Source organism: Nomascus leucogenys, chromosome X (genome assembly GCF_006542625.1).
Source record: "Nomascus leucogenys isolate Asia chromosome X, Asia_NLE_v1, whole genome shotgun sequence".
Lineage (NCBI taxonomy): Eukaryota > Metazoa > Chordata > Mammalia > Primates > Hylobatidae > Nomascus > Nomascus leucogenys.
Genome location: NC_044406.1, coordinates 126,527,184 through 126,671,362, shown reverse-complemented (window position 1 = coordinate 126,671,362; position 144,179 = coordinate 126,527,184). Strand labels below are relative to the sequence as shown.

Here is a 144,179-nt window from a genome sequence, read left to right as displayed (position 1 = left end):
TTAGGAATTTCACATGGATATCTTTAGGAGGGTCTTTTTTTGGCCCACCACAAAAGGGAAAAATTAGGCTGGGCACGGTGGCTCAAGCCTGTAATCCCAGCACTTTGGGAGGCCAAGGTGGGCTGATCATGAGGTCAGGAGATCGAGACCATCCTGGCTAATACGGTGAAACCCCGTCTCTACTAAAAATACAAAAAAAGCCGGGCATGGTGGCGGGCGCCTCTAGTCATAGCTACTCAGGAGGCCGAGGCAGGAGAATGGCGTGAACCTGGGAGGCGGAGCTTGCAGTGAGCCGAGATCGCGCCTCTGCACTCCAGCCTGGGCGACAGAGCAAGATTCCATCTCAAAACAAAAAACAAAGGGGGGGTGGGGAAGTAAAAGAGGAGAGGTCAGAGATTCAGTCAGCTGGCAGTTCATGTATGGACCATAGGCTACCACATGGCCCTAGGTTATTTTTCTGAATAAAATGGGAAGTTTGGTGACACTCTCTAACTTACTCTACATTTCATACTGTTTAAATAAACCCATTCAATGGAATATCTGTAGAGTTGTGATAAAGGAAATTTTGATTCTTTCTTGGTTTTTTAAAGGTTCTCACTGATGCATTTTTTTCTATTTTATTTTATTTTATTTTAAGTTTTGGAATACATGTGCTGAACGTGCAGGTTTGTTACATATGTATATATGTGCCATGGTGATTTGCTGCACCTATCAACCCATCATCTAGGTTTTAAGCCCTGCATGCATTAGGTATTTGTCCTAATGCTCTCCCTCCCCTTGCCCCCCACCCCCCAACAGGCCCCAAAGTGTGTCCATCCTTCACACTGCAGCCTTAGTGATGTTTTAAAAATGAGAGACAACCCTGGCTATGGCTACTGAGCATGCCCAGCTCTTAGAAGTTTCTAAGGAAAACTCAGGGGCACAGCAATTGTTATTAGGAAGGATAAGAGAGCCTAAAAAGAGCCCAAAAATAAAATGAAAATGAGGAAAAATTGTCACTGTGGAGAGTGCCCATAATGTAGATAAAATGTGTTATGTCCATTTCGCCCCCACTCTACCGCCACACCTCTGCCCACATTATTGTATCCTGAGCTAGGATTTATGCCTGATCAAAAAAATTCTTGTCAGCCAGGTCAAGAAGCTTAGGTTTTGCCCTAAGGACAATGGGAAACCATGGAAGGATTTATAAATAATAGTTAACGTGGCCTTGTTTTTGTTTTCGAAACATCATAAAGGCTGTAGTGTAGGGGTGCGTTGGTGAGAAGAGAGAATGAAAAGAAGGGTAAACAGTTTTGCAGTATTCCAAACAAGGGATCGGGAGAGCCTGCACTACGCAGTGGCAGGTACTGCTGTGGGTCAGGGTGCAGAGGATGAAAGAAATCTTAATACTTATGACTGTCATAGCCAACAGCGTTGTAGGAAACAATACATAATAAAATACTGTTGTATTACTTCATATATATTAAAGAAAATGGGTCATGTGGGTCAATCCATGTTTTTACATGTAAAATAATTGTTCCTGACAAATAAGAACATTGATACATAGGGGATCCCATATGTATGTCTCTAGGAAGATAATAAGTCTCTAGGAAGAAAATTGTGCCATATGTACCAGCATGGACTAAGGCAGAAAAAGCTGTGTATCAGTAGGTAGATACATTTCAGGCTATGCTCACAATCTATCTCTCCTTAAGCGACTGCTGCTGTTTTTGCTCTGACGATCAAGTCCAGATTCAAGGAAACATTTTTAATTGACTATAGTACATCATTGTTATCTCTGAATGTGCCTAGAGGGGAAAAATGACCATTGAAGTGAATAATAGGCTTTAGATAAGCAGGAAAAATAGTATTCTTCCTAATTCATGGGTGAGAAGACTACATTAACATGTATTAAGGGCCTATTATGTTCCGGGTACTATGTCAGGTGCTTTCACACATTATAGCGTTTAATTCTTACAATAACTCCAAAAGATATGTTTAATCATTCTCATTTCATAAACAAGGACACTGAGGGGCAGATAAGTTAGGAGACAAATGCATTCAATAAGTGGCGGAGCTGAGACTTGAACCCTGGCTGACATGTTGTCTTCATAACACCACTGGGATCTCCATTCAGGTAAAACAATACATCTGCTTCCCCAGGAGACATTTGGCTGCATAATTCACTAGGTGGTTTTTGGTCAGACTCTTGGCTACTATTTCATCTCTGGACCTCGGGGAGTCAATATAAAAAGCTATGGAGGCTGCTGAGTAGAAGAGACAAGAAGCCAAGCTTCCTATCTCTCAGGCCAGAATTAAACCTTGGGCAGGGAGGCCTCAGTAATCACCCTGAAGGAATTTCGCTTTTCTTCCTTTGAGACCTGGACACTGCATTGTCTCAGAGCCTTGCAGTAACTTCAAATAATCACTTCTGCAAATGCAATTTTCAGCATCAAAGAGTCTTAACACGCTTTAGAGACAAAGTGTCAAATTAGTTCTATGTAATGTCTCTAACGTTTATCAGATGATTGAATCCTGAGGAGTCTGTCATAATGAATACTATTTATTCCATGTTGTAATGTTGCCAAGCACTTCCATACTAAATGCAGTTTGGAATATAAGTATAAAGCTCTGTAGTGGCTTCAAGAAAAGTATTATATAAACAGTGGGGAACATAGACAAGATACAGACCTTGTAATAAACAGAAGTGATTTTGCAAGATCAGAAGGAATATTCTGTGTGTCAACAAGAATGAAGAAATTGATTCCACTGACAGCAGAGACTGTGCTAAGGCTGGTGGCTTTCAAATATATAGTACACATTAGACCTCCCACTGTTATATACACATTTTTCTCACGCATAATAGAGACACATTGTTTTTCTGAGAGTTCCTGAGATTAAATAGGATTAAATTGAAAGTTATGTGGCCTTATCTCAAGAGTGAAGGCATCAGTATTTTTGTTGCGTTCACACATATCTGAGACAGGATGCAACTGCAAACCAGTTCAGGGAACCCAGTCATTACTTTTCTCATGTCTTCTAATGTCACCAAAATAAAAAAAGAGTTGTACACTTCCATTGTCTCTGTTCCCTTCTCAAGTGAAAAGAAGGTAGAGATAAAAGCACAGCTTCCTTTCCATTAGTACCAACAACTGCACTTCTCTCTTTACAAATTTCCTTCTTAGAAATTCTCGTTATAAGTCCTTGAGCACCGAGTATTCTCACTGAAGGAAGAGCTATAATTTTTACCAGAAGTGCAACCTTCCAGCTGAGTTTAGTACAGTTGAGAGACAACAGAAAAAACTTAATATACAAGATTACTCTATGCAAATCATCGCTGTTGGGAAATGTGATATGTCTTCTGTTTATGGGGAAGCTTTTTATATATGAACAATTTGAAAATTGCGAGAATCTACTTCTTGCCAGATAGGGAATATGAATATGGCAAACTGAATAGGACCAGAGGTTTTAAAGGTTCCTACTTAGGGTTGCATTCCTAGTTCCTGAAAAACAGACTTTAAACCAATAAATATCAAAAAAGATAAAGAAGAACATTACATAATGGTAAAGGGTTCAATTCAACAAAAAGATTTATCCATTTTAAATGTCTGTGCACCCAATACAGAAGCACACAGATTCATAAAGCAAATTCTTAGAGACCTTCAAAGAGACTTAGACTCACACACAATAATAGTGGGAGACTTTAACACCACACTGTCAATATTAGACAGACCATTGAGACAGAAACTAACAAAGATATTCAGGACCTGAACTCAGCGCTGGATCAAGTGGACCTGGTAGATATCTACAGGACTCTCCACCCAAACACACCAGAATATATATTTTTCTCATCACCACATGGCACTTTTTCTAAAACTGATGACATTATTGAAAGTTAAACGCTCCTCAGCAAATGCAAATGAATTGAAATCATAACAGTCTCTCGGATCACAGTGCAATCAAATTAGAACACAAGGTTAAGAAATTCATTCAAATCCACACAACTACATGGAATTTGAACAACCTGCTCCTGAATGACGTCTGGGTAAATAATAAAATTAAGGCAGAAATCAAGAAGTTCTTTGGAATTAATGAGAACAAAGATACAATGTACCACAATCTTTGGGACACATAGCTGAAACAGTGTGAAAGAGGGAAATTTATATCGTTCAATGCCCTCATCAAAAAGCTAGAAAGATCTTAAGTTAAAAATTGAATGTCACAACTGAAAGAACTAGAGAACCAAGAGTGAACAAACCCAAGGCTAGCAGAATAAAAGAAATAACCAAGATCAGAGCTGAACTGAAGAAGATAGAGACACAAAAAGACACTTCAAAAAAATCATCAAATCCAAGAGCTGTTTTTTTGGAAAAAAAAATTAAAAAGATTTAATAAAATATATAGACCACTAACTAGGCTAATAAGGAAGAAAAGAGAAGATTCAAATAAACACAATCAGAAATGTTAAGGGAAATATCGCCACTGACCCCAAAGAAATACAAACAACCATCAGAGAATACTATAAACACTTCTATGTGCATAAACTGGAAAATCTAGAAAAAATGAATAAATTCCTAGACACATACACCCACCCAAGACTGAACCAGAAAGAAATTGAATCTCTGAATAGACCAATAATTTGTTATAAAATTGCGACATTAATAAATAGCCTACCAAATGAAAAAAAATCCCAGGACCAGACAGGTTCACAGCTGAATTCTACCAGAGGTACAAAAAAGAGCTGGCACCATTCCTACTGAAACTATTCCAAAAAATTGAAGAGGAGGAACTCCTCTCTAACTCATTTTATGTGGCCAGCAGAATCCTGATACCAAAACCTGGCAAAGATACAGCAAAAAAAAAAAAAAAAGAGAAAACTTCAGGCCAAGGCCAATATCCTTAATGAACATTGAAGCAAAACAAATCCAACAGAATATCAAAAGACCTATCCACCACAATCAAATAGGCTTCATCCCAGGGATGGAAATCTGGTTCAACATATACAAATTAATAAATGTGATTCATCACATAAAAAGAACTAAAGACAAAAACCACATGGTTATCTCAATAGATGCAGAAGAGGCCTACGATAAAATTCAACACCCCTCCATGTTAAAAACTCTCAATAAATTAGGTATTGAAGGAACATACCTCAAATTAGTAAGCCATATATGACAAATCCACAGCCAATGTCATACTGAATGGGCAAAACCTGGAAGCATTCCCTTTGAAAACCAGTACAAGACAAGTTTGTCCTCTCTCACCACTCCTATTCAACATAGTGTTGTAAGTTCTGGCCAGGGAAATCAGGAAAGAGAAAGAGATAAAGGATATTCAAATAGGAAGAAAGGAAGTGAAACTATCTTTGTTTGCAGATGACATGATCCTATGTCTAGATAACCCCATTGTCTCAGCCCAAAAGCTTCTTAAGCTGATAGGCAATTTCAGGAAAGTCTCAGGATATAAAATCAATGTGCAAAAATTGCTAGCATTCCTATACACCAACAACAGGTAAGCCAAGAGCCAAATCACGAATGAACTCCTATTCACAATTGGCACAAATGAATAAAATAGCTAGAAATACAGCTAACAAGGGAAGTGAAGGACCTCTTCTAGGAGAGCTGCAAGCCACTGCTCAAAAAAATCAGAGATGACACAAATGGAAAAACAGTCCTTGTTCATGAATAGGAAGAATCAATATAATAAAAATGGCCATACTGCCCAAAGCAATTTATATATTCAATGCTATTCCCATTAAAGTACCATTGACATTCTTCACAGAATTAGAAAAAAAAACTATTTAAACATTTTTATGAAACCAAAAAAAAGCCTGAATAGACAAGGTGATCCTAAGCAAAAACAACACAGCTGGAGGCATCAGGCTACCCAACTTCAAACTGTATTACAACGTTACAGTAACCAAAACAGCATGGTATTGGTATAAGAACAGACATAGACCAATGGAACAGAATAGAGAACCCAGAAATAAGACTGCACACGTACAACCATCTGATCTTTGACAAACCTGACAAAAACAAGGAATGGGGAAAAGACTCATTATTCAATAAATGGTGCTGGGAGAACTGGCTGGCCATATGCAAAAAATTGAAGCCAGACCCCTTCCTTACACCATGTACAAAAATTACTCAAGATGGATTAAAGACTTAAATGTAAAACCCAAAAGTATAAAAACACTAGAAGAAAACCTAGGCAATACCATTCAGGATATAGGCACAGGTAAAGATTTCATGATGAAGATACCAAAAACAATTTTGACAAAAGCAAAAATTGACAAATGGGATCTAATTAAATTGATGTGCTTTGGCACAGCAAAAGAAACTACCAACAGCATAAATAGACAGCCTACAGAATGGGAGAAAATGCTTGCAATCTATCTGACAAAGGTCTAATATCCGTCATCTATAAGGAACTTAAATTTATAAGAAAAAAATGAACAGCCCCATCAAAGAGTGGTCCAAGGACATGAACAAACACTTCTCAATAGAAGACATGCATATGGCCGACAGACATATGAAAAAAAGCTCAACATCACTGATCAGTAGAGAAACGCAAGTGAAAACCACAGTGAGATACCATCTCACACCAGTCAGAATGGCTACTATTAAAAGTCAAAAAACAACAGATGCTGGTGAGGTTGTGGATAAAACAGGAACACTTTTACACTGTTGGTGGGAGTGTAAATTAGTTCAACCATTGTGGAAGACAGTGTGTTGATTCCTCAAAGACCTAGAGGCAGAAAGACCATTTAACTCAGTAATCTCATTACTGGATATATACCCAAAGGAATATAAACTGTTCTACTCTAAAGATACATGCACGTGTATGTTCATTGCAGCACTATTCACAATAGCAAAGACATGGAATCAACCTAGGTGCCTATCAACAGTGGATTGGATAAAAAAAATAAATGTGGTACTTATACATGATGAAATACTATGCAGCCATAAAAAGGAATGAGATCATGTCTTTTGCAGGGACATGAATAGAGCTGGAGGCCATTATCTTTAGCAAACTAACCCAGGAACAGAGAATCCAATACCATGTGTTCTCACTTATAAGTGGGAGCTGAATGATGAGAACACATGTACACATGAAGTGGAACAACACACACTGATGCCTGTCAGAGGGTGGGGGTTGCGAATAGGGAGTCCATCAAGAAGAATGGCTAGTGGATGCTGGGCTTAATACCTAGGTGATAGGATGATCGGTGCAGTAAACCACCACGGCACACATTTGTCTATATAACAAAACATTCACATATTGCACATATAACCCTGAACTTAAAATAAAATTTGGAAATAATAAATAAATAAATATAAATAAATAAATAAATAAAGGTCCCTACTTTGAATGACAGTGAGAATTGAATTTTCTTTTTAATACCAATAAAGCTCTTGTAGAGGGTACCAAGCTGGACACACTTGGTCAGCTCTATGGTGCTGAAAAGGAGGGAAAATTACTAGAGGCTCCCATTTTCTAACCTCTTCTTGAATATGGCCTTACTGTCATAGCATTAAAGTAGCCTTATTTTCTTCCTCTGGAAACTGAGCCCAACTCCTGACTTGCAGGACTCTTGAAGATTAGGTAAAATCATGATGCAACATGCCTAGTGCTCTATAAATAGTAGCTGCTGTTATTATTATTATTATTGTGATTATTATTAAGAGAAGAGGGTAAATGTCACAGTACAACCAGAAACACTATTTGCCTCAGGGATGTTTCCATCATAGCAAAACAGAAATGATACGATGTCAGAACTAGTAAAAGAAGCCGGAAGATTAAAGACCAATTCTCAACATATTGATTGAGCAGCTGTGGGACTCTGACCTGCTGAAAACAGCATCCTCTGGCACTGTTGCACTGTGACAACACAGGCTCACAAATGTTCCTCTATCATTTGAAAATCATCATATTATAAATATAAGTTGATGGGCATGTTCATAATCAGCATTTCTTTTATTTTCTGCATTACACATTAGCAGGTTTCTACCCAATTTTTCTTTCTGTAATGGGGAACTTCACCTTCTTTCATGACACTTTTGTTTTGCTACTTGACACATAAAGGCTTTTACCGAAAGCAAAGTACAATTTACAACATAGAACATTTCTTAATTACAGATTGTGTGCAACTCAGGTCACTGTTTCAGAAAGACAAATTTCAGAACCAAAGAGAAAGAACAGAAAATAATAGCAGTTGGTGACACAGATGCCAAACAAACTGGAGGTGACATTTGGATCTCCATTTTAATTCTGTATTCCTGAATAAATGATCTTTCTCACTAAATCTTTGTAACTTGGTACTCGGATTTTATGCTGTGAGCTGTCTAGCATTCCTCAGATCACACCTCTATAGATTAGAACCTTGACAGACCTGCCTCCTTGCAGGAAAATGTGTCATCATCCCAGGGCATATATCAAAGATGGAGGGCACAGAATATTTTACCAAACACCCTGTCCAATATTCTCTTCTGCTTATTTGCATGGCATCCTATGATTATCAGGAAAGACCAAGGATACATCAGGCTTAGATAAGAAACTAAAAGTCTTGGTGTATTAGTTCGTTCTCACTCTGCTATGAAGAAATACTCAAGACTGGGTAATTTATAAAGGAAAGAGGTTTAATTGACTCACATTTCTGCAGGGCTGGGGAGGCCTCAAGAAACTTGCAATCATTGTGGAAGGGGAAGCAAACACATCCTTCTTCACTTGGTGGCAGCAAGGAGAAGTGTAGAGTGAACCAGGGGCAAAGCCCCTTATAAAACCATCAGATCTCATGAGAACTCGGTCACTATCACAAGAACAGCATGGAGGTAACCACCCCCATGATTCAATTATCTCCCACTGAGTCTCTCCTACCACATGTGGGGATTATCGGAACTACAATTCAAGATGAGATTTCAGTGGGGACACAGCCAAACCATATTACTTGGTAACACAAGTTGTGTTTTTTTCTCCCTTTTCTATTGCCCCTTGAGACCTGAAAAGAGAGGTGGCTTTGATTGGTGAAAGGCTTCCAGGAAAGTCAAACTTCCTAAAACCTAAGTCAGATTACATCAATGTCCCCCCATTTCCTGTCTACAGCTATCCATTGGCTTCTTACGGACCTAGAATAAAATCCACAGTCCTTGCAATGACTGTCACAGCCCCATTATAATCTGGCTGCTATTGACCTCTTAAAACTTATCTTTCTTCCTCCTGTTTCCCACTTTGGTCTTGCTCTACTGTCCTTTTTTATATTTATTAAATAAGTTCAATTTCATTCCCACATTAAGACATTTGCAGTAGCTGAGCACTCTCTCTAGAAGGCTCTTCTCCGAGGTCTTCACGTGGCTGGCTCCTTGCCTTCAGATCCAGCTCCATCACCACTTTATCCGAGATTCCTTTCCTGACAAGAAATAAGATGCCCCTGTCAGGTAAAACATTATCCCCTTCCCTTATTTTACTATCTGCCCAACATTAATTACTCTGTGATATTTATTTGTTTGTATGTTGGTCTCCTGCTTTCAGAATGTAAGCTTTGTGAGATCAACGGCTTCACCTGCCCTTTTTAGCACTGTATCTCTAGGACCCAGAAGAGTGCCTGGCAAGCCCAGTGGATACTCAATAATGCTTGTCAGTTGGGAAAAGAGGTATGAGTTTTGGAACTGTAACTTTAGATACCAGACAAGTGCGTTCTTTGTTAGAGCTAGAATACATCACAAAGCTATCAGAATAAATATAGTTGTGTGGATTGAATGTGAGAAAAGAGGAAAAAAATATGACCTGATAAACACATGACACCAGTTACTAAAGGGATAAAAGAACATTTCCAAGACATAAATAAATAAATAAGTAAAATAAAATTTAAAAAACTCATGTGAGAGGTACTAGGGGTTAACATGAAAAAAATCTGAGTGAATATATAGGGCTTCAAATATGTAGATGCCAACATATCACACAAAGATAATAAACAGGATGAACCTGAGTTTATACAAATAATGTGATGAAAATGGTCTCAGATGTAACATTAACTTCTAGTAGAATGAGAATGTATAGTAGAATTCATGATAAAATGTATTCTTTATACACTTGATATTTTTGTGGCACTCACCAGGAGAGCATTCATGAAATGGTGAAATGAGAGAAGTGGTATTAATATGTACAGTTTCCAAGGGTGTGGAAAAATTCATAATAATCAAATGCAAAAAAAATTTTAATAATGTGTAGATAATTCTTCACTCCCCAAACAAATCCAGCAGCACAATCCAGGAGTAATTGGTCCTTGATCAGGGCCAGGAAGCTGGTTGTGTTTACCACTTGGGGCAGGGGCATTCATAGCCCTTGGTTTTGGAGCAGGAAAGGAGAAAGGAATGAAGAAACAGTTGAGCAGAGAGAGCTAGAAGTTCAGATGAATAAGTTCTTCTGTGTGCTTCTTGGAAGCACACAGTTCTTCCAAGATGGAAAAAATTGTTTCTATTGCCTGTTCCTGGGATCAGAGGAGCCTCAGCTTTCAGTTCACTTAAATGCAGTTAAGGAGAAAGTTGGCTTGAGGAACAATTAGGGAAAGCTCTTTACCTATGCTTGATATGTTTTCTTTTAAAATAAGCTTAAAAAGGGGGAGAGAATAAAGAAAATTACTGAATAACTATAATTTGTATGAATAATAGATAATGGGAAGACAATTAAGTATAATTGAGGTGATTTTTTTAAAATATGGTAGATTTTTCTTCTACTTGCCTTTCTAAGTATAAGGCTTTTTTCTTAAGTGGCGTGAAGCATCCATTTTCCTGGAAGGAGGTAAAGATTTGTTGTAGAAGGAATGAACCAAGAATATATCACATGGCTTTTGGCGCAGTGAGCCAGTATCTTTATAAACCAAACTGATAGTTTAAAATGGGAACTTTTAAGTTCCTTACTCTCCTTTTTCAACCTTTAAGACTCAGTTAACATTTTGGCAGTGTAGAAAATATTTCCTGGATTAGCTGGAGTCTGGAAAATGTATATGACATAGGGGAAATAAGAGATAAAGAAGAGATATAAAGGACAAGGGCACAGCAGTCAGACTTGTGTCCCAACTAGGAAGAGGAACACTGAGCATAAAGAGGGTCTTTTGTCCTCACTTCCAATGTGACACTCTAGTATGCATTCAATTAGGGGCTACCTGCATCAAAACACACTTGGCCATGCAGTGTGGTCAGGCAAATGGAGGCTCTGAGGGGTCCCCAAGCTTTCCTTGATTTGTATGTGGCATACACACTGCACGGCCTGTCCTGGGAACCATTATGGTACAACAAGTTAACCCCACACCACGGAGGTGGGAGCAAACTACACTAGGCAATAGAGGCACAAAGAGAACATGACCAAGACCTCAAGACTATGCACGCAGAGAAAGCTGAGTAATATTTAGCCAACTGAACATGCCAGGGAGGATTCTCAGGCTTTGAACAAGCCAAGAGAGTGCAAGGTGTAGGCTATAGGTAGCCTTCAACATAAATGCCAGCAGAGCAAGCAGCTGCCAGAGTTATCACCAAGATGGACCAGAGATATCACCATGTGACAAGAGCAGAGGATTCTAATATTCTGCTCCTTGTATTAGGCACATGAATTCATAGTGCGTGCACACACACACACACGCCATCTTACCCAGATATCATTTTTAAAATAAGCTGAAGTGGAGATGTGAAAGAATGAGAAATCTGAGATGATGAGATTTTTTTTTCTTAAAGGGAGTGGGCATTAGTTGAAAATAACTCTTTAAATTACTATATTTCAATGAGGTTAAAGCAGAGAAGACTAAAACTTATTTTCCCCACCAGAAAGTGGGGAGAGGGCTGTAGAGAAAGGCCAAGCTAGAGAGAGAGAAAATAAAAGAGTTGCATTTTCTCTGCACATGATTTGTTCTGTGAAATATTTTTGTGATTCTGCTACATGAATTGATAGCTGGAGTTTAGGAAACACTGCAATAAGGTTTAGCACAGACCAGCTGGCAGATGCAGATGATGCCTTCCTGGCCCAGATTCCAAAGCTTATCCAGAAATTAAATATATTTCAGATATAACCTTTAACTTTTATGGAAAACAATTGGAAGTACAATTCAGCAAAGATCAGAATATCTGACAAGGTTTTGACTCGCTGTGCTAAGAAATTCACCTCCAAAACAGATCTAGGTGCAGCTAGGGGACTTGCTACTATTCTGGACCTAATTCTAAACAAAATAGAGGGCTTGGGGAAATCCAGAAACCATCAGAGAAAAACTCCATGTTCTCTCTGGCTCATTCAAGTCAAGAATAGAACAGTAATACTAATAATTAATACATCCATGACCAGCGTTTCTCAAAGACAGTTTTATGAAATATAAGCCCTAAGAGATGCTCCTTGCAAAAAGGGTTCTGCAATCAAATATGAAAGTGAGGCTGGGCGCAGTGGCTCACACCTGTAATCCCAGCACTTTGGGAGGCCTAAGTGGGTGGATCACCTGAGGTCAGGTGTTTGAGACCAATGTAACCAACATGGTGAAACCCTATCTCTACTAAAAATACAAAATTAGCCAGGCGTGGTGACACACACCTGTAATCCCAGCTACTTGGGAGGCTGAGGGAGGAGAATTGCTTGAACTTGGGAGGTGGAGGTTGTGGTGAGCTGAGATCACACCACTGCACTCCAGCCTGGGCAAAAGAGTAAGACTCTGTCTCAACAACAACAACAGCAACAACAACAGCAACAACAACAAACCACACACACACACACACACACACACACACACACACACACACACAAAATATGAGAGTGAGACTCCTCATACTGTTTTCTCCTCTTGAAGATTCAAAATACACATGATGTACTATGTGTACTAAAGGCTCCACGAACCTTACCTTCGTTTTTTTTTTTTTCTTACCTTCGTTTAACCTGATGTTTCCTAACTTATTTAGCTTCAGAATATTTTTAAAGTATATAAACAGCCATTGACATACAATGGAATGAAGTGTATTAATGATACACTTTGGGAAGTGCTGTATTGTTTTGATTCATTTTATTTCTGACAGAAAAAAAGACATGAGTATAATTTCAAGGTTTTAGAATCAGGAAAAAAGTGACTCAAGAAGTTTGATAAAGCAGTGGCATCACTAAGCGATGAATGATAAATAGGTTTTACCTCTGCCCTTCTCTGTCAGCCACTTCCCAAACCACCCTAAACACATCTGCAGTCTTGGTAAAAGCACTGAGATTGAAAATGCCCTAGCAGTCCTCAACTTCAGCCCATGTTATAGCAATTCTGAAGCTAGTATTGAACAGGCCAATACTGTAATTATAAATAATCATAATAGCAGGGGTAAAGCAGAGGTATTAAAGAAAGCTGGTGTAGTTACAAAATTATCTCTCTAATGTTCTAAAATTAGAAGAGAGTATATTGAGCAAATGGCAGCCCTTATAAACATCAGGGCAGGCATTTTGTAACACAGTGCCTAGCATAAAGGACATCTTTAGTAAATATGAGATAAATGAATGACAGTGTAACAGCAAATACATTTATTGTGGTATTTGCATAATCATGACACATATTAATGACACATAAGCATAATGACACGTACTTTCAAAGGTCTAGGTCCTAATGAGAGCAAATAATCTGAATCATCCCGGATGGAAACTGGGTAAGTCTTTCTTTTTCTTTCTTTAGAGGTGGCAGAGAGACATGGCTTAACAGGAGACTGAGAGGGAAAGGTGAATCTTTGTTTTGTTTTGTTTTTGAGACAGAATTTTACTCTTGTTGCTCAGGCTGGAGTACAATGTCACCATCTGGGCTCACCACAACCTCCGCCTCCCGGGTTCAAGCGATTCTCCTGCCTCAGCCTCCCAAATAGCTGGGATTACAGGCATCCGCCACCACGCCCAGCTAATTTTGTATTTTTAGTAGAGACAGGGTTTCTCCATGTTGGTCAGGCTGGTCTTGAACTCCCAATCTCTGGTGATCTGCCCATCTTGGCCTCCCAAAGTTCTGGGATTACAGGCATGAGCCACTGCACCCAGCCTGAAAGGTGAATCTTTTAGGAGTGGAAAGGAGAAAGGTGAGTTGGCAAAGTGGTTGAGACTTGTGCCCAAATCCCGTGAAGCATCCTAGAGGTATTGGTGTATTGAAATGAGTATACCTGCCTGGATCACACCAAAGACCATGTTAAATGCTAAGGGTCCTTCAGATCATTCTGAGTTAGAGGAACTATAGCACCAGTAGCACCACATACCTTTAAGAGCATTTAAGTTTAGGCATTTAAGTTTAGGCAACATCCTCAGCAGTGACTATGGAATGATGACCAGAAAGGCCTCTAATGTGCTATTCAATCCTGGTACAACCAAGTGAGGAGAAAGACATTAATAAAAATAGAGATTCAATAAACTATTCACCATATTTGACAAGTGGAGGTCTGGGAGCCACATTTGATTTGATTTCAAAAGACAAACACAACAATTGCCGTACATCAGGTATTGTGGGAAAAATTTACATTTGATCCTGAGCATTTATTCATAATTAATTTTAGATAAAGTGTATTATTTGCTGTCTGGTATATATACTTTAAGACCTCACATTGTATACTGGCAGCTTCATAATCTTCACCAAATTTATATAAAACCCTGCTGTTAAACTTGCCTCTTGAAGTGTTGATCTGGTTTACGTAGTCACCTACAACAGTATAAACATTGCCATTGTCATCCCATTCGGTGTGATAACTTTCGTTGAAAATTACACTAAATGTGACCTTGATCTTCAAGTCTTAAAATTAATTTCAATTGAATGTAATCTGACTTGAAAATTTGAGAGATGTTTGTATCTTGCTCAGAATCTTTCAGGCAAGGGATGAGGGTAGGGAGCAGAAATTTTCTTCTTTAGTGGATAGTATCTGTACCCATGTTTAAGAACCACTGATACAAGTTATCTGAAGAAACAACAGTTTTCTCTTTTAAGGGAACATATTGCCTTCATGCAATTTGATATATATTATTGAATAATTCTATTCTATTTCTTAATTGTGCAGAAATACAGAGGTGACAGAGGATATACTTCTTTTACAATCTATTATTGAATATACTACATCCCCAGATTCTGAGATAAAATCAGTGAGCAATTCCATATAAGAAATGACAGGGAATAGAAGAGCTTTCAAAAAACACAGAAACAGTAGGATAGGTTGCCTCTGACAACAGTTCTCTCCCACAATCCCTCCCTCATTTGTCATGGCAATAGTGACCACAAGGAGACACTTCCTTCAGAAAAATTCCTTCATTGTTGTAAAAACATGTGTCTCTGGTAGGCAGCTGGGTAGCTGATTGCAGGCTTACCAGTGAATAAAATAGCTCTGCATATAATCTAACTACCCTAGTTTCGGATATAGAAATAAATTAGACAAGGATTAAAATTATATTTTAGTTATCTTTGGGTGATTTAAATTTCTTTTATTTATTCATCTGTACTTTTCCTATGTGAGCATATTTATTTTTATAATCAGAAAAAATAAGAATAAAAGAAATATAAAAATTGTTCAAAATGTCAGTATTAGACTTCATCTTCCAGCCCTGGTGAAATGACTGATTTCAGATTTGCCACTCAGCCATAAACAACTAGAAAACTGAAAAAAAAAAAAAAAAAAAAAAAAAAAAAAAGATGAAATATCAAACAACTGTTTCAGATATTAGATAATAGACAGTAGAGGACTTTGACCCAGGGCATAAGAGAAATAAATGTGGTGAGGTATACAATTGCCTCAACATTCTCTTTGGAGGTTGTATTAGTCCATTTTCATGCTGCTGATAAAGACATACTGGAGACTGGGCAATTTACAAAAGAAAGAGATTTAATGGACTTACAGTTCCACATGGTTGGGAGGCCTCACAATCATGGCAGAAGGCAAGGAGGAGCAAGTCACATGTGGATGGCGGCAGGCAAAAAGAGAGCTTGTGCAGGGAAACTCCTGTTTTTAAGACCATCGGATCTTGTGAGACTCATTCACTATCACAAGAACAGCAGAGGAAAGACCTGGCCCCATAATTTAATCATCTCTCACTTGGTTCCTCCCATGATAGATGGGAATTCTGGGAGTTACAATTCAAGATGAGATTTGGGTGGGGACACAGCCAAACCATATCATTCTGCCCCTGGCCGCTCCCAAATCTCATGTCCTAACATTTCAAAACCAATCATGCCTTCCCAACAGTCCCCCAAAGTCTTAACTCATTTCAGCATTAACTCAAAAGTCCACAGTCCAAAGTCTCATCTGAGACAAGGCAAGTTATTTCTGCCTATGAGCCTGTAAAATCAAAAGCAAGTTAGTTACTTCCTACATACAATGGGGGTACAGGCATTGGGTAAATACAGCCATTCCAAATGGGAGAAATTGGCCAAAACAAAGGGGCTAGAGGCCACATGCAAGTCTGAAATCCAGGAGGGCAGTCAAATCTTAAAGCTTCAAAATGATTTCCTTTGACTCCATATCTCATGTTCAGGATGCACTGATGCAAAAGGTGGACTTCCACAGCCTTTGGCAGATCTGCCCCTGTGGCTTTGCAGGGTATATCCCCACTCCTGGCTTCTTTCATGGGCTGGTGCTGAGTCTTTGTGGCTTTTACAGGCACATGGTGCAAGCTGTCAGTGGACCTACCATTCTGGGGTCTGGAGGATGGTGACCCTCTTCTCACAGCTCCACTAGGCAGTGCCTGAGTAGGGATTCTTTGTGAGGGCTCCAACTCTACATTTGTCTTCTGCACTACCCTAGCAGAGGTTCTCTATGAGGACCCCGCCCCTGCAGCAAACTTCTCCCTTGGCATCCAGATGTTTCCATATATCCTCTGAAATCTTGGCGGAAGTTTCCAAACCTCAATTCTTGACTTCTGTGCACCTGCAGGCTCAACACCACATGGAAGCTGTCAAGGTTTGGGACTTCCACTCTCTGAAAAAACAGCCTGAGCTGTACCTTGGCCCCTTTTAGTCACGGCTGGAGCAGGTGGGACACAGGCCACCAAATCCCTAGACTGCACAAGGGAGAGAGACCCTGGGCCAGGCCCACAAAATGACTTCTTCCTCCTATACCTCTGGGCCTGTGTGGCAAAGGTCCTGACATGCCTTGGAGACATTTTCCCCATTCTGTTGGGGATTACCATTTGCCTCCTTGTTACCTATGCAAATTTATGTAGCCTGCTTGAATTTCTCCTTAGGAAATGGGATTTTCTTTTCTATTATATTGTCAGGCTGCAAATTTTCCAAAGTTTTATGCTCTGTTTCCCTTTTAAAACTGAATGCCTGTAACAGCACCAAAGTCACCTCTTGAATACTTTGCTGCTTAGGAATTTCATCTGCCAGATACCCTGAGTTGTCTCTCTCAAGTTTAAAGTTCCACAAATCACTGGGGCAGGGGCAAAATGCCACCAGTCTTTTTGCTAAAACATAACAAGAGTCACCTTTGCTCCAGTTCCCAACAAGTTCCTCATCTCCATCTGAGACCACCTCAGCCTGGAGTTCATTGTCTATATCATTATCAGCATTTTGGTTGAAGCCATTCAACAAGTCTCCAGGGAGTTGCAAACTTTGCCACATTTTCCTGTGTTCTGAGCCCTACAAACTGTTCCAGCCTCTGCCTGTTACCTGGCTCCAAAGTCACTTCCATGTTTTCAGGTATCTTTTCCGCAATGTCCCACTCTTTTGGTACCAATTTACTGTATTCGTCCATTTTCATACTGCTGATAAATACATACCTGAGACTGGGCAATTTACAAGAGATTTAATGGACACACAGTTCCACATGGCTGGGGAGGCCTGACAATCATGGTGGAAGACAAGGAGGAGCAACTGACATCTTATGTTGATGGTGGCAGGCAAAAAGAGAGCTTGTGCAGGGAAACTCCTGTTTTTAAAACATCAGATTTTGTGAGACTCATTCACTATCATGAGAACAGCACAGGAAAGACCCATCCCCATAATTTAATCATCTCCCACCAAGTTCCTCCCATGACGTATGGGAATTCTGGGAGTTACAATTCAAGATGAGAATTGGGTGGGGACACAGCCAAATCATATCACAGGTACTTTCAGACTGTGGCACAGAATGGAAGAACAAGAAGCAAAACATAACAATCTTTATCAGTTGGAAATACAGAGGTTAAAGTTTGAAGAAGCAGATGCATATGGAATTTATGGGAAATGGTTCAGGAGACAAGATTGTTGAGCTACAGAGAGAATGAATTTGAGAAATCTTCACAGAAGTTTTGCTGAGAATGTTGCTAAATACTAAAATGTGCATGTGTAAGCTGAAACGTCATGATGCTGGGTAAAGCACTTATGGAGAGCTGTAAACGGAACTATTCCTACAGCATACAACAGGGCTGGAAGTCCTTCAAATTCTAACCAGTCAAAGTGGAGATACTTTGTTGAAAAACTGGAGCATTCAGGCAACTTCTGGAAAATCACATTTTAGTAGAGGTGAAACTAGACTTAAAGTAAAGGATACTTTAGATCCACCCTAACAAAATTGATGTGAAAGTTATTTAACTGTCTGACAAAACTAAGTTCAACATTTCTTAAAGATACACAGTGGGATTCTGATATTTAACAATATAAGATGTTCAGTATTCAATCAAATATTCTTAGCCATGCAAAGCAGTAAAAGAAGAAATACCTAACCAGGAGAGAAATCAGCTAATGGAAATGTTTAGAAATGACAAAAATTACTGTATTAAAAAACAATGAATTTTGAATAATTATTATATATATGTTCAAATATTTGAAGAAACTCATGCACACCATGAAGAGAGAAATGAGAGGTTTAAATTGGAAACAAAAAGAAGTTTTAGAGATGAAGCATGCAGTATCTGAAACAAAATATTTACAAGATGGGCTTAAAAGCAGTTTAGTTACTGCAGAATAAAAGACGAAGATGTAACAATAGATGACTCTCCAAACTCTGCTTGAGACAGAAAAGGACTTAAAAAATCAGAATCTTAGAAACCTGCAGGAAAATATAAAGCAGGTTTAACATAAGTGTAATCATATTAAATGCACTTAGAGAAGACAGAAAATATATTTGAAGTTGATTTATTTTTCTTAATTTCATGAAAACTATAAAACTGTAGACCCACAAAGTTTAACAAACATAAAAGACTATAAACAATAACAGCAACAACAAAACACATCAAGATACATTGTAACAAAATAGTTGAAGACCAATGATAGAGAAAAATTATAAAGCAGCCAAAGGGGGGAAAATAATAGCTTTTATACAAAGGAAGGAAGGTAAAAATAAACATTCAATTCTCATCAGAAACTATGCAAGCTGGTAGATGATATGACATCTATAAATTACTGATAGAAAAGTGCAACCTAGAATTCAATATACAGAAGGAAAATCCTTTTAACATCAAGACAAATAAGATTTCTCAGACAGACAAAACTGAATTTATCCAGCAAACATGTAATTCTAAATATGTGAAAGAAAGTTCTTCAAGTGAGAACACAAGGATACCACAGAAAACCCTGGATCGACATAAAAAGATTAGAGCAACAGAAATAATAAATATGTGCAAAGATATTCAGAATTCTTTCCTCATTGAAAAAAGTTAAATTTATTTTAAAAATAATTTACTGTAGCAAGTAAAAATAATAATGTATCTTGGGATTTAACATATGTAGATTTAAAATGCATGACAAAGTCAAGGGATTTGAGGAGATAACTGGAAGTATGCCATTGTAAGGATCTTACATAACACTATATCTATATTTGGCATACATATATATGTGCTATAGTGCTATATGACTTTAAGATAGATGAGCATAAGTTAAATGGGGTATGTTTTAAACTCTACAGCAACCAATAAAAACGCTGAACAAAAAGTAACCTAAAAAGTTAATATTGGACATAAAATACAAGAAAAAGGCAAGAATAAAGGAATGGATGAACAAAGAATAGTTGAAACAAGTAGAAAACAGATACTAAGATGGTAGAATTAAACTTAGCTCTATTAAAAATTACACTGAAAGTGAATTGTCTAAACACAAGTAAAAGGAAAACACTATTAGACTGCATATAAAAGCAAGACCCTACTACGAGCTATCTACAAAAATCCTACTGTGATGTCCTTAAAAACCTGCCTCTTAAATCTCTGAGTGCAGTAAACATAATTGAACAAAGTCCCCAGCTGCCATGCTGTAAAATTCATCATATTCATGCCACACTTTCCATGTGCTGCTCACAGCCTATGACTGAATGCAGCAAAAATACTAAGTTAGGCCCAGTATTGTTAGACACGTAAATCCTCTGATAGGCAATGTTGACTCAAGAACTGTCCACTGGCTTTGCAGAAATGGCCAATATCTGAATAAATATAAAGAAATTGCTAATATGTGGAAAAATAAAATATTTTTCTCCTCTTAAATTTAAAAAAAATTTTTATCACTGTTGAAAGCAAAAAATATTATGTAGTGGAGTTTTCAATGTATGTAGATGCAGTAAATATGATGACTATAACTTCAAGGGGGTAGGTAAATAAAAATATGTGGTTGAAAGGCCTATTTTCACTGGAGGTTGGTAAATGTTAAGTTGACTGTGAATGGTTACGTATGTATATTCTAATCCCTTGAGCAAATACTAAAAATTAACAATAATATGAAGAGATATAGCCAAGAAGTCAATAGATACATTAAAATAGATATATATATATACATATACAAAAGGCCAGAGTGCCTCTTCTCCTGCAAATTATCACAACATCTCTACAGCAAGGGTACAGAACTGGATGTAGGATGAGATAAACCAATTTACAGGAGTAGCCTTCAAAAGATGGGTAATAAAAAACTATGCTGAGTTAAAGGAGTATGTTCTAACCTAATGCAAAGAATATAAGAACCTTTATAAAAGGTTAGAGGAGCTGGGTGCAGTGGCTCAAGCCTGTAATCCCAGCACTTTGGGAGGCCGAGGGGGGCGGATCACGAGGTCAGGAGTTCGAGACCAGCCTGACCAACATGACAAAACCCTTTCTCTACTGAAAATGCAAAAGTTAGCCAGGCATGGTGGTGCGCACCTGTAATCCCAGCTACTCAGGAGGCTGAGACAGGAGAATCACTTGAACCTGGGAGGCGGAGGTTGTAGGGAGCTGAGATCGTACCACTGCACTCCAGCCTGGGTGACACAGCGAGACTCTGTCTCAAAAAAAAAAAAAAAAAAAAAAAAAAAAAAGTTTAGAGGATACCCTAACTAGAATAACCAGTTTAGAGAGGAACATAAATGACCTCATAGAGCTGAAAAACACAGCACAACAACTTCATGAACCATACACAAGTATGGATAGCCAAATAGACTAAGCAGAAGAACGGGTATCAGAGGTTGAAGACCACTTTGCTGAAATAAGACATACAGACAAGACTAGAGAAAAAGGAATGACAAGGGATGAACAAAGACTCCAGGAAATATGGGACTTTGTAAAAAGACTGAACCTGCAATTGATTGGAGTACCTGTAGGAGATGGGGAGAAGAGAAACAAGCTAGAAAATACACTTCAGTATATTATCCAGGAGTACTTCCCCAATCTAGCAAGACAGGCCGACATGCAAATTCAGGAAATACAGAGAACACCACTAAGGTACTCCATGAGAAGATCAACCCCAAGATATATAATCATCAGATTTTCCAAGGTTCAAATGAAGGAAAAAATGTTAAGGGCAGCTAGAGAGAAAGGCCAGGTCACCTACAAAGGGAAGCACATCAGACTAACAGCAGACCTCTCAGAAGAAACTCTACAAGCCAGAAGAGATCAGGGGCCAATATTCAACATTCTTAAAGGAAAAAAAACTTCAACCCAGAATTTCATATCCAGCCAAACTAAGCTTCATAAGCAGGAGGGAAATAAAATCCTTTCCAGACAAACAAATGCTGAGGGATTTCATTACCAGCTGGACTGCCTTGCAAGAGCTCCTGAAAGAAGCACTAAATATGGAAAGAAAAAACCGGTACCAGTTACTGCAAAAACACACCAAAATATAAAGACCAATGACACTATGAAGAAACTGCATCAACTAGTGTGCAAAATATCCAGATAGCATCATGATGACAGGATCAAATTCATACATAATAATAGTAACCTTAAATGTAAATGGGCTAAATGCCCTAATTAAAAGATGTAGAATGGCAAGCTGGATAAAGAGTCAAGACCCATCTGTGTGCTGTATTCAGAAGACCCATCTCATGTGCAAAGACACACATAATCTCAAAGTAAAGGGATGGAGGAAAATTTACAAAGCAAATGGAAAGCAAAAAAAAAAAAAAAAAAAAAAACAGGATTTGCAATCCTAGTCTCTGTCAAAACAGACTTTAAACCAACAAAGATCAAAAAAGACAAAGAAGAGCATTATATAATGGTAAGGGGAACAATTCAACAAGAAGAACTAACTATTCTAAGTATATATGCACCCAATACAGGAACACCCAGATTCATTAAAAAAAGTTCTTAAAGACCTACAAAGAGGTTTTGACTCCCACACAATAATAGTGGGATACTTCAACACCCCATTGTAAATATTAAATCAATGAGACATAAAATTAACAAGAATATTCAGGACTTGAACTCAGCTCCGGATCAAGTGGACCTAATAGAAATCCTTAGAACTCTCTACCCCAAATCAACAGAATATACATGCTTCTCAGTGCCACATGACACTTATTCTAAAATCAACCATATAATTGGAAGCCAAACATTCCTCAGCAAATGCAATAGAACTGAAATCATAGCAAACATTCTCTCAGACCACAGTGCAATCAAATTAGAACTCAGGATTAGGAAACTCATTCAAAAGCACAAAATTACGTGGAAATTGAACAACCTGCTCCTGAATGACTACTGGATAAACAATTAAATTAAGGCAGAAATCAAGAAGTTCTTTGAAACCAAGGAGAACAAGGAGACAATGTACCAGAATCTCTGGGACACAGCTAAAGCAGTATTGAGAGGGAAATTTATAGCACTAAATGCCCTCATCAGAAATCTAGAGAGACCTCAAATTGACACCCTAACATCACAATTAAAAGAGCTGGATAGGCAAGAGCAAACTAATCCAAATGTTAGCGTAAGACAAGAAATTACTAAGATCACAGCAGAATTGAAGGAGATAGAGATACAAAAAACCCTTCAAAAAAATCAATCCAGGAGCTGTTTTTTTTTTTTTGAAAAAATGAATAAAATTGACAGCTAGTTAGATTAATAAAGAAGAAAAGAGATAAGAATCAAATAGACACAATAAGAGATGATAAAGGGGATATCACCGCTGACCCCACAGAAATAGAAACTACCATCAGGGAATACTATAAACACCTCTACGCCAACAAACTTGAAAATCTAGAAAAAATGGATCAATTACTGGACAAATACACCCTCCCAAGAGTAAACCAGGAAGAAGTTGAATTCCTGAATAGACAAGTAACAAGTGCTGAAATTGAGGCATTAATTTATAGCCTTCCAACCAAAAAAAGCCCAGGACCAGATGGATTCACAACCAAATTCTATGAGAAATACAAAGAGGAGCTGGTACTATTCCTTCTGAAACTATTCCAAACAGTTGAAAAAGAGGGACTCCTCCCTAACTCATTTTATAAAGCCAGCATCATCCTGATACCGAAACCTGTCAGAGACACACAATAAAAGTAAACTTCAGGCCAATATCCTTGGTGAGCACTGATGCAAAAATCCTTACTAACATACTGGCAAACCGAATCCAGCTGCACATCAAAAAACTTATCTACCATGATCAAGTCAGCATGATCCCTGGGATGCAAGGCTGGTGCAACATGTACAAGTCAATAAACATAATCCATCACATAAACAGAAACAAAGACAGAAACCACAGTATTATCTTCATAGATACAGAAAAGGCATTTGTTGAAATTCAACATCCCTTCACATTAAAAACTCTCAATAAACTAGGCATTGATGGAACATATCTCAAAATAAGAAGAGTTATTTATGACAAACCCACAGCCAATATCATATTGAATGGGCAAAAGCTGGAAGGATTCCCTTTGAAAACCTGTGCAAGACAAGGATGCCCCCTCTCACCACTCCTATTCAACATAGTATTGGACATTCTGGCCAGGGCAAACAGGCAGGAGAAAGAAAGAAAGGGTATTCAAATAGGAAGAGAGGAAGTCAAATTGTCTCTGTTTAGAAAACCCCATCATCTCAGCCCCAAAACTCCTTAAGCTGATAGGTAACTTTAGCAAAGTCTCAGGATACAAAATCAATGTTCAAAAATCATTCCTTTACACCAACAATAGACAAGCTGAGAGCCAAATCATGAATGATCTCCCATTCACAACTCATACAAAGACAATAAAATACCTAGGAATACAGCTAACGAGGAATGTAAAGGACCTTTTCAAGAAGCACTACAAACCACTGCTCAAGGAATTAAGAGAGGATTCAAACAAATGGAAAAACATTCCATCCTCATGGATAGGAAGAGTCAATATTGTGAAAATGGCCATACTGCCCAAAGTAATTTATAGATTCAATACTGTTCCCATCAAACTACCATTGACATTCTTTACAGAATTATAAAAAGCTACTTTACATTTCATCTGGAATCAAAGAAGACCGTATATAGCCAAGACAATCCTAAGCAAAAAGAACAAAGCTGGAGGCATCATGCTACCTGACTTCAAACTGTACTACTAGGCTACAGTCACCAAAACAGCATGGTACTGGTAACAAAACAGACATATAGACCAATGGAACTGAACAGAGCCCTCAGAAATAACGCCACACATCTACAACCATCTGATCTTCGACAAACCTGACAAAAACAAGCAATGGGGAAAGGATATCCTATTCAATAAGTGGTGCTAGGAAAACTGGTTAGCCATATGCAGAAAACCGAAACTGGGCCCTCTTTTTTCACCTCATACAAAAATTAACTCGAGATGGATTAAAGGCTTAAATGTAAAACCCAAAACCATAAAAACCCTAGAAGAAAACCTAGGCAATAGACATTCAGGACATAGGCATGGGCAATGACTTCATGACGAAAATGCCAAAAGCAATTGCAACAAAATCCCAAACTGATGAGTGGTATCTATTTAAATGAAAAAGATTCTGCACAACATAAGGAACTATCATCAGAGTTAACAGGCAACCTACAGAATGGGAGAAAATTTTTGCAATCTACCCATCTGACAAAGACCTAATATTCAGGATTTACGAGGAACTTAGACATATTTACAAGAATAAAACAACCCCATCAAAAAGTGGGCAAAGGATGTGTACAGACACTTCTCAAAAGAACGCATTTACTCAGCCTACAAACATATGAAAAACAGCTCAACATCACTGATCATTAGAAAAATGCAAATCAAAACCACAATGAGATAACATCTCACACCAGTCAAAATGGTGATTATTAAAAAGCCAAGAAACAATAGATGCCGGCAAGGCTGTGGAGAAATAGGAACACTTTTACACTGTTGGTGGAAATGTCATATTAGTTCAACCTTTGTGGAAGATAGTATGGTGATTCCTCAAGGATCTGGAACCAGAAATACCATTTGACCCAGCAATCCCATTTCTGAGTATATACCCAAAGGAATATAAATCATCCTACTATAAAGACACATGCACACACTTTTGTTTATTGCAGCACTACTTACAATAACAAAGTCATAGAGCCAACCCAAATGCCCGTCAATGATAGACTGGATAAAGAAAATGTGGTACATATACATAATGGAATACTATGCAACCAGAAAAAGGAATGAGATAATGTCCTTTTCAGGAACATGGATGAAGCTGGAAGCCATCATTCTCAGCAAACTAACACGGGAACAGAAAACCAAACGTCGCATGTTCTCACTTATCTGTGGGAGTTGAGCAAGAAGAAGAAATGGACACGGAGGGGGACCAACAAACACCAGGGTCTGTTAGGGGGTATGCGGTGAGGGGAGGGAACTTACAGGATGAGTCAATAGGTGCAGCAAACCACAATGGCATATATATACGTATCTAACAAACCTACACGTTCTGCACATGTATCCTGGAACTTAAAGTAAAATTTTAAAAAGCCATTTTAATAAGTGTGTAGCAGTATCTTATTATAAGAGAACTAAACATTGCAACAAAGTATATTTTAAGTAACTGAAATTCTGTTGTTTTCAAAATATGGTTAAAAGACATCTGTATTGACAAGAATATGTTCCTTATTCCCATAACACTTTTTGAGTTGGATACCCCATGATATGCTTTCAGCTTTTCTTTAAGTTCACACTCGATTTGACTTATTTTCATTGCTTTCTTACTCTCTCAAGACCAGCATCACTTCATAAATTCTTGTTGCAAGAGTTGCTTGCAGAAAAAATGTATGTAACTTCTTCAGAGTTTGTGTTCCTTTTACTCCAATGACAACTTCCCAGTATTGGAACACACTGTTAGCAGGATCTAAACCTACCAAGCCTACACCTTGACGATAATCAGTAGAAAAGGCCTGTTTTTCTTAATACCCATGCCAATTCCAAAAGCCAGAAACACATTTCAAAAAATATGTCTGAGGGTGCACATTTGCCTTCATCCACATATAAATATATGTTTTAAAAAAGTTTCTTTGTAATAACAGTTTTCACTATGACAAAATTAGGTGGGTAACAGATAATATGTCTTAGTAGGTGAAGAACATTTAAAAGGACAGGAGATGTATAAATACTCTTGGAAATGTTCCTTCATTCAGAAAAGAAAATTATATTTAGACTACTCAAGTAAACTGATTTTAAAACTGATGATTTTTTCCTAAGCAAAAATCAATAAGGTATGGCTCATATGTTAATGAATCAATTTTCATTGCAGATCCTAAGTATACTCCTGCAAATTCTCCTGCCTAAATCTCATCACAAGATAGTTGACTGATTGCATATTGCAGCAGCATAGTGCTAGAGGAACTAATCTTGACTGATACTGTAGCTTTCTTAAAGGACACTTTAAAAACAACTGGTCTCGAGATTATAAGTTTTTTCTAAAATTCAATTCAGATTATTGTTCAGGGTAAAAGAATTAAGAAAGGTCACTGGATGCATTGATTGTGGTGTTCCCAATTTAGTCACATAGACAGGCTCATTCTTTGCCTAATTGTGTCATCCCGAATGAATAGCTAGATTTAATCCATTCTGATAATGAAAAAAGTTATTCTTGGTAAATGGATTTTGCAAAGCAATCAAATCAGGTTTTATGTCTATCAATCCTAACCCAGAAATATTCAACCAAAAGCTTTATAAAATGAAAATTTCTAAAAATTATAGGAATATTCTACTTCCTTATAATATTACTTTTTTCATCATATATTCTCTTTTTAAATTAAGGAAATCAAGGATTGCACAAAAGGTCCATTATATTACAGTATTTCTACTGAAGAAAAACCAATCTAAGTGTCATAGTGGCAGGAAAATTATTTTTTTAAATACTAGGATTTTATCATATTTTTAATTACAGTACAAAATTCTAAAGTAATTATATGAGAGAGAACTAAGAGTAACATATAATTCAACAAGCTTCCCTTCATAAAAGAATATTAGGGGATTATTTTTGAGTGAATTGGCAGTTTAATATATTTGATTTTCTTTCCAAGTCTCACTGTGTGCATCCTTTGTACTGCAGCTGCAAAGTCTGTAGATTGATCTCATCAAATCTCACATGCAAATTACAGTTCTACCTCCACACACATTGGGTTTAATAATGATAAAAATAGATGACAAATATGAAAGGGAACTAGTGCAAAAGTCTTAGTATAGCAACAAGTTTAGCATGTTTCAGGAAAAATAATATGATGTCGTCCAAGGACAGTAGACAAGGAGTGGAAGATGAGATAAAAGTGGTGGCCAGAGGTCCAGATCCTACAGCGTATTGAAGGACATGGTTTGGAGTCTAGATTTTATTCTAAGGGTAATTAAAACATAAAGGAGTGTTTTGTGCAGGAGAATTACATGATCTGACTAACTTCTGAAAGGATCATCCTGTCTGCTTTGTGGCAAATTCGCCAAAAAAGGGCAAGGGAAGAAGCAGGTAGATCAATTCAGAAGCTATTGCAAGGGTTCAGGAGAGAGATGATTGTGAATGAAACTAGGTTTGTAGTATAGAACACAGTAAGAGGTTGAATTCAGGAAATATTTTTGAGGTAGATCCTCCTGGATTTACTGATAGATTGGATGTGGGGATTGGGGGAGTTAGAAGAGATGAGGATACAACTAGGTATTTGAACTGAGAAGATGGGTGGATGATACTGTAAAGAAAAAGTCTGTGGAGGACCAGGTTGCCTATGGGTAGGCATGGATTAAGAGTCCTGTTTACAAATTTTAGGATCGAGATGCTGATAGGTTTGGCTCTGTGTCCCCACCCAAATCTCATTTTGAATTGTACTCCCATAATTCCCACATGTTGTGGGAGGGACCCAGTGGGAGCTAATAGGAATTATGGGAGCAGGTTCTCCCATACTGTTCTCGTGTTAGTGAATAAGTCTCATGAGATCTGATAATTTTATCAGGGGTTTCTGCTTTTGCATCCCCCTCATTTTCCCTTGCCGCTGCCATGTAAGAAGTGCCTTTCACCTCCTGCAATCATTCTGAGACCTCCTAGCCATGTGGAACTGTAAGTCTAATTGAACTTCTTTTTCTTCCCAGTTTCTGGTAAGTCTTTATCAGCAGCATGAGAACGGACTAATACAGATGCCTACTGAACATTCAGGTAGAGATATTGATTAGGCAGTTTCGTATATGACTAAAACTGAAGAGAGAGATCTGCACTTGGGGCATGTGTAGAGCTATGGAATAGATTGAGATTGGTTAGGTAAGAAGGTAGGTTGGTAGAGGGCCAGGGCAGATTGCAGGTACTCTAGTATTTAGAGATCATGCAGAGAAGAAGCAAGTAGACAATGAAAGAAGCCTGAAACAATGCGCCCAGTAATGTAAGAAATAAACAGATGAAATTGGCATCTTGGAAGCCAAAATAATAATGTTTGATTAAGAATGGAGTGGGCCTTCGGGAGTTGAAAGATTTTAGATAAAAAGGCATCTTTGAAAAGTATTGCTTTTTTGTAAAAGGCAACTGTGAAATTCGGCTGTAGCTGGAGGGTGATATAGAGTAAAATACATTTTTTATTTTTGCTTCTAATAATAGAAAAGATACTTAGTTTTTTTTAAAATTGTCCTTTTTCTATTTTTATTTCTGATGGAAATGACATAGTAGAAAGGGAGGAATGTTTGATATACAAGAGAGAAGGAAACATTTGTTGCAGAAGTGATTTCTTCAACAGGGTGAGAGGATATGAAATCCAAAACGCATTTGAGGGGTTGGTCTTAGATAGTTATAAAGTGCTACTTTCACAGTAGCATGAAGAATTTAAAGGAGTTTTAATACAGATGCAGGGAGCTTGAGAGTTAATTTAAAGGAGTTTTGATACAGATGCAGGGAGGTTGAGAGTTTGGGGTTTGGAAAGATGTCAAAATTTCTGATTTAGCTATGCAAGGGAAAAGAATTCAGGGGCATAAAATATTATCGTAATCAGTTCTACAAATTCAAACATCCAGCTTAGACCTTGACTCAGGCTCCCTAGTTATAAGTCATTGCTGCATATACCCTTGCACAAGTTATTATAACATTCAAAATACGTGTTCATGAAGCATGTGTTAGAGAAATTAAGTCAGTAAGTACTTGTTTTCATTTCACAATCTAATTTGCTGAAAGCAATTCCAAATTCTCTGGAAATTATTTTTTATTGCAGTGGCTACAGAATGGTTTGCTTTAGAGAAAAAGGTCCCATAATCTTTGATAAAATTGAAGGTAGAATCAATGATATTTGATTCTGATTAATCTGGAGCTTAGTGGACTGTAAAACTCCCGGGCCATTTTCCTAAGCAACCTGGAAGCTCTGTATCCCCTTTCATCACATCCTAGGAAACCTGCCAACTGCATGTTTTGGAAATAAAAAGTTTATTCAGAGTTTTGCAGATCATAATACAGTCAATTATTTTCAGTGTGCAGACACTATATGCTGACATAGTAGAAAGTTATTTTGGGAAGCAGGGTCTCAAGTCTGTATTTTCAGGCATTGATTAGAGACTCTAAGAATAGAAACATGATGCAATGTGCTAGGAAACAAGAGAGCCAATTTATTCCGATTGGTCAATCACTAGCTCAAGTCCTACTAGCCTCTATCCCCACACACAAAAAATAATTCTCTGTTTTGCAAGTTAAGATGACATTTTCAGAATCCAGCACATCAGACCTCTTAGACATTATCTAGTTTAGCACCTTCTATGTATAAATAGGTAAACCTGAGACCTCCATGAGGCTAGTGACTTACCGAAGTTTACCCAGCATATGCACAGTATAATCCAGACTTCCTGACTCCTTATGCATCACTCTCTTCACCATGCTTTTCAGCTTCTCTTTCTTATCTCTTTACTATAGCAAAAGAATATTCTCCGAGCAGGCAAAGTGGTCAGGTTGACTCCTAGTATGACATGTACTACAAGCTTCTAGAGCAGCTGCTCCAGAAACCATAACAAAACCCACTTTAAGGACAAAGGGCAATCACCAGAAAACCATAAGGCAGAAGAAGCAGGAAAGTAATATAAGGAGAGAAATAATGGGATAAAACGTCCTAAACTAAGGGTAGGAAAAAATCTAGCATGGGGAAAAATTAAGAAGAAAAAATCTGGCATGAGAAAAATGGAAGAGGGATCTACAAATTGTTTGAGATAGAGGGGTAGAGAGGAAGATGAATTGTGCAGTGCTCTCTATCAGATTGATGAGGACAACCCAACCTAGCTGCCCTGACTCTTCCAAAGGCCACTATATTTCATGCTTTTGATTTATCTTACCACTGACAGAGATAAACTTTCTACCTACCTACTCTTTTTCCTGTTCCCTGCTTTTGCTGTAATCTTTTTGTTTGGGAACTCATGACCTTAAAACTAAAGATTTCATTACAAGTATAAAGAAATCAGAGTTTTTTAAAGCACTTACACATATATTATTACCTTTGGATCTCACAATACATTTATGAGGTAGATACTATCTATGACTCTCCAGAAAGTTATGTGGGTAGACAGAGAGAAGCTAGAGATTAGGAAGGTTCATTAATCTAAGTATTCTATGGAAACACACCAAATCAAGGAGGACTTTCCAAATGGTAGGAGAAACTCAAGGCCACAAGCAAGAACAAACTAAATTATATATCCAAGTGCCATGAAGACAGTAGGAAGATAGGGAAGTGTAGACCAAGGAAATTGAGGTCCTGGGTCAAAGAATAAGGGTGAGAAGTGGATGAATCTGATTGATTCAGAAATGTTGCTATCTGCAAACCTTAACAATGCTATATAATGCCCCTTTAATGTAAACTCAGACTGCCAGAATGTGGGGTGACATTTCAAGAGAGCCATGCTAGGGGATGACATCAGCAAGATGGCAGAATAGAAAAATCTTTGTCTCCATTGCTGCCACAGAAAGTTCAACTAGCAACTACCCACAGGCCAGAACATCTTTTGAAAACTCCTCTACATGAAAACAATCCTAAGACATAGGTGTGGTTGAAAAACTGAATGAAATCTAAATTGGAGGGTAAAAAGGATGCTCTTATTCCAACCATGTCACCCCTCCCACTCCCTCAAGTTGACACACCACAAAGAGGATTTCCCTGGTCCCAAGGTTTCTACAGAAGGGAAAGAGAACAAGAGACACTTCCAAGGATCACTCTGTTCTTACTGGATAGGGAATACTAGGGGAAACATTATGGCTAGACCACTGCATGTTAGATAGAAACAAAGAAAGGAGGCAGAGGTCATAGTGAACAGCATGCAGTTATTGGTGGTACCTCTGTGCTTCTGTCAGCTGTGGTGCCAGATCAGAGATACTAGCCAACCTCATAGCACATATTTAAAGATGAGCTGGTTGCATCAAAAACATGGTGGAAAGTTCAATCCAGCTTGAATTTCTAGATAGCTAGTCTCCATGCCCAGCCTCAGATCCCACCTCAATGACCCTGCCCAAGTGAGGAGAATCCCATCTTCACAGATTTCAGAGAAGCAAAGTGATTAGACGGCTTGACCCAGGAAGTCAGGCAGTGGCTTCACTTAGCCAAAAGCTCATTCAGTGTCCCTGCCCAGGCAGGGGGACTCTCACTTCTGTGCATTTCATAGAAGTATAGAGAATATAACTGCTTGACCAGGAACGTCTAACAACTGTTTAACTCAACCAAAAGCCCACCCCACTGCTCCACCCTGATGGGAGGCAATCTGAAACTGTGCATTTCTAAGGAGTATGGCTTCCCATGCTGCCTCTCCTGAGCAGCAACTCTACCTAACCTCAAAGTCTAGCCAGAATTCCTGCCCAACTGCAGAGCCCAAGTAGTTAAATTACCCAGCCAAAGTATTCGTGTTGTGACCAGCCTCAACAGAAGTCATCACTATACCCAGCCAGCAGCTCTGTCTGATAGTAGAGCCCAGCCAGTGTTCTCACCAATAGCACAGCGCAACAAGCAGCCCCACTCAAAATCAGAACAGCGGCAGCAGCTTAGCGAACTATAGAACTTACAAGAAACTCTACCTGTCCAAGGTTGTCACCATCTGGTCATAACAGAAGCACAGGCTAGACTAAATAATGAAGGACTGTCCCTTCAAAGAACACCTATAAAGTCCAGAAAAGGTGTTGTCCCCTCAGATGTGCAGAGAACGATGTAAGGACACAAAGATTACTAAAAAAAAATAGAGTAACATGACTCCTCCAAAAGAAAATTATAAAGTTTCAATAGAAAGCTTCAACAGCAGTGTCTCTCAAGCAGTAGAAAGGACCACTGAACTAGAAGAGAGAACATTTGAAAGTATCCAGTCAAAGGAACAAAAAGACAAAAGAATAAAATCTAATAAGGAAAACCTACAGGAATTATGGAATATCATCAAGAGACCAAACATCACATAAGAGGAGCTACAGAAGGAGAAGAAACACAAAAAACAAAAGGAAGGAAATAAAGATCAAAGCAGAATTAAATGAAAGAAAGTCTGGAAAAACAATATGAAAGATCAACAAAAGAAAAAAGTTATTTTTTGAAAAGATAAACAAAAATGATAAACTTTTATCTTGATTACCTAAGAAAAAAAGAGATGTCTCAAATAAAATCAGAAATGAAAGAGATGTTACAACTGATACCACAGAAATACAAAGATTGTAACAGATTACTGTGAACAGTTTTATGCCAACAAATTTGAGAACCTAGAAGAAATAGATAAATTTTAGACATATACAACCTACCAAAACTGAATTATAAAAAAGTAGAAAATTTGAATAGGCCAATAACCAGTAAAGATATTAAATCAGTAATAAAAGGTTTTCCATCAAAGTAAAGCTCAAGACCTGATGGCTTCACTGCTGAGTTATATCGAACATCTAAAAAAGAAATAATACCAATCCTTCTCGAACCTCTTCTAAAAATTTAAAGAGGAGGAAATATTTACAAACTCTTTTTGTCAAGGTCAGCATTACCCTGATACCAAAGCCAAACAAGGACAGTATAAGAAAAAAAATTACAGGTCAATAACCTTGATGAATATAAATGCAAAAATTCTCAACAAAATACTATTATAGCAAACCAAATTCAACAACACACTAAAAGGGTCATCCACCATTATCAAGTGGGATTTAACCCTGGCATGCAAAGTTGGTTCAACATTTGCAGATCAGTACATGTGATCCATCACATTAACAGAATGAAGGACAAATTCATATGATCATCTCATTTGATGCAGAAAGAGCATTTGACTAAACTCAACATATTTTCGTTATTACAAATGCTCACCAAATTAGGTGTAGAAGAAATGTACCTAAACACAGAAAGACCACATAGAAGCCCACAGGTAATATTATGCTCAATAGTGAAATTTGAAAGCCTTTCTTTTAAGATTTGAAACAAGACAAGAATGCTCACTCTGGTCACTTCATTCATCATAGTATTGGACGTCCTTTCCAGGGCAATTTGGCAAAAGAAAGAAACAAAAGGCATTTAAAAAAGAAAGAAAGAAGTGAAATTGTCACTGCTTGCTGATGATATAATTATATATATAGAAAACTTTACAGACTCCACCAAAAAAACTGTTAGAACTAATAAACAAATACAATAATCCTGCAGAATACAAAATGAATACATAGAAATGAGTGGCATTTCTGTATGCTTAACAATAAACTATCCAAAAAAGATCAAGAGAACAATTTCATATTCACACACTACAAAAAAAAAAAAAAAACCATAGCAATGAATTGAACCCAGGTGGTGAAAGGGTTGTACACTGAAAACTACAACACACTGATGGAAGAAATTGAGTAAGATATGAATAAATGGAAAGATATCCCATGTTGATTGAGTGGAAGAAGAAATATTGTTAAAATGTTTATACTACCCCATCTACAGATGCAGTACAATCTGTATGAAAATTGCAATGTGACAAACAGAATTTAAAATATTATGTGATCTTCTAAATAGATGCAGAGAAAGTATTTGATAGAATCCAGCATCCCTCATGTTAAAAACCCTCAAGAAAATTGGCATAGAAGAGACATACTTTGCCGGGCGTGGCGGCTCACGCCTGTAATCCCAGCACTTTGGGAGGCCGAGGTGAGTGGATCAGCTGAGGTTAGGAGTTCGAGAATAGCGTGGCTAACATGGTGAAACCCTATCTCTACTAAAAATCCAAGAAAACTTAGCCGGGCACGGTGGCGCGCACCTGTAGTCCAGCTACTCGGGAGGCTGAGGCACCAGAATCACTTGAACCTGGGAGGCAGAGGTTGCAGTAAGCTGAGATCGCACCACTGCACTCCAGCCTGCACCGACAGAGTGAGACTCCATCTCAAAAAAAAAAAAAAAAAAAAAAAAACTTCAAAGTAATAAAAGCCATGTATGATAAACTCACAGCCAACATCACTCTGAATGGGGAAACGTTAAAAGGATTCCCCCTGAGAACTGGAGCAACATAAGAATGCCCATGCTCATCACTTCTATTCAACATAGTACTAGAAGTCTTAGCCAGAGCAATCAGAAAAGAGATAAAAATAAAGGAAATCTAAATTGGAAAAGCGGAAGTCAAACTGTCACTGTTTGCCAATGATATGAATGTATATCTGAAAAATCCTGAGTTGAGTGTCCTGAGAGGTCAGATTGTTGTCAGACATGGACCGTGGACATGGACATGAACATGAAGAAAGTAAAATGGAACTTTCAGATTATAAACAATGGAAAATAGAAGGGACACCATTAGAAACTGTCCAGATGCTGGCTGCATAAGGGCTTAGGTATCCATGGGGCTGCAATGAAGCTTGGAGATACATGGGTGGCTTTGCAAACAATGTTTCCTTTGTTGGTGTCTTATTAAAAGCATTCAAATGAGGATTTGCTGCATTTGTGGTAGTTGTAGGGGCTGAATATTACCTGGAGTCCCAGAATAAAAATAAGAAGCATCACTGAAGATAATATATGGAAGTAGGTTAGTTGGTTTTTAACTCTCCAAAATAAGAGTTTTTTACTGTAGCCTACTCATTTGAGTTTGTCCCTTAAAACATGTTAGTAAGATTTCATAAAGTAAAAAAAAGCAAATCCCAAAGATTTATCCAAAAAGCTCCTATATCTGATAAACAAATACAGTAAAGTCTCAGGATACAAAATCAATGTACACAGATTAGTAGCACTGTTATACACCAACAACCAAGTTGATAATCAAATCAAGAACTCAATCCCTTTTACAACAGCTGCAAAAAAATAATAAAATACTTAGAAATATACTTAACTAAGGAAGTGAAATATCTTACAAGGAAAACTAAAAAAACACTCCTGAAAGAAATCATAGATGACACAAAATGGAAACACATCCCACTTTCGTGGATGGTTAGAATCAGTATTGCAAAAATGACCATACTGCCCAAAACAATCTACAGTTTCAATGTAATGCCCATCAAAATACCATCAACATTCTTTACAGAACTAGAAAAAAATTCTAAAATTCATAGGGAATCAATAAAGAGCCTGCATAGCCAAAGCAAGACTAAACAAAAAGAACAAATCTGGAGGCATCACATTACCTGACTTCAAACTATGCTACAAATCTATAGTTACCAAAGCAGCATGGTCCTGGTATAAAAACAGGCACATAGACCAGTGAAATAGAATAGGGAACCCAGAAATAAAGCAAAATCTAATACTTACAGCCAACTGATCTTCAACAACGCAAACAAAAACATAAAGTGGGGAAAGGACAGTGTATTCAATAAATGATGCTGGGAAAACTGGCAAGCCACATGTAGAAGACTGAAGCTGGATCATCATTTCTCACCTTATACAAAATTAACTCAAGATGGATTAAAGATTTAAATGTAAGACCTGAATCCATAAAAATGCGAGAAGATAACATCAGAAAAACCCTTGTAGGCATTAGCTTAGGCAAAGATTTCATGACCAAGAATCCAAAAGCAAATACAACAAAAATAAAAATAAATAAATGGGACCTAATTAAACTAAAAAGCCTTTGAACAGCAAAATAATAATAATAATAATAATAATAATAAATTAACAGAGTACAACAGACAACCCTCAGAGTGGGAGAAAATCTTCACAATCTTTACATTTGACAAAGGACCAATATTCAGAATATACAAGGAACTCAAACAAATTAGCTAGAAATGAACCAATAATCCCATCAAAAATTGGGCAAAAGATATGAATAGAACATTCTCAATAGAAGATACACAAACATATGAAAACAAACATAAGAAAAAATGCTCAACAACACTAATTATCAGGGAAATGCAAATTAAAACCACAATTAGATACTACCTTACTCCTGCAAGAATGGCCATAATTAAAAAGTCAAAAAATAATAGACATTGTAATGGATGTAGTGAAAAGGGAATACTTTTACACTGCTGGTGAGAATGTAAACTAATGCAACCACTATGGAAAGTAGTATGGACGTTTCTTAAAGAACCGAAAGTGGAACTACCATTTGATCCAGCAATCCCACCACTTGGTATCTACCCAAAGGTAAAGAAGTCATCACATGAAAAAGACACATGCACATTCATGTTTACGGCAGCCCAATTCCCAAATGCAAAAATATGGAGCCAACCTAAATGACCATCAACCAATGAGTGGATAAAGAAAATGTGGTACATATACACAATGAAATACTACTCAGCCATAAAAGGAATGAAATTATGGCCTTTGCACCAACTTGGATGGAGCTGGAGGCCATTATTCTGAGTGAAATAACTCAGGAATGGACAACCAAATATCATATGTTCTCACTCATAAGTGAGAGCTAAGCTAAGAGAATGCAAAGACATAAGAACAATAAATATAATGGAATTTGGGGACTTGTGGGGAAGGGTGGGAGGGGGTAAGGGATAAAAGACTACATATTGGATATAGTGTACACTGCTCGGGTGATGAGTGCACTGAAATGTGAGAAACCACCACTAAAGAACTTATCCATGTAACCAAAATCCACTTGTACTGCTAAAACTTGAAATAAAGACAAAAATACAATGTGATTTTTCATAGAAAAACAATCCTAAAATTTATATGGAACACAAAAATCAAATATCTAAAGCATCTATAAGCAAAAGCAAAAAGCTGAAGGTATCACATTACCTGATTTCAAACTACACTAAAAAGCTATAGTAATAAAAACAACATGGTACTGGCAAAAGAAAAAAAAATAGGCACGTCAACCAATGTAACAGAAGTGAACCCATGCGTGTACATTCAACTGATTTTCAGTAAAGGTGCCAAGAATACGCAATGCAAAAAGAACAGTCTGTTCCATAAGTGGCACTGGGAAAATGAGATATTCATATGCAGAAGAATGAAATTAGGTTTGTATTCAACACCATATACAAAAATCAACTCAAAATGGATTTAGGACTTAAACATAACACCAGAAACTATAAAACTACTTGAAAAATGTATAGGGGGAATAATACATATTTGTCTAGGCAAAGGTCTTTTTGATTTGACCCCAAAAGTAAAGGCAAGAAAAGCAAAAATAGGCAATTGGGATTACATCAAACCTAAATGAAGCAAATAACAGTGTGCAGAGACAACATACTTACAGGTAGGGAGGAAATACATGGAAGCTATATACCTGATAAAGGGTTAATATTCAAAATATACAGGGAATTCAAACAGCTCAATAGCAAGTAAACAAAATACCCAATTTAAAAATGAGCAAGGGACCTGAATAGACATTTCTCTAAAGGGGACATACAAATGGCCAACAGATATAAGCAAAATGCTCAATATTGCTAATCATTTAAAAATCACATTAAAACCACAATGAGCCTTCACCTCATGTCTACCAGAATGGATATTATCAAAAAGTTGAAAGATAAAAAGTGTTGGCCAGAATGTGGAGAAAAGAAACCCTTGTACACTTTTAATGGGGGATATAAATTTGGACAGCTTTTCTGGAAAAATTCATGGAGATTCCTCAAAAAAGTAAAAATAGGAGTACCATATAATCCAGCAATCTCACTTTTGAGTATTGAATATGTGCCCAAAAGGTTTGAAAACATTTTCTTGAGGTGATATCTACACAACCATGTTCATTTCAGCACTATTCACAGTAGTCAAATTATGGAATCAACCTAAGTGTCCATCTACAGGCTAATGGATAAAGATTATGTGGAATATATAGACATTTGAATATTATTTAGCCTTTAAAATAAGAAAAATCTGTCATTTGTGACAACATGAATAAACCTGGAGAACATTATGCTAAGTGAAATAAGCCAGGCACAAAAAGACAAATACTACCTGTTCTCACTTAATTGTAAAATCTAAAATAATTGAACTTACAGAAGTAGAGAGTAGAATGGTTGTTATAGAGGCTGGAGCATGAGGGGAAAGGGAAGACAATGGCCAAAGAGTACAAAATCTCACGCTGGAGAAATATGTTTTTGAGATCTATTGCACAGGATGGTAAATATAGTTAATAATAGAGGATTGTACATTTTTAAATTGATAAAATAGTAAATTTCAAATGTTCCCACTACATAAATATGTTAACTATTTCAGATGATGGATATGTTAACTAGTTAATTTAATTATTTCACATTCTATTCATAAAGCAAAACATCACTTTGTACCCCATAAATAGATGCAATTATAAATTGTCATTTACAGTAAGAAATTTAAAAGAAGACCATGCTAGACAAGATTTTTAATGTTAGTCCCATTTTAGACATGACAAAATGAGGTAACACACAGTAGCTAGATGGCAGATAAGAAGCCTAAAGCACATCTACATGTTTTCAGGGTTTTCAAAGGTTTTCTCCTCTAAGAAGCAGTTCCCAATCCCCATAGCCTCTCAATATAATACCAAACAGAGCACATTTGTGCACAACTCTCTTAGCTTACTTTTGGTTTATTCTTAGGGTTTCTATTTAAATTCAGAGTATATACGTGCAGGTTTCTTTCCTGGGCATATTAGGTGATGGTGAGGTTTGGGATGCAGATTTTTCTGTCACCCAAGTACTGAGCATAGTAACTAACAGTTGGTTTTTCAACCCTTGTCCCCATCCTCCCTCCTACCTCTAGTAGTCCCCAGTGTCTATTGTTCCCATCTTTATGTCCATGAGTACCCAATGTTTAGCTCCCACTTATAAGTGAGAGCATGAAGTATTCGGTTTTCTGTTTTTGTGTTAATTCACTTGTGATAATGGCCTCCAGCTGCATCATTGTTGCTGCAAAGGACATGATTTTATTATTTTTTATGGCTGCGTAGTAATCCATGGTGTATTTGTGCCACATTTTCTTTATGCAATCCACCATTTTTCGGCACCTAAGTTGATTCCATGTCTTTGTAATGGTGAATAGTGCTACAATGAACATGTGAGTGCATGTGTCTTTTTGGTAGAATGATGTATTTTCTTTTGGATATATACCCAGTAGTAAGATTCCTGGGTCAAGTGATAGTTCCATGTTCTTTGAGAAATCTCTAAATTATTTTCTATCGTGGCTGAATTCATTTACGTTCCCACAAATGTTGTATAAGCATTCCCTTTCTCCACAGCCTCCACAGCATCTATGATTGTTTGACTTTTAAATAATAGCCATTCTGACTAGTGTAAGGTGATATCTTATTGACATTTTGATTTGCATTTCTCTGGTGATTGGTGGTGTGGAACATTTTTTCATATGTTTATTGGGTGTTTGTATGTCTTTTTCGAGGAGTGTCTGTCATGTCCTTTGCTCGTTTTTTAATGGGGCTCTTTGTTTCTTGTTTGTTGAGTTGTTCCTCATAGATTCTGGGTATTAGGCCTTTGTTAGATGCATAGTTTGTGAATATTTTCTCCCATTCTGTAGGATGTCAGCTTACTCTGTTGCTAGCTTCTTTTGCTGTACAGAAGCCCTTTACTTTAATTAATTTCCACTTGTCAGTTTATTATTTTGTTGCAATTGCCTTTGAGGACTTAGTCATAAATTCTTTCCCAAAGCCAATGTCCAGAATGGTGTTTCCTACGTTTTCTTCTGGGGTTCTTATAGTTTGAGGTCGTACATTTAAATCTTTAATCCACCTTGAGTTAATTTTTTTATATGGTGATTGGTAGGGGTTCAGTTTTATTCTTCCGAATATGGCTAGCCAACTATCCCAGCAACGTTTATTAAAAAAAACTGTCCTTTCCCTATCCTTATTTTTGTTGACTTTGTTGAAGATAAAATGTCTAATGGCAGCTTGATTTCTGGGTTCTCTATTCTGTTCCATTGGTCTATTTTTGTCTGTTCTTCTCTGTTTTTATACCAGTAGTATGATGTTTTGGTTATAGTAGTCTTATAGTATAGTTTGAAGTCGGGTAATGAATTGCCTCAGGCTTTGTCCTATTTGCTTAGGATTGCTTTAGCTATTCAGGCTGTTTTTCTGTCCTATATGAATTTTCAAGCAGTTTTTCTAGTTCTGCAAATAATGACGTTGGTAGTTTGATAGGAATAGTATTGAATTGGTAGCTTTCTTTGGGCAGCATGGCCATTTTAACTATATTGATTCTTCCAATCTATGAGCATGGAATTTTTTTTATTTGTTTGTGTAATCTGTGATTTCTTTGAGCAGTGTTTGTAGTTCTTGTGGAGATCATTCTCCCCCTTGGTTAGATGTATTCATATGCAATTTTTATGGCTATTGTAAATGGGATTGCATTTTTGATGTGGCCCTTAGCTTAAACATTATAGATGTATAGAAATGCTACTGATTTTTATACATTGATTTCGTATCCTGAAACTTTACTGAAGTGGTTTATCAGTTCCAGGAGCCTTTTGCTGGTGTATTTATGGTTTCCTAGGTATAGAATCTATATATTTCTATAGTATTTATTCACTCTCCATTGCCCCAAACTTCAGAATCAATTTCTCTTTTGTCCACTTCTTACTTTGTCAATCCTTCCATGGAATCATTCATTAGTGGTAGGCATTGAGAATGCAAAAATAAATAAGATATGGGACATGCCGTATGTTATCTTCCTATCAGCTCCCTCCAGCCCTACTGACATTTTGCTATATCTGCAACAGACAAAATGCCTATGTTCTTTAAAGTAGTTAAATTTTCTAATCCATCTGTTTTGAATGCTGTTTCACCTCACACCCATATCTACATTGCTTACTTTTTCATGTTTGCATAGAGTAAGTATGTCTGCAGATGAAATGCTGCACTGTCACCTTACTACTGAGGCCTTCCTCTACCTTCCTATAGAAGCAGCACACACCCTTCCTCTTCTTTATATTACATATAAAATTATATCTACTTAGATATAGACACAAATATAGATGATATATCTACACACACATACTCCTTTGTATTAGTCTGTCTAATTTATAATGTGGTCATGAGGGCAGAAATTTTTGTATCTTTTATTCACTGTCTTTCCATCCCCAGGAACAGTGTCTGAAAAGAGAACTCAATAAATATTTGTTGAACAAAGGAATAATTACATTTCCCTGTCTATCTGTGCAGCTAGACTGTGAATTTCTCAAAACAGAAAGAGCACATCTGTCTTCACTGTTATATCTACAGTGCTTTGGAGGGGACCTAAGACATTCTTGGTGCTCAGTTGAGATTGGTAGAGCAGAACTGGGCAATCTTTCATATTCCTCTATATCAAGCTGCAGTATAACCCTGAATTGTTTCTTCTGACAACCTCAAATTTACCCCTCCTCCTTCAACTCCCCACTGAGCCTCATTATTCTTATGGTGTTCATTATCCTTACCTAATAACTTTTCCAACACTAATCCAGAATGAATATAGCTTTATTCTCTGAGGACTTAGTTTACTGAGGGTCTTTTGTATCTGCCAAGTATTCTGCACTTCATGAGATATTTGTTGATTAAGTTATAAGAGAGGAGCAATAACTTCATATATGTGAACATCAGCACACTACAGTGTTTTGAAATGCTATTTGGAGCAATACAATTTTAAGCTAGAAAGACATAAAAAATACCTTCTAAATATAAAGCTAGCTAAATGAATTCCCCAATCAAGATTTTGCAAGTAATTACAGAATTGGATACATTCTGTGAGTTAATAGACTTCCTTTTTTAGGGCATAACATCCTTAATATCCACATAATGCTTTCTATGTGTTCTTTATGCTGCCTAACACAGTTTGAATGCTCAATAGATAACAATCAAATTAAAGCCATGGCAACCCTAAAATTAGTAAGTCCAATAAAGTGGTGCTTGGCTCTTTCTCTTTCACAGGCAGGTGCCTGCCAAAAAGCTTGCATAACAAATGCAGTATAACCCGAGTCATTGGTATTTGGTCCGTTTTCTTACAAGAAAAACATTTATAATCTCCAAATAGTGGAAGGAAGGATACACAGAAAAACAATGACAAAATTATTGGAGTTTTGCTCAAAATGACAAAATAATAAATCAGAATTACAACAGGCCACTGACCTTCAAATATTCTCGAAAACAGATTGCAGGAAACACCCTGACTTAGGAGAGGACAAGAAGGACCATCAAATGGCTCCTTTTCACTGGTGACTTTCTCTTTCCTCATCGGCCTGTCTGCCACAGTAGCTGCCAGTATAATGGAACAATAAGATTTGGATAAGGACAAGCACCACTCTACCCATACCCTCTCTTTGCTAATGAGTAGGTATTGTTGGCTGACAACAAAAGGGCATCTTAGTTATGCCTTTGTGTTCTTGTGGTTTGCTATAAAACAATTTATAATTGCACACACACTCTAACATACACAGATAAACTTATTAATGTTTCGTAATCTATTTCAAAGGTTGGATTTCACACTTCTCAACTGAGACTTCTGTGGTCCTTGTGAAGTCCTGAGAAGAGAGTGCACTTTAATAAAAATATGTTCCACATCACATGTTTTAAATAATATTTTAATCCTCACAATGCCTCTCTGAGGTAAATGTATAATGATATCCTCATTGAAAATGATAAAATTAAGAATCAGATTGTCACGTACACTGTGTTATACAATCATCCATTATTCAAGTAATGATTCAAAATCCAATAGATCTGACATCAACACCTATAATCTTTCCAGAATAGCATGGTAACTTCAAGTACTATAAAACAATATCTGAACTGAAGGTCCATTAAATGGTTGCAGTCATTGTCCTGATGTTCTATTTGAATAGAATAAAAGGACTACATCTGTTTGGGTATGAGACCCTTTATGTTTTCATACACATTATTCCATATAATTTCTCTGTCTGCTTTGTCACAAATGATGGGCCTAAGCAAATAAATGTGTTTACTGCCACTATCATCTCAGAATCAAGAGAATCACTTTATGAGAATGGAGTGGAAAGTCCTGTTCATGGACCTATATTTCCTCAATATTTTCCCACTCAGCCAGCTTCCCCAAACATCTGTTGCCTATTCTTTGAACAATTCACTAAATATCAATAATAACAATATCACTGTGCATTATTACTGCTATATTAAGGATAAAACAACCAGACACTTGATAGAGTTAAGTAACTTATTCATAGTTACACAAGAGGCAGAGCCAAATATTAAATTTTAGTCTTCGAACTGTGAGATCTGTGCTTTGCCACGATATATCTTTGTTTTGCTATTGATCTTCATGTAGGTTTATACATGTGCACACAGACATGCCTGCCTTGTCTCCTTAATTAGACTGTAAGCTATTAAAATGTAGGGATTGTTTTTTGTATTTATTTATATGTCATATTATACCTTGTTAAATTGTACGTTATACACGATAATCAAGAAATGGGAATATGTATTTACTGGTAGTACAGAAATGATTTAATAGAAATGTCAAATAAAAACTGATTTCTATTAATATATGGAAAAATGACAGAAGGTACTCCAAATAATACAAATATTTTCAACATACTCTGGTATTTAACATAGAAATCAATACAAAACACCACCAAAAATATTTATTTTTGAGAAATTGGTATGATAACATCAAAAATAAACTTATATAGAACTCTAACCATTTAATCTTAAGCTATAGCTCAATATAACTAAAGCATGTTATATGTGAAAGAAGTATGTAGCCAAATAAACTGATGGTAAGGCCTTGGTTTGTGCAATACCTACCTAAAATATCAAAAGAATATGTGCAAAATGACCTATTTTATTTTTCTATCCTATGCAATTGTTCCTTATTACTACAAGGCAGAAGAAGTTTTCATGATCTAACAATAATTCATTCTAATACATTTATATCATCATTTATTTTTTGAAATTTTATGCAAATCTATGTGTAATACCATAAAATTAATCCTAAGTAGGAAATAAGGAAATTGTTTAAGTAGATGCCTGGGGAGGCAGGCTGAATGAGAAAATATTGAGATAATATAAGTCCATGAAGAGGACACATTGAGTGATTCTCTATATTCTGTGATGATAGAGGCAGAAAACACATTTCCTTAGGTAAATCATTCATCAATGAACAGAATGAAATAAAATACTAGTAATTTAATTCTATCAGAAAATTTTTGCTCTTTAGGCAGGCTCAACATTACCATTTTTTTCTTAATCCTAACTAAAATATAAACCCAACTTTCATTGAGTAGGGAGCACAATACCAATTGCAATTCCTATGACAGCTGCCATCATATGTTAATTTTCACTTTCACTTTAGGTTCAGGGATATATGTGCAGGGGTGTTATACAGGTAAATGGCATGTTTCAGGGGTTTGGTGTGTAGATTATTTCATCATCCAGGTAATCAGCATAGTACCCCATAGGTAGTTTTCTACCTTACCCTCTTCCCACCTTCCACTCTAAATTAGGTCTCAGTATCTGTTGTTGCCTTCTTTGTGTCCATATGTACTCAATGTTTAGCTCCCACTTTTTAGTGAAAACATGCAGTATTTGGTCTTCTTCTCCTGTGTTTATTTGCTTAAGATAAGGCCTCCAGCTCCATCCACGTTGCTGCAAAGGACATAATCTCATTATTTTCTTTTGCTACATAGTATTCCATAGTGTATATGTACCACATTTTTTTTTATGCAATCCACTGTTGATGGGCACCTAGGTTGATTCCATGTGCTTGCTGTTGTGAATTGTGCTGCAAAGAACATTTATATGCATGTGCCTTTATAATAAAATGATTTATATTCCTTTGGGTATATACTCAGTAATGAGATTGCTGGGTCGAATGGTATTTCTGTCTTGAGGTCTTTGAGGAATAACCACACTGCTTTCCACAATGGGTGGACTAATTTACATTTCCACTAACGGTGTATAAGTGTTACCTTTTCTCCTGAACCTCACCAGCACCTGTTATTTATTGGCTTTTTAATAATACCCATTATGGCTGGCGTGAGATGATATCTCATTGTCGTTTTGATTTGTATTTCTGTAATGATCACTGATGTTGAGCTTTATTTTATATGCTTGTTGGATGCATGACTGTCTTCTTTTGGAAAGTATCTGTTCATGTCCTTTGCCCACTTTTTAATGGGGTTGCTTGTTTTTTGCTTGTAAATTGACTTAACATTCTGGATATTAGACTTTTGTCAGAGACATAGTTTGCAAATGTTTTTCTCATACTGTAGTTGTCTGTTTACTCTGCTGATAGGTTTTTATTCTGTGCAGAAGGTCTTTAGTTTAATTAGGTTCCAGTTGTCAATTTTTGTTTTTGTTTCAATTGTCTTTGGCATCTTCATTGTGAAATATTTGCCATGTCCAGAATGTTATTTCCAGGGTATTTTAGTTTTAGGTTTTGCATATAAGGCTTTAATCCATCTTGAGTTGATTTTTATATATAGCGTAAGGAATAGGTTTAGTTTCAATCTTCTGCATATGGCTAGCCAGTTATCCCCGCATCATTTATTGAATGGGGTGTCCTTTCCACACTGCTTGTTTTGGGTGACTTTATGGAAGATTAGCTGTGTCTAGGTTAGGTGTGCAGAATTATTTCTGGGTTCTCTATTCTCTATTCTTGAGCACCTGGCTTTGTTATTTGACCTCTCAAGGTTATGAACCTTCTGCATCAAAGGGACCAAAGTGTTTTCGGACTACTGGTCACAACACTCTGATGGGTGGCACCTGCTAAAGCACTTTTTCAGGCTGTGGTGGTGGTATCCATGCTCATTCACATGTGCCAGCAGCAGTGGCAGCACAGTGAGGTGCACATTTATTGAATCAGTTGGGATGCTGGTGGGCGCAGGGGTACCAGTCTCTTTGTAGATGTTTGCAGTGGTAGTGGTGGTGGCGGCGTAGTACAGGTTGTCCTATTACAGACACCAGCTTTCAGTTATTGAAGGAAATCAGCATGGGAGATGAGAATATTAATTTATTATTGTCAGTCATTAGATTTGTCAGACACAATTTTAGTATCAATTTTCTGCACTCTTGATCCCATGATTATTAAAAAGCCACTGAAATCCCAGCATTTTCCCTCTCTTTGCATCCACATCCCTGTGCTCTATGCCTCTGTCAGTCAAAATTAAGCATTACTAAGTCACATAAATGTGACAGTCCCTTTAACTTCTAGTTCTTTGTACACACTGTTTCTGTGAAGAAATTCTTTCTGCCCAAATTTGTTCAAATCAACAAATTGACTTATTTTTGATACTTAGTTCTATGAATTTTAACACATGTATAGATACATGTAAAGATGACCACAATCAGGATAGAAAACAGTTCCATCACTCCCAGTGCTTCTTAGCACCATCACTTTAGAGTCACACCTTCCCCACCCCTCTAACACCTAGAAAAACCACTGATGTAGTCTCTGTCACGTAGTCTTGCCTTTCCAAGAACGTTACAGAAATGGAATCAGACAATATCGTATATTTTGAGACTGGCTTCTTCCACTTGGCATAATGGTTTGATATTAATGCCAACGAGCCAACTATTGTGGAATCGGTAGTTTAATTTCTTTTATTACTGAGTAGTATTTAATTGTATGAATATACCACAGTTTATTTATTGTTATCCATTGAAGGGCATTTGGATTGTTTCCACTTTGGTATATTGTGAATAAAACTGCTATGAACTTTCATATTCAAGAGTTTGTGTGAATATAAATGTGGCAGGCTGGATAACAGTCCCCAAAGGTATCTATGTTTTAATCCCCAGAACCACTAAATATGTTACCTTATATGGCAAAACATACTTTGCAGATGTGATTAAGTTCAAGACCTCGAGACGGGAAGATTATCCTGAATTATCCTGGTAGGCCCTAAGTCTAATCACAAGCATCCTTATAAGAGGAAAGCAGAGTAAAAATTGCCCCAGAAAGAAGAGGAGTAGGTAGTATGACCATGGAGGCGGATAGTGGAGTGATGTTGCTAAAAACCAAGTAATGCCAGTAACCACCAAAAGCTGGAAGAATCGAAGAACAGATTTCCAGTGGAGCTTCTGCTGAAAGTAAAGCTCTACCAACACTTTGATTTCCACCCAGTGAAATTGATTTTATATTCCTATTATCCTCTGCAGAACTGAGAGAATATATTTCTGTTGTTTTAAGCCACTGAGTTTGTGATAATTTGTTATAGCAGCCAAAAGAAACTAATTTAATAGGACTTCATTATTTCAGGTTAAATTGCACTCCTGGGAGTACAATTGCCAGGATGTACAGTAAGTAGTGTTCAACCTGAAACTGCAAAACTCTTCCAAATAACTGTAAAATTTTGCATTTCCATCAACAATGTATGAGAGATGAAGTTCCTCAGCTTACTTTTAAGCACTTGATGTTATAGGTATTTTTTTATTTTATCCATTTTAATTAGCATGTAATGCTATTTAATTGTGGCTTTAATTTGCATTTCACTAATGGCAAACAATTTTAAACGTTTTTTCATGTGTCTATTTGCCATTCACATATCCTCTTTGGTGAAGTATAAATTCTACTCTTTTGCCCATTTTCTAATTAGATTGCCTATTTTTTAACCACTGAGTTTTGAGAGTTCTTTATGTACTCTAGATACCAGTGCTTTTTTGGGTATACGGTATGCTGTCTTTACATTCTCTTAACAGGCTTTTTCATAGATTTAAGCTTTTTTAATTTTGATGAGGGACATATTAGCACTTTTCTTTTATGGGTCTTGTTTTCAATGTCATTTCTAAACTTTTCATAAAACCCTCAGAAACTAACAAAAATCTTACATTTTTCTTTTAAAGATTTTATCATTTGTCATTTACATTTAGAGCCATGATTCATCTATTTTAGGTTCATTTTTGAGTAAGATGTGAGATTTAAGTCAACATTCATTGTATGTCTATGATTGTCCAATTGTTGCAATATATTTGTTGAAAAGAGTATCCTACCTCCTTCAAATTGCCTTTGCAAGTTTGTCAGCTCTCAGTCAGTAGTACTTTGTAGGTGTTTTGATGAACTCTGTCTTGTATTCCATTGACCTACATGCCTATCCCTCCACCAGTTCCTCAGTCTTAATACTGATAACTGTAGCTATATAGAAAGTTTTAAAATTAGGTAGTGTGGTTCCTCCAACATTATTTTCCATATTTGAAATTGTTTTAGTTAAGCTAGTTTATCTGCCTTTTCTTATACATTTTAAAATATGCTTGTATTATATATATATATAAACAATCCTGTTGTGTTTTTGTAGAATTTGCATTAATCATACAGATAAAGTTTGAAAAAGATTGACTGTTTTTATTATGTTGAATCTTCCAATCCAAAGCCACATGATTTATTTAAATTTTCCTCCATATGTCCCAGCCGCATTTGGTGGTTTTCAGCATAAAGATCCTGTTTATGCCTTAGTAACAAAACCAGACAAAGATATTACAAGAAAGGTCAACTACAACATCTCCCATAAACATAGTTGCAGAAATCTTCAACAAAATACTACCAAATAAAACTCAACAATGTATAAAAACAATTATATTACAACTGAGATTTATTTCAGCTATGCAAGGCTGGTTTAAGACTCAAAAGTCAATTAATGCAATCTATCACATCAACAGGCTGAACAAGAATATCATATGATCATACAAATGCAGAAAATGTACTTGCCAAAATCCAAAAAATATCCATGATAAAAAAAATCTCCCAGCAAACTAGGAATAGAGGGAATCTTCCTCAAACTTGATAAACAATATTTATAAACAACCTAGAACTAACACCTTACTTCATAGTGAGAAACTGGATGTTTTCCTCATATAACCAGGGTCAAGGCAAGATCACTAACATGGATGTTTCATCTCATGCCTTCTATTCAACATCATACTGGAAGCCCTAGCTAATGCAAAAAGACAATAGAAAGAAATAAAAGATGTACAGTTTGGGAAGAAAAAAATAAAGCTGCTTTTATTCTCAGATGACATGAGTGTTTAAGAATAAAATCCAAAAGAATCAATAACAACAACAACAACAACAACAAAAACTCCTGGAACTAATAACTGGCTATGAGAAGGTTGCAGAATACAAAGTTACTATTCAAAAGTCAATTACTATCTTAATACTATCAATGAACATTGGGAATTTGAAATTAAATCATGATGGTCTTTACATTAGCACAAAAAAAATTTTAACAAATATATGTACAAAATTCTAACAAATATATAAATCTAACAAAATATGTGTAAGATCTATACATAAGAAAAACAAAAGTTCTTCCAACTGTTGAAGAAAAACATCAAAGAAGTTCTAAATAAATGGAAAAATAGTCCACGTTGGCAGATAAAAAGACTCAATATCATTAAGACGTCAGATATACCAAACATGATGTACAGATTCAATGCAATCCTAGTCAAAATCCCAGCAAGTTATTTTGTATGTCAACATACAAATTTTAAAGTTTATGTAGAATTCAAAAGACCTAGAATAGCCAACAAGATATTAAAAGAGAATAACAAACTGGGAGAACTGAATTACCAGACTCTAATACATTATGAAGCTACAGAAATTATGACACTGTGGTACTGGCAAACAAATAGACAAATCAATGGAACAGAGAGTCAAGAAATGAACCCTCACATAAATAATCAACTGATCTTTGACAAAAAAGCAAACATGATTCAATGGAAAAAGGATAGTATTTTCAAGAAATGGTACAGGAAGCAGTAGAAATTCACATTCAAAAGGAAAATGAATGTTGACATAGACATCATACCTCTCACAAAAATTAACTCAAAATAAATCACACCCAAATGTAGAACGCAAAATATAAAACTGCTGGAAAATTACATAGGAGGAAGTCTAGATGACTTTGGGTTCAGATATGACTTTTTAGATACAACTCCAAAAGCGCAGAAAAAATTGATAAACTAACTTTATGAAAATAAAAAAATTGCTGTTCTGCAAGACATTTAAAAAGAAGGAAAGGGTGGGTGCGGTGGCTTATGCTTAATCCCAGCACTTTGGGAGGCCGAGGCGGGTGGATCACGAGGTCAGGAGATCGAGACCATGGTGAAACCCCGTCTCTACTAAAAATATAAAAAATTAGCCAGGCATGGTGGCGGGCGCCTGTAGTCCCAGCTACTCGCAGAGGCTGAGGCAGGAGAATGGCGTGAACCTGGGAGGCGGAGCTTGCAGTGAGCCGAGATTGCGCCACTGCACTCCAGCCTGGGCGACAGAGTGAGACTCCATCTCAAAAAAAAAAAAAAAAAAAAAAAAAAAAAAAAAAAAAGAAGGAAAATACAAACCAAACACTGGAAGAAAATCTTTGCAAAAGCACATAGCTGATAAAGAACTGGTATTCAAAACACACAAAAAACTCTTAAAGTTCAACAGTAAGAAAACAAACCAACCTCCTTAAGAAATTGGCAAAAGACCTGAACAGAAACCTTACCAAAGAAGATATATAAATAGAAAATAAGCACATGGAAAGACGTTCCACATCATATATTATTAAGGAATTAAAAATTAAAACAGCAGTGCATATTACAGTATACCTAATAGAATGGCCAAAATCCAAAACATGGGTAGCACCAAATTCTGCTGAAGGTGCACGGCAATGTGAATTTTCATTCTTTTCTGGTAGGAAGGCAAAATGGTACAGCCAATTTGAAAGGCAATCTGGCAATTTCTTACAGAGCTAAATATAGTCTTACCATATATTCCAGCAATTTTTCTTCTAGGTTTTTACCTAAATTAGTTGAAAACAAATTATGTTCACACAAACCCTTGCACACAGAGGTTTTTAACAGCTTTATTCATATTGCCAAACATGGAAGCAGCCAAGTATACATATATTTATCTGTATATGATAAATATTATATAGATAAACTGTGGTACATGTACACAATGAAAAATTATTCAGCAATAAAAAATTTCATGTACCCCATAAATATATAAACCTACTGTGTACTCATAAAAATTAAATATAAAAAATAAAGATAAATTTAGGGCAAAGTAAAAAATAAATATGCATGTATCAAAACATCACACTTTACCATTAATATGTGCAAATATTATGTGTCAGTTAAAAGCAAAAAAAGTTATAAAAAAGAAATTAGCTATGTAGCTACAAAAAAAATGTAAGAATCTTACATTCATAATACTAAATGAAAGAAGCCAATCCGTTAAGCGTACATATTATGTAATTCCAACTCTATGACATTCTGGAAAAAATGTATAACTATAGAGATTTTGTTCTATAGAACTACAAATAAGAACTATAATTCTTATAGAACTATAACATTAGTAGTTTCCAGAGGTTTATACTTGAGGGAGGAAAGAATGAATATATGGGGCACAGGGGATTTTTAGGACAGGAAAATTATTTGGCATGATGCTATAATGGTGGATATGTAATATTATGTATTTGTCAAACCCCATAGAATGGGCAACACCAAGAATGAACTGTAATGTTAACTGTGAATGTTAATTAATAATCTTTTTGTATTCTTTCATCAATTGAAACAAATGTACAATGGTAATGAAAGAGGAAAATGGGGGCATAAGGGGGAAATGTGTCAATTGCTATACATTTTGCTTACTCATTTTTCTGTAAACCTAAAACTTCACTAAAAATGTCAATAACATTTTTAAAATATCTTATTTATATATTATTAGATTTATCAATAAATATGTAATGTTGTGGCTGAGTGATTATAAGTTGAATTTTGTTTTAAATTTCAGTTTCCAATTATTTATTACCAGTATATAGAATTATGATTGACTTTGCGTGTTGATCTTATACTGCAAAACCTTAATTCATTTACTTTCCCTGCAAGGTTTTATATATACATATTTCTTGGGATTTTTCTATATAGACAGTTTGTGAGTAGAGACATTTGTTTGTTCCTTTCCAATCCATGTGCACATGCACACAGATACACTCTCACATGCACATACACAATCAGTTCCAGCAGACCTTGAAGGAATGTTTCTGTTTCATTAGGTAACAAAGATGAGAATGTTTGAAAGTTATCTGCATAATGAATTTTTGTTACTGTGAATTCCTTTCATAGAGTATATTTTAAATGACAATTATTGGCTACATGTAGAAAACAAAGTAATCTTTGGTGTATGCCTGCAATAAACCAAATACTTAAAACACATCCATAAAAGCACTTTGGAACTATAAGATAAAAATAATTACTTTTTCACATATTCTGTAGATTTTCAGTAGAGACTATCGAAACAATGAAAGCATAGCACTTGGTTAATGCATCTGAGGAAGAATTTTACTCAATAATTTTGAAATGCAATTAAAACATCATAATTGAGATTTTTTTCTTTTAATTGACAAGTAAAAGTTAAATAAGTGTATGTTAGCCATGATGCTTTTGATGTATGTATACATTGTGGAATGGCAAAATCAATCTGTTTAGCATATGTAGCTGATTTATTTGTTAAAAATCTTATTCGTACCTGTTTCCATCATTTACACCATGGGAAGATTCAATAACTCATCACCTAACAATTCTCAAGATACTAACTGCACTACAAATTCTGCATCTGATTAGAGTTCCTGATAGACTTCATCTGAGAGAACGATCATGAGGAAAAAGAACCAAATAATCAGTATTTTTATGAGTAAACCTACACTACCCAGTAAGCTCTGATAGATCATTGATACGGTTTGGCTGTGTTCCCACCCAAATATCATCTTGAATTGTAGCTCCCATAATCCCCATATGTCATGGGAGGGACCTGGTGGGAGGTAATTGAATCATGGGGCAGTTGTTCCATGCTGTTTTTGTGATAGTGAATAAGCCTCATGAGAGTTGATGGTTTTATGAAAGTCAGTTCTCCGCATATACACTCTTGCTTGCCACCATGTAAGACATGCCTTTGCTCTTCCTTTGCCTTCTGCCATGATTGTCAGGCCTCCCAGCCATGTGGAACTGTGAGTCTACTAAACCTCTTCTTCTTTACAAATTACCCAGTCTCAGGTATGTCTTTATTAGCAGTGTGAGAATGGAGTAATATAGTAAATTGGTACCAAGAGTGGGGTGCTGCTAAAAGAGTATCGGAAAATGTGGAAGCGACTTTGGAACTGGCCAACAGGCAGAGGTTGGAACAGGCTGGTGTGCTCAGAAGAAGATATGAAAATGTGGGAAAGTTTGAAACTTCCTAAAGACTTGTCAAATTGCTTTGACCAAAATGCTGATAGTGATATAGATAATAAAGTCCAGGCTGAGGTGGTCTCAGATGGAGGTGAGGAACTTGTTGGGAACTGGACCAAAGGTGACTCTTGTTATGCTTTAGCAAAGAAACTGGCAGCATTTTGCCCCTCCCCTAGAGATCTGTGGAACTTTGAACTTGAGAGAGATTATTTAAGGTATCTGGTAGAAGAAATTTCTAAGCAGCAAAGCTTTCAAGAGGAAGCAGAGCATAAAAGTTTGGAAAATTTGCAGCCTAATGATGCAATAGAAAAGAAAAACCTATTTTCTGGGCAGAAATTCAAGTCTGCTGTAGAAATTTGCATAAGTAACAAGGAGCCAAATGTTAATCCCCAAGACAATGGGGAAAATATCTCCAGGGCATATCAGAGACCTTCATGTCAGCCCCTCCCATCATTGGCCTGGGGGCCTAGGAGGGAAAAATGGTTTTGTATGCTGGGCATAGGGCCCTCCTGCTCCATGCAGCCTCAGGATATGGTGCCCTGCATCCCAGCTGCTTCAGCTCCTGCAGTGGCTAAAAGGGGCCAAGGTACAGCTCAAGCTGTTGCTTCAGAGGGTGCAAGACCCAAGCCTTGGCAGCTTACACATGGTGTTGGGTCTGTGGGTGCAAATAAGTCAAGAATTGAGGTTTGGGGACCTCCACCTAGATTTCAGAGGATGAATGGAAATGCCTGGATGTTCAGGCAGAAGTTTACTGCAGGAGTGGAGCCCTCATGGACAACCTCTGCTAGGGCAGTGCAGAAGGGAAATGTGGGATTAAAGCCCCCCACACAGAGTCCCCACTGGGGCACTGCCTAGTGAACCTGTGAGAAGAGGAACACCATCCTCCAGACTCCAGAATGGTAGATCCACTGACAGCTTGCACTGCGTGCCTGGAAAAGCCACAGACACTCAACGTCAGCCATGAAAGCCACTGGGAGGGGGACTGTACCCTGCAAAACCACAGGGGCAGAGTTACCCAAGGCTGTGTGAGCTCACTTCTTGTATCAATGTGACCTGGATGTGAGACATGGAGTCAATGGATATCATTTTGGAACTTTAAGGTTCAATGACTGCTGTATTGGACTTCAGACTTCCATAGGGCCTGTAATTTCTCCCATTTGGAATGGGAGCATTTATCCAATGCCTATACCCCCATTGTATCTAGAAAGTAACTCACTTGCTTTTGATTTTACAGGTTCATAGGTGGAAGAGACTTGCCTTGTCTCAGATGTCACTTTGGACTTGGACTTCTGGGTTAATGCTGGAATGAATTAAGACTTTGGGGGACTGTTGGGAAGATATGATTGTGTTTGAAATGTGAGGATATGATATTTGGGAGGGGCCACGGCTGGAATGATATGGTTTGGTTGTGTTCCCACCCAAATCTCACCTTGAATTGTAGCTCCCATAATCCCCACGTGTTATGGGAGGGACCTTGTGGGAGATAATTTAATCATGGGAGCAAGTTTTCCCATGCTGTTCTTGTGGTAGTGAATAAGCCTCATGAGATGTGATGATTTTATAAAGGGCAGTTCCCCTGCTCGCTTGCCTGCTACCATGTAAGACGTGTGCTTGCTCCTCCTTGCTTTCTGCCATGATTGTGAGGCCTCTACAGCCATGTGGAACTGTGAGTCCATTAAACCTTTTTTTTTTCATAAATTACCCAGTCTTGAGTATGTCTTTATTACCAACATGAGAACAGACTAATACAGTTGTCAATATGTAAAATTTTATCATTGTTTTGAAATAATTTTATGGAGGTATATTAGCATATTATATATTTCTCTTTTTTCAAGTTTACAATATTTTTTTTTTTTGGTAAATTTACCAAGTTTGGTAAAATTATCAAAGCCATCTCCATGAATCAGTATTAGAACATTTTAATCATTCAATGTAAACCCTCATGCACATTTACTACTAATCCCTATTACCCACCACCATCACAGCAGATGTATTAGTCCATTTTCATGCTGCCAATAAAGACATACTGGAGACTGGGCAATTTCCAAAAGAAAGAGGTTTAATGGATTTACAGTTCCAAGTGGCTGGAGAAGTCTCACAATCATGGCAGAAGACAAGGAGGAGCAAGTCACATCTTATATGGAGGGCAGCAGGCAAAGAGAGCTTGTGCAAGGAAACTCCCATTTTAAAAACCATCAGATCTCATGAGACTTATTCCCTGTCACAAGAACCACACAGAAAAGACCCAACCCCATGATTCAGTTATCTCTGATGGGGTCCTTCCCATAACACATTGGAATTATGGGAGTTATGAGATGAAACTTGGGTGGGGACACAGCCAAACCATATCACCAGGCAACCCTTTACCTACTTTCTATCTTTAAAGTTTTAGTTTGTTGGATATTTTATATAAATGGAATAATAAAACATGTGGTCTCCAGTTTGGCTTCTTTCACTAAGCATAATGTTTGTATTTTATTTATTTATTTTTGACAAAGAATCTTGTTCTGCCACCTAGGCTTGAGTGCATTGACGAGATCTTGGCTCACTGTAACCTCCACTTCCCAGGATCAAGCAATCCTCCTGCCTCAGCCTCCCAAGTATCTGTGACTACAGACATGGTCCATGATACCCAGCTAATTTTTTTGGTGTTTTGGTAGAGATGGGGTTTTGCCATTTTGTTCAGGCTGGTCTAAAACTCGTGAACTCAAGGGATCCTTATGCCTTAGCTTCTTAAAGTGCTGGGATTATATATGTGAGCCACTGTACCCCACCACCATAATGTTTTTGAGATGTGATAGCATGTCTTTCTTTTTATGGGTGAACATTCCATCGTAAATATGAACCATATTTTGTTTATTCATTCACAAATTGATGGGCTTTTGGATGGTTTCCATCTTTTGGTTATTATGAGTAATGCTACTTTGAACATTTATGTATAAGTTTTTCTGTGGACATATATTTTCAATTTTCTTGGGTATATACTTAGGAGTGAAATTGCTGGATCATATGGCAATTCTGTGTTTAACTTTTGAGAAACTAACAATCTGTATTCCAAAGCAACTGTACCATTTTACATTTCAACCAGGATTATATTTAGGTTCCAATTTCTCAACACACATTATTGTCTGTCATTTGATTAAAGCATTGTAATGGATGTGAAGGAGTATCTTATTGTGGTTTATTTTTGCATTCTGCTAATGACTAGTGATGTTGAGGATCCTTTTGTGTGCTTAGTAGTTATTTGAATATTTTCTTCGGTGAAGCTTTTTTTTTTTTTTTTTTTTTTGTGAGCAACATGGCTGTTTATTTCACCTGGGTGCAGGCGGGTTGAGTCCGAAAAAGGAGTCAGCAAAGGGTGGTGGGATTATCATTGGTTCTTATAGGTTTTAGGATAGGCAGTGGAGTTAAGAGCAATGTTTTGGGGGCAGGGGGTGGATCTCACAAAGTACATTCTCAAGGGTGGGGAGAAGTACAAAGAAACTTCTTAAGGGTGGGGGAGATTATAAAGAACCTTCTTAAGGGTGGGGGAGATTATAAAGTACGTCGATCGGTTAGGGTGGGGCAGAAACAAATCAGAATGGTGGAATGTCATCAGTTAAGGCTATTTTCACTTCTGTGGATCTTCAGTTTCTGCAGGCCATCTGGATGTATATGTGCAGATCACGGGGGATATGATGGCTTAGCTTGGGCTCAGAGGCATGACATACCTGTCTTCTTACACTAATAAGAAAAATAAAACAAAATAGTGGTGAAGTGTTGGGGTGGTGAAAATTTTGGGGGGTGGTATGGAGAGATAATGGGCGATGTTTCTTAGGGCTGCTTTGAGTGGGATTAGGGGCAGCGTGGGAACCTACAGTGGAAGAAATTCAACTGAAGAAAGATTTTGGGGTAAGGGGTGATATTGCGGGGTTGTTAGAAGAAGCATTTGTCATATAGAATTATTGGTGATGGCCTGGATGTGGTTTTGTGTGAATTGAGAAACTAAACAAAAGACACAAGGTCTGAATAAAAAAAGGAGAAAAATAGGTATTAAAGGACTAAGAATTGGGAGTACCCGGGACATCCAATTACAGAGTGTCCAAGGGGGTTCAGCATAATTATTTGCTTGGTTGGCGAGTTTTGGGGCTGTATCCTTGAGTTTTTTTATGTTGTCATATACCAGGCCAGATTGATTTAAGTAAAAACAGCACTCTTCATTTAAAAATATACAGAGTCCCCCCCCTCCCTTTTTTTTTTAGCAGTGAGTAAGTCAGGGCCTCTGCGATTTTGGAGGAAGGAGAAATGCAAAGCCAGCAACTGCTTGTTAAAGAAGGATTAGAAACGGCTAGGAGAGAGTGAGATTGATAGTGTGGTGGAGATAGTTGGGGAGAGGTAGAGGGTGGCATAAGGTGGTGAAGCATTTTAAAACCTCTTTTGCCTATGTTTTGATTGGATTGTTTATTTGCATTTGAGGTGTAAGAGGTTTTTGTACATTCTAGATACAAATACCTTATCAGATACATGTTTATACATATTTTCCTTTCTTTCTGTTTCTTGTCTTTTTTAATGAAATTTTTTATTTTGTGATAATTGTGGATTTACATGCAATTGTAAGAAATAATGCAGAGAGGTCCCATATACTCCAGTTTTCAAAATGGTAATATCTTGCAGAATCGTAATACAATATCACAACCTGGATATTGACATTTATATAGTCATAGAAGAAAACACTTTCATCCCCACAAAAATCCTTCATATAGTCCTTTTATAGCCACACCCATTTTTGTCCTGCCCCATCCCTCCTTAAGCCTTGGCAAACAGTAACTTGTTAAGCTGTTGAATATTCCATATTTTCTTTCTCTAGTGACACGTCCTAGTATTAAAAACAAAAAGCAAACAAAAAAATTTTTGAATTAAAATTATTTCCAAGAAATCTGGAGCAAGAGAGTTCCCCTTTCAATATTACGATTGTGGCAAAAGTTTCTGAAACCCCCATCCAAATTTATTTTAAAATATGTTTATGAACTTAGGGTTTTTTTGTTTTGATTTTTTGTTGTTTTTCACAAACCAGATGCCACCATATGGCTTCAATGTGTTCTACGTCAGTATTAGAGACAAAGTGAAATGGCTGCCCGATTTCCCTAGAGTCCTCATATTATAAAGGAAATGACTTGTGAAGCCAGGAGACTCAGTATTATGATAAGCCGTCCAAAATGGTTTAGATCTGAAATTGAGCATACCCAGCAAAAACAAAAAAGAACATCAGATGGTGCCTGCACAACAAGGTAGCCATCCCACCCAAATGCCTCAAAGGGATGCAAGCTGATGGTGTTAAAAGCTATTTTTCTTCAGTGGTTTGATTCAGTCTGAGTTCAATTTTAGAATCTCTTTTTCATGAGTTGCTACAGGTATACCCTTCCATTAGTCAAAGAAGTTTCATTTGTAAATCTGACACCATGTATTTATATGAGACTGAATGCTAAACTTGGTTGAATTACATCACTATAATTATCAAGTATAAAGATTCAGGCAATTGCAGCCTTAAATTCATTTACCTTGGCCTATTACCTATGCTCTTTTTCTTATATGCTCTTAACATCATCTTTTAAGAAAAGGAAAGTGGCTATATTTATCACTCAGGATATGCTAGGTTATGCTGTAGGAATAGACAATCTTAAAATCTCAGTGGCTTAATAAAGCAAAAGTTCATATCTCATTCATGGAATGTCTGCTGCTAAATATGATATTGAAAAAAAAGGTAAGCAAGCATATACCAGATTTCAAGATAATGCAAAATTTGATGGTGTAATATTGCACAAGTCATATACATAGGGTAAAATGTTTGAACATATAATTTAGGATAACGGCTCCGTTTAAGATGGATAGTGAGTACCTAGGGATTTACTACCTTTTATTCTTTATATGTTACATATACTTTTGTGCATATATGAACTATTTCATAAAAACTGTTGTTCAAAATGGCACATTTTCAGTGATAAATTTGAATTTTTAAAACATTGTAGAAGTCCTATTTGAGAGTATTAAGTAATGACAGCTACAGCTGGTTTATAGGGCTTAATCAAAATAATAGTCTAACCCTGTCTATCCTGATTATATTTATTTTCATAAATTCTATAGACAAAATTTACACTTTTGAATGACACAGAACAGGAAATATATTACTGTAATCAACAGCATGGACTGGAGGCAAAATGTCCTGGATTTGATTCAGGTTACATCAACTATAGATACCAGTAATATAAATAAAACTGTAAAGATGCTTTAAGACTGAGAGCTGTGAGTTCTTGGTCCATTCTAAATTTGAACTGAAATATTATTCTATGATCATCGTTGGAAGAAATAATATAGTTCCTTTGAGATGTGGTTCTATGTGGAACTGTTTGACCAATGCTAATCACATAGGATTCCAGAGTCTGGAATCAACTCTGGCTTTTGTTTTTAATTCCCATGATAGTCTAGAATAGATGCTAAGTCATTATATGCATCCAAGGAGATTTAGTTTTATATAGAAAGTTTAAGCTCTCAGCTTAACGGTTGTTTGTCTATAGGAATGGTAGTGACTTTTGTACATTGATTTTATATTCTAAGTCATCACTGAGGTTGTTTATTAGATCAAGGAGCTTTTGGACCAAGACCATGGGGTTTACTAGACACAGAATCATGTCGTCTGCAAACAGATAGTTTGACTTTCTCTCTTCCTGTTTGGATGCCCTTTATTTCTTTTTCTTGACTGATTGTTCTGGCAAGGACTTCCAATATTATATTGAATAGGAGTGGTAAGAGAGGGCATCCTTGTTTGTCTTGTTCTGGTTCTCAAGGGGAACGCTTCCAGCTTTTGCTATTCAGTATGATGTTGGCTGTGGATTTGCCATAGATGGCTCTTACTACTTTTGGGTATGTTCCTTCAACATTTCCTTTATTGAGAGTTTTTAACGTGAAGGGGTGTTGAATTTTATTAAAAGCCTTTACTGCATCTATTGAGATGATTATTTGGTTTTTGCTTTTAGTTCTGTTTATGTGAGGAATCACGTCTATTGATTTGCATATGTTGAACTTACCTTGTATCCTAGATATAAAGCTGGTTTGATTGTGATGGGTTAGCTTTTTGATGTGCTGCTGGATATGGTTTGCCAGTATTTTGCTGAGGATTTGTGCATTTATATCCATCAAGGATATGGCCTGAATTTTACTTTTTTTATTGTGTCTCTGCCAGGTTTTCGTATCAGAATGATGCTGACCTCACAGAATGAGTTAGGGAGGAGTCTCTCCTCCATTTTTTTTTTTTTGGAATAGTTTCAGTAGAAATGACACCAGGTCTTCTTTGTATATCTGGTAGAATCTGGCTGTGTATCTCTTGTCCTGGGCTGTTTTTCACTTGGTAGGCTGTTTATTACTGACTGAATTTTCAAGCTTGTTTTTGGTCAGTTCAGGGATTCAATTTCTTCCTGGCTCAGTCTTTGGAGGGTGTATTTGTCCAGGAATTTATCTAGTTCTTTTAGATTTTTTAGTTCCTGTGCATGGAGGTTTTCATAATATTCTATAGTGGTTATTTGTATTTTTATGGGGTCAGTGTTAGTATTCCCTTTGTTATTTGTAATTTTATTTATTCAGATCTTCTCTGTTTTCTTCTTTATTATTCTAACTAGCAGTCTATTTTATTAATTTTTTCAGAAAACCAACTGCTAAATTTGTTGATCTTTTGAATGCTTCTTCACGTCTCAGGCTCCTTCAGTTCAGCTCTGATTTTGGTTATTTCTTGTCTTCTGCTAGGTTTGGGATTGGTTTTCTATTGCTTCTCTTTTCCCTCTAGTTGTGATGTTAGGTTTTTAATTTGAGGTATTTTTAACTTTTTGATTTTGGCAAATAGTTCTATAATTTTTCTTCAACACTGTATTAGCTGTGTCCTAGGGATCCTGAAATATTGTATCTTTGTCCTCTTTAGCTTCAAAGAACTTTTTGATTTCTCCCTTAATTTCATTATTTATCCAGAAGTGATTCAGGAGCAGGTTATTCAATTTCCAGGGAATTGTATAATTTTGAGTGAATTTCTTAGTATTGATTTCTTATTTGATTGCAGTGTGGTCTGAGAGAGTGGTTGTTATGTTTTCAGTTCTTTTGCATTTGCTGAGGACTGTTTTATATCTGAATATGTGGTCAATTTTAGAGTATGTGCCCTGTGCAGATGAGAAGAATGTATATTCTGTTCTTTTGGGGTGGAGAGTTCTGTAGATGTCTGTCAACTCCATTTGAGCCCGTGTTGAGTTCAGGTCCTGAATGTCTTTGTTAATTTTTTGCCTTGATGATGTGTCTAATATTGTCAGTAGAGTGTTTAAGTCTCCACTGTTTTTTTGGGTGGGAGTCTAAGTCTCTTTGAAGGTCTCTAAGAGCTTGTTTTATGAATCTGTGTGCTCCTCTTTTGGGTGCCTATATATTTAGGATAGTTAGGTCTTCTTGAATTGAAGCCTTTATTATTATGTAATGCCTTTTTTTCTTTTTTTGATCTTTGATGGTTAAATGTCTATTTTGTCTGAAATTAGGTTTCCAACTCTGCTTTTTTTTTTTCCATTTGCTTGGCATATTTTTGTCCATCCCTTTATTTTGAGCATATGGGTGTCATTGCATGTGAGATGGGTCTCTTGAAGACAGCATACCAATGGGGTTTTTTTTGTTTTGTTTTGTTTTGTTTTGTTTCTGTTTGTTTGTTTGATTTTTTTTAACCTATATTGCCACTCTGTGCCTTTTACTTGGAACATTTAGCTTGTTTACATTCAAGGTTAGTATTGATATGTGTGGATTTGATCCTGTCAGCATGATGTTAGCTGATTATTTTGCAGACTTGTTTGTGTGGTTGCTTTACGGTGTCACTCTGTGTACTTAAGTGTGTTTTTGGAATGGCTGGTAACAGTTCTTCCTTTCCATATTTAGTGCTCCCTTCAGGAGCTCCAGTGACAGATCTAGTGGGAACAAATTCACTCAGCATTTGCTGGTCCAAAAAAGATCTTATTTCTTCTTTGCTTATGAAGCCTAGTTTCGCCAGATACAAAATTCTGAATTGGAGTTTCTTTTCTTTTAGAATGTTGAATATTGGCCCCAACCTTTTCTGATTTGTAGGCTTTCTGCTGTGAGGTCCACTGTTAGGTAAATGGGTTCCCTTTGCTGGTAACCTAGCCTTTCTCTCTAGCTGCCTTTAACGTGTTTTGTTTCATTGTGACCTTGGAGAATCTGCGGAAGAACTTTGACAGTCTTCCTGGTCCCTGAGTGGCAGCTGTACCACTTGGCTGTGTCCAGGCAGCTACCTTTGAATCCTCAACTGAGTGTTCTTATTTTGTCGACAAAACTTGTATAGGTCTCAGGCCTATAGACTAATGAAGAGATTCTTTACTCCTTTATGGTAATTGTTGAAAAAATAGACAATGATTATGTGCCTCGGGATAGTATTCTTGTGAATATTTTTGTGGGGCTTCTCTGCATTTCCTAAATTTGAATGTTAACTCCTCTAGCTAGAATGGGAAAATTATCCTGGATGATATCCCAAAATATGTTTTCTAAATTGCTTTTATTCTCCCCATCTCTTTCAGGGACAGTAATGAGTCATAGATTTTGACTCTTTAAATAATTCCATATTACTCAGAGGTTTCATTCTTTCCTTCTCATTCTTTTTCCCTATTCTTCTTTCACAGTCTTTTTTCAGAAATCCAGTATTTGAGCTCTGGGATTCTTTTTTCACTTGGTCTATTCTGCTATTAATACTTGCAGTTGCATTATAAAATTCTTGTAGTCTGTTTTTCAGCTCTATCAGGTCAGTTACATTCTTTTCTATACTGGTTATTTTGTCTGTCAGTTCCTATATCATTTGTTGTGATTCGTGGCATCCTTGGATTTGGTTTCAATGTACTCCTGCATCTCAGCGATCTTTGTTCCTATCCATATTCTTAATTCTATTTCTGTCATTTCAACCATCTCAGTCTATCTCAGTCCATCTTTGTCCATCTCAGTCCAGTTCAGAATACTTGCTGAAAAGGTAGCACAATCGTTTGGAGGAAAGAAGGCACTCTGGGTTTTTGAGTTGTCAGAAGTCTGGCACTGGTTGTTTCTCATCTTTGTGGGCTTGTGTTCCTTCAGTCTTTGAAGTTACTGTCCTTTGGGAGGGCTTTTTTTTTTCTTTTATCTTATTTGATGACCTTGAGGGTTTGATGGTGGTATAAGGTGGTTTATTAGTCAGGGTTCTCTAGAGGGACAGAACTAATGGTATATATATATATATATATATATATATATATATATATATATATATAAAGGGGAGTTTATTAAATATTAATTCACACAATCAAGGTCCCATAATAGGCCATTTGCAGGCTGAGGAGCAAGGAGAGCCAGTCTGAGTTCCAAAACTGAAGAACTTGGAGTCTGATGTTCGAGGGCAAGAAGCATCCACACCAGAGAAAGATGTAGGCTGGGAAGCTAAGCCAATCTCTCTTTTCACATTTTTCTGCCTGCTTATATTCTAGCCACACTGACAGCTGATTAGATTGTGCCCTCCCGGATTAAGGGTGGATCTACCTTTCCCAGCCCATTAATTCAAATGTTAATCTCCTTTGTCAACACCCTCACAGACACACCCAGGATCAATATTTTGTATCCTTCAATCCAATCAAGTTGACACTCAGTTTTAACTATCACAGGTGGGTTCAGTTAATTATCTTCATTTTTGGAAAATTTTAGGGGCCAAGGCTCAGTTCTCAACTTTTGTACTGTGTGCTCCAACTCTGAGGGACTTGTATCAGACCCCAGTGTTATTCTCTGGCTCCTTGAGGTTATCAACCCACTGCACTAGGGGACCAAAATGCTTTTGGACCAGTGGTCACTACACTCTGATGGTTGGTGCCAGCCAAAGTGTTTCTTAGGGCAATGGTAGCGGGATCTTTTCTCATTTGCACATCCCAGCAGCAGTGGCAGTGACAGTATGAAGGGGTGCACGCAAGCAACAATGTGGACGGGTGCATGCTAGCTGGCTGCAGTAGGGTGTTAGTGGGTGCCAGGGTGCCTGTCTTCTTCTGAGCATTCACAGCAGTGGCAGAGGCAGCACAGCTGATATAGGGGGAGTAGGAGGGGGGCCTGTTGGTGGTTGTGCATGCTGTCACACTTGTGGTGTTAGCACAGGGGCGGAGCATTGTTGGGAACAGGTCTGTGTGCACCCTCTGACTGCTCAGGGTTGTGGAGGGCTTGCTGTTCTGCATGCCCTGTTTCACTCCAGCAGCAGTGCTGGCACAGGGGCAGGGTGCTGATGGGGGCAGGGCTAGCAGAATCTGTGCCTGCCAAAACTCTGAATGAAATGGTGATAAGGCAAGGGAGTGGAGGCAGAGTACACTCCCACCAGCAACAGAAGCAGGGCAGTGTGTGCATACAAACATTCACTGGCAGGGCAGGTAAGGCAAAATCCACTCACGGACACACATGCTGACAGATGTGAAGGGCAGCCATAGGCCTGGGGGAAGCTACAGTGGTGGGAGGGAGTAGGCAGGATGTTGCATGGCCATGGGGGCTGCCCCACTGAATCTCTCATCCATCAGACACAGTCCACTAGTGCAGGAGCTATGACGCGGTGCCTTGGGACACCCCACGCTGCCTTGCAAGCAAGTACAACCAGGATGGGGTCCTGAGAGAGGCCAGCAGACCAAGGAGTGCTCAGGTCAGACCAGCCCTATTTGATGGGCAAGATTGCCCTGCAGAGTTCAGGTCCGACAGCTCCCCTAAGGCTAAAGTCTCCTATGGGAGCAAGTCGAGGCTGAAAGGATGGGCATCCCTGGCTGTGCTCCACTACAGACACTCCCAAACCAAACCCTCTGGGCTCCGCATAGGCTGGTGTGCTCATCTTAGCACTTCTGTAAGAAGCTCTCCCTGCCAACTCAAGTGTCCATGGTGGTCTAGCAATTTCCTCCTGCCAGGATTCCAGAGGCCTAGGTTGCTCCTTGCCAGTTCAACTCACTCATTTGTGCCATTCGGGACCAGGAATGAGTCCCAGGGTACAGTAGCCCCGTGCAGGGTTCCCAGCTTCCTCTCTCTTCAGCCCATCTTCTGTGCCTTCCCTGCATCCACCTCAGTGCCTTCCTTCTGAAGATCTGTTAGGAGTGCACCAGTCATCTTAGTCCCTCAGTGGCAGCTATACCGTCTGGCTGCATGTGGTCAACTATCTTCGAATCTTCAACTGAGTCTCCTTATTTTGTTGATAAAACTTGTGTAGGTCTCAGGCCTATGAATTGATGCAGATTTTCTTGACTCCTATGTAATAATGGTAAAAAATTAGACAATTGAAATTTTTTCCTCCATCTTTTAATTATAGTGTTCTATTCAGTTATCACTGTGTTTTCTAACACTGTAATCCGATAGTATGCTTAAACTAAAATTCTTAGTTATGTGTATATGTCCATTCAAAAATACTTTATGATCACCTGTTGGGTGGCTGGCACAAATACTTATAGGATATATGAGTAAACAAAACAGATAAAATTCCTGCTTTCATAAGGTTCAATTTTGTTAGATCCCTACGTGCTAACCATCCTGAACAATATAAGTAGGACATAATTATAAAGCCCTTTTCTATGATTTGAATGTATGTGTCTATCTAAATAACTTATGTGGCTGTAACAGAATACCTGATACTGAGTAGTTTATAAAGAACATAAATGCATTTCTTACAGTTCTGGAGGCTGGTAAGTCCAAGATCAAGGCACAATTATCTAGTGTCCGGTAAGTGTTCAGTCCCTGATTCCAAGACGACACCTTGATAGTGTGTCCTCAGGAGGGGAAAAACAGTGTGTCCTCACATGGCAGAAGGCAGAAAGGCAAAAAAAGACAAACTCCCCTTGATCAAGCCCTTTTGTAACAGTATTAATGCATTCATCGAAGCAGAGTTATCAAGACCTAAATACGTCCCAAAAGGCCCCACCTACCAAAACTGTTGCACTGGGGATTTAATTTCCAACGTATAAATTTGGATGGATACATTTAGAGCATAGCAGTGTCCTTCCAAAATTTATGTGTTGGAACTTTATACCCACTGTGATAATATTAAGAGGTGGAGCCATTGGGAAAGTGATTAAGTCATGAGTGTTCATGAATAGGATAAGTGATCTTATAAAATATGTTGAAAGGGGCATCATAGTCCTTTTTTTCCCTTTTGTCCCTTCCACCATGTGAGGACACAGTGTTTATTCCCTCCAGAGGATTCAGCAACAAAGCACCATTCTGGAAACAGAGAGTGAGCCCTTACCAGACAAGGAATATGCTAGTGCTTTGCTCTTGGATTTCTCAATCTCTATAACTGTGAGATATAAGTTTCTATTATTTATAAATTGCTTGAACTAAGGTATTTTGTTATAGCAGCAGGAATGGACTGAGACATTTTTCAATAAAATTATTACAGTGAGAAAAAACATGGAAACTATTTATGACAAATTAACCTAAAGAAGCAGAATGGAAAATAACTTATGTACTTAATAATGTAATGCATATAATAAGCAGATCTACCATTAGTGGAGCACACATAAATAATAGCTATAATTTATTGAGGTCTCTAATAGCACCATGTACTTTATCTGATTGAATTCCTCTATCAAACATGTAATGTAATTACAATTATTACTGAAGCTCACTGGTTAAGGCAAGGATGGGAAGAGAAGAAGATGGGAACTCTCTCAAAGGCACAGAGATAGTAAATGGCAAAGCCAGGACTCCAAACCTATTGCTTATCTTACCTCACTAAAACAATGTCAATCAAATACAAGGATGAATAATACATCAAAAACATTTTCCACTCTCCAGGAGCTCATGAGTCACCCAAAGTTGTAGACAACTAAAAACAATAACATTTACTATGCATTTACTATCACCTCAATGCTGTGCTAAACCATTTAAAAATACTTTATTTCACTTAATCTTTACAGTGAGACTATAAAATAAGTACTGTTAGTATGTCTGTTTTAAAGATGAAGAAACCAAGGGAAACTTGCCTAAGGTCAGACAGCTAATAAGGAAGCTGGAACAAGGATTGAGACATACAAAAAACAACATTTTTTTGTACATTAAGGTAAACGGATTATTGATGAGATTCCTTTGGAAAACTGTCTTTAATAACTTGCTTTCATCCTTTTTCCAGTGATGAAAACACAGCCCTGAAGCAGATTATATTTTCATGAGTCATTTTCTGCTTATGCTACTGAGAGATTTATTTGTTCCATAAACATTAGCTACGAGCCTCAATCCAGTGTTATGCAATATTGTGTAAATGCAGCTCTCCCACACCTGCAGAGGAGTGACCTCAGGGAGCAGAGGTTGCCTCAGCAGTCTCTCTCCCTCTGTTTCTCTTTCTCTCCCTCTGTTTCATAGACCTATGATCCTGTTCTCAGCAACACTTAAAGTAGCTCTTCTCCTGTGCTTTAATGAAAGCTTGCTCTGACACTGCTATTGATAAGGGGTATTTGATGTCACTTTGGAACAAGTGGACATGTGTATAATTATATATTTACCGGAAATTAATCCATCCTCTGGTCATGGAAGTTGGAAGAACATAAAAGCATGTAAGCAGCCTGAGATGGTTGACTCACAAGGAAATGACTAAGAGTCACCAAAATGCTATGACTTGGACACTTAAACTATCTAGCATGAGGATATACGCTCTTAGAGACTATAAAACTCCACTATGTATTTTATGAGCAGGATTGTGGAAGCTTCTAAATATGCCTACATTAGAAATATTTTAGGGAAAGTAAAAAGTTGTCCTTTTAAATCATGATTATATAACAATTATTTAGAATGATTAAATTCTGGTTTTCCTTGAAAAAATATAAAAGATAAAATGTATACATCTATGATGAGCTGTTATGTGGAGCAAATAGAAAAGGATAAAATAGAGTAGTTCAAAAGGACTTAGAAATAAAGAAACTAAACTAGAAATAGTAAAATGGAATTTACTGAAACAGTGGCACAGTTAAAACTGGATGCCCTTTTTACTATAATGTATGTAGAAATACATTCTACAATACCCCTCCCCAAATTCCAAACCAGAATCATAACTTGAAAGTCACTCTCAACAATAATTAAGACTCTATGGTTTAAACAATTAATTTGGGCAATGGTAGTTGAAATGGAAACATAATTCATCTGTTTGCTAAGTGTTATGCGTTTCCCTGAAAACTGAACCAAATTCTAGCTATCTACATTATAAAATGTAGAATGTTAGAGCTTAGAGAGCGTCATCTGAAATTTTCAGGCTTTACATGAGGAAGCAGAGTTTCCACATAGGGGTTCACTTATTAGTCCTAGGGCACACAATAAGAAAGCACAACTGGAGCTAGGACCCAGAACTCCAAGTCCAGCACTCTTCTTTTTATTATCTATAATTTAGGTTTCCTTGGGTTTTGTAAAATGGGATCAGAATAGTATGTTCCTTGAAAACATTTTGAAGGAGGCTTAGTTTGGTCTTGGCTTCCCACAGCATTTTCATTTTGTTTGCAAGCTCAGAATTGCTGCACTCCACACAGTCCAATCCTTCTGGGCAATGTTGCATATTCCAGAGCTTTGTCATTCCACTCCTTAAGGTTGCCACAGATGTTAATGAAAAAAAAAAAAAAATCTCCAATAGTGGAATTTCAGGCCTTAGAAATGAGCTTGGAAAGGAAGCGAATGTATATCCTCGAATCACAAATGGTTTCATGTACTAATCTTGTACTCCTGTGACATACCCATCACTGACTACAATTTTTTTCACAATTTTCTCTTAGTATTTTCCATAGACAGTAATGCAAGCCCTCAATACAGAGTCCCAGATCAGCTCACCAATGAACATTTGCAATAAGGCTATTTGGGACAACTTAATGACCCAGTGGCTCAGTAATCAAATCAATTGCTCAGCACCTGACCTTTAACTAGATAAAAATCTATAACTCTGACAAATCACTCATGTCACAGTCTTCTTTACAAAATAATAAGAAAAAAAGACCAGAGCATGAGCCGCTATGAGATACCAGAACAAACTCCCTTATAATTTAATATATTATAGAATCACTGTTTCTATCTCATAAATGGATCAGTACACATACGGATTCAGTTCTAGTCAAGCAATTACAACACACAAAGAAGCTTAAGACTTCTGTCTTTTTACATAAAATATACCTTACTGAAAAAGTGTTGCAGAATATGGATTAATCACACTTTTTGCTCCAGTAATAGTGTATGCCTATGTTACGACTTTACAGAACAATAATTTTCTTTATCCCAAAAATCTAAAGAGAGAAAAATGGCTCATATCACTTAAACATATTGCCATGAAGTATTTTCTGTCACATAAGTGAGTAGAACTCTTTCTGGTTTTTACAACGCTGCCATTTAATGGTATTTTTTAAAAATAATAATAATAAGTCATAGCCATGCAGGTATTCAATGTTCAGTGTATTTTTTCTACTGTGCATGATAATGGCCTTTCCTTAAAGCTCTTTGATAGGATTGGTCAATATAGGCCCTGAAACCAATAGAAACAGCTCACAGACAACATTCTAATTAGCAAAGGGGCCTACGTGACCCTCAAAGTGTCCCTGTTTCTCTTGGCACAGCCTAAAAATCAATATGCATTTTCCTACAGAGACAGACAAGTGCCATTTTAAAAAAAACTTTCTCTCTCTGAATGTAACCTGAGCTTTGAGAATTGTTATTCTTACTCTGAAAACTATCACCATTGTTTGCTTAGAGGTTCTGTGATACAGTGAACATATATAGGCTTGGAATCACACAGATCTAAGTAGAAATACTAGGTCCTCTACTGGCTAGCTGCATAATTTGGAGGCAGGTCATTTTACCTCTGGAAGCTTCAGTTTTCTCTTCCCAACATAAAGTAGGTATGTGTAAATTAGCACAACTGATTTACTGAAGGGAGAACTCTGCTTCAGTTCCCATTCATGTTCTATATTTGGAGAGAGAAAATGAAATAATTCATCTTATATCAATTCTGAATGAGGCCCAAGTTTTTTATTTATTAATTAGCATTTGAGATGTCAACAGATGTGCTCTATATATGAGTGAAAAATAGCTCTCATAGTTTATCTTCTTGATGCTCTCCAACTGCCAGGCACAGCAGTTTCTAGAATATTGAACAAGTTAATGGAGATGCCGCAGTGATGCACTGTTGTAGTTAGGAGCAGAACATTAGGCACAGAGTTCTTTAAGTATTTAGTTGTAGGCATGTATCCTCAATCCTAATGAAAAAGAATAAAATTTCTCAGTATCTCATTGCAAGAGTTAATAGCATTAAATACCCCAAACCAACACTGTAAAGTTGAGGGAACAATGCATCACGTAAAAACAAGGGAATATAATAATATTTTATTATCTGTAGCCCAACCAATATGCCTCTTTCCACTGTAATTAAACTTCTGGTTTGAATGAGTTTTTTTCTTTTGTAATAATTTAGTACATTTGCATGTGCATAATAAGTATAAAATTACAATTATTATCATGTAATGCATTTAATGTTCAGTCAATCGTATTATCTTCTGGTCTAAAACCTTAATATCTATTGAATTGAGAGTCCTGAACACACAGTCCCAGATTAGCTCACCAATGAACAGAAAAAAAAAAAACAGAGAAAAGGGGAGAAAGAGGATAAAGAGAAAGAGAAACCAAGTGAAAGAGGCAAAAAGGAGAGAGCAAGAGAGCATGAGAGCAAGAGTTGCTGTTCAGGACCATAATTGAAAGCTAACAGGATTTTTCATCACTATCCAGATGCGATCCAATTCCACCTATAATTTTATACTGAGAGAAAAAAGGATGCTTTATGTTCAATTAATTCTGAAGAATTTTTTATTGTTTATAATACTTTTATAATTTACTCTGTAAAGGTATTAAGTTGTGTCATTTTCCATTTGGTTTCTACACTCTATCTAATCAGCTTGCGATAACAAGAAGCATTATGAAGTGGCAATGCAATCTTGAATACATGGAAACAGACAGCACCACAAATTTTCCTGCCTATTACTTTCAGTGAAGTTAATAATCAAAAGTGCCTCTTATAAAAAGTACTGCGTATTATAGCTTCAGAGTCTTCAGAGAGCATCTCAGAAAATTGCTATGCATGACTGTTCATGAAGGTCAAAATAATTAATATAGCACAAAATATGTCTGTTCAGGGAAAGGGAAGTATTTTAGGTCTTGCAGAGGCCCATGAGTCTATAACCCAACATTATTTTAGGGTGATAAAACAAACCCAATGAAAGATTGCTCAACAAAGGAAGGAACTGATCAATGCAATTATAAGAATGAATTAACATGGATCAGTTATTTCATATACATTATTTCAATGGTTTTCAACTGTATTAATTAGAATTTTCTTCAGCTGTTATTAAAAAAATAGTATAATAGTGGCTTAAAATTGATTCCTTTCACATAACGGTCCAGTTTGGTGGATCAGACTAGTATGGATACTCCTAAGGGGTCCAGGATCAGAGTGTCTCATTGCTCTACCTTTCGCAACATGGCTTTTCCATTCATGATCACAAATGGCTGCTCTGGATTCCACACAACTTCTGCGTTCCAGTCAGTAGCCAAAGGGACAAAAGATATAGAGTCCATCTGGGTGCCGTGGCTCACACCTGTAATCCCAGCACTTTGGGAGGCTGAGGTTGATCGCTTGAGGTCAGGAGTTCGAGACCAGCCTAGCCAACATGGTGAAATCTTGTCTCTACTAAAAATACACAAATTAGCCAGGCGTGGTGGTGGGTGCCTGTAATCACAGCTACCATGGAGGCTGAGGCAGGAGAATAGCTTGAACCCGGCACGCGGAGGTTGTTGCAGTGATCCCAGATTGTGCCACTGAACTCCAGCCTGGGCGACAGAGCAAGGCTTCATCTCAAGAAAAAAAAGAAAAAAAAATGTTTTAAAAAGCTTTTTCTTAATAAGCATTCCCGGATATTGCACATTTCACTTATGTTTACATTCCATTCATCGTAATTTAGACACATGACCACTTATAGTTGTATGGGACGTAGGTAGGCTTTGGAATCACACAGACCTAAGTAGGAATCCTAAGTCCTCCATTAGCTAGCTGCATAATCTGGGGACAGGCCACAGAGTGAAATCATTAGGCAGCTCTGTGGCCAAGTAAAAGTTATTTGATCACATAAGAAGATGAGAATGGGTATTGAAAGCCAATCAGCGGGCTCTGTCACAACAAATGGTCTGTGGCGCTCAAGTGATCAGACAGTTATGGAAAACAGACCACAAATTCACGTGTATACCAAATATTAACTAGAGATTGAACAAACAATTTATCTCCTAGATATACATACTGTTATATAATAAAATGTAAATGTATTTAGAAGTATTATTTAATTCTGGACAGAATTTTAATCATTTGATATTTTCCCAATCAATAGATAGTAATACATACCTACTTTATGTTGGGCAGAGAAAACTGAAGCTTAGAGAGATAAAAATGACCTGCCTCCAAATTATGCAGCTAGCTAGTAGAGGACCCAGTATTCCTACTTAGATCTGTGTGATTCCAAGCCTGTGTATGTTCACTATATCACAGAACCTCTATGCAAACAATGGTGATAGTTTTTCTTGTGAAGTTTTCTACACAGATAGGGAAAAGCAAATAGCGCTAAGCAAACTCACTTGTACATCATCCTCAATACTAAGCTAAGTAGAAAGATTTTGGGGTAAGATTTATCACGCCTTATCTAAGGAAATGGACAGAAAAAGGCAAGATAAATCAAGATGGGGAATATAGTTAGAGCAACAACTCTTACTTTTTTTTTTCTTTTATTATTATACTTTAGGTTTTAGGGTACATGTGCACAATGTGCAGGTCTGTTACATATGTATCTATGTGCCATGTTGGTTTGCTGCACCCATCAACTCGTCATTTAGCATTAGATATATCTCCTAATGCTGTCCCTCCCCCCTCCCACCACCCCACAACAGTCCCTGGAGTGTGATGTTCCCCTTCCTGTGTCCATGAGTTCTCATTGTTCAATTCCCACCTATGAGTGAGAACATGCGGTGTTTGGTTTTTTGTCCTTGCGATAGTTTACTGAGAATGATGTTTTCCAGTTTCATCCATGTCCCTACAAAGGACATGAACTCATCCTTTTTTATGGCTGCATAGTATTCCACGGTGTATATGTGCCACATTTTCTTAATCCAGTCTATCGTTGTTGGACATTTGGGTTGGTTCCAACTCTGTGCTGTTGTGAATAGTGCCGCAGTAAACATACATGTGCATGTGTCTTTATAGCAGCAAAATAATAAGAGCTATCTATGACAAACCCACAGCCAATATCATACTGAATGGGCAAAAACTGGAAGCATTCCCTTTGAAAACTGGCACAAGACAGGGATGCCCTCTCTCACCACTCCTATTCAACATAGTGCTGGAAGTTCTGGCCAGGGCAATCAGGCAGGAGAAGGAAATAAAGGGTATTCAATTAGGAAAAGAGGAAGTCAAATTGTCCCTGTTTGCAGATGACGTGATTGTATATCTAGAAAACCCCATCGTCTCAGCCCAAAATCTCCTTATGCTGATTAGCAACTTCAGCAAAGTCTCAGGATACAAAATCAATGTACAAAAATCACCAACATTCTTGTACACCAATCACAGACAAACAGAGAGCCAAATCATGAGTGAACTCCCATTCACAATTGCTTCAAAGAGAATAAAATACCTGGGAATCCAACTTACAAGGGATGTGAATGACCTCTTCAAGGAGAACTACAAACCACTGCTCAATGAAATAAAAGAGGATACAAACAAATGGAAGAACATTCCATGCTCATGGGTTGAAGAATCAATATCGTGAAAATGGCCATACTGCCCAAGGTAATTTATAGATTCAATGCCATCCCCATCAAGCTACCAATGACTTTCTTCACAGAATTGGAAAAAACTACTTTAAAGTTCATATGGAACCAAAAAAGAGCCCGCGTCGCCAAGTCAATCCTAAGCCAAAAGAACAAAGCTGGAGGCATCACGCTACCTGACTTCAAACTATACTACAAGGCTACAGTAACCAAAACAGCATGGTACTGGTACCACAACAGAGACATAGATCAATGGAACAGAACAGAGCCCTCAGAAATAATGCCGCATATCTACAACTATCTGATCTTTGACCAAGCTGACAAAAACAAGCAATGGGGAAAGGATTCCCTATTTAATAAACGGTGCTGGGAAAACTGGCTAGCCATATGTAGAAAGCTGAAACTGGATCCCTTCCTTACACCTTATACAGAAATTAATTCAAGATGGATTAAAGATTTACATGCTAGACCTAAAACCATAAAAACCCTAGAAGAAAACCTAGGCAATACCATTCAGGACATAGGCATGGGCAAGGACTTCATGTCTGAAACACCAAAAGCAATGGCAACAAAAGCCAAAATTGACAAATGGGATCTAATTAAACTAAAGAGCTTCTGCACAGCAAAAGAAACTACCATCAGAGTGAACAGGCAACCTACAGAATGGGAGAAAATTTTTGCAACCTACTCATCTGACAAAGGGCTAATATCCAGAATCTACAATGAACTCAAACAAATTTACAAGAAAAAAACAAACAACCCCATCAAAAAGTGAGCAAAGCACATGAACAGACACTTCTCAAAAGAAGACATTTATGCAGCCAAAAAACACATGAAAAAATGCTCATCATCACTGGCCATCAGAGGAATGCAAATCAAAACCACAATGAGATACCATCTCACACCAGTTAGAATGGCCATCATTAAAAAGTCAGGAAACAACAGGTGCTGGAGAGGATGTGGAGAAATAGGAACACTTTTACACTGTTGGTGGGACTGTAAACTTGTTCAACCATTGTGGAAGTCAGTGTGGCGATTCCTCAGGGATCTAGAACTAGAAATACCATTTGACCCAGCCATCCCATTACTGGGTATATACCCAAAGGACTATAAATCATGCTGCTATAAAGAACTCTTACTTTGTCTATAAAGAGCTCTTAGCCACAGAGTAAGACAAAGATTCACAGAGATGGGCAAGGACTAATCTGGCAAGCAGCACTACAGGACACTAATATAAAGACTATGGATGTTGATTCCCCACTTTAAGGCCCAATTTTATATTCCCTGCTCAAACTGAAGGTCAAAATATCAGCATAATATACTGGAGAGAATTATGCTTTTCATTCCGACACACACAGTTTGGAATATTCACTCTACTAGCTGTCTGACCCAAAGCCAGTACTGTTTACAGTGTGTTCTTTCCAGTGTTACACATATGATACAACTAACACTTCCTAAGCAAAAACTATGTGCCAGTCACTGTGCTAACCTCTTTACAAGCATTGTCTTTTAATCCTCAATGCTGACAGCAAAATACTATTTTTAACCCCCTTTTAAAAGATGATGAAAATAAGTTTTGGAGATGTTGAGTGATTTTCCCAAGATCATGCAACTACTAAGTGGCAGAGAAAAAAATAAATTTAAGGGCATTGTACTTCATAGCATTAAGTTTACTGCTCACCACAGAATATTTCATAAGGGGTGTGATGGATTCTCAGCTGTGTTTTAAGAAAAGCACATTTTTGGTAGCATGAGAAATGAAGGATTCCTTGATTAGAGATCGGGAGTCCCATTATAAGGCTGTTGCAATAGAATTATGGCAGTGGCAGTGGAGAAGAAGGGAAATGTACTGTAGTTGTTGCTGAAATTGCTGCTATAGAACCAGAGAGCTAATGAGACTCAGAAGGGCAAGGTAAAGAAAGGGATTTCTGGATTTGAAGAACTGGGAAATGGTGGTCATTAAGATCTGAAGTAACACCAAAAGGAGGATGATTGATCATCTTTGGTGTATGTGAAATGGATGGTAAGCAGAAGATGGGGAGGGAAGGGAGAAAGTATATTCCGTTTTAGACATGTTGAATTAGAGTTGTTGGTGTTGGGCCTATATGTTTATTACATGCACAGCTATTTTGCAGTTAACATAATAGGAAGATAAAAGATTATTTTAAAAAATTCAACTGTGAAAGTAAAACACCATGTAAAATTGAATTTATAATAGTAAATGTAATTATAGGTGGTTGAAAATTATAGACTAGCCTATCTCAGAGAGTCATTGTAAAGATTTAAATGGATAGATATGAAAATGTGCTGTAAACTACAACATGGTATACAAATAGGAATAATTGGCATATGTTTATGAATGTTTAATAGACAAGTGGACACTGGGGGCAAGCTGCTAAAAAAACAAAATCAGTTTGAATGATAAAGATCTGAGAGTTGTTAGTATACAGGGACTCCAAATGGTGAAATATATTTTGTCTTTTAACCACCTTACTTGTATAACTTGAAAAAAGATCAAATCAGAACCAAGAAATACGAATTGGAGTATATTTGTATTACAAACTTCAAAGTGTAGCCGCCCTTCTAAAGTTACACAGGGTAAGAAGCATCCCATTTACTGGGTCTATTAGGAAGAAATTTATTTTTTGTCCCCCCACTACCTAGTGCCTCACATCACAGGAATTACTTCATTTATGGTGCTCTTTCTTTTGAAACCCTGGAAACGAGAACGAGCTGGATGTATCCCATAAAATGGCTTTTGCAGATTTAAAAATAAAGATAGCATTTTGGCTGATTAATAAATCATTGTGAAAGAATTTCCAGTGAAAAAATTATATTTAAAACAGTTATGTGGGAAGAGTAATATATAGAAATGTTACTGTTCTATAAATACACATAATATAGTGCAGGAATATTACAGAGAAAATTATTACATGAGCAGAAGGAGTTAATATGCATTTGAAAGCATATCTAGCTACATAATTAAATGGGAAAAGTCATCATTATTTAAAATCACATGGCATAGGCAAAATGAGTACGGTCATTTTCATAATGTCTTTGTGGGTTATGAGCCAGACCTTCCCTAAGAATATGAAACAATGAAAATGAAAAGTTACTCAGTCTCCTGAAGCTTCTCTCATATGTAACTGCCCAATTAGCCAGGGGTGATATCCAATTGTATCTAAACTACCTGTGTCTTTGCACACTAAAATGAAGCATTTCAGAGAAGCATCTGCTTGCAGCACTTCAAAGGCATTTCCTTTGGAGATTATGTATTTCAAACCTTAGTTTACAGATAAGAAAACTGAGGATCAGAGAGAGGTGGCAACTTGTTCACAGTCACAGGAGAGGAGTAGATCTGAATCTAAAGAGCAGTGCTATTTTCAGTCCACCACACAGTCATGTTTGTATTTTTTTTATCTTATATATTAGCTTTTCCTACCAAAACCTCTGAAATCTGAAATGGTGGTTCCCGAAACGTGTTCTGCAACAAAAGCCAAAAAAGCTGAAATTTGTATGTCTTTCTGCTTTACCCTCCACCGATCCAGTAAGATGAAAGAGTAAAATTGAACTGAATTAAAATAATTAAAAGTTTAAAATTACAAGCAACTATGCCAGTTGAGGCAGCTCTATCATCTTTTGTTGCTTTGTTCTGGGTACAATAGGATGCAAGAAACAGACTGTCACTCCAAGTAACCGAATGAATCCATAACTGGAATGTACAAAATTTAAATTTTTAGAGAGTATGGATGTTACATACCTCAATGGTATCTTATTTTTCAGGATTATTTATCCTTTTGAAAACTTGTCTGACTGAGAATAGTGTTCAAAATTACAGACTATTTTCCTAATTTTTAAAATATCTGAAAGAACGTAGATGGGGAAAAAAATCTTCGATATTTTTAAAGCTGGAGGATGACCTGATTATAATGGTCTACTAAAAAAATTTAAAAATATGATAATTACAATTTTTTTTTTGAGATGGAATTTTGCTCTTGTTGCCCAAGCTGGAGTGCAATGGTGCAATCTCAGCTCACCGCAACCTCCGCCTTCCAGGTTCAAGCGATTCTCCTGCCTCAGCCTCGTGAGTAACTGAGATTACAGGCATGCACCACCACGCCTGGATAATTTTTTTGTATTTTCAGTAGATACGGGGTTTCCCCATGTTGGTCAGGCTGGTCTCGAACTCCTAACCTTGTGATCTGCCCGCCTCGGCTTCCCAAAGTGCTGAGATTACAGGCGTGAGTCACCACGCCCAGCCGATAATTACAATTCTTAAAAATACTGTTCTGTAATATGTACTTGAGAAAAATTGTTTGTGAAGTTCAACAGTTATATAAATCTTAAACACATGAAAAACTGATAGAAATACCTAGAACACAATTAATCAACTCGAGATCTTTGTTTTTTGATGCCAATCATTTTGGATGCTTTTTACACAAAAATGACCAGTCACTTTACCATTAAGTAGACATGGTGTTTAATATTTACCTCAGTAAAGAATCTGCTTGTTTACATGTTTTCACAACCTAAAATGCAGATATGTTTCAAGGAAATATCCATTAGAAAAAAAAGGATTTATGCTACAGAGTTTTCAGGGTTATGTACATGCTATAATTTGTTAAAAAGACAGACCAAAAGTGACTCATTTGCAGCCAAAATGAAGCAACAGGAACCCAATTTACCTACCTCCTCAACACAGCTAATAAAGAAGAGAACAAAGTCTAGTAAAGAAAGGCTTTCTGGCACTGGATATCTGGCAATGCAGGGCAGTGATGCTAGAAAGAGAAAGAAAAATTGAAGTGAGTCCTACAATTACCCCAGCTTACTGCCTGAAGAGATTTTCTAATTTGTGGCTCTGAGAGGGGGAACTTGGGCAGAGACCAACAATATCCCTGAGTTAAGGAGAAAGAGCTGGAAACCCAAGAAGTATAAGAAAACTAGAGTTCATAGGACAGAGTAGAAGAAGTTAAATTCCTGGTGAGTACAGTATAGAGCTTAAGTAACGAATCCCTTCCTTCACTCAGTCTTTATTCGAAGGGCAGAGATAAAGAATACCTGCGCCCCAGTGACTCTCACTGCACCTTTCTCTCAGGGCATGGATTCCATGCTTGGAGACACAAGCTGAAACAACCAGTAGCTACTACCCCACAGCACCCACATAGTGCTGAATGTGGTCAAGCAGAGTTTTTCCAGGGGTAGCAGCAGTCCACATAAAAAGAAAGCTCTGAGTAAGTCACAAAGAAGATAATTTTATTTGACACAGTGTGTATTCAAGTTTAAGAGCACTCTCAAAAACAACAACAACAAAAAATTATAATTAAAAGCAGCAAGTTTAAACCGTAGACAAGCTAATTCACCAGAGAGAACCAGGAAAAGAGACATCTACATAGAGCCCTAATGAGATGCAAATAAACCTCAAAAATTTTCCCTGCCTAGGTATAATTGGATCAGACAGTGGAGCAATTTATGCCCCAGAGCACTGTCAGAACAATAAACAAGTAAAACAGTAAAAAAAAAAAAAAAATTAAGAAATAAGAATAATTAGCAGAGCCTAACTGTGGGATAGAATAGAATTGAAGCAGACAGGTTAAAAAAGAGATCAGAAACAGAAACCTTCTAAAACCACTGTCATTCCTGGTGACTATGTGCATGCCCAGGGTTGCACCTTCTGAGGAACAACACAAAAGGCTTCACACTGCAGGAGAAATTGACTTCACAAAAATTCACAAAAATACCCTACTCAAGCAACAAAACAAATAAGCAAATGAAAAACATAAATAAGCTCTAGTATTGAAGAAGTGGAATCAGTGTACAGAATTGCCAAAAGAAATTATCTCTAATGTTCATTTTTCAGCAAAATGTTATGATATGTTGCAAAGAAACTGGAACAAGTCGCTCACACAGAAGAAAAGTAGGCAACAGAAAATAACTAAGAGAAAGACAAAATGTTATAATTAACACTTCAAAGTAGCCATTATAAATGTGTTCAAAGAACTAATAGAAGCCATGTTTAAAGAGTTAAAAGAAGCTATGAGAAAAAATATCTTCAAAGAGAGAGAGATAGAAATTATTTTAAAAGAAGTAAATGAAAATTATGGAGTTAAAAATTACAATAATCAAAATAAAAAATATGTAATAGAGGGATTCAACAGTACATTTGAACTGAAAGTAGAGAGAATCAGAAACTTGACTATAAATAGAGATTATACAATCTAAAGAACAAAGATAAAATAGAATGAAGAAAATAAATAGACCTAAAGTGAAATGTGGCACATTTTTAAGCACACCAACAGATATGTAGTGAGAGTACCAGAAGAAGAGGAAAAAGAAGGGAGAAGAAAATAAAAAGAATGGCTGAAAACTTCCTGAAGTTTTTGGGAAACATCAATCTTCACATCCAAGAAGCTCAACAAATTTTGAACAATAAGCTCAAAGAGATGCACACAGACCCGTAGTAAAAATGTTCAATATATAAGACAGAAAAAAAATATTAAAATTGGCGGGAGAAAAGTGACTCATCACATACAAGGAAACTTCCATATAATTGACAGTTAACTTCTTATCAGAAACAATGACAGTTAGAAGGCAGTGAGATAACATATTTAAAGTGATCAAAGAAAATAAAAATTTCAAGAATATCAAAGAAATCAACCAAGAATTCTATAGTCATCAGAAATATTTTGGTTGGGCACAGTGGTCTGTAATTTCAACACTTTGGGAGTCCCAGGCAAGAGAATTGTTTGAGGCTGGGAGTTCAAGACCAGCCTGGGCAACATAGCAAGAACCCACCTCTACAAGATTTGCTTGTTTAAAATTATGTAACACCTCTCCCTTTACTCTGTCTCTCTCCTGCCACCGTGTGAAGAAGGTACTTGCTTCCCCTTCACCCTCCTGCCATGACTGTAAGTTTCCTGAGGCATCCTCAGCCATGCTTTCTGTACAGCCTGCAGAACTGTGAGTCAATTAAACCTACTTTCTTCATATATTACCCAGTCTCAGGTGGTTCTTTATAAGAGTGTGAGAATGAAATACAGTGTGAACGTAAAAAATGGGGCAGCTGCTATAGGAAACAGTATGGAGGTTCCTTAAAACATTAAAAATAGAACTACTATATAATCCAGCAATCCCACTTTTGAGTGCTTAACCAGAAGAATAGAAATGAGGATCTTGAGGAGATGTTTGAACTTCCATGCTCATTTCAGCATTATTCACAATAACCAAGATGTGGAAACAAGCTAAATGTCCTTGGATCAATGAACAGATAAAGAAAACGTGGTATCTGTTTATCTATCTATCTGTCTACATACACAATGGAATATTATTAAGCCTATAAAAGGAAGGAATTACTTCCATATGTGACAACATGGATGAACCTGGAGGACATTACCCTATGTGAAATAAACCAACCAAAGAAGGACAAATACTTGATGATTCTGCTTATATGAGGTATGTAAATAGTCAAACTCATGGAAGCAGAGAATACAATGGTTGTTATCAAGGGCTGGGGAGAGAGGTAAATGATGAATTGCTATTCAACACATATAAAATTTTAGATATGCAAATGAATATGTTCTAGAGATCTATGTACATCATTGTTCTTATACTTAACAATGCTTTACAATACATTTAGAAATTTCTTAGGAAGATAGGTCTCATGTATTTTTTATCACCATAATTTTACAAGGATATATATGGTAAACTCCAGAGTAACTACTAAAAAAAAAAAAACCCAAATATAGTAAAAATATAATTAAATAAATTAAAATACTGCATTACAAAATATTCACTTGATTCGAAAGGCAGAGGAAAAGAATTAGAAGAACCAGAACAACAGAAGAAATACAGAGCATTAAAAGTAGGCTGGGCACCTGTAATCCCTGCACTTTGGGAGGCCAAGGTGGGTGGATCACCTGAGATCAGAAGTTCAAGACCAACCTGACCAATGTAGTGAAACCCTATCTCTACTAAAAATACAAAAAATTAGCCGGGTTTGGTGGCACATGCCTGTAGTCCCAGCTACTTGGTGGGTTGAGGCAGGAGAATTGCTTGAACCTGGGAGGCAGAGGTTGCAGTGAGCCGAAATTGCGCCATTACACCTGGGCCTGGGCAACAAGAGTGAAACTCCGTCTAAAGAAAGAAAGAAAAAAGAAAAAGAAAAAGTAAAACGATATCCACCATAAATTCAGCTATATCAACAATAACATTGAATGTAGATTAACTTTATAATCTAATCCAATAGGCAAAGATGGTCAGACTGGATAAAATAAATACAGAATATAAAACAATAAAGAGAATCAATTAAACCAAAAGTTGACTCTAAAAAAAAAAAAAATCTCACAAACTTATATCTAGACTGACTAAGAAAAAAGAGAAATAAAGACTGACAGGACTGAAATCAGAAGTATAACTTAGGACAAACCTTACAGAAATAAACAGATAAAAGAATACTATGAAAAACTGCACCCCAACACACTAGATAAGCTAGATGAAATGAGCAAATTGTCAGGAGAATAAAACTGCCAAAACTGACCCAAGAAAAAATAGAAAATGTAAGTACACTTTTACAAAGTAAAGATATTGAATCTATAATCAAAAGTCTCTTAAGGAAAAGTCCAGAACCACAGTGCTTCACAACCAAACATTTAAGGAAGTATTAACACTAATTCTTCTCAAAATTTTCTAAAAATAGAAGAGAAGACTCTTCCTAACTCATTCTATGAGAACAATATTACCTGTATACCAAAACCAGATAAACACATCATAAGAAAACAAAACTATAGGCCAGGCATGGTGGCTCATACCTGTAATCCCAGCACTTTGGGAGGCCAAGGTGGGTGGATCACCTGAGGTCAAAAGTTCAAGACCAGTCTGACCAACATGGTGAAACCCTGTCTCTACTAAAAATACAAAATTAGCTGGATGTGGTGGTCCATGCCTGTAATTCCAGCTATTTGGGATGCTTAGGTAAGAGAATTGCTTGAACCCAGGAGGTGAAGGTTTCAGTGAGCCAAGATCATGCCATTGCACTCCAGCCTGGGCAACAAGAGCAAAACTCTGTCTCAAAAAAAAAAAAAAATAAACAAAAAAACTATAGACCAATATCTATTTGGACGTAGATGCAAAAATCTTCAACAAAATACTAGCAAATATTTCAGTAGTACATTTAGAAGATTATATATCATGGCCAAGAGGGATTTATTTTAGGAATACTAAGGTGGGTCAACATGCAAAGATGAAGCTTTATAATATGCTACTTTAACACAAGGAAAAAAGCTCATGATTATCCCAATTGATGTACATAAAAATGTAACAAAGTTCAACACTGCTTCATGATAAAAACAATTAACTAGGAATAAAATGGAAATGTTTCAACATGATAAATTACAGTTATGAAAAAAGCCCCACATTAATATTATACTCAGTTGTGAAAAACTGAATACTTTCCTCCTAACATCAGAAATAAGAAAAGTATGTCTACTTCTATTCAACCTTATACTGAAATTTCTAACCAGAATGATGAGGCAAGAAAAAGAAAGAAAATGCTTCAATCAGAATGAGAGAAATGTAATTATTAATATCTCTATTCAGAAATGAGGTGATCTTATATAGAAAAATTCCTAAAGACTCTTTTAGTTGCCAGATGCAGTGGCTCAGGCCCATATTCCCATCATTTTGGGAGGCCAAGGCAGCAGGATAGCTTGAGGCCAGGAGTTTGAGGCTGTAGTGAGCTATGATTATGCCACTGCACTCCAGCTTGGGTGATGTAGTGAGGGTCTGTCTCTGAAAAGAAAAAGAAATGACATGAAAAAAGAAAAAGACTCTCTCAAGAAAATATTAGAGATAATAAAGCAATTCAGCAAAATTACAGGATAGAAGATGAACATATAAAAATTAGTGCATTTTTATAAACAAGCAGTAGACAATCTGAAATGGAAATTTTAAAAATAATAATAAATTATAAGAAAGTATTTAACCAAAAATGTATAAGACTTGCATACTGAAAATTAGAAAACATGTCTGAGAGAAATTAAAGAAGACACAAATAAATGGAAACACATTCTTCATCGATAGACTGGAAGATTTAAGATTGTTAAAATGGTGATACTACCCAGGCATCTACAGAGCCAATGTAATCTCTATGAAAATTCCAATGGCCTTTGTTGGAGAAATGGAAAAGCTGATCCTCAAAATTGTATGCAATTTCAATGGTCTCTGAATAACCAAAACAATTTTTAAAAAGGAAATCAAAGTTGGATGATTCAACTTTCAAAGTTTACTACAAAGGACCATTAATCAAGATGAGGTGGGACTGGCATATGAAAAGACATATAAGTCAATGGAATAGAAGAGATGATCCAGAATAAGCCCTCATATTTATTATTAATTTATCTTCAACAAGGGTTCCAAAATATTTCAATGGGAAACGTATGATGTTTTGTACAAATCGTGCTAGGACAGTTGAGTTTTTATGTGAAAAAAATAAAGTGGTATACCTACCTCACACCATATACAAACATTAACTCATAATCAAAAACTTAAATGTAACAGCTAAAATTTTAAAATACTTAGAATAAAACAGGTGCCAAGCTTTGTGACCTTAAATTGGGCAATATTTACTTAGATATGACACAAAAAAACACAAGCAACAGAAATAAAAAATAAGTAAATTGAACTAATCTAAATTTAAAACTTTTTAATCCAGAGGATTTTATCAAGAGATTGAAAAAACAACCTACATAATCAGAGTACCTATTTCCAAATCATTTATGTGATGAAGGTCCAGTAGTTATAATATACAAAGAACACTTACAACTCTACAACAAAGAGAATAAAAGTAAATAAAAATAGGCAAGGAATTTGAATAAATAGGTAAGTCTCCAAAGAAGAAAAACAAATGGCCAATAAGTACAAGAAAAGATGCTCAACATCATTAGTTATTAGCAAAATGCAAATCAAAACCATAATAAGATATCACTTGACATTCACTAAGATGTCTGTCTTATCAAAGATGTGGAGAAATTTGAACCCTTGCACATTGCTGGTATGAATATAAAATAATGCAGCTGTTAGGAAAACAGTCTGATGGTTCCTCAAAATGTTAAAAACATAAAATGGTCATTCTATGTTTAATTCCCTAGCAATCATACTCCTACGTGTGTATTTAAATGAATTGCTAGCAGATACTCAAACAAATAATTGTACATGAATGTTCATAGCAGCACTATTTACAATGGCCAAAAAGTGAAAAACTGCCCAAATGTTTTTCAGTGGATAAACTGATAAACAAAATGTCATATATCCATACAATGGAACATCATTCAGCTATAAAAACGAATAAAGTATTGTTACATTTTACAACATGGATGATAACAACATGCCAAGTGAGAGAAGCCAGACACAAAACATCACATATTATCATATTTCATCATATGAAATATCCAGAAATAGGTAAGTCCAAAGACACAGAAAGCATGTTAGTGGTTTCCAGGGCCTGTGGGAATTAATAATGAGAGTAACTTCTTAATGGGTACAAGATTTCCCTTTGGGGTAATGAAAATATTTTAGAAATAGAGGTGATGGTGGCACAGCATTGTGAATGTACTGCTGCTGAATTGTATATGTTAAAATGGTAAATTTTGTGTTATATGAATTTTACCTCAACAAAAATAAGATACAGTAGGAAAATAAAACCACATGTTTTTACACTGGCATATGCAGCAGAAGTCTTTCTGTTCAGTAGATACTTCTCCCTTTCTCCATGCCCCATGACCAATTGATTTCTAAACTCTGTCCATTTTTCTTTTGAAAACACTCTTGGTTCTTGTTTTCTCTGATTTACCACTTTACCATAGCCCTAGGTGAGGCCTCCATCATGTCACACCAAACAAGCACAGTGTCTTCTTCCCTGGTCTGCTGCCACCCAGTCTGTCGCCCCTCCAAGGCATCCTGTATCCTGCATGAGGTATCCTTGCTAAATAACCTTACTTGATTCCTTTAGTCCATACTCCTCTATCAAGAGCCTTCTATTGAACCCTGTTGCCTAGAATTACCTCACTTGTAAAACACAGCAGTAATAATAATGAACTTCATAAGGTTGTTATGTGAATTAAATTAAATTATATACCTAGCCTATCTTCTGACACAGTTTGGCAATCAGTGAATGGTAACTTTTTCTTCCTGAGGAAGAAGTCTAGTTGGAAGGCCTAAAGGAGATGCTGAGTATTTTTCTGGAATCAATGTGAAGCTATTTAGAATTTATTTAACTATTTAGAATTTATATCAGAATAGATTCAAGAAGACAAACTTCCTGCATATTTTAGAATTTTGTCATAAAATCAGACCAAAATGGTGTATCTGAACAGAAGACAAGAAATAGCACCACAGGCCTGGGGCGGTGGCTTATGTTTGTAATCCCAGCGCTTTGGGAGGCCGAGGCAGGTGGATCATAAGGTTAGGAGTTCGAGACAAGCCTGACCAACATGGTGAAACCCTATCTCTACTAAAAATACAAAAATTAGCCAGGTGTGGTGGCACACGCCTGTAATCTCAGCTACTCAGGAGGCTAAGGCAGGAGAATCACTTGAACTCGGGAGGGGGAGGTTGCAGTCAGCTGAGATCACGCCACTGCACTCCAGCCTGGGCGACAAAAGGAGACTCCATCTCAAAAAAAAGAAAAAGAAAGAAATAGCACCATACACGTGGTAGATGAACGAGGGATTCAAGTAGATTCCATGATATACTTATTACCCACAAGAAATAATGAACAGAAGCACAAACACTTAACTATCTTATTAACTACTTTTAACAAAATAAATCACATATTACACTTATTTTTAGTATGTTATACAAAACAATGTACCTGAAGCAAGGGAAAAAGTAAGTGTCAATTTCAGAGGCATTCCTGGGCATGATGTTTATAGGAAAAGCTCACTATTTTTCTCTACACACTCAACACTTCTGGGTCCTAATGTGTGGGTTTTTCCACACATCAACCAATTCTAGTCTCTAGACACTAACTGGGTAACCTACAATTCAATTCTGATACTATCTGGAGTTAGTTCAGATCCTACAAGTTAAGGGCTCAATATCACAAAACTGTTGCCCATTTTAAATGCCAATCCCAATTAATAGGTCCTCAGTTACCGACATTTCTGTCCAACATGGCTACAAATCGAAGATTTTCATGATTTCCCCCTTCAGGTTGGCTATGACAGCTCACAGAACTTGGAGAAACATTTTTGTTTACTGGTTTATTATAAAGGATAAGATAAAGGACATAGATAAGTAGCCAGATGAAGGAGTAGATAGGGTGAGGTCCAGAAGGGTCCCAAGTTGAGAAGCTTCTGTCCCCCTGGATTTGGGGTGCACCACCTTCCCAGCACGTGGTTGCATTCACCAGCTCAGCTTTCCAAATCCTGCATTCCACACTTCTGGGATTTTTATGGAGGTTCGTGTAGTAGGCAAGATTGATTAAATCGTTGGCCATTGGTGATTATGTCAATCTCCAGTCTCTCTCCCCTCTTCAGTGATCAGGTGGTGGGGCTGAAAATTCCAACCGTCTAATCACATGGTTGGTTCCCCTAGAAACAAGTCCCCGTCATTAAACTATACAGGAACCCCCAGCCACCAGTCATCTCGTTAGCAGACAAAAGGCACTTATTACTTGGTGGATTCCAAGGGTTTTAGAAGCTGTGTGCCAGGAAAGGGGGGTGGTTGGTAGAGACCAAATATATGTATTATGTCACAGATGGCATCATTACATTGGTACACATGAAGAACAAATAAAATAATGCAGACGAAAATGGCTTGGTTTACATAAAATTAGCATTAAATTAGCATGAACCTGAAAAAATACAAATTAATTCTTTATGAAAAAAAAAGCTTTAATTTTTCTGTAAGTTGAGTTTTATTTATCAAATTTCCCTTTTTTTTTTTTTTGGAGACAGTCTTTCTCTGTCACCCAGGCTACTGAAGGGCAGGGGTGCCATCATGGCTCACTGCAGCCTCGCCCTCTTGGGCTCAAACAATCCTGCTAACTCAGCCTCCCAAGTAGCTGGGACTAAAGATGCTTGCCACTGTGCTCGGCTAATTTTGTTTTTTAATTTTTTTGTAGAGACAGGGTCTCACTATGTTTCCCAGGCTGGTCTCAAACTACTGGGCTCAAGCGATCCTCCCACTTTGGCTTTCCAAAGTGCTGGAATTACAGACATGAGCCACTGCACCCAGCCTTACAATTGCCTCTTTAATAACATGGGCACCTGAATGTTTAAAATAGCCTCTCTGGGCTTCTTGTGATTAGTAGCACCAAAATGCCTTTAGACAAAAGTTCAAGAGTAGCACAACAGGCAATAGCATAGGGCGTGTCAATACGTCTGTTCTGGTCTTATAATGCCATCCTTAATTAGATGTTTCCCTTTCACTCTCTTTTCATATTTTTTTTTCCTCCTCTGCAACCCAGGTCCGGACCTGGCCACAGTCCACCTGCTCGCTTTATATAGCAGCAGCCCCTGCACCCTCCACTCCCAGATTCTTATGCTCCACCAGGAAGCCCTCCAAAGGCTTGGTATTTTCTCATGGCCCATTATGCATTTCCCTTCACCTAGAGATTCTTCACCCCACCCCCACTCACACACTCCCCTGCAACATCTCTGTTAATTACAGTCTTTCAAAGTCTAGTTCAAATCTCATCTCCTTAAAATCTTTTTTAAAATCCTATATTCTCTTTAAGAATGATGAGCTATCTGTAGCTGGCTTCTATGTACACATAATCTACCTTGTTTCGTGATACAATCTTCATGTAAAAAATGATGATCTCTGTCATACTATATCCTGAAAACTGAACTTTTATTTTGGCACTTACCACCTTCGGCTGTGTCTATAAGGACAGGACCTAGCACAATTCCTTGAATACAGCAGGAGATTGATGTATGTTTGTTGAAGAGTAATATTAAAGGTATAATTAAGATTATTCTTGAAAATATATTGTTCCTTTTAATAAATTCTAGCCACGAGATAAAATGTCCACAAACATACACAGGTGTCCGAATTCACTTCCTGAAAAGTCAAACAGTATCTGGGATCAGACAAGTTCACATGCATCATGGTTTTTGCTTGATTCAACAAGGTGGTGACAAAGTGGATAACATTTCCATCCACAAATTCCTTAAACTCAACTAAAATGAATGCAAAACTTTTGTAAAAATAATGCTGACATCTTATGCAATCAACTTTATCAGAGCAAAAGTTGTTCAGCAGAGATTTGAAATCAAGTAAGTACCACTCTAAGCCACTTTGAAAAAGCATTGACCATAATCAGGATGATCTTATCCGGAAAGAGTCATACAAAAATACCTTGTTGAATGAGTCATGGGCAAGATGTAGTGATGACCATCTTTTCCACAGGAAAAGAAGTGCATTAGTTGTGAACAGAAAGGGCCTACTGGTCTTTGTGAATAGCTTTAGCACTTTAGGCCACTCCATAGCTTATGCATATTTTACTGCATATAGTAAGATGAGTATAGAAAGGTAATCACATCATACATAGCACACTCTAAAATCGTTTATTTGGAAACATGGCTACACAATATTCCTAGAACTTCTACCAAATTACGTATTAATCAAGATAATGTAAGTCAGTGCCTCTCATTTTTTATGACCTTTTATACTCATAAAAGTTACTGAGGACCCAAAAGACATTTTTTACTGGATTCTATCTACTGAACCTTACCACTTTTTAAAATAAAACTGAAACTTTTAAAAATATTACTTTACTGTAATCCCAGCACTTTGGGAGGCCGAGGCGGGCAGATCACAAGGTCAGGAGATGGAGACCATCCTGGCTAACACGGTGAAACCCTGCCTCTACTGAAAAAAATACAAAATATTAGCTGGGCGTGGTGGCGGGTGCCTGTAGTCCCAGCTGCTCGGGAAGCTGAGGCAGGAGAATGTCGTGAACCCGGGAGGCAGAGCTTGCAGTGAGCCGAGATCGCACCACTGCACTCCAGCGTGGTCGACAGAGCGAGACTCCGCCTCAAAAAAAAAAAAATTACTTTATCAGTTCATTTTTAAAAGTGACAAACTCATTACATGCTAACAATTTACTTTTATGAAAAGTTGATGTGTTTTCCAAAACAAATGAGTTAAAGGCTCACATAGTTTTCATTTTTCAGATCTTTTAATATCTGACCTAATAAAACACTGGCAAAGTGCCTAATTTGCTTCTGTGTTTAATCTGTTTTAACATGCTGTTTTGGTGGAAGTATGTGGAGAAAATTTGGCCTCACATGTATATGTAATTAGAAAAGCGAGGAGTAGTTTAATAGCCTTTAAAAATAATTGTGTATGTTCGTGGACACTGTACCAAAACTCGGCAGGGAGTGGTTTCTTAAAAGTTAGTTTGAATGTGGAATCTAAAAATATATCAGTAAAATATTAGTTTACAGTAAAATTCTTTGGTCTACTTTGCATCTTGAATGAATCTTTCACCCGTGCATGATTTTGTAACATCATTCGACAGTCACTTTGAAACCATTAGTTCACAAGTTAAGCAGATCTTTATTACACAATATCAAAAACATCACATTTGTTCATATCACCATCAATCTTATCGGAAAAGTGTAAGTATTGGGTAGCTATTAAATTCAAGGCAAGGGAAACAAGTTTTTCAAAATTCTAATATTTACTTGAAATTTCAAATTTTACAATGAGTAACAGATATCATCCGTTGTTTTCCTTGAAGTAACAGCTCACTTTAACTTCAGAAAAAATGTGCTGCCAAATACCCAAGTCAAAATAACCATAAATCCCAATAGTTTCTCTTTCAAGTAAAACGATGTCACAACTCAAACAATTGCAAAAGCACTTTTCCTTGAGACCATTGTCTTATGCCATGCAGAAAAAAGTGCTTTATGCATACTTCCCATTTCTTCACACAGAATATTAATCTCATAAAATTAATACTATTATAGTTTTACAAAGGATATTCTCAGGTAAAACTGGTAATTTTTTCTTTTCATTCTGAGTGTATGGTGTTAAAAAAAAATCAAAGACCAGTAGTACAAGCAGGAGCCATTGCCTTGATTTGTACCAATCCACCAAGTGCAACCGTAAACACACTTGTTTCAGGATAGAACCTGAGAGTCAAAAATAGTATTCTATTTTAATATTTATCACCATTGTGTTTATTGCCCAGCATTCAAATGAAAGAAGATATACTTTGCTGATTAGTCCATGCTTATACCAGATGAACATAAGCAAAACAGGAAGCCCAGTTACATCTGTAGATTTGTTCATTTGTAAGGCAAAAGTACACTTCTGAAGATAAGATGTTAACTCAGTCTTAATGTTTGCGGCTAAATATTTAAGACAGTGAGTTACTATGTGTTTGGAAAGTGGCAGCACCATTACTGTTTTTACCGACTTTTCATTGAGCAGGTATTAGGCAAAGTAAAATGTAAAAAACTGTGTGTACTTCTCCAGACAATAAAACACAATGAACTTCCCTATAAAATCCTTTACTGGCTTTTCCATTTATGTTTTAAAAGTCTGTAATAAGCAATTTTTGACTTTTAAATAGTTTATCATGTCTATGTTAAAATATACAATGCCTTATTTATTTTTAACTTTGTTTATTGTATATATTTAAGGTGTACAATATAATGTTTTGATATACATATACATGGTGAAAAGATTACTACAGTCAAGCCAATTAGCATATCTGTCTTCTCACATAGTGTAACCTTTGTCTGCGAGTGCGTGTATGTAGGTGTGGTAAGAGCACCTAAAATGTAATCTCTTTTCAGATTTCCTAGACACAGTACAAAATTATTAACTATTGCCCTGGTGATGTAAATTAGACCTTATCCATCATAAATGACTACAACATACTTCTTTATCAAAATTTTAAATTATTGGTTTCAAAATCATGACCCAACTTAGCCGACTCCATAATAATATTCAAAATGTTTTGCGTATGAAAAACTAAGATAATTTATTGCCACATATAAGACTGAAGAAAATAAATTTTCATCATATATTTTGTCTTATTAGTTTTTCACAGTTTTTTGGAGTAGATTATTCTCTTCCCTAAAACAGGCAATTATCTAGAATGTCAGCTTAATATTTTTTTCAGCCTCTTTATGTGTACATATTACATTGTAAGCTGAGAAAGGAATGCTAGCCTTTCTTTTTAAGGCAATAGTGTATCTTTAAATATAAGAAATTATAAATATATTTTGTTTTAGTAAAACATATGGCTTAAGTTATAAAGTAATAACTTTAGACAAAATTTAAAAAGTAACTTAAAAAATTTTTAATATATTGCAACAAAAACCCAATAACATATATTCATTTCCAGTTGTGTTTCTCCTTAGGCCCAAGAGAAATGAAAATTTTTTAAAATTTAGTTTAATGCACAATTCTGAAATTACAGAGATTAGAGCACGTATAACCCAAAGATATATAGTAATAGAAAAGAAGCATCAAGAACAAATGGAATTTATCTCTGAAGTGCATATTTACATCTTAAACATACTACCTTCTGAAGTTGTAGAAAAGAGAATACACAAGCACACATTCCAATAGCCTTAAGGGCAGTGATGTTATTACAAGTCATGTAGCCTCTGGAGCATTCTCTGTAAACTCATGACAAAATTAATGGAAAAAACAAAGACTATTTTAGAATTTTGATGAAAATAATTGTTGTTTTGTGGGTCTTGTTAAAGGATCTTGGGAACTGTATACCAATGTTCTTTGGACACACTTTGGGGTCTCCTGGCATAGGCAGTGTTTTAACAAAATGAAACTTTATTTATCATTAACATACAGTTCAAATTAAGTCAAGTCATCTTCTTCTATCTTAATATCATCTTATATTGATAATATGGCCTTCTAGGTTTCTGCAGCAGGAGAAAAAATAGCAGGAGTGATGTGAAAATTTAAAGGGCCAGTCCTAAAATAGGCTTATGTCAATTCCATACACATTCCACTGGCCAGAGCCCAGTCATGTAACTGTAACCTAACTGAAAAGGAATCTAGAAAATATAATGTTTCCCATGAATTTCTGGTGAACAATAAAAATACATGCAATAGAACATTCAACCATAAACTCCTTATGTACCAACTTTTCACAAGGAGCTGCCCAATAACCCACACTGGATTTTAAAGACCTTGAATTCTAAAACGATATTTTATTCAATACTATACCTAGGGTCCTTGGTACATAGTACAATGTGGGGTACAGATGGCTGAATAAAACATAACAGGTAATGTGACTAAACAAAATTTCTACATCAGGAATACCATCATCTAAAAAAGAGAAACTGAAAGTTCTCATTTTCTATTTCTCCTTGATCACTATTGACAGTAATAGCTTATATTTATTAGGGAACAATACAATGTAAAATTTCCTGAAGTGTTTATGTAAAGTTATCATGACTATCATGTCATCAATATGTAACATCTCCTGAAATCTGTAATAATTGACTGTTATTGGGGCACAATATAGTAGCATCATTGATGATTAGCTTCAAATTCAGCTCTTGACAGGTCAAGTTTTGCAAAAAAGAAAAAAACAATATTTCACAGGCTTGATTTGTTGCCACTCCAGATGAAAAAAAAGACTTAAGTTCTTTATTTACAAGACATTTCTGCACAGAGTTGTACCCCAACTTTGATGTTTACTACTGTGTTCTGCCAAAACAGAATCCTGTGTTTCTAACTCTGTGAAGTCAAAAAATACGTAATTATGAGAACTCCTACAATTCTGCTTTATTCTAAATAACGATGATTGATGATTAATTGGAAATATTGAATTCACATGCCCCACCAACTCCATAAGATGATAGTCCTTCTCTAGAATATTTCCAATCTGAATAAGGAGTTAGTCCCTCTTCGATAATAGGAACTATAATATGTGAAATTTGGGGTCTGAGATCCCAAATTTGAGATACTATGCTCTCCACTATATAAAGCAAGCCAGTATAAGGTAGAAAATGATAACTAGATGCAGAGAGAAAATCAAATGACAGCCAGAACAAAACTTCTGTTGCCAGTTGTTCTGAAGCCTTGTTGCTACCATGGTTTAATTAATATATACTTTTATTAGCTCTGAGAAATTCCCCTATTTTCTTTCAATGTAGTATATTTACAGCCTAAACCAATTCAAGTTGCTTCTTTGCCATCTATAAACCAAAAAGTTTTAATTAATATATCGGTTTTTTAAGTACAATTTTCACTAATGAACTCAATAGAATCTATTCACTAAAGCAAATTGAACATTTATTAACTCAGATAAAAAAGGTCACATGAATAAATTTGAAAGGCTTATAGGAGGTAAATCAGAATGAAGTGCTACCATTTGATATCTCTCTTATATTTTCTTATATTTAAGAAGAAGTTCTTAATTCTTCTTTAAAAATTATCTAAAGCTTAAATTTTAATGCATCTATTTTTCTCAAACTCCCTTGGAGAAATAGAGTGTGTTATTTGAGAGTAAAAACATAGGAGAACTTGAGGAGAATATTTAACAGCCTGTTTCTCACATTTTATTCAAAATGTTACCCATTTATATACTTTGTCAACTTTAAATAATCAAAAAGATCAGAATCCAGTTCTAAAGAGTTTATTCAATTGAAAACCTAGAAATGACCATTTGGTACACACAGACCCCAGAGAAAAGGGATCAGTTCTCCAAAATTAAAAGTTGAGTTCTTGCTTATATTGGCAGAAAACAAAGAAATTTCATAAGACTGAAACGCTTTTTGTAAAAGGCTGGTTTAAGAATTACAAAAACTAACAGTTTGCTTTCTTCCCTTAAGGTTTGTTTTCTTTTCATTACAGCTGGTTTTCATTTCCTTTCCAATTTAAAACAGTGTATTTAACATTTAATCCGAAGCCAATGTGATAGTCACGAAGCCTTGTGTGAGAAAGATAAGAGGGAAGTTAATCTATAATGAAAATTGAGTGAAGAGGGAAAGGGTCTTTCCTGGCATTCTTAAGTCATTTACAACATTTTAGAAAACAATGCAGGTAAGGAAGAAGATTTAATCTATAATTACAGAAAGAAAGGTGACAACTGTCTAGGTTATAGCTGCTTGTCACATGACTCAGGCCCCATAATCACATACCTTTAAGGCTCAAAATAATTTAGAGTTCTAACACCTTAGGTCTTGAATTACTTGTTTTCAGAATCTTTTGAAAGTGGCTCTGCCAAATTCCCACTAAAATACTAAGGGAGACATAGAAGAGAAACTAAAAATAAACAATCATAAGAAACTGCATGCAATTATTTATTTATTTATTTAGAGACAGGGCCTCACTCTGTCGCCTAAGCTGGAGTGCAGTGGCACAATCATGGCTCACTGCAGCCTCCACCTCCTGGGCTCAAGCAATCCTCCCACTTCAGCCTCCCAAGTAGCTTGGGACCACAGGTGTACACCACCATGCCAGGCTATTTTTAAAGTTACTTTGTAGAGATATGGTCTCACTATGTTGCTCAGGTTGGTTTTGAACTCCTGGGCTCAAGTGTTTCTCCCACCTCAGCCTCCCAAAGTGCTGGGATTGTAGGCATGAGCCACAATGCTTGCAACTCTTTTTTTAAAAAACTTTTTATTTCCATAGGTTTTTGGGGAGCAAGTGGTATTTGGTTACATGAGTAAGTTCTTTAGTGGTGATTTGTGAGATTTTGGTGCACCCATCACCCAAGCCGCATACACTGAACCCAATTTGTAGTCTTTTATCCCTCACCCCCCTCCCCATACTTTCCCTGGTCCCCGAAGTCCATTGTATTATTCTTATGCCTTTGCATCCTCATAGCTTAGCTCCTACTTGTGAGTGTGAACATACAATGTTTACTTTTCCATTCCTGAGTTACTTCGCTTAGAATAATAGCCTGCAACCCCATCCAGGTTGCTGTGAATGCCATTAATTCTTTCCTTTTTATGGCTGAGTAGTATTCTATCACATATATATACAGAACAGTTTCTTTTCCACTCGTTGATTGATGGGCCTTTGGGTTGGTTCTACATTTTTGCAATTGTGAATTGTGCCGCTATAAACATGCATGTGCAAATATCTTTTTTGTATAATGACTTCTTTTCCTCTGGGTAGATACGCAGTAGTGGGATTGCTGGATCAAATGGTGGCTCTACTTTTAGTTCTTTAAGGAATCTCCACACTGTTTTCATAGTGGTTGGACTAGTTTAGATTCCCGCCAGCAGTGTAGATGTGCCTTTCACCACATCCATGCCAACATCTAATTTTTAAAAAAATGTTTCGATTATGGCCATTCTTGTGAGCATAAGATGGTATCACGTTGTGGTTTTGATTTGCATTTCCCTGATCATTAGTGATGTTGAGCATTTTTTCATGCTTGTTGGCCATTTGTATACCTTCTTTTGAGAATTGTCTATTCATGTCCTTAGCCCATTTTTTTGATTGGATTGTTTTTTTCTTGCAAACTTGTTTGAGTTTATTGTAGATTCTGGATGTTAGTCCTTTGTCTGATGTATAGATTGTGAAGATTTTCTCCCATTCTGTGGGCTATTTGCTGTGCTGACTGTTCCTTTTGCAATAGCTCTTTAGTTTAAGTCCCACCTATTTATCCTTGTTTTTGTTGCATTTGCTTTTGAGTTCTTGATCATAAAATCTTTGCCTAAGCCAATGTCTAGAAGGGTTTTTCTGATGTAATCTTCTAAAATTTTTATAGTTTCAGGTCTTAGATTAAAGTCCTTGATCCATCTTGAGTTGACTTTTGTATAAGGTGAAGGATGAGGATTCAGTTTCATTCTCCTATATGTGGCTTGCCAATTATCCCAGCACCATTTGTTGAATAGGGTGCCCTTTCCCCATTTTACGTTTTGATTTGTTTTGTCAAAGATCAGTTGACTATAAGTATTTGGGTTTGTTTCTGGATTCTCTATTCTGTTCCATTGGTGTACATGCCTACTGTTATAACGGTACCATGCTGTTTTAGTGGCTATGGCCTTATAGTATAGTTTGAAATCAGGTAGTGTGATGCTTCCAGATTTGTTCTTTTTGCTTAGTCTTGCTTTGGCTATGTGGGCTCTTATTTTTGGTTCTATATGAATTTTGGGATTGTTTTTTCTAGTTCTGCGAAGAATGATTGTGGTGTTTTGATGGGAATTGCATTGCAATTCATAATAAGTACCAGGTCATTGCTTTTGAAAGAAAAAGCCCAATTAGTGACTTACAGATGCTTTCCTCCTGAAATAAGACAACTCAGATGGTTGATGGCAGGAGAAAGTTGCTTCTGGCCTGTGTTTGGTAAACACTAGTTCTGAAGGGATTACTTCTTATTCCAAGGGAAACAAAATAGAGAATTATGAAAACCACTGAAGAAAAGAAAAGAAATAATACTAATCACTCAGAGGAATATCATGCTACTGAATATTATCTACTACAGGATCCAAAGAAAGTTTTAGAGAATTATTTGGCAACTTTCATAAATGACAGGACAATATGTCCCCTGTGAAACACAAGAGAAGAAAATGCATTGAAAAATTTATATATGTGTGTGTATATGTTTGTGTGTGTGTGTGTGTGTATATATATATATATCAGCAAAAATCAATTTGGAAGTTAATGAAAAATATAGTTGGTTTGCAATAATAATAAAACTATAAAATGCTTACAAATACACAAGAAATGTGTAGGATATATATGAGGTGAACTACAAAACTTTATGCAAGAAAACAAAAGACATTCTGCAAAATTAGTGATATGCATCATGCTCCTGGATGGAAAGATTCAATATTTTAAATCTGTTTAATACCTTTCACATTAATTTGTAAGTTTAAAGAAGTGGAACTTTTTGAAGTTTATTAGGCAGAATAAATGCCCAACATTTATATATAATTTTTAAAGTGATGTAACAGAGTTTAAGGAATTCAACTAGACATTAAAAATTTATTTTAATAGACAGATTTAAACAGTGTGACACTGCTGGAAGTTGAAGAGGCATATCAACAGTAGTGAACGTAATATATATTTTTGCCTTTATATTTTTTAAAGTTTATAAAGTTAGCATGCATTATTTCTGTGTAAGTAACAAAAAAAATGAACATTATTAGTTTTAAATAATTGTTCATTCTCTCTCATCAAGAAATTCTTTCTCTGGGCTCTATTCCATTACTATGGGGAGATACACACACACACACAGACACACACACAAATATGCGGATGGATATGTGTGTGTGTGTGTGTGTGTGTAGATATATATATATTCCTGTATAATTCATGGTTAGTCCTCCTTCATACCCATTTTCCTGGTGTCATTATTAATAATGCCCCATTGGCCATGTGCAGTGGCTCATGGCTGTAATCCCAGCAGCTTTGGGAGGCCGAGGTGGGTGGATCATGAGGTCAAGAGATCGAGACCATCCTGGCCAACATGGTGAAACCTCATCTATACTAAAAATGCAAAAATTAACTGGGCGTGGTGGTGCATGCCTGTAATCCCAGCTACTCGGGAGGCTGAGACAGGAGAATTGCTTGAACCCGGGAGGCGGAGGTTGCAGTGAGTCGAGATTACGCCACTGCACTCTAGCCTGGCGACAGAGCGAGATTCCATCTGAAAAAAAAAAAAGCCCCATTATACTCCCCTATGCTTCCCAGCTTGCACAATGAAGTATATGGTTGATCACTCTATCTATAAAAGCACCATCATCCATACTTCACATTTAGGCATCAGTATATTTTAAGGATGGTATTTCTCCAATATGGCTCCCTATTAGACAAACAATTAGCATATAAAGACCACATTAACATTCAAATTAAGGTTTATCTGCTACAAAATATATGATGTACCACTTCTGCAAACAATTGTAAAGCTATCTTTTTATTATTTTCTTTAATTTTTGTGGGTACCTTGCAGGCATATACATTTATGAAGTACGTGAGATGTTTTGATACATACATGAAATGTGAAATAATCACATCTTGGTGAATGGGGTTTCCATCCCCTCAAGCATTTATCCTTTGAGTTATAAACAACCCAATTATACTCTTTTAGTTATTTTAAAATATACAATTAAGTTATTATTGGCTACAGTCACCCTGTTGTTCTATCAAATACCTTTTAAACGCTGACCGGAGTAAAATTTCAATAGAAGACTGTGATACTGTGATAGCGTTTAAGAGGAGGACAAGTATAAGAGAAACATTTTAGATTTTCAAAGCTATAGTGAAGGATAACTGAATCCAGGATAAAACAAGGTCTAACTTATATAAAAGTAAATGCAATCTCATGATTACAGATGCTTTTCTGAGGCCTTATGGGCCATGTTACGCTGCCTCATAGTTCCTTAAGGTGAACAGAAGTGATAAAGATCTCTTTGCCAGTTAGTAATTGTTCCCATTCCAGGGTGGTAACCACAAATAAATCTATTTTTCAATTGTATCCAATTATTTTCACCTTCACAGTAACCTTAATGCACTACTGCCTCTGTTATATCTTAAATGCAGCAAACTATTATTTTAGCTGATTTCAGCTTTCACTGACACTTCAGAAGCTTGTGTTCCATTGCTATCCTTGGGAGTTTTACTAATGGAAAAGGTGATTAGGAAGAATAAAAGCATAATGATAAAATTACTCTTTTTCCCAAATCTCTTTCTTTAGTGTCCCTTTGCTAACCAACATTGGTTACCCTGATGCTAATTTAAAAACAACAAAAAGAAGGCTCTTATATAAAACTAAATTACAGAACATGTTTCAAAATCAGTACCTGTGATGAGTCAGACATCAGGTTAATAAAACTAATTTTTCCTAAGGGCTTTATAAAATTGAGGGTTATTATTTTCTTCCATCATTTTCATTTACCTGGCTAGAAACAACTCAAAATGCTCAAGGTCGGTAGCTAGTGGACTGCACTGTGTGAATGACTATGAAGTAATTATGAGAGCACCCTAGAGTATCCTATTATTTAACAAACAAAAGTAGAACATGCAACACTCCACATAGATACTGGTCCCTCTTCACTAAAGGCTTTTAGTTTGAGTCCCATTGCTTCCTGTCAGTTCAGAATTATGGTCGTGAAATGGAGAATCAGTTCCTGAATTTCAATGTGCTAGCTACCTGCTGCTCTTGCCTGAGTGTTGGTTGCTACAGGAAGAAAGAAAGTGTGTTTGGTAATTCCTTTGTGTTTCTCCTTGAAGTTTTTCCATAGACTCTGGGGAGAGGAATACATATCAATACAGATTCTATTCAAACATATCTATTTTTACAAGTGACTTTTTGTGTACTACTTTAATTAAGTTAATCATACAGGTATATTTAAAGAATATAACAATAGCTTGCCATTCTATGGTTACTGTTCATAACCTTATAAATTTAGCACAACCCCCCACCAGCCTGATATTTAATAAACGTTCACATGAAAAATTGGCCAGGCACCGTGGCTCGCGCCTGTAATTCCAGCACTTTGGGAGGCCGAGCCGGGTGGATCACGAGGTCAGGCATTCGAAACCAGCCTGGCCAACACAGTGAAACCCCGTCTCTACTAAAAATAGAAAAAATTAGCTGGGCATGGTGGCAAGCACCTGTAATCCCAGCTGCTTGGGAGATTGAGGCAGGAGAATTGCTTGAACCCAGGAGGCGGAGGTTGCAGTGAGCCGAGATCGCGCCATTACACTCCAGCCTGGGCCACAAGAGCGAGACTCTGAATCAAAAAAAAAAAAAAAAAAAATTAGGTATATACTCCCAGTTTATTACAACTGACTACTCAAACCAAACACTTCATCCAAATAAAACTATCTGGAGGATTTCTGTAATGACACACTAAGACCCTAGCAGATGGAAGTCACTTGCAGAAAATAATTATAAAATGTAAACCTAATATAAAATCCAAATACTTGAAGGTACTGGATTGTCAATGGAAGCAAAAGACTCTGGTAGGAATACATACTCAGAAGAGGGAAGGTAGGTAGTTCCATGAAGAAGTTTCTGCATTGGTGGATTGTATCCTAGGATCGATTGCGGTTGATTGTGTGGTACATAAAGTGGTGTGAATATAAAGAATATAATTAATGATAAGTGCCATAGTACATGCAAATCACTATTATTTTGGCTTCCTTTCCTCTTTGTTTTTTAGCAATATGTGTGACTATTTAAAGGTAAATGTATAATATTACTTTGTAGTGTTATAATGTTAGTACATTTAATAGATATAACAACAACTGTAGAATAATAGACGAAATGGGGCATATGATCCTAGACTGTTGCAAGGTTTGTACATTTTATGGGAAGTAATGTGGTATTAACTGAAAATTAACTATAAAAAGTAAAGGACGTAGATTACAATCTCTAGAGGAGAATTTTTAAAACTGCAAAGTATAGCTAAAAACTCAATAAGAAAAATAAAATACAATTCTGAAAAGAAAGTAAAAAATCTTATTAAAAGGCAGGAAAAAAGTAACAGGGACAGTAAAACAAAATAAATATATAAATAAAAGCAAATAGTTAAAAGGTGGACTGAAACCTACTGTTGCAGTTTGCTAGGGCTGCCTTAACAAAGTACCCTGAACAAGATGCCTTAAACAACAAAACATAGCACATGGATACATATGAAACTAACCTGCATGTTGTGCACATGTACCCTAAAACTTAGAGTATAATAAAATAACTAACTAAATAAATAAATACAACAAAAATTTATTTTCTCACAATTCCGGAGTCTGAAAGTCTGAGATCAAGGAGTCAGCAGGATTGGTTTCTTCTGAGGTCTGTTTCCTTGGCTGGACAATGGTGGTCTCCTTCCTATGTCTTCACATGGTCTTTCTTCTGTAAGTGTCTGTATCCTAATTTTCTCCTTTTTTTTTTTTTTTTTTTTTTTTTTTTTTAAGACAGTCTTGCTCTGTCAACCAGACTGGAGTGCAGTGGCACGATCTCGGCTCACTGCAACCTCCGTCTCCCTGGTTCAAGCAATTCTCCTGCCTTGGCCTCCCGAGTAGCTGGGATTACAGGCCTGTGCCACCACACCCGGCTTATTTTTGTATTTTTAGTGGATACAGGGTTTTGCCACGTTGGCCAGGCTGGTCTCAAACTCCTGACCTCAAGTGATCCGCCCACCTCAGCCTCCCACAGTGCTGGGATTACAGGCGTGAGCCACCATGCCTGGCCTAATTTCCTCTTCTTAAAAGGGTATCAGACATATTGCATTAGGACCCATCCTAATGAACTCATTTTATTTTAATTACCTTTTTAAAGACGCTATCTGAAAATACATTCACATTCTGAAGTACTGTGGTTCAACATAGAAATTCTGAATAACACTATCAACCACAACAGCTTAATTGATGTTTACAGAACACTGCACCTAACAATGGTAGAATAGCACATTCTTTTCAGTGGCATATGTTATATTAAGATCATATGTTCAGTGATAAAACAAGTCTAAATAATTTTAGAAAGATTTAAATAACACAGTCTTTTCTCTTACCACAAATAAATCACACTAGAAATCAATAATATAACTAGACAAATACTAAATACTGGTTAAATTAATAATGAGCAAAAGCAATACAAGAGACAAGAAATACCAAGGTGATTTAGGCACTATGATGAAAGGAATAACAAAAAACAATTGTCGGTATATATCTAAAGCAATACTTACAGGGAAATTATAGATTTGAATTGTTATGTTAAGAATGGGAAAGATGTAATATAAGTGATTTGAATTTCCATCACAAAAGAATAAGCAAAAAATGAGTAAATCAAAGCCAAAGAAAAAAGTGGAAGGAGATAATAGAGGTAATAACAAAAGAAATGAAGTATTAATTGGAAAAATAATAGAGAAAAAATCGATGTCATTGTAGTCTCGTTGTTTGAAAATAATAATTTTGGTAAGTCTCTAACTAGATTGAAAAAGATAAAAAAAAAGAAGACATAAATTACCATTATCAGGTCCAAAAGAGTGTCCTATATTATTAAAAAGCTATTAAAAAATGCTGTGAATAATTTTATGCCAATGAAATTGAAAAAATTAGATGAAATTGACAAATTTCTTAGAAAGCACTAATTATTAAAAATGACGCTAGACAGGCTGGGCGCAGTGGCTCATGCCTGTAATCCCAGCACTTTGGGAGGCCAAGGTGGGTGGATCACGAGGTCAGGAGTTCAAGACTATCCTGGCCAAGATGGTGAAACCCCATCTCTACTAAAAATATAAAAATTAGCTGGGCGTGGTGACGCGTGCCTGTAATCTCAGCTGCTCAGGAGGCTAAGGCAGGAGAATGGCTTGAACCCAGAACGTGGAGGTTGCAGTAAGTCGAGATTGCGCCACTGCACTCCAGCCTGGGCGACAGAGTGAGACTCTGTCTCAAAAAAAAAAAAAAAAAAAAAAAAAAAAAACAAAAGACCCTAGACAAAACAGTAAACTTGGCAAATCCTAAATCAATTAGAGAAATTAAATTCATATCTTTTAATGCCAAATAACTTTATTAGAAAGTTGATTAATTAGACAGAGAGAAATGGACAGTATTTTTACCAGTAAACAGAAGATACACATTGTATTACAATACTAGGGGGGATACATTAATAGCAGGGTGTAGGGCCCAACAAAGTCAATGATTTCATGAGAGCAGAAATTCAACAAATTATATATATATAAATTTTAAACTTTCATTTCCTTTCAGGGGTACATGTGCAGATTTGTTATGCAGGTAAATTGCATGTCACTGGGGTTTGATTATTTCATCACACAAGTGATAAGCATAGTACCAATAGGTAGTTTTTCGATCCTCACCCTCCTTCCATCCTCTACCCTCAAGTAGGCCCCAGTATGTGTTGTTCCCCTCTATGTGTCCATGTGTACTCAATACTTAACTCTCACTTATAAGTGAACACATGCAGTATTTGGTCTTCTGTTCCTGTGTTCATTTGCTTTGGATAATACCCTCCAGCTCCATCCATGTTGCTGAGAAGGACAGAATCTTGTTCTTTCTTATGGCTGCATAGTATTCCATGGTGTATATGTACCATATTTTCCTTATGCAGTCTACAGTTGATGGGCATTTAGGTGGATTCCATGTCTATGCTATTGTGACTATTGCTGCGATGAACATACACATGCATGACTCTTTACGGTAGAATAATTTATATTCTTTGGGCATTTACCCAATAATGACATTTTTGGGTTGCATGGTAGTTCTCTAAATTTCTTTGAGAAACTGCCAAATCACCATCCACAGTGGCTGAAGTAATTTACATTCTCACCAATAATGTATAAGTGTAGCCCTTTCTTTGAAAACTCACAAGCATCTGTTGTTTTGAGCTTTTTAATAATAATCATTCTGATTGGTGTGAGATGGTTTTGATTTCCATTTATCTGATGATGAGTGAGGTTTATTTTTTTTTTATTTTTTTTCACTTGCTTGTTGGCTGCATGTATGTTTTCTTTTGAGAAGTGTCTGTTCATGTATTTTGCCTACTTTTCAATGGGGTTGCTTTATTTTTTGCTTAAATATTTAAGTTCATTATAGATTCTGGAAATTAGACATTTGGCAGATGCAAAGGTTGCAAATAGTTTCTCCCATTCTGTAGGTTGTCTGTTTACTCGTTTGATAGTTTCTTTTGCTGTCCAGGAACTCTTTAGTTTAATTAGATTCCACTTGTCAATTTTTGCTTTTGTTGCAATTGCTTTTGGCATCTTTGTCATGAAATATTTTCCAAGGCCTATGTGTAGAATGGTATTTCCTAGATTTTCTAAAAGGGTTTTTATAGTTTTAGGTTTTACATTTGTTAAGGCAAACTAAATATGGCCTGAGAAGGATTCTGTAATTCTATATTTGAGTCCTTGTGGATGAACATTAACCTTGTAGACAGTCAGACAAAATAGAAAACCTAACTTAATAATATACACCTGTAACAATAGCTGAGTGTTGGCCAATCCCAGAGGCCATATTTCAACTACTTATAGGCTGCTGAATGTTCAAATTGTGTTCAAATAAGGCAAAGGCCAAGCTGTAACCAATTTCACTGTTTCCGTACCTCATTTCTGATTCCTTTACGTCACTTTACCTTTTTTGTCCATGTATTTGTTCTGACCACAAGGCACTCCTGTAGTCTCTGTGAATCTACTGTGATTTTGGGGGCTGCATGATTCGCGAATCCATCATTGCTCAATTAAATTCATTTAAATTTAATTTGGCTGAAGCTTTTATTTTGTCACATTTAAACCTTTAATCCATGTTCAGTTGATTTTCGTATATGGCCTAAGGAAGGGATCCAGTTTCAATCTTCTGCATATGGCTAGCCAGCTCCCCCAACATCATTTATTGAATAGGGAGTCTTTTCCCCATTGCTTGTTTTTGTCAGCTTTGTCAAAGATCAGATGGTTGTAGGTATGCAGCCTTATTTCTAGGCTCTCTATTCTGTTCTATGTGTCTATGTGTCTGATTTTTTCCCAGTACCTTGCTGTTTTGTTTACCGTATCCTGGTAATATAGTTTGCAGTCAGGTAATGTGATGCCACTAGCTTTGTTCTTTTTGTTTAGGATTGCTTTGACTATTTGGGTTGTTTTTTGTCCCATATAAAATTTTGAATAGGTTTTCCTAATTCTGTGAAGAATGTCATCGGTAGTTAGACAGGAATAACATTGAATCTTTAATCTGCTTTGTGCAGTGTGGCCATTTCGTTTACATGAACATGGAATGTTTTTCCATTTGTTTGTGTTATCCATGATTTATTTTAGCAGTGCTTTATATTTCTCATAGAGATCTTCCACCTCCCCAGTTACCTGTATTCTTAGGTATTATATTCCTTTTGTGATTATTGTGAATGGAATTGTATTATTGATTGGCACTAAGCTTGGTCATTCCTGATGCATACAAATAGTATTGGTTTTCATTCCAAGATGGCCGAATAGGAGCAGCTCCAGTCTACAGCTCCCAGTGTGAGCGACGCAGAAGACGGGTGATTTCTGCATTTCCAACTGAGCTTTGAAGAGAGCAGTGGTTCTCCCAGCACAGAGTTTGAGATCTGAGAAAAGACAGACTGCCTCCTCAAGTGGGTCCTTGACCCCTGAGTAGCCAAACCAGGAGACACCTCCCAGTAGGGGCCAACTGACACCTTATACAGCCAGGTGCCCCTCTGAGGCGAAGCTTCCAGAGGAAGGATCGGGCAGCAACATTTGCTGTTCTGCAGTATTTGTTGTTCTTCAGTCTCCACCAGTGATACCCAGGCAAACAGGGTCTGGAGTCCACCTCCAGCAAACTCCAACAGACCTGCAGCTGAGGGTCCTGACTGTTAGAAGGAAAACTAACAAATGTAAAGGACTAGCATTAACATCAACAAAAAGGACATACACACCAAAACCCCATCTGTAGGCCACCATCATCAAAGACCAAAGTTAGATAAAACCACAAAGATGGAGAGAAACCAGAGCAGAAAAGCTAAAAATTCTACAAACCAGAGCGCTTCTTCTCCTCCAAAGGAACGCAATTCCTCGCCAGTAACGGAACAAAGCTGGATGGAGAACAACTTTGAAAAGTTGACGGAAGTAGGCTTCAGAAGATCAGTAATAACAAACTTCTCCGAGCTAAAGGAGGATATTTGAACCCATCACAAGGAAGCTAAAAACCTTGAAAAAATATTAGACGCATAGCTAACTAGAATAAACAGCATAGAGAAGACCTTAAATGACCTGATGGAGCTGAAAACCATGGCACGAGAACTATGTGACACATACACAAGCTTCAGTAGCCGATTCAATCAACTGGAAGAAAGGATAGCAACAGCACCTTTTTACAACTCTCACCCTAGTTACTGAAATAATTATTAGCAGAAAAAAAGAATTACCACAGTGGAGATAGTGGTTTAATAATAACTTATAGTTCTTTACAGAGACTCAGAGAGTCCTCAAGGGTCTCTCTCTCTGCCTCCCCAAAGTCATTAAATGACACTAGGAAAAGAATTTGAATGTAAAAGCATTTCAATTGTCCTTTGGTGAAAAGCAGAAATATAATTGTGAGTTGAAGTTTTCATAGTGCTCCTCCTGCAAACAACAACAACAAAATAACAATAATAAAATAAAACTCAGATATTTGAGGAAGAAGAGACCTACTCTCTCCCATATTCAGATGTTTTTCAAAAGACATGGAAAGGAACAACCGGTACCAGCCACTGCAAAAACATGCCAAATTGTAAAGACCATCGAGGCTAGGAAGAAACTGCATCAACTAACAAGCAAAATAACCAGCTAACATCATAATGACAGGATCAAATTCACACATAACAATTTAACCTTAAATGTAAATGGGCTAAATGCTGCAATTAAAAGACACAGACTGGCAAACTGGATAGAGTCAAGACCCATCAGTGTGCTGTATTCAGGAGACCCATCTCACATGCAGAGACACACATAGGCTCAAAATAAAGGGATGGAGGAAGATCTACCAAGCAAATGGAAAACAAAAAAAAAGCAGGGGTTGCAATCTTAGTTTCTGATAAAACAGACTTTAAACCAACAAAGATCAAAAGAGACAAAGAAGGCCATTACATAGTGGTAAAGTTACCAATTCAACAAGAAGAGCTAACTATCCTAAATATATATGCACCCAATACAGGAGCACCCAGATTCATAAAGTGAGTCCTTAGAGACCTACAAAGAGACTTAGACTCTCACACAATAATAATGGGAGACTTTAACACCCCACTGTCAACATTAGACAGATCAATGAGACAGAAAGTTAACAAGGGTATCCAGGACTTGAATTCAGCTCTTCACCAAGCAGACCTAATAGACATCTACAGAACTCTCCACCCCAAATCAACAGAATATACATTCTTCTCAGCACCATACCACACTTATTCCAATATTGACCACATAGTTGCAAGTAAAGCACTCAGCAAATGTAAAAGAAGAGAAATCATAAAAAACGGTCTCTCAGACCACCTTGCAATCAAATTAGAACTCAGGATTAAGAAACGCACTCAAAACCACACAACTACATGGAAACTGAACAACCTAGTCCTGAATGACTACTGGGTACATAACGAAATGAAGGCAGAAAGAAAAATGTTCTTTGAAACCAATGAGAACAAAGGCACAACATACCAGAATCTCTGGGACACATTTAAAACAGTGTGTAGAGGGAAATTTACGGCACTAAATGCCCACAAGAGAAAGCAGGAAAGATCTAAAATGAACACCCTAGCATCACAATTAAAAGAACTAGAGAAGCAACAGCAAACACATTCAAAAGCTAGCAGAAGGCAAGAAATAAATAAGATCAGAGCAGAACTGAAGTCGATAGAGACACAAAAACCTTTCAAAAAATCAATGAATCCAGGAGCTGGTTTTTTGAAAAGATCAACAAAATTGATAGACCGCTAGCAAGACTAATAAAGAAGAAAAGAGAGAAGAATCAAATAGTCGCAATAAAAAATGATAAAGGGGATATCACCACCAATCCCACAGAGATACAAACTACCATCAGAGAATGCTATAAACACCTCTATGCAAATAAACTAGAAAATCTAGAAGAAATGGATACATTCCTCAACACATACACCCTCCCAAGACTAAACCAGGAAGAAGCTGAATCCCTGAATAGACGAATAACAGGCTCTGAAATTGAGGCAATAATTAATAGCCTACCAACCAAAAAAATTCGAGGACTGGACAGATTCACAACTGAATTCTACCAGAGATACAAAGAGGAGCTGGTACCATTCCTTCTGAAACTATTCCAATCAATAGAAAAAGAGGGAATCCTCCCTAACTCATTTTATGAGGCCAGCATCATCCTGATACCAAAGCCTGGCAGAGACACAACAAAAAAAAAGAACTTTAGACCAATATTCCTTATGAACATCAATGCAAAAATCCTCAATAAAATACTGGCAAACCAAATCCAGCAGCACATCAAAAAGCTCATCCACCATGATCAAGTGGGCTTCATCCCTGGGATGCAAGGCTGGTTAAACATATGCAAATCAATAAACATAATCCAGCATATAAACAGAACCAAAGACAAAAACCACATGATTATCTCAATAGATGCAGGAAAGGCCTTTGACAAAATTCAACAGCCCTTCACGCTAAAAACTCTCAATAAACTAGGTATTGATGGGGATGTATCTCAAAATAATAAGAGCTATTTATGACAGACCCACAGCCAATATCATACTGAATGGGCAAAAACTGGAAGCATTCCCTTTGAAAATGGGCACAAGACAGGGATGCCCTCTCTCACCACTCCTATTCAATATAGTGCTGGAAGCTCTGGCCAGGGCAATCAGGCATGATAAAGAAATAAAGGTTATTCAATTAGGAAAAGAGGAAGTCAAATTGTCCCTGTTTGCAGATGACATGATTGTATATCTAGAAAACCCCATCATCTCAGCCCAAAATCTCCTTAAGCTGATAAGCAACTTCAGCAAAGGCTCAGTATACAAAATCAATGTGCAAAAATCACAGTCATTCTTATACACCAATAACAGACAAACAGAGAGCCAAATCATGAGTGAACTCCCATTCACAATTGCCTCAAAGAGAATAAAATACTTAGGAATCCAACTTACAAGGGACGTGAAGGACCTCTTCAAGGAGAACTACAAACTACTGCTCAATGAAATAAAAGAGGACACAAACAAATGGAAGAATATTTCATGCTCATGGATAGGAAGAATCAATATCGTGAAAATGGCCATACTGCCCCAAGGTAATTTATAGACTTAATGCCACCCGCATCAAGCTATCAGTGACTTTCTTCACAGAATTGGAAAAAACTACTTTAAAGTTCATATGGAACCAAAAAAGAGCCCACATGGCTAAGACAACCCTAAGCAAAAGAACAAAGTTGGAGGCATCATGCTACCTGACTTCAAACTATACTACAAGGCTACAGTAACCAAAACAGCATGGTACTGGTACCAAAACAGAGATATAGACCAATGGAACAGAACAGAGCCCTCAGAAATAATACCACACATCCACAACCATCTGATCTTTGACAAATCTGAGAAAAACAAGCAATGGGGAAAGGCTTCCCTATTTAATAAATTGTGCTGGGAAAACTGGCTAGCCATATGTAGAAAGCTGAAACTGGATCCCTTCCTTACACCTTATACAAAAATTAATTAAAGATGGATTAAAGACTTACATGTTAGACCTAAAACCATAAAAACCCTAGAAGAAAACCTAGGCAATACCATTCAGGACATAGGCATGGGCAAGAACTTCATGTCTAAAACACCAAAAGCAATGGCAACAAAAGCCAAAATTGACAAATGATATCTAATAAAACTAAAGAGCTTCTGCATAGCAAAAGAAACTACTATCAGAGTGAACAGGCAACCTACAGAATGGGAGAAAATTTTTGCAATCTACCCATCTGACAAAGGGCTAATATCCAGAATCTACAAAGAACTTAAACAAATTTACAGAAAAAAATCAACCCCATCAAAAAGTGGGTGAAGTATATGAACAGACACTTCTCAAAAGAAGACATTTATGCAGCCAAAAGACACATGAAAAAATGCTCATCATCACTGGCCATCAGAGAAATGCAAATCAAAACCACAATGAGATACCATTTCACACCAGTTAGAATGGCCATCATTAAAAAGTCAGGAAACAGCAGGTGCTGGAAAGGATGTGGAGAAATAGGAGCACTTTTACACTGTTGATGGGAGTGTAAACTAGTTCAACCATTGTGGAAGAGAGTTTGGCGATTCCTCAAGGATCTAGAACTAGAAATACCATTTGACCCAGCCATCCCATTACTGGGTATATTACCCAAAGGATTATAAATCATGGTACTATAAAGACACATGCACAGGTATGTTTATTGCGGCACTATTCACAATAGCAAAGACTTGGAACCAACCCAAATGTCCATCAATGATAGAATGGATTAAGAAAATGTGGCACAGATACACCATGGAATACTATGCAGCCATAAAAAAGGATGAGTTCATGTCCTTTGTAGTGACATGGATGAAGCTGGAAGCCATCATTCTCAGCAAACTATCGCAAGGACAGAAAACCAAACACCACATATTCTCACTCATAGGTGGGAATTGAACAATGAGAACACATGGACACAGGAAGGGGAACATCACACACTGGGGCCTGTTGTGGGGTGGGGGGAGCAGGGAGGAATAGCATTAGGAGAAATACCTAATGTAAATGACGAGTGAATGGGTGCAGCACACCAACATGGCACATGTATACATATGTAACAAATCTGCACGTTGTGCACATGTACCGTAGAACTTAAAGTATAATTTAAAAAAATCAAAATAAAAAAATGAAAGTAGGCAAAAGACATGAGCAGACATTTTTGAAAAGAAGACATACAAATGACCAACAAACATATAAAAAATGCTTAACATCAGTAATCACCAGAGAAATGCAAATTAAAACCACCATAAGACAGCATCTCACACCAGTCAGAATGGCTATTATTAAAAAATGAAAAAACAACAGATGCTGGTGGGGATGTGGAGAAAAGGGAACACATGTACACTGTTGGTGGGAATGTAAATTAGTACAACTCCTATGGAAAACAGTATGGAGGTTTCATAAAGAACTAAAAGTAGAACCACTATTCAACCCAGCAATCCCACTCGCTACTGGGTATCTACCCCCCCACCCAAAAAAAAATCATTCTCCAAAACGACGCATGCACCCCTATGTTTATTTCAGCACTATTCATACTATCAAAGTCATGGTATCAGCGTAGGTGCCTGTCAACAGATAGCTGCATAAAAAATGTGGCACTTTGGGAGGCCGAGGCGGGCAGATCAGGCGGTCAGGAGATCGGGACCATCCTGGCTAACATGGTGAAACCCCGTCTCTACTAAGAATACAGAAAATTAGCGAGGTGTGGTGGCGGGGGCCTGTAGTCCCAGCTACTCTGGAAGCTGAGGCAGGAGAATGATGTGAACCTGGGAGGCGGAGCTTGCAGTGAGGCGAGATCGCGCCACTGCACTCCAGCCTGGGCGACAGAGCGAGATTCTCAAAAAAAAAAAAAAAAAAAAAAAAAAAAAAACAAAAGTGGTACATGTACACCATGGAATACAATGTAGCCATAAAAATGAATAAAAGCATGTCTTTCACAGCAACATGGATGGAGCTGGAGGCCACTATCATAAGTGAAATAACTCAGAAAATCAAATTCTGCATATTCTCAGTTACAAGTGGAAGCTAAACAGTGTGTACATGTGAACATAAAGATAGAAGTAATAGGCACATGGAGACTCCAAAGTGAGCGAGGGAAAAGGATGGGGATTGAAAATTACCTAGTCGGTACAATGCTTCCTATTCAGGTGATAGGTACACTAGAAGCCCAAATCTCACCATCACACAATATATCCATGTAACAAGCCTGCACATGTACACCCTTAATCTATAAAAATAAAAAATTGCAGTGTACAAAATTAATACTCAAAAATCAGATGGGGAAATGGGGTATGACTGATTAATGGGTATACAGTTTCCTTTTAGGGTGATGAATATATTCTAGAACTAGACAGTGGTGATGGTTGCACAATATTGTGATATACTAAATATCACTAAATTTCACATTTTAAGTTGGTTAAAAAGGTAAATTTTATGTTATGTGCATGCTACCAGGGTAAATAAAACCTAATTCTTCTGATCTTTATTGATAGATTTAAATACCAACTTGGACACTTGTTAGCTGCGTGATCTTGGGCAAGTTACTAGCCTCTCTATGCCTCACTGTCCAAGACTACAAAATGGAGATAATACCAACCACGTAGGAATTTTCTAATGATTCCAAATAGTATATATGGGTACAGTAGTGACCTGAGCATTAACAGATACTCAGTACGTGGCAGTGCTGGTGGGGTATTGGTAATACTGGTGGTTGCAATGGCATTTTATGACGTAATGTAATGGCATGGTACATCATGGTCTTTACTGGCAATTCTAAAGTCTAAAATTTAGCTTAGTCAACTAAAACAAAAACTAATTAAGTAGCATAATACCTTTCTCGAGTTCCTGAGCAGAAAGTTTTACTTTTCTCAGTTTAACATGAGAGAAAGTTAAACTTCTGTGTATTCCCAAAAGACTACATGAAAATGTGATTATACATACATTATACGGTTTGTTATAGCTGTCTGCTTTTTTAATTGAGAGAAATGTACTTCACAAACAGCCAAATCAGTGAATAAATTGGATATATGCCTTATAGGACTTTTACAAATGACAGTTTTCAAGCTCTGAAAAATTATAAAATCAGACATCATGATCCATGATGGTCATGATCATTCCATGTGAGGCTGTTCACAATTAACTCTGGAGCTTTTTAAAAAAAATCTGAAGGCTTCACATGGACATCATTTGAGTATACATTTTTAGGTGTTTCAGTTTCTTGGAAGCATTGTTGAAATATCTGAGTGCCAACAATATGCCAGGCACTACAATATGCTACATATTGAAGATGTATCACTGGTCAAAAATAAACGTAATTCCCTATTCAAATGGAATGTACAATCCACTACACAAGACAGACATTAATAAAATTGCATCCAAACGTGTATTACTACAGCACTGATAGATAATAGGAAGAGGATGTACTTCTTCCAGACAGGATTTTTACTAACGAGGGAGGTCTAAAAGCCTCTCTTGGTAAAACAGTTGCTAAGATCAGTACTCAAAGAAGACTAACCAATTCCAATAAGAGTACAAAATAACTGAAACTAAAGCTTAAGTTGTAACATTAGATTATATAGGTAATCCTATGCCTTTGAGAGTAGTGGAGACAAAACTAGAAATAAGAACCAAATGGAACTTCCAGAAGTGAAAGTGCAATGTATATAATAAAAGATACACTGGATGGCATTAATAATTGATTAGAAACTACAGAAAAAAAAGATCAGTAAACTAGAAGGGATAGAAATAGAAACTATCGAAACCAAAACACAGAGGGGGATGAAAAGACTGAAAAAATGAAATCATAATGAGTTGGGGGCATTTTCAAGTCTTATAATACATGTATCTTTGGAGTCCAAGGGAAAAAGAAGAGATGGGAATACACACAGAAAAATATGTATAGCAGGTGAAAAAACTTGGTCACATACTCTCTGCTTCCTGCTAAAAATGTTACAGTTTTGAAGTAATAAAACTGTTCACTTGTGCAGAGAATGACTTGAAGTGAATTTTCAAAGAGCAGCTAAAGATACCGTTTGAATGTTGTATATATCACTAGAAAGTGAGTTGACTGCCGAAAGACCTAGTTTGATGTGGATAACACGCTTTTAACTATATAAGATCACATTTATTTGTTTAAATATCAGGAATATTGCTTATCCGTGAGGAAAGGAAGGCCTGGTTGAAGATGGGAGCTTTAAGGGGTTTAGTATTTAAGGAATACATATATTTTAGAGAAAGTATCAAATTTAACAATCAGAACATCTCCATAAGTTAAGTCAGACCATTTTTATATTATAAGTGGGGAACTGTGACCAAAGATTTAGCCCAAACGACTTAGAGTAAGTAGCAATGTTGAGATTCAAATCCACATGTATCTGGCTAACATATAAATATAATGAGAAATTTACTGAGCTAAAATTACGCCAGCATCAAGTCTATGTAATTGAGTATTTTTTCTTGTTACTCTTCACTTTGAGGGTATACCTCCAGGTTATGCCAATGGAAGCGTTGTAAATCTGAAATTAATACTTCATCAGTCATTTTTTAACAAAAGGAAGGAACCCAAGAATAATTTTGCCTAATACTGCATCTAGAATCTCTTTTATGTAGCCTTTTTTCTTAAATAAATACTCTCTTTGCAACCTCTGCCAACAAGAAAAGGCCAAGGATGGAACAAAGAAGAGTCTTTCATAAAAACTTAATGGAAAAATAGCATACAGAACCAACAGTGGCATTAATTCTTTTAAATATTTAACCGAGGAGACCTTTTCTCCTGATTTCTAAGAAAACAGTATAAGCAGTCTACTAGACATAATCTCAGCATGCTTTATAAATGAAACTGGCTCCTCAATTTTTTTTTTTTCATTTTGGAAAATGAAGATAATGTTATTTGCTGCCGTTTCAAATTTTAGATCAGTAGTCAAAATTCGCAGCATGTCTCTCATGAATTTTATCCGCTAGTCATTATGATTTTTTCATGTAACCTATTTTTTTCTAACATCACCTTTGTTCAAGGTTGTTTAATTTCATTATTATATATTCAAAATTCATGTTGTTGTCCTAAACATTATCATTTTTCAAATTAATTCAAATTTAGACTAGATTTATAAACAAATTTACTTTCTGATTCCAATTTGTTTCAGAATTTATTTAGTCCACAAGATAATTTATTGTAATCTACCAACAGTAATAGGCATATGAATTGACTAATTAAAATAACAATTTGGGAGCCACTGAAGGAAACTCAACTCCATCTGAACATGAGAGCGGAAGTCACTTGGGCTACCAGTGCATTGTACCTTGCATTTCCAAACAGAAGAAAAGACTGTTAAATAATCACTGTTTATACTAGTAATGCCATAACAAGGTACAGACCCATCCTGAGAATGGGAGCAGGCCAGGGTGAAGGCTGTGATTTCAGAGTAGCCCCAACCCCATCCACAAACACCTCCATTAACCAGTTATGTAGTCCTGAAATTCTGCTATTGGAGGATGTCTTTAAGGCTTTGGAGCCTATTAAAACATTAACTCTGAGTGAAGTCATACTCTAGGCTTAATCTGCTGATGGTGTTCATAATATCCTATCCTGAGAGTAGGACTAGAGAAAGAGAAGTGGAAAAACTGTGAGTACAGTGAGATCCAGGCAAAAAGTTAAGTGGAAGGCCAGAGATTCCAGAAACAAGCCTAATTTTCACTTTGCAAACAAACTAAAACAAAACCCTTTTATAAAGTAAGCTAAGGCTTCGTAAGTAGCAACGTACGGCAGACAGGTCAGATTTAAAAGTCACAAAGGGAAGGTTGGTTGTTCAAAGACACTTTTGGCAAATAAGGATCAGTTATTTTTATAAAATACATCAAGAAACCTTCAATCTTTTAACATTTGCTGGGCCCTGTCAATAGGCCAGATACCTTGCAAGGTACTGGGCATATACAGAGATTGCTGGTTGCCTCTCAAAATTTCTTTTCTTCTTCCTTAGTCACAGAACCCCAGTTGCAAGCCGGGTACATTACCACCCAAAGTTAAAACTACTGGCTGTTTTCCCAATGATTTTTTCATTTGAGAAAATGAAGATGACAGTGTTATTTGCTGCCATTTCCCAGTCTGCCTTGAAGCAAGTGTGATTGAGTTTTACACAGAGAGATGCAAAGGAGCACACTGTATAAAATATCCTTGATGTTTGTTTGAAGGGAGTTGATTCAACTGTTTGTTGATTGGCCGCAACAAAACAGAGATGTTTCTGCAGCATCTTGGGTGACCTTGAAGATGAAAACCATGATGGCTTCGAAACATAGCAATATTGTTTTGAATATTGAATATAATCAATTTATACGAATTATAATTAATGGATTATAATTCGATAATTAGTATTTCTATTAATTAATTAATGGCAATGCTCATTGTATATGAACAAAAAGAAACATAGAAGGATCTTGAGAATAAATCCTTACATGTTAAGGCTCAAAGAAAACCTTAAAAGAAGAATCAACTCATCGAGTCATCAGAAGAGTTTCATTTTGTGCCAAACCCACTTCTATGGGTTTGCCTTAAGGATGAGAGAGAAGGGGAGACTAAACTGACACTGAGCACCTAAGCTTGGTGTATTAAGTATTGTGGTAGGCACTTGAGTTTTTAAAAAAGTGTTACCCCTAAAGGGCAAAGGAAAAAAGGCCAACTAGGAAGCTACTGAAATGATTCCTGCCCCAAACAACCAAGCAAAACAATAAAGCAACAAATGACAGTGGTAGTGAAGGATCTGTTTCAATTCAATCTAACTGGGTGGTTAGCTGGACGTGTAAAGATGAAAAAAGAGGAGGCAAGGATAAGTGTAAGGTTTTACTTGGAAGATTGGGTGAGAATAGCTGGCAATATTAATTCTATATGAACTAAAAGAATTTGTGTGTATTGTGTAGGAGTTAGCGGATTTATAATAGAGCCAGTTGGGTTTATATCTGTGTGATATCTGTTTGGAGGTATCTGGAGATCAAGAGAGTTATCTTAAATTAAGATAAAGGCAGACCAGGCACCGAGGCTCACACCTGTAATCCCAGCACTTTGGGAAGCAGAGGCGGGCGGATCATGAAGTCAGGAGTTCAAGACCCGGCTGGTTAACATAGTGAAAACCCGTCTCTACTAAAAATACAAAAATTAGCCAGGCATGGTGGCGCACACCTATAGTCCCAGCTACTTGGGAGGCTCAGACAGGTGAATCGCTTGAACCCAGGTGGGAGAGGTTGTGGTGAGCCGAGACTGCGCCATTGCACTCCAGCCTGGGCAACAGAACGAGACTCCATCTCAAAAAAAAAAAAAAAAAAAAAAAAAAAGAGAAAAGAAAAAAGAGATAAAGGCTTTGGAGGCATTTACACATAATTAAAACCAAGGGAAAAGCTTACATAATTTGTAGAAAATGTAATGAATAAGATGAAGACCCTAGGAAACAACATTTTAAAAATCAAACATCAGAAAGAATTCAGTGAAAGAAATTGAGGAACGACATACAGTGATGTAATAAGAGCACAGGAGAAGTGTAAAATCTTGTAAAACACAATAAGGGCATTTCAGGAAAGGAGTGATCTACAGTGATATTTTAGAGAACACTTATCAGCAAATTGAGGGGAGCAGAAGCCAGATTTAAATATATTGAGGAATAAATGAAATTTAGGAAAATGGCATAACTAGAATCTTGACTGAGGAAAGAAAGAGAGGTGTAGGGGAGTTGCTAAAGGCAAGGTGTTGGGTCAAATAAACTTTTTGGTTTGTTTTTAATTATATTTTGTTTAAGCGAAGGGGCAGGAACTACAGTATTTCAAAAGATGAGGACAACAGAGAAGTATAAGTTGAGTATATGGGAGGCAGTGAAGCTAATTGATAATTTCCAGAGCAGCAAGAAGGGAATACAATTCAAAAGACAGGTTGAATGGCATATCCGGGACTGAAAGAAAAGAGAAAATCGTTGGTAAATGTGGATACAGAAAGCTTTTAAGTAGGAAATCAGGAAATTGAAGAATTCTATTCCTGGTAAAATAGAATAGTAAGCCTGAGAACGATAAAGGAAACTACTTAGAAACTTAGTAGTAGTAGTTTCTAAGAGGGATTGACTTGTCAACCTCAATTCTTCACTGTCCCCTGCAAGTACACTTTGGCCACGCCATTGATGAGCGGAAAATGTACATTGTCTCCCTTAACTTGGGGCTTGGCCTTGTGAATTGCATTGGTCAATAGAATAGGGCATAAATAACAGTATGCCAGTTCTGATTCAATAACTTAAGAGGATTCACATGTTTCTGCTTGCCCTCCTATGCCTCTGCCGTGACCATGAGAAGAAAATCCCTGCAATAGCTGTTCACTTTTCAATCTGAGCCCAAGAAAAACAGATCTGGAGATAAATATCTCCAGCTGCTGTACCACTGAAGCAGAGGCATCAGCCAATTAACAGATTGATGAAAATAATAGACAACTATAAGCCGTAGAATTTGGAGGATTGTTACACATAATTATTGTGGCAATATTTAACTCACACAAGAGAACTGACCAAAGATAAGAAGTAGATGCCTCTTATGTATCCCACATGAGATTAGGAAGAAGGAAGTTAGAAAAGAGAATTATAAGGAGGGGATTGAAGCTCGGAGAGACCAAGAAACTTGCCCAAAGTTGTGGACAAGGAAATTATGAAACAATGACTGGAGTTCAGGACTGTCTGATTCCAACTCCATGTTCTTTTTGCTGTATCAATCTGTATGGTCTCAGAGGAGTCAACCTGACATTCCTGAAGAGTTCTGAGTGGAGATGAGCTCTGAGAAGTACAGAAGTCTCCAGGCACCAGGGACCAGAACTCATATTCTATGGCTGATCATGTATGAAGAAGTGCAATTTATATCACCCACTGGCTTTCTAGAGGAACTGTATATTTCTCTTTGGGGCACATATTTTTTTTAAATGTAGGTAGTATAGGAACATCAGAGTTTAGAAATCAGACAGGTTTGGATTTGAATCCCAGATACGCAATGTACTTACTATGCATATTTCAGCAATTGACTTAAACCTAGATGCACTTCAGTTTTATCATCTATGAAATGGACAAAATTTACCTTGCTGGTTTGTTCAGGGGATGGCTAAGCTCAGGCATCTTTCCCATAGTGGGTGCTCAATAAGTGTTAGCTCCTCCCTACTTCTTATCACAAGGGCACTGCTAGCTACAAAATGAACCTTCATGCACAAAAATTAGAGAACAACAACAACAATAACAATAACAAAACTTCCTCCAGGTGTGAATTTCGTTTCCCTTAAGAGTAACAAAATACTGTCTTTATTATAAACAAATATATATTGCACCCCTCTTTTTTTTCATCTTTCTTACTTCAAATTTATCTTTACCCTCTGTATTAGTTAGTTCTTGCCCTACTATAACAACATACCTGAGACTGGGTAGTGTATAATGAAAAGGGGTTTAATTGATGCACAGTTCTACAAGCGGTACACGACGCATAGCTGGGGAGGCCTCAGGAAACTTACAATCATGGCAGAAGGTGAAGAGGAGGGAGGCGTGTCTTCACGTGGCTGGCAGGAAAATAAGAGACAGGGGGAGGTGCTACACACTTTTACAACAACCAGATCATGTGAGAACTCACACACTATCACAAGGACAGCAAAAAGGAAGTTGGCTCCCATGATGAAATCATCTTTTACCTGGCCCCTCCTCCAACTCTGTGAATTACAGTTTGTCATGGGATTTGGGTGGCAACACAGAGCCAAACCATATCACCTTTCTAATTTCCTCATGAATTAATGTGACACCTCAACTACTACTCTGCAATATTTCTGCCAAGACTGGACAAAGGGCAACGTGAGTGAGGTACTAGGGAAGAATCCCATTTCCTCTGCATCCTAAATCTTGCCATAATGTTAGCTTAAAGGTTGAATTCCAACAGCAGGGAAAGAAGGTGGAAAAGAATAATTTTTATTGATCTCTTCCCTCCGCAATTTTCTTCCTTCAGTTCGGCAGCAGTCATATCATGGGTAGCGGTGGAAAAATAAATGGCTTCTCTCTGTGATCTGTGTTTTATAACGTCTCTGTACTCCTCTTTCTTCCTCCCTTTTTACTAGATTTACAGAAGAAAAGCAAAGGTGACAGATTAGTATAGTGATTTGTGTGTCAAACATAAAAAAAAATGGTTCTGTGTAGACTATAATAATACTAGTAATAGTAACAGTAATGGCCAGCATTTTTCAGGCTTTTAGAATGTGTCAGGTATTATTCTAAGACCCATTAACTCATTGAATCTTCACACAAATTCTGTTGAGTAGGCACTAGTATTATTCCTGTTTTATAGAAAGGAAAAAATGTCTCTGACTGTAACATTGGATGTATCTATTTCTCCTCGTAACTCTATTAGTTTTTGACTCATGCATTTTGATGCTCTGTTTGTAGGTACATACACATTAAGGATTGTGTCTTAGTCCATGCAGGCTGCTATAACAAAAAAGCATACATTGGATGGTTTATAAACAGGCATTAATCTCATACTTCTGGAGACTGGGAAGTCCAAGATCAAGGTGCTGATAAATTCAGTGTCCTGAGAGGGCCTCTTCCTGATTTGTTGGCCCCTGACTTTCAGCTGTGTCCTCAAGTGGTGGAAGAGGGAAGGAATCTCACTGGGTCTTCTTATAAGGCCTCTAATCCCATTTATGAAGCCTCAGTCCTCCTGACCTAATCACCCACCAAAGGCCACACTTCCTAATACCCTCTATTTGGGGATTAGGATTACAACATTTAACTTGTGTGTTGTGGGGAGGGTGGGGTAGGGACACAAACATTCAGAGCATAGCAGATTGTTATGTCTTCTTGGATAACTGACTGCGTTATCATTATGTAATTATTCAATTTATCCATGATACCTTACCTTGCCCAGTGGTCTGCTCTGTCTGAAATTAATAGAGATAGTCCCACTTTCTTTTGATTAGTGGTAGCATGGCATATCTTTATTTTTAGTTTTATTTTATTATTATTATTATTTTTTGAGATGGAGTTTCACTCTTGTCACCCAGGCTGGAGTGCAATGGTGCATTCTCGGCTCACTGCAACCTCTGCCTCCCAGGTTCAAGTGATTGTCCTGCCTCAGCCTCCTGAGTAGATGGGATTACAGGTGCCCGCCACCATGCCCAGCTAATTTTTTTTGTATTTTTAGTAGAGACAGGGTTTCACCATGTTTGCCAGACTGGTCTAGAACTCCTGACCTCAGGTGATCTGCCCGCCTCGGCCTCCCAAAGTGCTGGGATTATAGGTGTGAGCCAAAAAACACACACCCGGTTTAGAAGACCCCCAAGGACATCGATCCATCTCATCTACTGTATCCTTAATGCATCCCAAGAACAATTACCTAAAGCGGGGTTTCGCTGGGTGCAAGAGGAGGAATTAATTCCCTATTTCCATACATTTACTCTTTCATTGCTGCTTTGGAGTGCATGAGACTTGACCATCATTAAGCAGAAACACTTTTTTGAGTATGCAATCCAAGGAGCTATTTTTCCCCAACCTAGTGGGCTGAAAAATATTTATTCTTCCTGAAGGATGGAATGGTAGCCTCCATGGTTTAGCTTCTTGCGATAACACCCCCTAAGGGTTAATGCGCTATTAATATGGCAAAAAAGGAAGAAACCCCTTTAAATAGCAGCTTATGCTTCTTTTTGATTTCTCTCCTGCAAAAGCTGATTTACTGTGTGTTTCTTCCATCTGGCAGGAAGCTAATCTGAATATGAATCAATCCTTGCAAAAATAACTGCAGGAAATTTTAGACATTCATAACTTTCCAAAGTTTTTTTTTTCTTTAACAATAGCATTTTTGTCATTCTTTCAGTTGTGCAAAGTTTTTCAATTGAAATGAAGTATGACTATATAAGGAATTCTGCCACCTCATCCTGAATGCCTCCTTTACTGTTATAGATTCACATTGCTCATCTTCTAGATATTTGCACATAAATGAGTAATTGCTGTTATCCCAAAAAGTTTTAATCATGAGGGGAAAACAGATTAATGTGATGTTCCCAACTAGATAAGCAAAATAACAAAAAAAGGTAATTCTCAAATATCTAATTCTTCCTTCCTTGTAATATATTTTGTAATAATGATGTTTTCTTCTAACACTGGTTGTACCAATTACTATTTCTGGAGCTGCTAAACAAAATGGGACAAGAAAAAGCTATCTTATAAATCTAGACTGGAGTCTTTAACAAGTAACTTGGCATTTTCAAAATCATTGCTTCTCAACCTTTGCCGCATTGTAGCATACCTTAAAAATAATGTTTGTACAGCATACTGAGGTAAATAGATGAGGCTGCTTGGGCAGGAAATGACTGGCCCAGGGACTCCAGCTGCCTCAGGTCCCATCAAACCACCCCAACGCTTGGGGAATAAATATTTCATTACACCCACAGCCATTTTCACCAAGCACACAAGCTCTGTTCATGATAACTCTGTTCCTCTGAACTTAGAATTGGTGAAGGAACGGGCCAGGTGTGGTGGCTCACACCTGTAATCCCAGCACTTTGGGAGGCTGAGGCGGACAGATCACGAGGTCAGGAGTTCGAGACCAGCCTGACCAACATGGTGAAACCCTGTCTCTACTAAAAATACAAAAATTAGCTGGGTGTGGTGGCACACGCCTGTAATCCCAGCTACTCAGGAGGCTGAGGCAGGAGAATTGCTTGAACCCGGGAGGTGGAGGTTGTAGTGAGCCGAGATCGTGCCACTGCACTCCAGCCTGGGCAACAGAGTGAGACTCTGTCTCAAAAAAAAAAAAAAAGAAAAGAAAGAATTGGTCAAGGAAAATGTTTACCATTAGAAAATTGAAGTCACATCATCCAGACTAATGGATGAGTGTCTTTGGCAGAATTTCCAGACAAAGGCTATATGGCCAGGTCACTCCACTTTATACTGACTTGTCAAGTATGACTGGCTAGCCCAGCATTTTCCAAACTGTGTTTCATAGAATGCTAGTATTCCATGAGATATTATTATACACTAAAGAAATTGCCCTTCTGTAGTCAAATAATTTTGAGATTTAGTGGGTTAAACGTATTTCATTACTATAAGAGTTTCTGAACTCTTTCACATCCTAATGTGATTTGTCAATTTCCAAAAAAAAATAAGATAGAGCTGATTGGCAACATACGGTTGTGCAAGTTGTGGAGTGTACAACTCTAGAGGTAAATATTCACATCGTAGCCTATTATATGACACTCATTTATGTAGTGTACAACCTCTGCATGGCCGGACTAGAATATAGCATGCAATATTTTCCATATATTTGACCATGGGACGTTGTCCAAAATACTTGTTAATGTCTACTAGAGCATATTTGGTTCTACATGAACTCCACCGATCATCTTGTTCATTTTGCTACCTTTCCAGCATTCTATGTTCTAAGTAACTCGACTCCTTTTTCTCAAACAGATTGTGCTTTCTCTCACCCCTGTGAGGAAAGAACATGGTCTTTGATGTGACCCCAGCCTGAGTTCAATACCAGATCTGCCACTTATTTACCAGCTCTGGGCCTTGGTGCTATCTGCAAAATAGAAATAGTATCATGCACATTACAGGGTGCTTGTGTGGATTAAATGAGCAAGCAAATGTAAAGGACCAGTACAGACCCAGACACAGAGTAATACATGTTGATTATCCCTTATCTTAAATGCTTGGGACCAGAAGTGTTTCAATTTTTTGATTTTTTTTGGATTTTGGAATATTTCCATTATATTTACCAGTCAAGCATACCCAATTCAAATATCTGAAATCCAAAAAGCATTTTCTTTGAGCACCATGCTGGTACTCAAAAAGTTTCAGATTTTGGAGTGTTACAGAGTTGGTGTGTTCAACCTGTTTACGGTAAATGTTCCTCTCCACCGTCAGTGCTTTTGCTAAAATTCCCACTACCTGCAATGCCTTTCTGTGCTCAGTCTGTCCTTCAAGGAATATCTCATTTACAAAGCCTTCCTGATGCAGCTACTCCCTTCTTCAAACCTCTGTAGCACTTTGTAGTTCATTTAAAGGTATATTCTAGCACATTATTTCTGATAGAATAATTTTGACCAATTTCTCATCTCCCTTGCTTGAGTATGAAATCTCGAGGGCAGCAGCATTGTCTCGTTCACCTTTAATCCTCAACGGAACCTGGGATATCTTAGGTACTCAGTTAGATGTTTGTATAATCTAGTGAAATAAAAATCATAAAGTAGCTGACAGGTAGCCACAATATTTTCCACTGAAGAGGTGATGATAATAGCTCTTCTGGGCTGACTGGATGCACATTATAGTCTGGGCAAAAATTTGTCTACTGGTTTGCATAGACAGACACAGCAAATCATAAAGATATATTTCGCATAGCACAAAGAAGACACAGAGGTTTAAATTGCACAAATGTGCTGTATAATTAACATCTTCTATAGAATAAAGGCCTTGAAGCATAGAGTTGATGATTAATCTCATAATTGATTAAAAATTAAAAAGGCAAATACTTTAGAACAGAGTCCCAGACTCAAAGATCGATGTATATAAAATCCCTCTTCCTTAAGTTATCTTCAACTGCTAACCTATACTAAACACTAAGCTAAGCCTCTTTAGAAATTTCTATTAAGATGATGCATTTGCTTGCATTACAATATGTTCTGTTGGAGTATATGTAGACAGCCCATTTTTACACCAATAAAATATGAATTATCTATACCCAGCATTATATTTCATTCAGGTTCTCATGCTAAAACATTTTTAAATGAGATATATATGTCCAAAATAAGTTGCACATTAGCTTTTCAAGTAACAATTTTGTTATGAAGATTTAAGGTAAATGCAAACAATCTTGTAAAGTGGGGCTACATTCATCAACAGGAGTTGGATACTTTAGGAAGAAAATTCAAGATCAAGAACATCTTTTTAAATAACGTCAAAGGGACTTTTTACAAAAATTACCTAGTTAAGCCATACAGTTCTATTTCTTAATAAGTGTTTTGGCCCTTGACACCTAATTTGAAGAGCAATTTATCAGAAAAGTACAAAATTATGATTGTTGAAGGTGTTGATAACTTCCATAACAACTGATTAATTTCTATAACAACATGATATCAAAATGCTCCCATACAATGTGTCAATAATAATAATGTATAAGCATATGAATTGTTTTAATTTATAAATCCAGAGAGTTGCAGGCTTTCTTCCATAATTTAACAGTTATATTTGAAAATATATACAGTGTGTGGACACAACCCTTAAAGCAAGAAAACAATTGATTATTAAAGTAGTCGTTTCAGGACAAATAAAGAAAGATGCTATCATAATTGTTGCTGGTTTATTTTTTATTTTTTTATTTTGAGATGGAGTTTCACTCTTGTTGCCCAGGCTGGAGTCCAGTGGCATGATCTCAGCTCACTGCAACCTCTGCCTCCCAGATTTAAGTGATTCTCTGGCTCAGCCCCCTGAGTAGCTGGGATTACAGGCGTGTGCCACCACGCCCAGCTAATTTTTGTATTTTTAGGAGAGACAGGGTTTCACCATCTTGGCCAAGCTGGTCTTGAACTCCTGACCTCGTGATCCACCTGCCTTGGCCTCCAAAGTGCTGGGATTACAAGCGTGAGCCACTGCGCTCAGCCAGGACAGCCATTATTAAAACCACAGTTGACAAGGAAATTTTGGTTACTTCTGTAGCATACAACAATTTAATATAAAAATTATAATTAATAACATACACAAGTCATATCAGAATTATAAGAGTTTCCCATAATTTTGGAGCACATATCAATAACATTTATATAAATACAGCCCAAAGAAAGTCAAACACCATTTTATATTTGACAATGCTTCTTGTATGATTTTTATACCAAATAAGACAAATATGTCTCTTTTGGACTTCAGAGGATTAATATCAAAAAAGTAATGAGGAATCAAGTTAGAATTTGACTTTGGAAAGTTCGTCAAATATAAAAAGTTTAAAATGCTTGATATCACGAAGTAGGGTCATGGGTCATTGTAAAATAAGTCATTCATTTGACCAAAACAGTAACTCAAAGATTTCAAAAAAAAAAAAGGTGAAAATCTTTATTCTTTGAGAGAGGAGGCTTAATATCCCAAACGATAAGCCCTAATAAAAACAGGATGCGGCAAATTAAATTTGGTTTTTTGAAATTTTATAATAAAAGTTTAATCATCTTGACTATAAAATATAATTTCTATAAACCTTGTAACCTTTATAATTTTGCATTAAGGAATGAGTTAATGCTCCAAGAAAACCTTGTTAAACTACACAGCAACCTAGATGCCGGTTTTGCTTTAGTGTGCCTTTGATATTAATGGTTAATTCCTAGAGAAACTGAACTGCTTTTCTCTTAATATCAGCCCTTAAAATCTCACATGCCCACCTCTTCCACAATAGTCCTTGGGCCTTGAGGAGTTGAATAGTTTTAATTTCTGGCCCTGCATCTGTGAACGCAGTTTACTTTGATTAGCATCTTCTCCTGGGCCTTAAGATAAGGCTATAATTGCTGTCAGTGTTTAAGATACAGCAGGACTTGGTGTCCTTTTTAGACCCAGGAGTCAAAGCCCTATAACTCAATGGCACAAGGACTTTAAAAGCACATACAGAAAGTTACACAGATGTAATAACCTTAAGTAAAAAATTTTTTATGGTTTTTTTTCTAAGCAATCCAAACGTTTATAATAATGACATAGGAATTATTTCAATAAAATGTAAAATATCTTAGGCCAGTTACCAATAAGCAAAATAAAAGACCATCTGCAGTGTACAGAATATTATGTTGGAAGAAAACACTTTTTTAGACCTTTAAGAAAAAATTTTTGGCCTGGCATAGTGGCTCATGCCTGCAATCCTAGCACTTTGGGAGGCTGAAGCAGGTGGATCACTTGAAGTCAGAAGTTCGAGACCAGCCTGGCCAACACGGTGAAACCCTGTCTCTACTACAAATACAAAAATTAGCCAGGTGTGGTGGCAGGAGAATTACTTGAACCTGGAAGGGGAAGGTTGCAGTGAGCCAAGACTGTGCCACTACACTCCAGCCTGGGTGACAGAGTGAGACCCCATCTCAAAAAAAAAAAAAAAAAAAAAAAAAAAAAAAAAAAAAAAAAAAAGAAAAAAAACATTTTTAGCATCAGGCCACAGCAAACAACACAAGAGAAAAAAAAAACTTATATGAGCTGAAAATGAGTTGAAGGAGAGAGTTATTATTTTGCACCTTTTAAAAGGGGAGAGCAAACTGAAAATGGTGAGATGTGATAAAAGTTAAACTTTGGGTTTAAAAAATTAAAATATTTTAATTTATTAAGAGTAAATCAATCCCTTAAGAAAATTTTATTGTTCTAATGAATTTTTTAGTGTTTTTAAATATCATAACCTAAATCTGGAAAGACTATTATAAATAATTTCCCTTTAATTATAGACAACTTTATACAAATCATTTATGACAGCTTGGACTTTCTGTTTTATCCCTTCCTCTTTCTTTATTCCTTTGAGATACAGTCTTGCTCTGTCGCCCAGGCCAGAGTCGTACAGTGGCGCCATCTCGGCTCACTGCAACCTCCGCCTCCCATGTACAAGGAATTCTCTTGCCTCAGCCTCCCGAGTAGCTGGGACTACAGGCACGTGCCGCCACACCTGGCTAATTTTTGTATTTTTTAGTAGAGACAGGGATTTGCCAGGTTGGCCAGGCTGGTCTCGAACTCCTGACCTCAGGTGATCCATCCACCTTGGCCTCCCAAAATGCTGAAATTACAAGCATGAGCCACCATGCCCAGGCTTCCTTTTTCTTAAATAACCAGTTATTTTATTTTAGAACAAAAATTTACCATATAAGATTCTTTCTCAGATAAAATTATTTTCCTTTTAACCTTTTGTGCCAAAAATGCCTCTTCATAACTTCCTTCACATTGTTCTTATTCACTGATTACCTAATTTCATAAATAACTTTTAAATAAGCTTTGAATGAGACAAAAAGTATTTTCCTTTAAGATCACATTTCTTTTTTCCAGAAAAATGTTTTCCTATAATTAAAAAAATTGGAAATGACCCAGATGTTTAATAAATATCTATTATTTAGCTTAATATAACTTTAGATTTTAAATTATATGACAAGATAATCTACAAGCAATTATTCTGTTACATTTGTGTAATTAATTAATTTTTAATAGTTTACCCAGATTACTTATAAAAACTGTGATAGTTATCATTTAAAGTTATTTCCTTGTTAACCATTTTTATGACCTGTGAATTTCAGGTTTTCGTGAGTAAGAACATTAAGGTTAGATAAAGGGTCTTTTTTTGTTTGTTTGTTTTTGTTTTTTTGCCAATAACTCAGGATTTAGCTATTTTCATTAACCAAACAATATTAAGTTCCTTACTTATTAAATTTTACATAAACAAAGTTAATTCTCATTTGAGCTACATTCATAGCTTTAGAACCCTTATGCCAAATTTTGACATCCAGCAGAGATAAATAATGTATGTTGACAATTCCGAAGCGATTTCTAATTCAATTTCACTACAATTTTTAAAACCAGATTGTTTATTGAAGATTTGCTTAAGTCACATGAACTTGAAAAAGCATTTGGCTCAAAGTCTCTATTTTTCTGAAAAGCATTAGATTTCAGTGCCTTTGTTAAGCCAATTAATTAGAGCTCTTTTATACATTTTTAGTAGTGAAATGTCATATACATGACACATAAATACATAGATGTATTAGACATGTAGATAGAAGTAGATCTTATAAATTCATAAGACCTTTATTTTTTCCTATTTTAGATTTGCAATTTCTTCATAACCTATTTTATTGCCGTAGGCAATTGTCAGCTAGATAGCCCTAAATTTGCATATTACAGGAACCCTTAGGTAAAAAAATCAGATAGTGAAATTTACATCTCAAAGTACAGAGAGAAAGAGTCTGGTGGTGTTAGAGGGAGATTAAAGATGAATGCCAAATCAAACACAAAATTATAGAAATATAGGATTGTATAGGGAGACCAATTTTATTTAGATAGGGACTACCTATCTTTTAACTGGATCTCTGAGCTCTGGGCAGAGCCCACACTGAATCCTAGGTCTCCAAAAAGGGAGAATTACTTTGAGGCTAGACCAAGTGATGCTTTTACAGTACACTTTTTTTTTTTTTTTTAACAAAGACATTTCTAAGTGTCCAAGCTACTTTCTTCCTTAAAAATCCAAGAGTAGCCTCTGTTGTAATAACCGTTTTAGTCAAAAAATCAAGTAACACAATACAAAAGCAAACAGCTTAAGATCTGAGATGAACTTGTCTGTTTACACTCTTGGGAAAAACAGAGGTTTCTCCCCGAAAGGGAGTGTGGCATCTTCTCCATTTTCTTTAAGGAATGCAGGCAATTATAAACTATTTTACATCCCTCATGCAACAGAGGGTAGCAAAACAAAGGAGAGACAGCAGAAGTAAATGAAGAAAACAGAATGTCATCATCTGAGAAGAAAAAAAAAAAACTTTTGCTCAAAAAAGACAAGGTCCTAGGAGAGAAGATGTAGAAAGTAGTGAAGTTTCTCTTCAAAACTCATCTTGGTTTAAAAATAAAATAATAGACACTAGGAATAATAGCTCCTTACTCTAAAGCCTCCTATCAACTACTAGTTCTTACACTTCAGCCCATTTAGTTGCTTTGGCTTACTCAGGCATGTCTGGACAGGCCCAGGCAAGTCTTAGGTCATAGCTTATGCCCTTTCCTTATTTGACATGTTATTGCTTCCTTAAACCTTTAGTAAGCAACTTCTTTTTCTTCTTTGTTCTCCCTTGCACTTACCTGTTTAGGAAAGTTTTAGGTTATTAGCAAATTGGGTATCAGTTGAAGACTGTGAGGTCCAGCTCCAGCCAATGGATGCAGGACAGAGCAGTAAGGCTGACCCAAATACGTAAATGATAAATATGTCTGCTTTTCCTTTGTTCAGGTGTGCTCTCACCATTGTTTGATCTGCGAGGGGCACCCTTTCTGCAGAAAGTAAAGATTGCCTTGCTGAGAGATCCTTTGTCTTTTCTTCATGGCACCGATTATCTGTTTCTAACAGAGGAAAAAATAAAGGCCTTTTAATACAAATGCACACGTGCACACATACACACACACATCTCAGATGTTAGCTTTTAATTAAGCTGACTTTTAACCTTTGAGCTCCTTTAAAAAAATCTTTCTAAATCTCATTACCATATTTTAGCTAGGAAAAATTGCTGATGTTTCAAAAGTATCAAGTATCAAACCAGAAAGGGCTTGATTTAGGAAGCAAACCCAGGCTGTTGTGGTGGAAGAAAAAGAAGGCAGAACTTTAGCTATGAAACTGCAGCATGGGGCAACAGCGTTGCTCTTTCAGTTTGGCCTGGCTAGCAAAAAATGGCCTTGTTATGTGCATAAAGCCCCTTAAGTACTCAAAATCAAAGCTCTTTATTGTTTTTTCTTTTGCTGACCATTTTTCCTCCCAAGCCCTCCCCACCTTTTGTGGGAATTTAGCCACTTCAGAGGCCTTGTTCCTCATAATTTGGAACTTTCCTTTAGATTTGATCAAGTTGGATAGTTTCCCAATGAAAAAAAAAAAGACCAAAACAACAAAAACAGAAACAAACAACAGCCAAAAAAAAAAAAGTTAAGCAAAAACACAAAGTATCACAAAATTTTTATGATTACTGAGCACTCTTATGGTAAGGAGAAATTAAGACCAGCTCGTTGTTAATCTTAACTTTAGACAAGACAAAACCCCTATTGAGCTACTTACCTAGTGATGGGTCTCAGGCTGAAGGCTGCTGTCTATTACCCTAGAAGCAGGAAAAAACTCAAATTCATCTTCCATGCTGGGAGCAAGGTCAAACTCCATAAAGGAATTACCTGCCTTCCATTGTCATGGAAGCAGGAAAACTTGCCTTCCTTGTTGAAAGCAAGTAAATCTTCAGAAAAGGAGTTGTGCATCAAAATAAACTTTAGATCGCAACCAAATTTTTGGAGATCAGAGATTCTTTGGAGGGGTGGCTTTCAGGCCTCAGCAAATTGTCCTGTTGGTTTTAACCATAAAGATAGCTCAAGCTGGTACCACCTACACTCAGAATCCCTCTGTGGTTACCAAAACGTGAACCCCAAATATCTGAGACTGGTCTCAGTCAATTTTGAAAATTAATTTTGCCAAAGTTAAGGATGCACCCATGACGCAGCCTCAGAAAGTCCTGATGATACAGATAGGAGACAAGGAAATACTGGGTAGAAGAGGGCAGTTCCCCAGCAAAAGCCCCACCCTCAAGCCTGGAAACCCATAGCCCTGAATGGGAACAAGCATTCCTGTTTTTGTGCCTAAAAATTGCCTTTTGACCCACCACATCCCCCTATCCTGTAACTATATAAACCCCAAACCCTAGGGACAATGAGCAGATGAGCAGAGGAACAGAAGAGCAGAAGAATGGCAGAGAAGGAGAGAAGAGAAGGAGCATCTGAACATTGAGAGGAGTTCAGCTGGGGACAGGAAGTCTCCAGGGGAATATCATCTTCCCACTCTGTCTCCCTTTCAGCTCCCCATCCATCCCACTGAGAGCCACCCTGACCACTCAGTAAAACTCCCACATTCACCATCCTTCAAATCCATGTGTGATCTGATTTTTCCTGGGTGCCAGACAAGAGTTTGGGATACAGAAAGCTGCCGCACTGGCTTTCTGCCCTTGTGAAAAGGCAGAGGGTCCATTAAGCTGTTTAACACTTAAGCCATCCGTGGATGGCAAAGCTAAAAGAGCACACTGTAATACATACCCACTTGGGCTTTGGGCTTCACAGGCACCCACCGCTGGATGCTGCCATGGGTCTAGAGCCCAGGGGTGCTTGCCCCAGCTTCTGCACCTGCCCATCTGTGTGTTTCCTTTCCCATGAGGGGTTTGAACATGCATGGCAGCCAGAGGAGCCACACGCCTGTCGCACATCTTTAGAGGGAGATGAGAGAACTCTCCCATTTCACTGAGATGTGTGCTCAGTGTGCTCATGGGTACAGCTTGCTTTTATACATTTTAGGGAGACATGAGACACCAATCAATATGCGTAAGATGTACATTGGTTTAGTCCAGTAAGACCAGACAACTCGAAGTGGGGGTTTCCAGTTTAGAAGTAGATAAAAGACAAAAGATTGCATTATTTTGAGTCCTTGGTCAGCCATTCAGTGAATACACAATTTAGCCTGGTTCAGTGAATCTGTGTTTTTCATAAACAATAGGGAAGAGGAAGCAATCAGATATGCATTTGTCTCAGGTGAGCCTCAGAGGGATGACTTTCAATAGAGTGAGAGGTAGGTTTGCCCTAAGCAGTTCCCACCTTGGCTTTTCCCTTTAGCTCAGTGATTTAGGGGCCCCAAGATTTATTTTCCTTTTACAAAGAATATTTCATCCAGGCCAAAGTAAAGCCCAGAAAAAGAATAGGCAAAGCCATCTAGGATACAGGGAACAGGACATGCGAAGGCAGAGAGGGCAAAAAGTGCCATGTGTTTCTGAAAGAGTAAAGATCTTGAACTGGCAGGAGCAAGAAAACCTGCAGCACATAGGTATGATGGAAGTTAGGGCTGCAATAGTAGGTAGGGCCAAAATGCGAAAGGCCTGGGACTTACTTTCCGCAATGAGGAGCTAGTATTTGTGTTTTTGCACAGGACTGACTCACAGGACTCTTCTGGAAGCTGTTTAGAAGGAGACAATAGTGAATGAGAAAACAGAAGACTGTTGTATGTGGCCCAGGTGAAATGTTATGCAGATCTAAATTAAAGTATGATTCAGAGTCAAACCCCCTGATAATCCTGTTTTTCTGAGACAATGTGTTCTGACTTGAAAACTACTGAAGTTATTAAATGTTATATTTGGTATTCAGTACTTGGTACTCAATACATTTGATAGTTGTCATTAGCCCATATGCTAAAACAAACGCTGTAATGCAACTGTGTCACATTTAGTGCAAGTCAGAAACAAAATGAGAAAGAAATGTTAAGTAAAAATGATCCAAATAACTTTTATTAACTTTTATTTAAAAGCATAGATCATATCATATTCCCTACATTAAGAAATAGTATTGCATTCATTACTACTAGGCTTTCCCGCCACCCACTGTTCCATTCTCTGTTACCATGGAGATGGTTAGCTAATTCATTTCATTCTTCTCTACACCCTTTAATGCATATTTTAAAAATTTTATTGAGAGATCACCGATTAATTTCCAACAGTCTTTAAAATGAAAATAGACAAAACTTCCCTATTTTGCTTAAACTGTTTGCCAAATAAAAATGCTTGAGCTTGTACCACGCTAATCAAAATTTTAAGACTGTCATTATGAAGTATTTTTCAACACAAAAATAAGAAAACTATTGTTTTAAGAGTAGATTCCACAATATTTTGTATATAATTGTATGGGAATGACTATTAGAAGTATTAAAATAAGGAATAGAAAAAGAAAGTTTCCATGCATGTGTCTGTCAATAGTTGTTTTGTATGTTTAATAACACACTGAACAGGAAAATAATAAAAGCAAGTGAGAAGTAATAACAAAATGAGGCAGTATCTATGGAGACACATCAATTTGTGAGGGGGAGCATTGCTTCAGCAATTGCTATTGATTGTGTTCAACTGCTGTCTCCTAGCCTAATAGGTAAGCATAGAAAAAAATTATGATTTTTAAAAATAAATTTTAGAATACGGATAATGGTCCCTGCATTAGAATACAGGTCACGTCATTCCCACTCACATACAAAGTGTTGTTGTAAGAAAACATGCACACATACACAGATTTATCCTCATTTTTAAAAGTCAGAAAAATTATATAAAAATACTTACAGTAGCTTTATTCACAATAGCCAGAAATTGGAAATAGCCCTGGTGTTTATTAATATGAGAATGAATAAAAAATCATTGTCATATCCCTACAATGGAATACTAAATGAACTATTGATATGGACCAACAATATGGATACATTTCAAAATCATGCTGAGAGAAACAATTCAGACATAGAAGAGTACATACCCTATGATTCCATCTCTTTGGAGTTCCACAAAAGGCAAAATTAATCTATAGTAGAAAAAAGAAATCAGAACATTTGTGCCCAGGGGTGGGGGTGGGTAGGTAGAGGAGGTAGAGGAGGGGATTGACTAGGAAAAAGGCATGAAAGGACTTTTGGGGACAATGGATGTATGTTATATGCTGATAGGGTTAAGATTATACAGAAATATGAATTTTGCAAAAATCAGTAAATTTATGCATTTAATTGTACACACATTTTACATAAAAGTGAAAAAATCAAATATCAAATTCTTAACTATGCATGCTGAAGTATTTAGAAGGAAGTATATTGCTATCTAAAATCCATAAAAAATAATGGGAATCGAGGCATGGATAAAGGGATGGACCAGTGGATAGGTATGTGATAAAACAACTATAACAAAATGTTAATGGTAGAATCTGGGAAATGGGTGTGCCAGTAATTTATTGCTTCATAGTTCCAAGCCCACTCTTCTTGGCCCAATTTTGTGATTCTGCTCTGGACTGTGCAACTAAATCTCTCCTTTGCCAATGGGATCCTTGTTGTCTTTCTCTGACAATAGTGGGTCCTGGAAGGTGACTGCAAGCCTGGATGTGAAATAAATAACTTCTTTTTTTTTTTTCCTATTTATAATTTGTGTCTGCAGCAGTGAGTATTTCAGATATAGCTGATTCCTGTAGTGTTCACCATCGTGGCAAGTTGTTCTTGCCTCCAGCAACTTCCTTTTTTACCATAGGGATAAACTTCTCTCATGGTTCTGGGGTATCTTTATCCACGGCAGCTGAAGTCATCCTCCTTTCACAGTTACGACGTCTCAAATCTCTGAATCTCAGCTTGTAGGGAGCTCAGCTTCCTTTTAGTTAGTTTCTTCCTGGTTCAATTTTCCTTCAGGCCTAGGGTGGTAGCCTCATTTTGCAAGTTCAACTTCTGATATACGTTAGAAATATTTTTTCACCTTTGCTAGTACAAACAGCCCTTACTTTGTAGGGATGTAATATACCACCATCTAATTAAATAAATCAGTTCCCCAACAACAGTCTGAATTTTAGTTACAAGTGTATAAGAACTGTAACTGCATAAAATATAAACTTTGCTAGTAGTTCTTCAGTCCACAAGTAACAAATGCATGTTGTTATTACTGACCAATCTTGTCACTTCTTTGAAAATCTGTCAATGATTGATCACTGCACATCTGTTATTCAGTTTATGCACAGACAACAAAGCGTGTTGTTGTGTTGAATCCTTCTTTCCCAGTAACATGAACTTATGTGTCATTTTAAAAAATGTGATGTCAAAGGAGAAACAGTCAACAAAGATGAAAGTGCAGCAAGGCCAGGCATGGTGGCTCACGCCTTAATCTCAGCACTTTGGGAGGCTGAGGCGGGTGGATCATCTGAGGTCAGGAGTTCGAGACCAGCCTGGCCAACATGGTGAAACCGTGTTTTTACTAAAAATACAAAATTAGCCAGGTGTAGTGGCGCATGTCTGTAATCCCAGCTACTTGGGAGGCTGAGGCAGAAGAATCGCTTGAACCTGGGAGGCGGAGGTTGCAGTGAGCCGAGATTGCGCTATTGCACTGCAGCCTGGGCAACAAGAGCGGAACTCTGTCTCAAGAAAAAAAAAAGAAAGAAAAAGAACAAAAATTAATATTGCTATATGTGAAATTAGAATAAAAAAGATATGAAGTTATAGAAGAAATAGCCAACCATGGGAACATTGATACTACTGCCATGCCATTCAAGAGATCCTGGAAATGCAGCCACAGGAATTAAATTATGAACATGAACATGAAAAGTTGTGACCACAAAAATGAAGATGTTCCAGAGAAAGTGACACCAGCAAAAAAATACACATTAAAGGAAATCTTGAAGATATTAGACAACATTGAAACTGCCAAGGATACAATATTGAAAGATGATGCAAACTTACAAAGGAGCATAGCAATTTGCAAATGCTGTCTCCATAAGAAGGCAAGCACTGTTTAAACCATCCTTTATAAATTTTTCAAAGAAATTAAATGCTTTGGCCGGGCGTGGTGCCTCACGCCTGTAATCCCAGCACTTTGGGAGGCCGAGGCAGGTGGATCATGAGGTCAGGCCAAGATGATGACACCCCGTCTCTACTAAAAATACAAAAATTAGCTGGGCACGGTGGCAGGCGCCTGTAATCCCAGCTACTTGGGAAGCTGAGGCAGGAGAATTGCTTGAACCTGGGCGGCAGAGGTTGCAGTGAGCCCAGATCGTGCCACTTCACTCCAGCCTAGGTGATAGAGTGAGACTCCGTCTCCAAAAAATAAGTAAATAAAAAAAAAAAAATAAAATGCTTTAACTCTCCATGTTTCTATTGTTTTAAATCACAGTATACCAAATAAAGATCAGTTTTGCTATTTTTTACTCTGCTTTAAATTTACAACAGAAAGTTTTACAATATTTTGACAAAAAATTATAAATGTCATAGAACAATCATAACTCCCCATATATTAAGATTGTTTTGCACAGTTGCAGCTCGTACTGGCATTTTTATTGCTACCTGCTACTGTAAAAAGTGGGGTATTGCCCATAGTTATTCACCTTTTACTTTGTTATCAATTCTTTCTATTAAACTTCCCTGTTGAAAATTCTGATGTGGTTTCTGTTTCTTGACTAGACATTGATGATCAAGCAAATATAATTATTCACTGTTAAATTCTTTCATCGTTGTATATGTTTGAAAAACGTCAAAATAAAATAACGGAAAAACTCGGACAATCATTACTGTGTTCTATTTCCAGATGAGTCAGAAGAATGGAGAAAAATTATTTTATGCAATGAAAAACAGCAACAAAAATGTTTTAAACAATAAAAACGTGAAGGGTAGTGACTATACCAGCAGCAAATTAACATAGGGATATAGCCTTTTGCCAAACACTTTCAAAAAATGACAGCCAATGGGAAAAATAATCCTGATATTCTAGTGTGATGTAGCAAAAAATTTGACCCAACTATAACCCCACAGAGGTAGTATTAAAGAAAAAAAAGTGTTAATAAAAGCCTAAAAATTCTTTCCAATACCCATCCTGTCGTCAAAATCAGACTAAAGGGATGGATGAACATCCCAGAGAAAAGTCAGGACTGGGCCGGGCGTGGTGGCTCATGCCTGTAATCCCTGCACCTTGGGAGGCTGAGGCACGTGGATCACCAGAGGTCAGGAGTTCAAGACCAACCTGGCCAACATGATGAAATCCCTGTCTCTAATAAAAATACAAAAAAATTAGCCAGGCATGGTGGTGGGCACCTGTAATCCCAGCTACTCGGGAGGCCTGAGGCAGGAGAATCACTTGAACCCGGGAGGCGGAGATGGCAGTGAGCTGAGATTGTGCCGCTGCACTCCAACCTGGGCAACAAGAGCAAAACTCCGTCTCAAAAGAAAAAAAAAAGGCAGGACTGAACTCTTGAGAGTAGTAGCCATTGCCTGCTGCCTTCAGGAATTCTTCAGGCATCCAGACAAGGGGGAAAAGGCACTTACAAAAGGAAAAATAGGTATATTAAGCTGGCTTCAGATTTCTCCACAGTAACATTCAACATAAAGGTATCTTGGTAATAAAGAGCTCTTATGTAAATTAATTGATGATGAAATCTAACCAGACAAGAGATAACTAAAGAAGTTATGGTAAAAAGAAGTGCAACACTCAATGCAAGAAGAAAAAGCAATGTCTGCAATCCTGAGAGGGTGAAAAATCATGGCATATAATTCTATACCCATTAGTCAAGTTGTCCTTTGCATATAAACACAATCTTCTTCAAGTATGCATTCATTCAAAGGACTCCGTGAGTCCTATCTGAAAAAATTACTTGGTGATGCCATCAGTTCAACCAACACATTAATCAAAATATAGAACTTAAAGTTGGAGAAGTTGTGGCCAAAGAACTAATGGCAAGCCCTGAATGTTTTGGAGTAGAGAATTAAATTTAAGCAGTCATGGGAGTTAGGATTTTAGAAGTCAATTTAAATGCTAATAGCTTTGTCAAAATCAAAATAACTAACAAAATAACAAGTACTATCTAAATTTTTTTTACAGAGCTTACAAAACAAAAAAAGCTTGAATAATTCTTATTAACTTCAACATTTTTTTCCATTTTACTGTGACTTCTTTTTCTTTTACTAAATTCAAGTTATTTTATGTACTCCTTTAAAATTCAAAAGAGATACAGTCTAATATCACTTTTATAAAACTACCCAGACATTCAGCCCTTTGTGTATTTACAAAAAGAGGTACATGAAATGATATTCACCAATGTTAATTATTATTGTTTCCAGGTAATGGGCTTTGAGGTGACTCCCCCACTTTGTTGTACACCTCTGTATTGCTTGATTTTTTAAAAGAAATAACAAACAAGTGTTTACTAAAAAAGTAAATTCATTTGATAAAATAGAAAATAAAACACAGGGATAGGATTGCTAAACCAATAATGTGTTAATGAACAAAAGTGAAGAAGAATTTTTAAACGCCATCAGAAAACCTACTTTAGGCTGAGTGCGGTGGCTCACGCCTATAATCCCAGCATTTTGGGAGGCCGGGGGAGCAGATCACCTGATGTCAGGAGTTCTAGACCAGCCTGACCAACATGGTGAAACCCCATCTCTATTAAAAATACAAAATAATAATAATAATAATAAGCCGGGCATGGTGGTGCATTCCTGTAATCCCAGCTACTCAGGAGGCTGAGGCAAGAGAATCACTTGAACCCAGGAGGCAGAGGGTTGCAGTGAGCTGAGATCACGCCACTGCACTCCAGCCTGGGCAACAGAGCAAGACTCCATCTCCAAAATAAAGAAAAGAAAAGAAAACCTACTTTAATCATGCATCAATTTACAAATAATTCAAGTATTTCATTATAAATTATTCTCATTTACTCGGAGAAAATAATGTGCCCTATGGAAGAAGAAACAGTTGGTCTATGTAGATACTATGTGTATGAGAAAGTAAAGAAACTCCATTTATTCAATATTGTCTTATGAATTAGAGTTTTAACGAATTTAGAAGACGCTTCCTCATCCAAATTGGTGAAAACTTACTTTATTCCTTTATTCATATTTATTAACTATGTGAGATAGCCATTAATCAACATTTGAAATTTATAATTTTTTTCAACTTTCAGTCAAAATATCAAATGGGCTCTAGATCCTTAAGACATCTTATTTTCTTTTATGATACTGTTTTGTATTTTATCAAGCAAATAGTTTATTGCTTACACGTTTGTCAAACATCTCACCATAAGTAATCAAAGATTTGTGCCTTCTGTCTCCAAATCATGCATTTCCATCAAATGGGTAAAGATTTCATCTATGTGATTTTATTCATTCATTTGCTGAATAATTTCCGGGGAGTCATCTAACTGGGCAAATCAGAAAAATTTAGTTCAGGGTGCAATTATGCCCAATTTCATTAAATTACTTTTGGCAAATGGTGCTGGCTTTTTACAATAGTTTTCAAACATCTAATAAGTAATTGCTTATAATTGTGTCATTGTCTGACAGCGAAATGAAAGAGCCGGCACTGCAGTGCAGCAAACCCCTCCATTTGTGTTGTACTGCAGAGCTTTCTGGCCAAGCAATTCCTTCTGACTGTCATGCTGTGGAAATTGCAGGGGTTTGCTGCAATGTAGGCTTTTAACCTATGAAGGAGGGCCAAGACGCTAAAAAGAAATGAAATTACACAAATTAGTCCTGGCAGCCAAATTCTGTTTCTCCTTGTACCTACCAGGACAGCGTCTGGCCACCATGGAAGGGCCTATCATCTTCTTTAAAACCTTAATTTCTTAGCAGCCTTAATTTCAATCCTGAAATTTGGTACAGCATAAGGACGCATGCTCACCACTATAGGTAATTCTTGGGGTCCAAGGTGACTGTACCTTCCTGATCCTTCTCAAGAAAAGGAAGTGAAATAAACAATCAAACAAGTTGCCATTTTAAGCAATGCACTTGGTCATTCATTTGTCCATTCACAGATCATTTACTGAGCACCTACTATGTGCCAGGCACTGGCCTAGTCACTAGAGATGCTACAGTATATAAGATAGACAAGGGCCCTTAAAATATTGTGATGTAATAAGACATATATAATTCGTCTCTGCCCTTGATTTCTGGAACATAGTTCCCAAGACTCTTAGAATCTCTGAAGTGATAAGAATATCTTTTGTATGCCAATGAAATGACAGGTGGCTAGAGGGTCACCGGAAAGATCATCAAGGCATGATTAGAGAGTTGGGACTTTCAGCCCTACCCGACCCCCAGCTCCGGGGAGAGAGAGGGGCTAAATGTTGAACTGATCCTCAGTGGCCAAAGATGTAGCCGATCATGCCTAAGTATTGAAGCCTCCATAAAAAGCCAGAAGGACAGACAGGGTTTAGATGAGGTTTTGGATGGCTTTGGATGGCTCAGATGAGGTTTTGGATGGTTTTAGACACATAGAGGTGGGTGGCTGCCCAGAGCAGGCATGGAAGCTCTATACCCCTTCGCACATGCCTTGTTACATGCATCACTTCATCTGTATCCTTTGCAATATCGTTTATGACAAATCGGTCAATGTAAGCAAAGTGTTTTTTCTGAGTTCTATGAGAAAAGTAGCTGAACCTTGGGAAGGGTTTTGGGAACCCCAATTTATAGCTGGCCGGCCAGAAGTATAGGTGACATTAGCAGCTTGCTATTGATATCTGAAGTGGGAGCAGTCTTATGGGACTGAGCCCTTAACCTGTGGGATCTGACACTATCTCAAGGTAGATAGCATCAGAATTAAGTTAAATTATAGGACACACAGCTGATATCCACTGGAGAATTTCTTGGTGTGTGGGGAAAATTCTCATACACACTTTGACGACTAGAGGTGGAGTCCTCTTTGTTGACTGTGAGTGACTGTGTAAGAGAGTAGGGAAAAACAGTTTGACTTTTCCTAAGAGCCCTATTTTCATATGTCTTACATTTTACCACAGGTAGATAAATAAACAAGTAATACATAATATATCAGGTTGTATTTAGTATTATGAAAAATAAGGCAGGGTCAGAGAACTAGAGAGGGACTATTGTGGGGACAGGGGTGTTCAGAGATATGCCAGCTATGGACTAAACAACAAAAAAAAGAAATTTATTGCAATCTCTTTTAAAACATTTTCTAGGCCAGGCACGGTGGCTCACGCCTGTAATCCCAGAACTTTGGGAGGCAGAGGTGGGCAGATCACCTGAGGTCGGGATTTTGAGACCAGCCTGACCAACACAGATAAACCTCGTCTCTACTAAAAATACAAAAAATTAGCCAGGTGTGGTGGCGCATGCGTGTAATCTCAGCTACTCGAGAGGCTGAGGCAGGAGAATCGCTTGAACCCAGGAGGCGGAGGTTGCGGTGAGCCAAGATCGTGCCATTGCACTCCAGCCTGGGCAACAAGAATGAAACTCCGTCTAAAAAAAAAAAAAATTCTACATTACACTGGAAATAGTTCTCTATGTTACACACTTGGGACTTCCAATCTTGCCTTCCATATTCGCCCCATTTAAAGCAATCTCTCTCCCCTTGAAATTGTCATGGTCCTTCACTTAAAACCTCTGCCTGATGCTTTATAGAGCAATTGTTTCTGTACAGCCAATCTCTCCTAGTATATAGGAATCATTTTGAAACTCAGGACTGTATTTTATTCATCTTGGCATCTGTTATAGTTTGGATGGTGCCCCCACTAAAAAAGATACATTAAAGTCCTAACTTCCACTACCTCACAATGTGACCAGAAGCTAAGAAGAGACAGCGAAGGATACTTCTCTACTATCTCCTGAAGGAGCACAACCCTGAAGACATCTTGATTTCGGATTTCTGGCCTCTAGAACTGCAAAAAAATAAATTACTGTTGTTCTAAGTTACCCAATTTGTAGTACTTTGTAGCCCTAGCAAACTAATATAGCATCACTCTAAGAGCTTAGAATGAACATTGAATATTTGATAAATAAATCAGTGAAGCACTTTATGAGTGCTTATTAAAATTACTTAATATGTAATTTTGTGTCCATTTTACTAATGAAAGAACTAATGAAGAAACTCAAGCATAAATATATTTGAACTTTGTTTGTGATAAAAATTTGTTTGACCTTCAAAGCATAGATATTTCTATAACAGAGAAATAAGGTTTTGTGATAGTGTCCCTTTTACTTAATAAACACCATTCCTTTAGCTATTTATAGTTTATCTCAGCAGGGTATATGTGTGTAAGACCTTTACCTTGCTCCAAGAGAAGAAATGGAAAAAGCAGAGTTGATTACTTCGAGATGACCTCACAAATCAGGCCACAAAGGAAATCAAGCCTCAGGGGCTGGCTGAAAGTAAAATATTTGTAACTGTGATTTTGCTAGCTGGAAAGCAGGGGGTCAAAATTCATACCTAGCCCTGCAACCTCCGCAATGAGGATTACACATAATTCTGCCTTGAACATCTACCCAGTATCAAATGGCTTTGGAAAAGCCCTATTCTGCAGCTCAGCCTTGTTCTCCAAGACAAGCAGTTCATTTATTCAACCCATAGGACCAGTTAGATCTTGGTTAGCATGTAAAATAGCAACCAAACACAAACCAAACCGACTTCAAGGAGTCAGTTTACTATAATATTGAAAATCATGGGATTTAGAGTCAGAGACCTGAGTTTGAATCCAGGCTATGCAAGTTACTAACTGTGTAATTTTAGGCAAGTTATTAAACTTTTCTCAGTCTCTGTTTCCTCATGAATAAATAGTAAAAATTGTTAGAGATACAATAAAGGCTTCTCTGTAACAACAAGCAGTCCTGAGAAATTTCACCTCAGAAAATTCTTATCCACAACCTTTTCTTGGCCACTGGTGATACTGAGTGCCCAGATTAGTGTGAGCCACATGAAGGGATACACTCTCACACAAACAGGAAAGAAGCCGTTTCCAAGTAAACAGTAAGGCAGGCAGCCTACATTTTGCTGCCAGTATTATGGTGGGGTGAGGGAGCCCCTTAGCAATTCATTGATAAATACTCTGTATCTAAAGTTAATGTTTAAAAAGATCATAAGCAAAAACTTTAGAATTCTCTGCAATAAGTAACATGAACCCGGAGAAAAAATAACATCCCAGTGTAGACATGCATGGAAATTATCTCA

General features: G+C 37.0%; 1 pseudogene; it reads left to right on the top strand.

The window, feature by feature from the left end:
- The first annotated feature begins 35,188 nt into the window (after positions 1-35,188).
- On the top strand, positions 35,189-35,482 carry LOC115833299 (annotated as a pseudogene).
- Positions 35,483-144,179: the final 108,697 nt, after the last annotated feature.